Genomic DNA, 137526 nt, shown 5'->3' on the forward strand with positions numbered 1-137526 from the left:
CAGACTACTAAATGAGGCTGCTTTAAACATGTCTTTAATGGCTTCAAATTGTTTCATTTTACAGAAAATGAAAGTAATTTCTTTAAAAGATTTAAAATGGGATCTGAAGAAGAGTTCAACGATTGTGAGAACAGTTCAAGACAAGTGAAGATTCTTGAAATACGACAGAGAAACCATTCTGGAGGGAAGCCCTGCACGTGTGAAGAGTGTGGAAAGAGTTTTTCAGATGCAGCATATCTTAAAATACACCAGAGGATACATACTGGAGAGAAGCCCTACCAGTGCACGCTTTGCTCTAAATACTTTACAACATTGGGTCCATTTAAATGTCATCAATGTGAACATACTGATGAAAAGCTCTACAAGTGTATAGCAGTCGTTGAACTGAAGAAATCAGATATCATCACACCTATGAATTGTGGTGACATACTGAAACCAACCTGGAATGATGAGAAGCAAGATGTGATCACTTACGGTAAGTGAAGTGGAAGTTGAGTGTTTCAGATCTCATCTAGGTTAAAACAATTCCTGAATGGTAATGGCTGAAAATATTTATAACGTTTTTTTTTGTTTCATTCTAAGGTCCCAAGATGGATCCCAGTCTGTCTCTGTTATCTACTGATCTGAGGAGTTTAGACTACAACAACACACATGTTAAACCAGAAATATCACCAGATACCATCACATCTCTGAACTGCGGTAAAACAGTGGAACCAACAGGAATTGTTGTAAAGGGAGAGTTGGATGAAGGTTGTTCAGGTGAGTGAAGATCTGTTTTATTTAGAGAACTGTAACTTGACTGTCGCTCTATATAAGCACATCCAGTGCTTTACTACCGGTAAACCATGAATGACTTGGGGCACCAAATGTCTGCCGAATAAATATGATGTAGCCACCAGGTCAAGCAATCGCGATAAGCAGTAGAATTGATAATGGATTCTATGATGGTGAGCTGGCCAAGTCCTGCTACAGCATAGCACCCCCATCCCCAAAGTCACTGCCACCTCCATGCTTTATAGTTGGTTGGGCACCAAATGTTGTATTGTTAAAGGTTGTAATATCCTAGGTGGAACACAGGGTGGCGCATGCAACTCTTCAGGTATAAAGGTAGCAAACTCAATGTTGTTGGTAGGTGTTTGACCCGGAAGGGCAAAGGGTTCTTGACCGCTTACACAAACGCTACGCCAGCGCTTACTCAACTGCTTGCACGAGAGCTTACACCAACGCTCAGGCGACACCTAAAGGAGGACTGTTTGCTGTGCTGCCTACTGCTGAACTAACTGGTGATATCTGCTATGTGCTGGATTGGAATAAAAGAAATTTTTTTCTATTTGACATCAAGAATCGTTTAATTGTGTACCATATAATGGAACCAGAGAGTTTAGCAATGTTACATCAATCGCGTCAGCTAGTCCACATCCCGTGTCAGGCACCTCAGCATTTCGGTAATAGACCAAACTCCTTAAATAGTTGGTATGAGGTTCTTTTCTTGGAAGGCTGTAGCTTTTAGACCCATGTGTCCAAAGAATATTATTCCAAACTTCAGTCTGGCCTTTGTTTCTCTTAGAGAGCAAAGGTTTCCGTCTTGCACTCCTCTCACGAAAGCCAAGCTTGTGCCGTCTTTTTCTGATTGTAGAGACCTGCACATTGACAGTAGCCAGAGCCTGCTGTACTTCCTGTGATGACATTTTCAGATTTTTATTGACTTCTTTGAACATCTTGCGTTCTGCTCTGGGGGTGAATTTGCTTGAACGGCCAGACCTGGGCATGGTGGCAGTTGTTCTGAACGTCCTCCACTTTTCCGGATGGTGGAAAGGCTGATGTCAAATTCTTCTAAGATCTTTTTAAATCCCTTACCAGACTTGTAAGCGGCCACAGTCTTTTTTTCTGAGGGCAACAGACACTCTTTAGGTCTCACCATGGTGCTCACTTCAAAAGTCAGGAGCACACCAAACTAAATCTGAGGTTAATAGGGCAAGGCTCCTTTAAAATGCTGGCTAACAATATTCTGCTTTATTATATTCTGTGTTTATTATATTTGCAGAAAATACAAATAAATTCACTGATGAAAGATTTGAAAAGGAAACTGAAGAAAAGCTGCACCAGAGTAACAACAGTTTAAAGCAAATGAAGAACCTGGAAATACTACAGAGAAACCATACTGGAGAGAAGCCCTACCAGTGTGTACAGTGTGGAAAAAGATTTAAACATGCATCACAACTTAAAATACACCAGATGATACATACTGGAGAGAAGTCCTTCAAGTGTGTACAATGTGGGAAGAGTTTTACACGATCATCAAACCTTAAATTACATCAGAGGATACATACTGGAGAGAAGCCCTACCAGTGTGTACAATGTGGGAAGAGTTTTACACGAGCATCAGACCTTAAATTCCACAAGAGGATACATACTGGAGAGAAGCCCTACCAGTGTGTACAATGTGGGAAGAGTTTTTCACGATCATCAAACCTTACAAAACACAAGAGGATACATACCAGAGAGAAGCCCTACCAGTGCACGCTTTGCTCTAAATACTTTACAACATTGGGTCCATTTAAATGTCATCAATGTGAACATACTGATGAAAAGTGTACAGTTGTTGAACTGAAGAAATCAGATATCATCACACCTATGAATTGTGGTGACATACTGAAACCAACCTGGAATGATGAGAAACAAGATGTGATCGCTTACGGTAAGTGAAGTGAAAGTTGTGTGTTTCAGATCTCATCTAGGTTAAAACAATTCCTGAATGGTAATGGCTGAAAATATTTGTAATATTTTTTGCTTCATTCCAAGGTCCCAAGATGAATCCCAGTCTGTGTCTGTTATCTACTGATCTGAGGAGTGTAGACCAGAACAACACACATGTTAAACCAGAAATATCACCAGATACCATCACATCTCCGAACTGCAGTAAAAGGGTGGAACCAATTGTTGTAAAGGGAGAGTTGAATGAAGGTTGTTCAGGTGAGTGAAGATCTGTTTTATGTAGAGAACTGTAACTTGACTGTCGTTCTATATAAGCACATCCATGAATGACTTGGGGCACCAAATGTCTGCCGACTAAATATGATGTAGCCACCAGGTCAAGCAATCGTGACCTGCAATGTTCTGCTAGGTTCACCTTAGCTAGCAAGAGCTATGTAAAAGCTGAATAAAAGCTGGCCAGAAGTATCAATGGAATTTATACTTCACACTACTGCCCTCTGACGTGATGCGTGTTGATGAAATTATGCACTTCTAGATTCATTAACAGTTTCTACTGTAGTTCCTTTAGATTAATAAACTCATCAACTGTGAAACTACAGTTTGCAGTGAAATGTACTGAACTGATTTTAGATTATCTGCACAAATCTGTCATTTGCAGGTTAACCTGTAATAATGAATAATTAAGTGAAAGCAAATTATTTGGTACACAAATAATTAGCTTAATTGAGCCACTGTAAATTTTCAGCATATATTTTTCTATACTAGTGCCAGAGAAGGAGCTGTACAATGTCTTTGTGGACTTCGAGAAAGCATATGACAAGGTGCCAAGAGAAGAGCTGTGGTTTTGTATGAGGAAGTTAGAAGTGGCAGAGAAGTATGTAAAAGTGGTTCAGGATATGTAGGATATGAATTATTATTGCAGTCATCAGACATCATTATCCAGAACTTGCCATCACAAGTTACAGGGACAGTCCCCCTCGGGACACTCAGGGTTAATTGTAAGTGGCTGTGACTTTGTGGTCTTCTGGTTCTGCTACTGGGCTACTAGGCTACTAACACCCTATGATGGGAAGGTTACAGGGCATAGACATGGTGTTGCAGTGTTCGGTGTTTTTCAGCTTAAATTTTTACTGCTGGTTTCACATGTTCTTACCTGTAATAAGCAGTAGAATTCACAATGGATTCTATGATAATGAGCTGGCCAGGTCCTGCTACAGCAAAGCACTCCCATCTCCAAAGTCACTGCCACCTCCATGCTTTATAGTTGGTGTAGGCACCAAATGTTGTATTGTTAAAGGTTGTAATATCTTTTTAAATCCCTTACCAGACTCGTAAGCGGCCACAATCTTTTTTTCTGAGAGCACCAGACAGCTCTTTAGGTCTCACCATGGTGCTCACTTCAACAGTCAGGAGCACACCAAATTAAATCTGAAGTTAATAGGGCAAATTAAAATGCTGGCTGACAATATTCTGCTTTATTATATTCTGTGTTTATTATATTTGCAGAAAATACAAATAAATTCACTGATGAAAGATTTGAAAATGAAACTGAAGAAAAGCTGCACCAGAGTAACAACAGTTTAAAGCAAATGGAGAACCTGGAAACACAACAGAGAAACCATACTGGAGAGAAGCCCTACCAATGTGTACAGTGTGGAAAGAGGTTTGCACGAGCTTCACACCTTAAAAGACACAAGTTGATACATACTGGAGAGAAACCCTACCAGTGTGTGCATTGTGGAAAGAGTTTTGCACGAGCATCAAGCCTTAAATTACACAAGATTATACATACTGGAGAGAAGCCCTACCAGTGTGTACAGTGTGGAAAGGGTTTTGCACGAGCATCACATCTTAAAACACACCAGATGACACATACTGGAGAGAAGCCCTACAAGTGTGTACATTGTGGGAAGAGTTTTACACAAGTAGGACACCTTAAAAACCACCAGAGGATACATACTGGAGAGAAGCCCTACCAGTGTGTACATTGTGGAAAGATTTTTGCACGAGCATCAAGCCTTAAATTACACAAGATTATACATACTGGAGAGAAGCCCTACCAGTGTGTGCATTGTGGAAAGAGTTTTACACAAGTAGGAAACCTTAAAAACCACCAGAGGATACATACTGGAGAGTCATACCAGTGCCCTCTTTGCTCTAAATACTTTACAACGTTAGATCAACTCAAATGTCATCAACATTCACATACTGGAGAAAAGGTCTCCAGTGAATGGAAGAAATCAGATATCATCTCACCTATGAATTGTGGGGAAACACTGGAATCACAAAACGATGATGAGAAATGATGAGAAGCAGGACTTGGATGTGATGCTGTCAGGTAGGTGAAATAAAATTTCAGCATTTCAGAAAATTAGCAGCATGGCGTAAGTCTGTCTCTTCTTTCTCTTTACGTTGTTAATTTCAGGTAGATTATCTGTCCCTTGGCCCTGCATTCTCTTAGCTCAAATATTTGTCAAGATTATGTCGAGTCGTGCCACTAATAATCAGGTTAGAAGTTTGCAGGTAATGTGCAGTGCTCTTTCTATTATGTCTGCGGAGGCAGCCTGTAAGGTAATTACTTCTTTAAATAGTTAAAATAGTGCTTTACATGTCACTTTAAATGCCTTATTTTACAGTATTTAAGTAACATTGGTGTTAATGTAATTGTCCCTGGTGTTATGAGTAGGTGTTGGAGATGCATTATGAATATGAATTTGACTATATTTTGTTTTAATACACAGTGAGCTCCTGATTGACATCTCATACGAAATATATTTTATCCTTAAAATTAGGTTTATTTAATGAATATAGGTGTATATGGTTGTTTATTATGTGTGGTTATTGTTAATGTTGGTTTATTCTTTGCCTATTTAGTTTGATGGTCTCTGTATCTGTCTAAATGATCAAGATAAGGGAATAAGCTCCTGAAAGGGAAATAAAAGATGGTCAAGATGCGTGACACTACTCACAGTAAGTTAGGGATATTGGTATTTACAAACCAGATTCCAAAAAAGTTGGGACACTAAACAAATGTGAATAAAAACTGAATGCAATGATGTGGAAATGGCAAATATCAATATTTTATTTGTAATCTAACGTAGATGTGACAATCAACCGTTTAATCCGAGTAAATGTATAATTTTAAAGGAAAAATATGTTTATTCAAAATTTCACGGTGTCAACAAATCCCCAAAAAGTAAGTAGCAATAAGAGGCTGGAAAAAGTAAATTTGAGCATAACAAAGAGCTGGAAGACCAATTAACACTAATTAGGTTAATTGGCAACATTATTGGGTATAATTGGTGGTAGTAGCCTACTGGGTAGCACACTGGCCTGTGAACCAGAAGACCCAGGTTCGAATCCTGCTTACTACCATTGTGTCCCTGAGCAAGACACTTAACCCTAAGTTGCTCCAGGGGGACTGTCCCTGTAACTACTGATTGGAAGTTGTCCAGGATAAGGGCGTCTGATAAATGCTGTAAACAATGTAAAAAGAGCTTTTCAGAGTGCCAGTGTCTCTCAGAAGCCAAGATGGGTAGAGGATCACCAATTCCCACAATGTTGCGCAGAAAGATAGTAGAGCAATATCAGAAAGGTGTGAAAAATTGCAAAGACTTTGCATGTATCATCATCAACTGTGCATAACATCATCCGAAGATTCAGAGAATCTGGAACGGAACAGTCAAGGTCGTAAAACCCTACTGGATCTCGTGATCTCCGGGCCCTTAAACAACACTGCACCACAACCAGGAATGCTACTATAAAGGAAATCACAGAATGGGCTCAGGAATACTTCCAGAAACCATTGTGGTCACAATCCACCGTGCCATCCGGTGTTGCCAGCTGAAAGTCTACAGTGCAAAGAAGAAGCCATTTCTAAGCAAGACCCAAAAGCTCAGCCGTTTTCACTGGGCCAGGGATCATTTAAAATTAAGTGTGGCAAAATGGAAGACCGTTCTGTGGTCAGACGAGTCACGATTCGAAGTTCTTTTTGGAAATCTGGGATGCCATGTCATCCGGACCAAAGAGAACAACCCAAGTTGTTATCAACGCTCAGTTCAGAAGCCTGGATCTCTGATGGCATGGGGTTGTATGAGTGCGTGTGGCATGGGCAGCTTGCATGTCTGGAAAAGCACAATCAATGCAGGAAAATATATTCAGGTTCTAGAACAACATATGCTCCCATCCAGATGTCATCTCTTTCAGGGAAGACCCTGCATTTTTCAACGAGATAATCTCAGACCACAACATCATGGCTGCATAGGAGAAGGATCCAGGTACTGAAATGGCCAGTCTGCAGGCCAGATCTTTCACCTATCGAGAACATTTGCCGCATCATAAAGAGGAAGGTGTGACAAAGAAGGCCCCAGACGATTGAACAGTTTAGAGGCCTGTATTAGACAAGAATGGGAGAGCATTCCTATTTCTAATCTCGAAAAACTGGTCTCCTCAGTCCCCAGACGTCTGTTGAGTGTTGTAAGAAGAAGGGGAGATGCCACACAGTGGTGAAAATGACCTTGTTCCAACTTTTTTGAGATTTGTTGAAACCATGAAATTTCATTTAGTCTCTGCTTCAACTGGTCCCAGACGTTGCTCTATGGAGTTCAGGTCAGGGGACATAGACGGGCCATATGAGACACTCCAACTTCCTGAAGTTGAGCTGTGACAATTCTGCCATGATGTGGTGGAGCAATTTAATTCTTGAACAGAAAGTTAGGGGTGTGCTGGTGGAATTGGGGGGATTTAACCTGAGCCTGAAGCTGGGGAGAGTCCCACAGCTCTGGAAAACCTCTTGTGTGGTACCAGTGCCAAAGACTCCACATCCCAAGGACCTCAACAGCTACAGACCAGTGGCTCTGACATCCCACCTGATGAAGAGCCTGGAGCGGCTGTTCCTGGTGCAGCTTCGGCCTATGGCTCATCACTGGACCCGATTCAGTTTGCTTGCCAGCCTGGAATTGGAGTGGATGATGCCATCATTCACCTCCTACATCGTTCCCTCTCTCACCTGGAGACCGCTAGGACCACTGTGAGAATCATGTTCTTTGATTTCTCCAGTGCTTTTAACACCATCTTACCCACAATCCTGAGGGACAAGCTGGAGTACACAGGAGTGGACCTCATCTTGTCACATGGATCCTGGACTACCTCACTAACCGGCCACAGTATGTTAGAACCCAGGGCTGTGTGTCAGACAGGGTTGTCCGCAGTACCGTAGCCCCGCAGGGAACGGTTCTGGCACCGTTCCTCTTCACTTTAGAGTACAGAAGTACACACACTTCAAATACATCACGGTAATTACCAACTGTACAGGTCTACCCATTGCAAATATGTAAATTTCAATTGTACATTTGTAGATATATACATAGACTTTTTTTTTTTTTTTTTTTGCTGCTATTACCTCTGTTTCTATCCGTTTTCTGCCGTGACAAATGCAATTTCACGGTTGATCTTATCTTATCTCTTATGATGATTGGTTCTATGATGTCTCTGGGGCAGTGGTTGGCCCCGTAATCAGAAGGTTGCCAGTTTGAATCCCGATCCACCAAGGTGCCACAGAGGTGGTATGATGGTCGCCCGGGGAGCAGTGTGTGGGGATGGTGCTTCGCTCTGTGAACAAGACTGTACACCACTTCTGCATTGTCCAGGCAACAGAACCACTGCAAAAGTTCACAGCGGTGCCTTTGAGTCAGTGGAGTCACCTGCAACAGCCGTCTGACATATCAAGCCAAAGCGGTGGAGTCTGTTGCAAATGGTTTGTCTGGAAACTCTAGTATCCTTGCATCTCATAAATTGTGCCTCCAGCTGTGTGGCAGTTGCATAAAGATGTAAAGGTACTGGTCATGGTTGCAGTCGGTCAGTTGTGGGGCTCCACTGCTGGGTCTGTCATAAACTCTGATGACACTTTGAGACACACCAAGTTCACAAGCAACTTCTGACTGCCTGCCACCAACCAGAAGGAGCACCATGTCCAGGTGACGCTGCTCGTCCATTTATTGACGCACTTGGAATGACTTACTAACAATACCAGCTTTTTGTATACCTACAGAATGTTGAAATTGATGCCACATTAAGAAAGGTTGTCTCTTGGTATTGGCCCCAATATAAGGCACACCTATACACAATGAAACCAATACATAGACACACCTCATTTTGTGTTTTCCATCACCCCAATACAATTTCCTCCCTATCCCAAAAATGTCTTAAATGTCTGCATCCCTAGTAAATAGTTGCATCCATAACTAACTTGATAAGTCACTGTTTTTTGGTAGAAATTATATCTTTATAGGGCAAATAACTACTGATTAGTTAAATGAGGTGTGATCAAAATAATCACAGCGGTAAATTAGTGAGCTCATTTGTTCTGTGAAAATCAGGTGCCATTTACGGCCCTTATTTAAGCAAGGAAGGAAGCAATCATTGTAAATGCTTGTTATAGTGCATTTCGCTTCGAGATTCTGAGTGAAATAGATTGTTCTAGATATTGTTCAGAAAAATGATTAAAAAGATGATTGGAGAGGGGGTGGTCGCATGATTCGATACAAGATCGATGCTTAGGATTTGGCTTCATGCAGACCATGTTTATTTTTTCCCCGTTTCATGTATTAGCTAGGTTGTAACAGCTTCTAATATATTTAACTATGTCCAGATCACAGCATTACAAACATTTACCGATTATTTCTTTATTTATTCAACTTGATCGCTACTCAAAGATGAAGGATCTCTGGCTAGCTCTGATGGCGGGATTTCAGTACTAGACCGTACTAGATACTAGATACTAGATATGCCCTCAATGAAATAACGTAATCCATTTCTTCCCTCGATAATTCTCTGTGTCACCTGTCCAATACTGTGACGGGAGTGGAGAAATGCTTAGACATGGCAGAAGGCAGGATTTGATAAGAACAGATACTACACTTGATCTTAGCCAAAAGACAGAGAAGCGATGAGGATAAGGATATGTGGTTGAGTCAATTATCTGTCCTTTTACCATTTGAGAAGTTGACTTACGCTCTTAACCATAGATTGAACCGTTTCTTCCGATCTATAGTTCGTAGGTATTTGGACGATCCAACTGAATAATGTTTCTTTTTTTCTCCCTCTCAAGTTGACATTTGGGGTGGGGTCTTGTTCCTTTGATGTGTGTGTAGTTTTATGTGTAATATATTTTTAAAAAGTACAATAAAAACCCTTGATTTGATAAGAAAGATGTGGGGAAAACTAAAAACTGCTATTAGGATTGACTGAAGAATAGACATTTGGCAAATATCAGTTCCAGGAAGATCACAGAAGGTTACTTGTGAGTACATATTTCTGTACCAGTTGTACAATGGTACTGTCTGCTACTTCTTCTGTTCTCTTCTTCTCCAAGGCACTGAATCAACCCCCCAGATCACCTCCAGAGTCCAATGAAGAGACCACCAGATGAATCCTAGTCCCTAGCAATGAACTGTTGAGAATAAGAAGACGCTTATGTGAAGCCAATCTATTGGCAAGAAGCCCCCACAGAGATTCATTGTTTCTAAAAAAGTAAAGTACTTTTGTGGAAATTGTTGTTATGTCATTATGATTCATAGCACATGGTGCACACAACAAAATCGGTCCTCTGCTTTGCTCAAGGGGACTTCATTGGTGCTTTGGCAGTTGTAATTTGAACCCTTAAACCTTTGGTTATGATTTTGCTTCCCTACCCACTAGGCCACCACCGCCCAAAAACAAAGTCTTAAAACTTTATTCAGTTTATACATTTAATGTTTACATTTGTCTGCATGCTTGGATTTGGAATATAAATTGTAGTGTTCCCAATGCAGTTTTTTGAATGGAAATAAAAGCTATTTTGAAGATTTGGAGCGTAATTTTCTTTGTAGACATTGCTATTAGTCTAAATATAGCTGTTTTTTGAGATTGACAGGACTGGTCATTGTCGCTACATATCATCTTTTTCCTCTTCGATGTCATCTGGGTCAGAGCGGGGTTGACCAAGATAAGTATCACAGCTGCAACAAAGACAGAGAGGAGAAGTAATCAGTCCACTCCACCAAGTTTCCAGAATTGTCTTTCCCGGGGTTGTCTGCCAACTCAATCCTTAGTCACGGCCATACTCATTTTAGTCTAGTCGTGGAACTGACGTGGAAATTTAAAAAAAAAAATTTAACAGAAGGTCAATCTCAGCCAAATGGTGCAGAGGAAAGGAAAATGGTTATTGAGAGCCTCTGCTGCACATCATAAAAACTTTGTCTGGCTAATGCCCGCTCAACTTCTATAGGCCGCTCTCCTCCTTGTCCTGCCTCTCTCCTCCTCATTAGCATTTAAAGCTACAGACACCAAAACGGCGCATCCTGGGAAATCTTGTTGTGGGACTGGATCAAAGTGGCTATAATTGTGAACTAAGGACCAATAAGATCTGTAGCGAAGCATTTATAAGGGAAAATGCGCTTGACAATTTAGTTATTTTTTTAATAAAATTTATTTTTACAGCCACAGTGAAGTAATTGTCAGATTGTCATTGTGAAAAACTGCAGCACAGGAGCACTGTGACACTGTGAAATGTGTCCTCTGTATTTAACAATCACCCTTGGTGAGCAGTGGGCAGCCATGACAGGCACCCAGGGAGCAGTGTGTGGGGATGGTACCTTCATCAAGGGTATAAAGTAACTTTGTGCAAAACAAAACCACCATCTTTTCCAAGTGCAAGCAGAAAAAAAAGTGAAATGAATTCAAAAAGCTTAGTTGGCCAATCTTTTCTAAACACATAAAAAAATAAACTGCTATAAAAGATTTAGAGAAAGCCAGTGATGTGATCTTTAACTCTGAATTTGTGTATGTCATGTATAACTTCTGGAGACTGTCTGTAAAGTGTGGTATGAAAATGTGTAAAAACAGAAAGTCTCCAAACAACCACATTTCCAGAGAAACCTGAAGCCCCTTGTAAACACGAGCAGCAATGCGTAAGAGTTACACATCACCACCAGTACCAGAAACTTTTTAACCCTGGAGGGGGGCTGGGATGAGACCCCTCACCAGGACATGAATGTGGACATTGTGTCGGTCGGGGGACGCCTGACCACTTAAATGGGGACAGTATGGCTGCTGTATGAGACTTGTGGGTCTGCAAGTAGGGGGAATATACATGTGTGTGGGGAAGCGGTACACCGTGGGTATAGTTGCAGCTTGACTGTAGAGGACTGCCGGGAATACTGCTGGTGATCAGCCTCCTCCACACAGTTCCACTCCCTTCTCCTCCTTCTGCGTTGTGGTTGCCAATCCAATTTCAATTTCAAGAAAAACGGTCGGCACAGCACTAAGCAGCACAAAAACAAGCAAACTCAACTTTTACACCAAAAAGCCACTCACAACATGGCGGCGACGTCACCGCACAGTGCTGCTGGTCACCAGTTTGTCCAGCGGGCTGGTGAACAGGTTTAACAGCAGCAGATACAGTTATGCTAAAGTAGTTTCACGTTAGTAAAGGTAGCAGCAGTGTTTGCAAGATGTAATTCATCTTATTTAAAATGTAATATTGTAACTATTTCAATTACAACATAAAAGTAATGTAACTAGTTATAATTGACTACTGTAAATTATGAATGAGTATTTTTAATGGGTTAACATTTTGAAATTAAACCTGGAATAGTTCGCCTTATGTAGTATGCAATACTAATCATTGACTACTTTTAAACTCTTTTCAACACATGAATTAACATTATTATAATTGATCAATTTAATAAAGGTAATATAACAGATACCACAAGGTCGGACTCATTTCACTGTAAGATCATACAGCTAGAAACCACTACTAAATCAACTATTTAACATTCAATAATGTGAGGAACTTCATGGTTAGGGGTCCTCCGCCCATCTCACCTTCGTCCCGGTAAACCAGCACATTTTCTCTGTCAAAACACACCTGGCAGGCCTGTAGCATACTCATGGTATCATGGTAAGATGAAATATAATCAACTGACCATGTTGATTATGTGCTTCTGCAGCTATAAATTAAGCTCATTGAGAAGTTCGTTCAAATCTTTCAGGAGAGCTAAATCCAAAAGGTTCTTTAGCTGAAAGTTGCAGCATCTCAGGCAGCACTAGTGCAGCCAACCATCGCTGGAGCACCATCGGTCGTGATTGAAATTAGTTTACAGAGGGACAACTGGCTCTTAGTAACAAATTCCATGAAAGTGTGGAAAGTATCTTCACCTCTGGAGTGTTCTTTAAACAGTAAAATGGTCAGCAGCTCTCCTTTGGTAGTCATATCTCCAAAAACCATTCGGATAAACACACAAAGCTGTGCCACATTCATCAGATCAGTCGACTCATCGAAACTGAAGAGAAACGTCAACGTCGTCTGCCATTCCCTGTGCTGCGAGATAACAGCATGTCCATCCATGATCTCGGTTTTATCTCATAGCCAGTGAACAGTGCACCCACGGCCTCTACAAATGCATGAAAATGTTTTTTCAACTCGGTAACTCACACGTTTCTTCTGTGCTTGTCTGTTTTATCAGCTGGGTATTTAACCATCAAATTCAAATTTCAAACTTTGTCACATACGCAGTCATACACAGTATGATATGCAATGAAATGCTTTAGCAACTGTACAGACCACAATATTGCAAATATTGCAAGTATACAATGAACCAACATGCAAATATTGCAAAAATAACCAGATATTACACTTTTATATCTTTAACATAAAATATTTGGAACAGGTAGGGTGAATGTGTGCAAATAGGTATAAAGTCAAAGTATAAAGTGACAAAGTGTAACAAGTATGCAAGGTAAAAAGAGTTAAAAATTTAAAATTTGTGTGAGGATTTCTAGGGGGGATTGAGTGATGGAGAGTGAAAGTGAAAGTACTTGGTGAGCAGTGGGCACCATGACAGGTGCCCGGGGAGCAGTGTCTGGATGGTGTTTGCAGAGGTAATAAACACTGACAAAACATTGATGTTGAGATAATTTTTTGTGTTTGTTGCGATCTATAATGTCTTAATTTGCGGCAACTTGAGTGAAAAATTGTGACACTCTGTCAATCGTCTCATGTGCCTACGTGCACTATGTGACATGTTGGCGTCAAACTCGCGACCCACGGGCCACGTCTAGTCCACAAGATTATTTCATATAGATCTATTACAATGGCCCAGCGATATGAGGCACTGTTAACACACAAACTACAGATCCCATAATGCAGTGCTTCAGTTGCCTTGCCTTTACCGTTCACTAGGTAAAAGTTACATTATAATATGCACAGGCTATGGTTATGTGTTACTGAATATGTTGTGGTCGGTCAAAATTGTGAAAAGGTTGCAGCAATTCAACAACAGTGCGGCGATTGGCCGAGTTTGCATTAATTCCTGGAGGGACTGGTAAACCTGCACAAGTTCACTCTCAAAATCCACCTGGCAGTTTTACTCCAGCATACCGCCTTCCTCGTGGTGCTGCGTTAACACGGTACAGTTAATAAATACATCTTTAGAGTCAGAGCCCATTTCACTGCTTTGTTTCTATTGGTTGTGCAGCAATGCATCACAGTGTGCAAAGGTCAAAGTTCAGCAAAATGTAACTGACCTATATGGCAATAATTTCTATATGTTTTTCAGAGTGTTTATTTTTTTACTAATAGAAAAGTTGCCGTCTGTCCTTTTACTTTATAATGGCAAATATTGGTTTTCATAGGCACTGATTGGCTGACACAAATACCACTCCCATGATATTGTGTCCAACAAGTATTAAACATTATAAATATACCTTAAAGAAAAGCAACTAGTTACACATGGTAAATAGTGTAAATTTGAATGTAGTTGCTTTGAATGGTGGTTGTGTTTACAGACAATCTAACCACGGATCAGAGATATCAGAAGAAAACTGAAGGGGAAAAGAGCTGTATTTACAGTTTAGGACCGGTGAAGAACCGTAAAAAAACGACAGAGCATGCTTTCTGAAGAGAAGACACACCAGTGCGAAGTTTGCGTCAAGAGTTTTAGAAGAGCAGGAAACCTTAAGGAACATCAGAGGATACATTCTGGAGAGAAGCCCTACCAGTGTGTTGAGTGTGGGATGAGCTTTTCGAGTAAATCGTACCTTAAAACCCACCAAAGGACACATACCGGAGAGAAGCTGTACCGGTGTGTCCAGTGCGGGAACAGGTTTACGACAAGGTCAAACTGGAAAACACACCAGATGTGATTGTCACTTGTGATACACAGCAGCACAGCACACGGTGCACACAGTGAAATTTGTCCTCTGCATTTAACCATCACCCTGAGTGAGCAATGGGCAGCCATGACAGGCGCCCGGGCAGCAGTGTGTGGGGACGTCAGTGGCGGGGAGCAGTGTGTCAGTGGCACCATGGCGGTTCGGGTTTTGAACCGGCAACCTTCTGATTAGGGGGCTGCTTCCTTAAACGATAGGCCACCATTGCCCCCTAAAAAATAGCTGCATTGGCCAGAAATTGAACCCGGGCCTCCCGTGTGGCAGGCCAGAATTCTACCACTGAAACACCAATGTCTTCGGTTGAATGTAAAAAGTTTGAACATTTTCAGTAAATATGAATTTCTTACCCACATTTATTTTTCCCCAGTGTTTGACTGCAATAGTGTGATTCAGGCACTACACATTTTCATTTACACTTAAGGCATTTGGCCGACGCCCTTATCCAGAGCGACTTACAACGTGCTTCCATGTTACCATCTATGAAGTGATCAGTTTTGGTTCACTAGGACCCTCAACTATGAATACAATCTTTTATTCACTCTGTAGTAGTTTCTATGCATAAGTCAGACAATAAGAAGGTTACAAGTTCATCTAAATATTCTCTAAAGAAGAAGGTCTGACCTCCAGGGGAAGTTAATTCCACCACCGAGGGGCCAAGATGGAGAAGAGTCTAGATGAGCATCTTCCTTTTACCTTCAGAGATGGAGGGACCAGGCGAGCAGTACTGGAGGCTCGGAGTATACGAGGTGCAGTGCGAGGTGTAATAAGGGCTGTGAGGTAGGATGGTGCTACTCCATGTTTGGCTTTGTAGGCCAGCATCAGTATTTTGAACCTGATGTGTGCAGCTACTGGGAGCCGGTGGAGGGAACGTAGCAGAGGGGCGGTATGGAGAACTTGGGAAGGTTGAAGATCAGTAATGCTGCTGCATTTTGTATGAGTTGTAGAGGTCGGATGGTACATAGTGGTAGACCAGCTAGAAGGTAGTTGCAGTAGTCCAGTCGTGAGGTTACTAAGGACTGAACCAGTAGTTGGGTGGCCTGTGTTGACAGACAAGGGCGGATTCGCCTGATATTGCAGAGAAGGAATCTACAGGAGTGGGAAAGATTGCTGATGTGAGTTGAGAAGGAGAGTTGGTTGTCTAACTATACAAAAAAAAAAAACTTCTACTGGACATGTCCTCTTTTTCAGACCTGGATACTGCGTCTGGCCTACACGCCTGTCCACCTGCTCACGCTAGTAGAAGTTTTGCTGGCCACACCGGGCTTTCAGACAATCCTGTCACAGACTAGACTACCAGACTCCCGTAATCAGAAGGTTGCCGGTTCGAATCCCGATCTGCCAAGTTGCCACTGAGGTGCCACTGAGCAAAGCACACACTGCTCCCCGGGCACCTGTCATGGTGCCCACTGCTCACTCAGGGTGATGGTTAAATACAAAGGACACATTTCACTGTGTCACCGTGTGCTGTGCTGTTTCTTAATTCATGCTTTTGGAAGACATGGAGCTGTGTAACAGCTGATGCTGCCTTATCTGTGCATTTAGAATTATCTTTTTAAAAGTAATAAAAACTTGACCTTAAATGTGAAAGTAAAGTAAAACAAACTTTATAATTATCTCAAGATTACAAAAGAAACACCTATATTTTTAGTATGGTCATAAAACATTATATTATGAGTTAGATTTTAAATTATATCAATTGTTACATACATTTGGATGTAATATGAGAAAACAGGAATAATTCACAAAAACATTTTTTTGTTTAAAATTAATTTTACATTACTAGAATAATGCTTAAAAATTGTTTATTAATTTAGAGATAATATTAGTCATTTTACGGGCATTGCACCCAAGTTTAAAAAAGGGAAGTTACTGTACCTAATAGTGTGTGTAACGGTATGATTTTTTATTTCGTTATTTTTGTCATATGATATGTGATTCTTTGCAATATCTATCTTTGCGTACAGCTGCTATTAAAAATTTTGTAGCAAGCATACCCAGTCGAGGATTTGAAAAACCGGCAGGAAGAAAAGCCACGAGGAAGAGACGAAATTTGGACCAAGTCAAAAAACATGTGGTGAAAAAAGGTATGTTTTTACATAGATCTTTAACATGTTTTATTATTTTGTATTAAAATAATAAAACACAAAATAAAAAATCATACCGTTTCACACACTATTAGGTAAAATAGATTTACCTAGGGCGTCAGCAGTACACCCAGAGCTGTCACTTCTTGACGTGTTTTGTTGTTGTTTTGCTAAGAAGAATAAGAAATGCATTTAAAAACACACCGTACAACCTAAGAAAAAAAAAATAGTCATAGTTTTCACACTCACCAACAGCAATTGGTTCACTATCATACGCTCTGAGCACTACATGTGTATTAGCAGGTTAGTATGTGTATTAGCAAATTAGCAGGTAAATGGATGTTCATCTTCCATATTAAACTCATTAAAAAATTGTACTTTGTACATTTAAATGTACAAAAAAAAACCTATATGCCCTTTACATTTTGAAGAAAAAAGTAGGCTAGTTAAAAAATGTTCACAGCTCGGTCATAAATACATGTCTGACGTTTGTAATCTGACGATTAATTACGGAAACAGATTAAAAACGTCTCATGTAAACAGCTCGGTTGGGTTCTTTAAATCTGATTAAATTCAATCAGATTGACCCAGGATTGCGTCTTTATCGCCATCTAGTGTTTATATCGAGATACAGCAGGATGGCGGCTCCGTTTTCATCGCCATCTAGTGTTTATATCGAGGTACCGCAGGATGGCGGCTCCGTATTCATCGCCATCTAGTGTTTATATCGAGGTACAGCAAGATGGCGGCTCCGTCTTCATCGCCACCTAGTGTTTATATAGAGGTACAGCAGGATTCGGCTCCGTCTTCATCGCCACCTAGTGTTTATATCGAGGTACAGCAGGATGGCGGCTCCGTCTTCATCGCCATCTAGTGTTTATATCGAGGTACAGCAAGATGGCGGCTCCGTCTTCATCGCCACCTAGTGTTTATATAGAGGTACAGCAGGATGGCGGCTCCGTCTTCATCGCCATCTAGTGTTTATATCGAGGTACCGCAGGATGGCGGCTCCGTATTCATCGTCATCTAGTGTTTATATTGAGGTACAGCAGGATGGCGGCTCCGTCTTCATCGCCATCTAGTGTTTATATCGAGGTACCGCAGGATGGCGGCTCCGTATTCATCGTCATCTAGTGTTTATATTGAGGTACAGCAAGAGGGCGGCTCCGTTTAGACGCGCGTCTTCATCGCCATCTAGTGTTTATATCGAGGTACCGCAGGATTGCGGCTACGTCTTCATCGCCATCTAGAGTTTATATAGAGGTAAAGCAAGATGGCGGCTCCGTCTTCATCGCCATCTAGTGTTTATATTGAGGTACAGCAGGATGGCGGCTCCGTCTTCATCGCCATCTAGTGTTTATATTGAGGTACAGCAGGAAGGCGGCTCCGTCTTCATCGCCATCTAGTGTTTATATTGAAGTACAGCAGGATGGCGGCTCCGTCTTCATCGCCATCTAGTGTTTATATCGAGGTACAGCAGGATGGCGGCTCCGTCTTCATCGCCATCTAGTGTTTATATTGAGGTACAGCAGGATGGCGGCTCCGTCTTCATCGCCATCTAGTGTTTATATCGAGGTACAGCAGGATGGCGGCTCCGTCTTCATCGCCATCTAGAGTTTATATAGAGGTAAAGCAAGATGGCGGCTCCGTCTTCATCGCCATCTAGTGTTTATATTGAGGTACAGCAGGATGGCGGCTCCGTCTTCATCGCCATCTAGTGTTTATATTGAGGTACAGCAGGAAGGCGGCTCCGTCTTCATCGCCATCTAGTGTTTATATTGAAGTACAGCAGGATGGCGGCTCCGTCTTCATCGCCATCTAGTGTTTATATCGAGGTACAGCAGGATGGCGGCTCCGTCTTCATCGCCATCTAGTGTTTATATTGAGGTACAGCAGGATGGCGGCTCCGTCTTCATCGCCATCTAGTGTTTATATCGAGGTACAGCAGGATGGCGGCTCCGTCTTCATCGCCATCTAGTGTTTATATCGAGGTACAGCAGGATGGCGGCTCCGTCTTCATCGCCATCTAGTGTTTATATTGAGGTACAGCAGGATGGCGGCTCCGTCTTCATCGCCATCTAGTGTTTATATCGAGGTACAGCAGGATGGCGGCTCCGTCTTCATCGCCATCTAGTGTTTATATCGAGGTACAGCAGGATGGCGGCTCCGTCTTCATCGCCATCTAGTGTTTATATCGAGGTACAGCAGGAGCAACTGTCGCTTTCACCCGGAAGTGAACGCTCCGCTCGAAATGCGCATTGCTGCACAGGTAAGTAGTTCTATGTAAATGTAAAAAATATAATGATAAAATAATACACCAAAAGTCGCCCTTTTACGTGTTATTTGAACTGTTTAAAGTGGCGGTCTGGTGCGGGTGGATTTAAAAGTAAAAAAAGCTTAGTTTGTGTAGTAGTAGTTTGTGTCCAGCGGGCTGGTGAACAGGTTTAACAGCAACAGATACAGTTATGCTAAAGTAGTTTCACGTTAGCAGCTAAATGCTCATTCAGACTGATGTCTGGGATCATTCACACTTTTAATGTCGACACTTTTTCTTCACTGTTCTTTATCCAACACATTTCCAACATCACCAATCACATTTAAGGTGATAGTAGTGGAGTAGCCTAGTGGGTGAGACACTCGCCTATGAATCAGAAGACCCAGGTTCAAATCCCACTTACTACCATCGTGTCCCTGAGCAAGACACTTAACCCTGAGTGTCTCCAGGGGGGGACTGTCCCTGTAACTACTTGATTGTAAGTCGCTCTGGATAAGGGGGTCTGGTAAATGCTGTAAATGTAAAACAGGGAGGTATCACATGCAGAACATATAAGAAACATATAAGAACAATAAGAAAACACTCTGCTGTGACTGACTGTAAAAGACTGCAGCAGCTCACATGAGCTATAAGCCTTTTTATGTGACTATCTGCTTTGTCCAATTTATTATATTTCTCAAATGTGCTTGTCACAATATCTGAGTACTAGATAAACACGTCTAATTATTTCATTCAAAAATAATGAATGAAATAATTATGTAAAGATTATTGGCTGTAATTACAAATTATTGTTCTGCTTCATTCCAAGATGGATCCCAGTCTGTCTCTGTTACCTGCTGATCTGAGGAGTGTAGACCAGAGCAGCACACATGTTAAACCAGAAATATCAGCAGATACCATCACATCTCTGAACTGCGGTAAAATACTGGAACCAACAGGAATTGTTATGAAGGAAGAGTCAGATGATGAAGATTATTCAGGTGAGTAGAATTCCAAAATGGAGGAGATTTTCTGGATGATTGACAATCTATGGAACATTCTGACATATCTGTCAGAATCCCATAATCATACTGTTAATGCACATCTAATACAACCGAACCGGCAACCTTCTGGTTATGGGTTATGACGTCACCCGATCACGGTGTTTTTTTCTAATAAAATGTTATTAAATGAGTCTGGTTTAAATATGTCTTTAATGGCTTCAAATTGTTTCTTTTTACAGAAAATGGACGTAATTTCTTTGAAAGATTTAAAATGGGATCAGAAGAAGAGTTCAACAATTCTGAGAACAGTTCAAGACAAGTGAAGATTCTTGAAATACGACAGAGAAACCATTCTGGACGGAAGTCCTACCAGTGTGGACAGTGTGGGACGAGTTTTTCAGATGCAGCATATCTTAAAATACACCAGAGGATACATACTGGAGAGAAGCCCTACCAGTGCACACTTTGCTCTAAATACTTTACAACATTGGGTCCATTTAAATGTCATCAGTGTGAACATACTGATGAAAAGCTCTACAAGTGTATAGCAGTCATTGAACTGAAGAAATCAGATATCATCACACCTATGAATTGTGGTGAAATACTGAAACCAACCTGGAATGATGAGAAGCAAGATGTGATCACTTACGGTAAGTGAAGTGAGTGTTTCAGATGGTGGCAAAAAAAGGTATCTGTGTAAATATTTCCTACCCAGAAACACATAACAGGAATATTTGTGCCGTGTAGAAATCATTTCTAGTATGATGTGATCTGGGTGGAAGCCATCCTTGAACGATAATTGTTGCAATAATTATTACTTTTGCTTCACTAAAAGGTCCCACGGTGGATCCCTGTCTGTCTTCTGGTCAGAACAGAACGCATGTAGAACCAGAAATATCACCATCAGATACCATCACACCTCTGAACTGTGGTAAAACACTGGAACCAAAAGACATCGTTGTGAAGAAAGAGTTGGATGATGGAGGTAAGTGGATTATATATAAAATAATATAGAAATAATATAGAAAATATATATAACTCCAGTTATTCCGAGGTGGGTGTGGAGTATTTGTTGTTGCTGGGGGTTTTCACAGGGTTCTAGCCAAACGTCACATATTAGTTCTTACTCCGTTCAAAGCCACACCCACAGCTCTATTAAAGTACACAAGACTTTTTACAAGTCATGTGATGTCACAACGACAGCCCGGGTGCGAATGGAAATGCGGTTGGCCCACGGCGAACTTGTAGTTAAAAATGCAACAACACGAGGCAACACAGCGAATTTGTAAGATCCCGTTTAAATCAGGCAGTTCCTATATAATAATATATGTTGTACAACTGTCTAAAAAGTGTTATTAAAATGCAGTTATTTAAACATTTAGTAATTTTATGTGAGTTTTTACTGATAAAATTTTAAAAAGTCTCTAGATATGTCTACAAAGTCACCAACTTGGCAACAGTGACTTTTTGCTATTAGTTATTACCAACTCCGTTGTAATAACTAGATTTTTATTGTTGCTGGAGACTTGTAAAGCTGTAAAATGCCATGTTATGTGATTCATTGTATTTTTAACTTCTCGTGTTTGTTTCAAACCAGTTTTATGCATTATGGAGATAAGTTGGAGGAAAAACTACCAATCACAAATAGTCACACATATTGCATAAGGTGTAAATTTGACTTCAAATTTTGCTTGTATTTGCAGAAATTGGGAACAAATTCACTGATCAAACATGTAAAAATGAAACTGAAGAAAAAACGCACCAGTTCGACAAGGGTGTCTACAGTTCAAGACAGGAGAAGAACCTTGGAACACAACAGAGAATGCTTTCCCACCAGTGTGTGAAGTGTGGGAAGAGTCTCGCAGGAGCATCAGATGTCAAAAGTCACCACAGGATCTATACTGGCGGGAAGCCCTACCCGTGTGTACAGTGTAGGACGTCTTTTGCAAGAGCAGGACGCCTTAAAAATCACCAGAACATACGTTCAGTGAAGAAACCCTACCAGTGTGAAATGTGTGGGAAGAGTTTTAGGAGAAAAGGAAACCTTAAAGGACACCAGAGGACCCATACTGGAGAGAAGCCCTACCAGTGTGTCCAGTGTGGGAAGAGTTTTTCGGATAGATCATACTTTAAAAAGCACAAAATGTTACATACTGGAGAGAAGCCCTACCAGTGTTCGGCGTGCGGGAAGAGTTTTACACAGTCATCAAATCTTAAAATACACCAGAGGACCCATACTGGAGAGAAGCCGTACACGTGTTCGGCGTGTGGGAAGAGTTTTAAAAGTACAGGGAACCTTAGAGAACACAAGAAAATACACACTGGAGAGAAGCCCTACCAGTGTGTTCAGTGCGGCAAGAGTTTTGTAAAAGAATTAAACCTTAAAACACACCAACGGACACACAGGGGTGAGAAGCCCTACCAGTGTCTGGAGTGCGGGAAGAGTTTTGTAAATGCCATTGGACTTGACCTGCACCGGTGGATTCACACCGGAGATAAACCTTACCAGTGTGAGACGTGTGGCAAGAGTTTTGTAAAAGCATCAAACCTTAAAAACCACCAGAGGACCCATACTGGAGAGAAGCCCTACAAGTGTGACCAGTGCGGGAAGAGTTTTTCAGATAAATCGTACTTTAAAAAACACCAAATGTTACATACTGGAGAGAAGCCCTACAAGTGTGACCAGTGCGGGAAGAGTTTTTCAGATAAATCGTACTTTAAAAAACACCAAATGTTACATACTGGAGAGAAGCCCTACCAGTGTGACCAGTGTGGGAAGAGTTTTTCAAATAATTCCTACCTCAAGAGACACCAAACGTTGCATACTGGAGAGAAGCCCTACCGGTGTTCGGTGTGTGGGAAGAGTTTTGTAAAAGCATCGAACCTTAAAATACACCAGACGATACATACTGGAGAGAAGCCCTACCAGTGTGTCCAGTGCGGGAAAAGATTTTCAAATAAACCGTACCTTAAAGAACACCAAATATTACACGCCGAGGAGAAGCCGTACCCGTGTACAGCGTGTGGGAAGAGTTTCAAAAGACTAGGAAACCTTAAAGAACACCAGAGGGTGCACACCGGAGAGAAGCTCCACCACTGTGTCCAGTGTGGCAAGAGTTTCTCCACCAAGTCATACCTCAAAACACACCAGGGGTCTCATTTATAAAAAAAAAAAAAAAAGGGTACGTGCAATCAAAAGACGGTTTTGCGGGTGCGGATTTGCCGCATATTGTGCCCTCTACACATGTTGAAACTCTTCAAACATACACGGTAAACGCAGACCACCTCATGAATATTCAAGCCTTCGGTGTAAACCTGAAAAAACGAGGGGGGAAGTAGGCCTTTGGAAACCCGGATGGCTTCAGTACTGGGGGAAGCTAGCGTGTCTGAGAAAGGGCACGGCAAGCGGTTGTCTAGATCTATGCAGTGTTGGAGGTAGTAGCCTAGCGGGTATGAACCAGAAGACCCAGGTTCAAATCCCACTTACTACCATTGTGTCCCTGAGCGGGACACTTAACACAAATGAGTCTTGAGTTGAATGTTTTAATGGGCAAAAAATACTTAAATTTAACTCTCCATTTATTTATGTTATTTATTTATTTATTTAATTTTTACTGATCCAATCTGAACCGTGAGGTTTTTTTTTTTTTTTTTTTATATCCATTGCACCAGTAGCCAAAAGACACTCGAAGGACTCTGAGACCATGAGAAACAAAATTTGGAAAGTTTGGAACATGATGCCTGGACAATACCACAATACAGTGAAGCGTGGTGGCGGCAGCATCATGCTTTGGGGATGTTTTTCAGCTGGAGGAACTGGGAGTCTAGTCAGGAGGAAGGAAAGATGACTGCAGCAATGTACAGAGACCTCCTGGATGACTGTTCCTCTTTCAGCAGGACAATGACCCTAAATACACAGCCAAGATATCAAAGGTGTGGCGTCAGGACAACTCTGAATGTGACGAGGTAATGAGCAAAAGCCTTGAATACTTATGTCAATGTGAGTTATCTTTGAAATAAGGCTGTAACATAACAAAATAAAAAAATTTAAATGCTGTCTATCACCGCCAGATGTCCACAGATGGAAATTTTATCTGTCGGATGTTTTATAGCAAGTTGAGAATGGCAGACATTATTTAGACAGGCCACCTTTATCTTGTGTCCTTCGTTTGGGGGAGGTGCCGTCTGTGGTTCAGTCTTTTCAGTTGCTGGTATAGACTTTACCTATTTTATGGAGATGGACGTTTTAGTGCAGAATGAATAACAGAAGGTCTGTATTTTATTGTAGGACTGTCTGGATGTTGTACTGGTTACTGATTTTTAAAGCGGCCCCTTCAGTATTTAGTCATGCGGATTTAGGGACCTGAAAAATGTGGTTCTAGTTTTCCACCTTTACTTCCACGCTTCCTCTTGTGTAGAAGAAGAACTTCATCTCCAGCTTTTATTTGAACATTTTTGTACTTTTGGATTCTTTTGGATCATGTGCTGAAAAATAGTGGACAGTGGTTGCACATAGATGATTTGCTTTGGCAGCAATGATGATTTGCTTTTGAATTGATTATTCATATTCAATAAACGTGTTTATGTTGATAAAGTATGATTGAAACATGTTTTGTTAATGTAATTTAAGCTCTTTTTAATCCTTCTCTATTTATCACTTTTTCCCAACACTGTTCAATAACATTTTCTCCAATACTATTTGGTCACTTAAATACTACACATTGTCATATTACATGTTCATATTATATTCTAGTGTCAATTACACAATTTTACAATGGAGGCCTTTGTATTGTTCTCTTCCAAGATGGTGGCCTGCCATTATCGTTCTACTGTAATACAAATCAACAGTGAATAAGTAATGTCAGTTTTTCAGAGTTTTATCAACTCAATCACAACAGAAATTAGACGTTTTCTTTTGAAAAAGGTTACGGGGAACCATTTTGCAAGAGAACAATACAAACATTGTTAAAAATAAAAATTGTAATTGTAAACAATTTGACGTAACTATAGACCTGATTAATAGGTCTAATTTATGTCTAATACTTTTCTATTAACATTGTCTAATTCAGATAAAATGGGAAAACAGTTGCATGTGAAAAACTTTTATTCAAATTCAAAGATTGAACAGTAAAACTGAGAGTAAAAATTCAAACACTGACATTATCATGCCATCTTAGTTTAAAACGGTATTCAAAATTCTTTAATTCAACTGAATTAAAGTTGAATTGACCATGATCGGAATATTTAGACTGTGGACAGTTCTCCATCTTTTCACTTCCCATGACAAACAAACTAAAAAAAAAAAATATGCTGCCAATCACAGAACGTTTAGCAGAGAGAGGAAGAAGGGAAAACTGGCCCTGTCGACATGGCGGTAAAGGAGTGAACAACTGGTGAAGCAGAAGTATAAAATGACAGTTTTTTTTTGTTTCTGGACTTAACAATGAGTGCGGTTATTTATTGTGGTCCCACTTCATCCATGTCACCATGGATGAAGTGGTCAGTTCTGGTTCACTAGGACCCCCAACTATGAATACAATCTTTTTATTCACTCTGTTCTAGTTTATACAGAATTCAGACAAGAAGAAGGTTACAAGTTCATCTAAATCTTCTCTAAAGAGGAAGGTCTTGAGCTGCCGTGTGAAGGTGCTCAGTGACTGAGCTGGAAGTTCATTCCACCACCGAGGGGCCAAGATGGAGAAGAGTCTAGATGAGCGTCTTCCTTTTACCTTCAGAGATGGAGGGACCAGGCGAGCAGTACTGGAGGCTTGGAGTATACCAGATGCAGTGCGAGGTGTAATAAGGGCTGTAACAGGATGTTTACAGGATGTAACAGCATGAGTAAAAAAAGGTCCAAACAGCATGGCTGTTGCAATGGCCTCATTATCCAGATCTTGAAGCACCACCTCACCCTCGATGATGATGCCAACATCAGAAAAGTCATTGCCTGGAGTCTCTGGCGACATAGATTCCCACTGTCGTTTTCTCAATGACACTGTTAAAATGAATGAGATTTTTTACATTTTTTATATTAAAATAAATACATTTGTGCAGCCCCAAGCCATTATCTGGTCAGCAATGTAATGTAAATGTAAAGATGCTATTCTCCTCCTCAGCTTTTCTGAACGTTGTTTTTGTGTTCCTGGAGGGGTTTTATCATTAAGCTGAATTCTGCCCTAGGATCACAAAGTTCACAGACTACATTTTCAAATGTAGCAAAGCCACAATCTACTGACGGCTCCCTCCTGCTTGGCTCTGGAGGGCCTCTGTCACCAGCTCCCAGTCCTACGCTGGGTTTGTTCAATCAGTCCAGTATGTTGACTCTCGTCCTGCCCGGGGAACCTCTGTGGGCTACACTAGGTCCTGTAGCCCACAGGACCAGTTTTAGCTGGAAATGGAACGGGGGGGGACACCTCGGGTCACGTAGTGGATAACGGCCCTGCAGACTCCGAATCCCTCCGAGACACGACAAGCAACACCCATGCTCACCACACCTGCGATGAAGAACCCATAACCCCGATGGGGTCGTTTCTCAACCCACTTTTAATCGAATCGTGAGACCAGCGAAGGTTCACACCTCGAGTTACATCCATTAAACTATTATTGTCATTTATCCTGGATCTGAAAATCTGTAGATCTCCAGCTGCCCGTCCCACAGCATTAATTAGCATGGATCCATCCATCCTCCATTCTGAGCCCTAACATTCCCCATCGGGGCATACCTTGTTTAAGGCGTAACCGGTGGTATGAAATCTGACCTAAAACATATTTTTAGTTGCATATGTGTGTGTGTGTAGTAGTCCAATTGTGAATCTAATTCTAATTAAAATGTACTTGTCTTGATACTTGTCTGCTCACAGCCAGGATCTTGTGTCCGGCACTAAGCGCTTATATAAGATTTAGGAGCAAGAGACAAGGAGTGCCATTGTGTACCGGTGCTCAGAAACATGCATATCTGTTTATAATGCTCATTTTAAAAATACTTTACTTGTGCTCCTACTTGTGACTGAAATCATAAATTGTGTCCCTGGCTGTGAATGTCTGGTCAGGAAGTGTCCAGATTGAGCCATTATAAATTAATAATAATAATAATAATAAAGTGTAGTGATTGTCACATGTGATACACAGCAGCACAGCACACGGTGCACACAGTGAAATTTGTCCTCTGCATTTAACCCTGACAGTGTGGGGACGGTGCTTTGCTCAGTGGCACCTCAGTGGCTTCTTGGCAGATCGGGATTCAAACCGGCAACCTTCTGATTACAGGGGCGCTTCCTTAACCGCTAGGACACCACTGCCCAAAATTAACATTCCTTCACCAGGCTCTCAGAAACCACCAAGGTCTGGCTGACCTTTAACCTCTACAGAGTTTTTCTCTGAGCTTCCCACTCACCAGCAAGTCAGGCTTCATATAGGCCGCCGAGGCCTACAAATATTACAGCATAATCACATAAAATAATGGTAGCCATAGCGTCACGCGGCCGTCCCCTGGGACACCGACCCGGAACTAGACCAGGTCAGCGTTCTGTATAAAAATATATATAATATGGATGAGATCCGTAGCTGACTCATTTACAGACTCATTTACAGGGTGCTTCGTGATCGAAGTATTTTTGTTCTGCGTAGGTAATACTGGCATCAGAACTCACTCATACCAGTTTTTAGTAGACAGAATTTAAACTGGTGAATTTCAGTGGTGGACATGACGCCGTTGGTGAGTAACTCGAGGTTTTACCGCATTTATAGTACAAACTTGGTTCAAAAAGGAACTGAGACCATTTCAATTCTCACTTTGTATATTTATACACATAAATACAGTTGATGCAGTTGAACAGCCAAAGTTCAGGCTGCAGGTCTAACACAAATTTTCTCGAAGTGAGAAACTCAAAATAGGAGACAAATTTTCGAATAATCCCAACAGGATTAGAGTAATTCTTGCAAACACCAGGGTGTTGTCAACACGCAACAGTCAGAGGAAAACCCCCCGTCTTCTTCAGAAACCCGAGTCGGCAGTCTTCTCCAGGCCCGTCTCACATTTGCACTCTTCCACCAGCATCAGGCTCTTCCGACGCACCTGATGTCCACAGCGCAGCGGGACGGACACCAGGCGCGTTCTGGACGGGCCGCATCGAGAGCAGGGGACGCTACGATGGCCATCAGGCGCGGGGTCACCTCCAGGGGGCACGAACATGGACGTGCACTGACCAAAGCACAGCTTGTTCGGAACGGTGACACTTTCACAGCCCGTCGCCGTCACCCTCTGGGAAAACAACACAAGTCAGGGTGACATTAAAATGTATGAATTACAACAGGCACGCCATGATGTGCACTTCAGGTCACTGGTTCCACTGGTAATCTTCTTACATTCGTAATTTGTAATCTAGTTGTAATCTTTTTACATTTGTAATTTGTAATCTGTTTGTAATCTTCTTACATTCGTAATTTGTAATCTAGTTGTAATCTTAACATTTGTAATTTGTAATCTTCTTACATTCGTAATTTATAATCTAGTTGTAATCTTTTTACATTTGTAATTTGTAATCAGTTTGTAATCTTCTTACATTCGTAATTTGTAATCTAGTTGTAATCTTAACATTTGTAATTTGTAATCTTCTTACATTCGTAATTTGTAATCTAGTTGTAATCTTAACATTTGTAATTTGTAATCTTCTTACATTCGTAATTTATAATCTAGTTGTAATCTTTTACATTTGTAATTTGTAATCTGTTTGTAATCTTCTTACATTCGTAATTTGTAATCTAGTTGTAATCTTAACATTTTACATTTACATTTACATTTACAGCATTTATCAGACGCCCTTATCCAGAGCGACTTACAATCAGTAGTTACAGGGACAGTCCCCCCCTGGAGCAACTTAAGGTGAAGTGTCTTGCTCAGGGACACAATGGTAGTAAGTGGGATTTGAACCTGGGTCTCCTGGGTCTCCTGGTTCACAGGCGAGTGTTTTACCCACTAGGCTACTACCACCTTAACATTTGTAATTTGTAATCTTACATTCGTAATTTGTAATCTAGTTGTAATCTTAACATTTGTAATTTGTAATCTTCTTACATTCGTAATTTGTAATCTAGTTGTAATCTTTTTACACTTGTAATTTGTAATCTAGTTGTAATCTTTGTACATTTGTAATTTGTAATCTGTTTGTAATCTTCTTACATTCGTAATTTGTAATCTAGTTGTAATCTTTTTACACTTGTAATTTGTAATCTAGTTGTAATCTTTGTACATTTGTAATTTGTAATCTGTTTGTAATCTTCTTACATTCGTAATTTGTAATCTAGTTGTAATCTTTTTACACTTGTAATTTGTAATCTAGTTGTAATCTTTGTACATTTGTAATTTGTAATCTGTTTGTAATCTTCTTACATTCGTAATTTGTAATCTAGTTGTAATCTTTTACACTTGTAATTTGTAATCTAGTTGTAATCTTTGTACATTTGTAATTTGTAATCTGTTTGTAATCTTCTTACATTCGTAATTTGTAATCTAGTTGTAATCTTTTTACACTTGTAATTTGTAATCTAGTTGTAATCTTTGTACATTTGTAATTTGTAATCTGTTTGTAATCTTCTTACATTCGTAATTTGTAATCTAGTTGTAATCTTTGTACATTTGTAATTTGTAATCTGTTTGTAATCTTCTTACATTCGTAATTTGTAATCTAGTTGTAATCTTTGTACATTTGTAATTTGTAATCTGTTTGTAATCTCTTCGCTCTTTAAATACATGCCCCCTCCCTCCTGCAGATATGAAGAAGTGATGTAATTATTATTAGAATAAATCCAGGCGCTTCTCACCTGCATAAAAGGCACCGCGGCGCAGCGCGTCTCCGCGGCCCCGGCGGGCATCGCCACGGTCTCCCGGGCCTGGTCGCCCCGGCCGGCCGCCCGCTGCCACACGCTCATGCCCAGCCGCCGCCTCCGGTCCTGATCGTGGTGGCTGTTGCCCAGGGCCGGTCGGCCGAGCGCCAGGAACCGCGGGAAGGCGCCGCGGCCCCGGGCCGGGACGTCCGGTCCGGAGGCCGAGGACTCCGCGTCTCCGCGGGGGAAGGCGTGGACCGCGGCGCAGAGGACCAGGAGGGCGCAGCAGCGGGGGGACATGGCGACTGCTGGATGGAGATGCCGGGGACCCGGCTTTTTATGGGGCCGTGCGGGGAAAAGTCGCACCTGGCGCGCCATGAAAGCGACACTTTTTTACGACAGGCGACATTTCGAGCGCTGGCGACAAAAGTTAACGAGGCTCCGTGGGAATTCCATAAATGGCCAAATATCTCCGCTATGTTCAGCAGTGTCACTTAAAACCAACAGAAAGGGCGACTTTAGTGGCAGGAAAACCATTATCTGGATCTTCAAATGGACCAGTAGCATCATGATGGACCCGTAATGTCCACCATGACACTGGACTAAAATCTACTCTGCCCTGTCCAGCACCTCCAAATATGGACAGATACTCTGTACTACACTTTGAACTTGTCCTCCTCTACAACTGTAGGAGTTTTTCTCTTCTTGAACAAATCATCACCAACCCTGCACTGTCACCATCTGCAGGCTCACTCTACCCTGGAAGGGCGTCCCTCTCTCCATCACTCCTTCCCAACGTTTCTTCCGACCTTTTTTGTGGAGTTTTTGCTTGTGTGCAGAAGGGTCAAGTGTGTTGGGTGTCAACTGTAGGACCTGTTAAAGCCCATCGAGACGTACTGTATGTGATTATGGGCTTTATGAGAAATAAATGTTGCTGTTATATCCGCATTTAGAAGCTCTGACTGCAGGTGTGATGGCTCCATGATGGATTCCCCGCCAGGCCACAGCCATACAGGGGGGAGGTGAGGATGAAAGGCCTACCTGGACCTGTCAGATGTTCACGCAGGTGCTAAACCTGCCTCCTTCCACCTGCCCTCTGTTCTCTCCGTTTTCTCGTAATAAAAAAACAGCAGCCGCTGAGAACGAAGATGCCCGTTATTTGCACATGAGTTCCAGGTCCTCAAAAAGAACACTTACCAGTAAAGTAGATCTTTTCTGATCAAACGGAAGTGCTTTTACGTTAAAGTCCAGGTTGAGGTACTTGCTTGGAACCCACGATTAGAGAAGGATTTAATAAAAACATTACTAGTTTATTTATTACATGTTGAAATATTTCTTTGATGGGCCAGACTGACATACAGAAGTCATTCCTGATGTGCTGAATTTTTATTTCCCATTTTAAATCATTCATGACACTTTTTATTATTTAATCACTGATGTACTTATCTTCTTCTCAATAAGAGCCGTCCTGGATGCTACATAAGGAATGAATGTCGTGCTTCTGCTGTTTTGGTGTTTAAGTCTTTACAAACGGGAGCTGGATTCCAGGTGGAGGTGTTGGGGGACATCAGAGGATCATCTGGAACTCGACCTGAACTAAGAGGCCTGGGATGAAATTGTGTCTCGAGAAGCAGAAGAGCACCAAGTCCCAGCTCCTCCAGGGGGACTGTCCCTGGACCTTCTTATAGTAAGGCACTCTGGATGAATACATGTATTTTAATGTAAGTTTGTTCAGGTATAAATATGTCTGGACGTGGAAGACACCGACGTGCTGGTGACGTGCTGCGCTGTCGCCGTTCCTACTTCGCTTTCTTGTACAGCGTCATGGATACGATCATTGCTGCGATCTGGAGAAAGAAAAGTGATTAAATTCGATTTAAAACCATGTATTGGCGGTGGAATATCTGCCTACTTCGTTCCCCAAAATTCACACGGTTCTAGTGCATCAGCACATCGTACTTCACTCATTTGCACACCTTCACCCTACCTGTTACACAAATTTTATGTGAAAGACATAAAAGTGTCATATTTGGTTATGGTTGCAATATTTGCAATACTGTGGTTTGTACAGTCGCTAAAGCTGCACATCATACCGTGTACGACTGTGTACGTGACTAATAAAATTTGAATTTGAAACAGCGCCACAACCTCGCAGTGGCCAGAAATATATTACATCCGTACTGTCAAGCACCACTTCTTGTACAATTTTTTTTACTTTGACTTTACTCATTTGCACACCTTCACCTGTTACACAGATTCTATGCTTTAGGCTAAAGACATAAAAGTGTCATATTTGGTTATGGTTGCAATATTTGCAATACTGTGGTCTGTACAGTCGCTAAAGCATTTCACTGCACAAAATTTGAATTTGAAACAGCGCCACAACCTCGCAGTGGCCAGAAATATATTACATCCGTACTGTCAAGCACCACTTCTTGCACAATTTTTTTTACTTTGACTTTACTCATTTGCACACCTTCACCTGTTACACAGATTCTATGCTTTAGGTTAAAGACATAAAAGTGTAATATTTGGTTATGTTTGCAATATTTGCATATTGGTTTTCATTGTATACTTGCAACATTTGCAATGCTTGAATTTATTTCAAACGTTGTCAAGAACATTTTTGTAATTTTAATATTTTATTCGTGAAAAATAATTATAAATAAGCGAAATATCCCTGAGCTTTGGACGTTCTGGTTTTACCGTGATGGAATGTAAAGTATGGAATGAGCTGGTTATTATGAATGTTGTGTCACCTCGATGGCGCAGATCCCCAGCGCGACCCCGCCCACGATGCCCGCGTTGTCCTCCAGGAGACGCACCAGACGTGGGAAGCAGCCCTCCACGTCCTGCGGGGCGAGAGCAGAGGAGAAGAGCCGCAGTTAGGAGGACGGCGTCTCCCGGTGGAGGCGTGTGGGTGAGGGACCTACTGAAAGCTTGGCGCTGTCCACGCTGCACCAGCTGTCACCGGCGCTGCAGCACTGGACGGGGTACGCCTTGTAATCGGTGACGAACGGCGAGCCGCTGAAGTCCGTGTAGTTGTAGTACCCGCAGCAGTTCAGCTACGGGGACGGAGACGCAGCTTTAGGAGCATTTTTAGGTTCTCTCAGCTGGTGCTGGCTTGAGGGAAAATGCTTGTCCACCGTACCTGGTCCATGGTGCTGTTCCACAAGTCAGTGAATCCCTGGTCTTCTCCATAGCTGGTGCCGATGCTCTGAACGACCTTCTCGCCGATGTCCTCCAGCAGCTTGTTGAACTAGGAATCACACGAGAGCTTGAAGAGGCTCTTCAGCACGCGACTGTTCTCTCTGAGATGGGGAGACCCTTACCACGGGCTGGAAGACCAGGATCACGACGGCTCCGGCCACCTCCGCCAGGAAGATGATCAGCACGATGATGAAGAACTGCGGAGAGGAGAGAGAGGGGTGTGAGCAGCGGGCCGCCCCCTCGCCCGTCCCGGGACGCCACTCACGGTCAGCAGCATGCAGCGGCTCTCTCTGACGGCGCCGCAGCAGCCCAGGAAGCCCATGAGCACCAGGACTCCGCCCACGCCGATGAGGAGGTAGCCCACGTTGGCCAGCTGGGCGAGCTCCGGCGGCGCGCCCTCGATGTGGTCCAGGAAGCCCAGCAGGGAGCTGCTGTCCACCGCCACCCAGATGCCCAGGCCCAGGATGGCAGCGCCAGCGACCTGAAGACGGGGGGGACATGGATATGGTGGACACCATCAGCCATCATCACTTCATTCAACATGTCTGTTTGACAAAACATTGGAGGGTTTGTTGGTTGTAAGGTGACAAATCCTGTGTCTTGGGACATGACGAGGACATAAACCCTTTAGACAAAAAATGTTTTTTATATCGTGTTTACATTATGAAGATTTTTGGAGAATCAACTGGTATCATGACTGAATATTTTTATTAGGGACAGTGGTGGGTGGAAGTAGCCTAGTGGGTAACACACTCGTCTATGAACCAGAAGACCCAGGTTCAAACCCCACTTACTACCACCGTGTCCCTGAGCAAGACACTTAACCCTGAGTGTCTCCAGGGGGGGACTGTCCCTGTAACTACTTACTATGAACCAGAAGACCCAGGTTCAAACCCCACTTACTACCATCATGTCCCTGAGCAGGACACTTAACCCTGAGTGTCTCCAGGGGGGGACTGTCCCTGTAACTACTTACTATGAACCAGAAGACCCAGGTTCAAACCCCACTTACTACCATTGTGTCCCTGAGCAGGACACTTAACCCTGAGTATCTCCACGGAGGGACTGTCCCTGTAACTACTGACTGGATAAGAGCATCTGGTAAATGCTGTAAATGTAAATGTAATATGGGGCAGTGGTTGCCTAGCGGTTAAGAAAGCGGCCCCGTAATCAGAAGGTTGCCGGTTCGAATCCCGATCCGCCGAGGTGCCACTGAGGTGCCACTGAGCAAAGCACCGTCCCCACACACTGCTCCCCGGGCGCCTGTCATGGTGCCCACTGCTCACTCAGGGTGATGGTTAAATGGGATTAATAAAGTTTTAAAAAATCCTGGACCCCAGGGTGGGACCACGGTGGCACTAATCTCTCGTCCCCATCAGCAACCGTGACACAGTCCACTGTCACAGTTCCACGATAACAAGTTCACTTACGAAAATGATGCCATTGAAGATGAACATGATGATTTTTAAAAGCCCCGAGCAGCACATCTTGGCTGTTGTCCTTCGTCTTGATGTTCTGTGAACAAAAAATGAGACAAATTCACAACGGTTCAAGGTGAGTTAGTGCTGAATGTTCTTGGACTTTTTTCCCTCGACCAACACAGGCGACCGTCTCGTCATTCTGTTACTCGTTCACCGCAGGCGCCGGCTCAGTTTTTGAGACACCGTCTGCAGGTTTCTTGACATTTTGTTCTTTTTCACCATTTTGGAGAAACTTTATAGGAACTCCATCCTGGGAGACTGTCCGCGGGACGTGGTACCCGACAGAGTAAATCCCGGGAGACTGGCCACAGGGTGTGGTCCCCGCCAGAGTCCATCCCGGGAGACTGTCCACGGGGCGTGGTCCCCACCAGAGTCCATCCTGGGAGACTGGCCGTGGTCCCCGCCAGAGTCCATCCCGGGAGACTGGCCGTGGTCCCCGCCAGAGTCCATCCCGGGAGACTGTCCGCAGGGCGTGGTCCCTGCCAGAGTCCATCCCAGGAGACTGTCCACAGGGCGTGGTCCCTGCCAGAGTTCATCCCGGGAGACTGTCCGCAGGGCGTGGTCCCCGCCAGAGTCCATCCCGGGAGACTGTCCACGGGGCGTGGTCCCCGCCAGAGTCCATCCCGGGAGACTGGCCGTGGTCCCCGCCAGAGTCCATCCCAGGAGACTGTCCGCAGGTCGTGGTCCCTGCCAGAGTCCATCCCGGGAGACTTTTCCAGGGGGCGTGGTCCCCACCAGAGTCCATCCCGGGAGACTGTCCGCAGGGCGTGGTCCCTGCCAGTCCATCCAGGGGAGACGGGTCCCCGCCATCATCATTCACACACTCACACCCACGGACTATTCAGTCACCGATCCACCTCATGCACGTGGCTTTGGGAGTCGGGAGGAAACCTGAGAACCTGGAGGAAACCCCCCCGGGGGGTCAATAAAACTACACACAAGGTCCAGAGCCGAACTCACAGCCTCGGCGGCATGAGGTTCTAACCACCATGTGAATATTGCAATTAAATCAATTTATAACACGAGGAAAAGTATTTTTACAGCCGAACAGTCAGAACTTTGGCAACCGGCTTCTTTTGGAGATGTTCAGGTCACAATAACAGTGAATCATGTGAAAACAAACCAAAGCTTTTCTGAACTTTCCACTTCTGGTAATTAGGAAGCGAAGCTCATCAAGCCTTCCAGTGCGTCCTTTGGTGATTATTTCAGTAAAGATCGTAAATTCAGGTTCTATAGCCGCTACTTTACAGCCTCATTTCCCCGCTGCTAGTTCAACATGGACTCTGTCCTCCTCGTCTCCACTGTTACACATATTTTATGTTTTATGTTAAAGACATAAAAGTGTAATATTTGGTTATGTTTGCAATATTTGCATATTGGTTCACTGTTTACTTGTAATATTTGCAATAATGTACAGTCTGTACAGTCGCTAAAGCATTTCACTGCGTATCGTACCGTGTACGACTGTGTACGTGACAGATAAAATTTTAATTTGAGAAGCATCTACTCAGCTAGAGGTTCCACCTTCTCATGTACATCGCAACATTGCGAGGACCATGCAAATGAGGCGTGGGGCAGTGGTGGCCTAGCGGTTAAGGAAGCGGACCCGTAATCAGAAGGTTGCCGGTTTGAATCCCGATCCGCCAAGGTGCCACTGAGGTGCCACTGAGCAAAGCACCGTCCCCACACACTGCTCCCCGGGCGTCTGTGATGGCCGCCCACTGCTCACTCAGGGTGATGGGTTAAATGCAGAGGACAAATTTCACTGTGTGCACCATGTGCTGTGCTGCTGTGTATCACTTTTTTTTTTTGAAGGCCTTGAGATGAGAAACCCGTAACCACTTAAACACACCGAAACTCCTGATAGCCGGTCACACACGCGGAGCGAGACGAGCTCGAACACTCATTAACCCGAGAGCCCGACCCTGGAGCCCGTCCTGCCACCTCCTCGTCCTCCACTACGAGACACTCCGGCCGGGGCCGCGGGCCCGAGGTCGTTACCCCCAGAGACACGCCGTCCACCCTCCAGTCCTGGATGGTGAAATTCTCCCGTATTTATTCCCACAGTTCCACCCGTAAACAACATCTTCCCACGTACTGGATCACGTGAGAATGTTTCTAACAATAACAATAAAAATACTACTGTAATAATAGTAATATCAAATTATTGTATCATTAAAAGTCTTCCTGATCCCAGAACAGCAGCAGTGCAGAATGAAGCTCACCTGTCTTCAGGAGAACTTCTCAGCTCCGTCTCTGAGTCTGTCTGTGTGTGTGTGTCCAGGTATGTCAGGTTTCTGTATTTCAGGACGCAGAGGAGCGGGACGGGACTGACCGTATGTCACACTTCACACTTCCGGGTGGACAAGGTCCAGCCTGGTGACACAGATGACATCATGTGACAGTAGCCTAGTGGGTAACACACTCACCTATGAACCAGAAGACCCAGGTTCAAATCCCACTTACTACCATTGTGTCCCTGAGCAAGACACTTAACCCTGAGTGTCTCCAGGGGGGGACTGTCCCTGTAACTACTGATTGTAAGTCGCTCTGGTAAATGCTGTAAATGTAAATGTGACACTGCTGTCCTGGTAAGCAGGTTAAATGCAGCAGTTTTGGAGGATGGGACACACATTCATGTTTCATGTTCACATTTGTTAGTTTTGGATCAACCAAATAATTCTGAAACGGGACAAATGACACAAATCCACAAGCAAGTGACAAACCGGTAATTCCAGCCAGACGGCAGGAACTGGGGAACTAGAACCTGATTAGAAACAAGGAACCAATAGGAGCAAAAAGACAGAAAACGGGAACGTGAAGGTGGCAAAATAAACACAGCAGGAGGTTCGAAGAGAGAGACAATCAGTGACCAACATGACGTCAGACGAGGAACGAGTGAATATCGTGTACGGAAGGATCCGTGCCGTACGCTCGTTCACAGTCTAATTCAAATTTGAATTAGATGAGAAAGAAGTGCTGCATCTGGAGCAGCTCAGATCTGCTCGTCTCGGCCATTCTTCTTCTACGGAGCAGCAGCTAATGGAACCTGGGGAGCTGCTCCTGGCCCAGATGTCCTGCAGCGGAACCCTGGTGGTCCCCACTATGGACACAGTCCCCTCTGCAAAAAAACCTCAAGTAATACCTTCCATCCTAACGCGAGCACAAACACACGAAGTAAAATACGAAGTGCTTCCCATCACTGCGGAGGACTTTCAGCATTTTCATCATCACCAGGCCATCAGTAGATACACCGCCAATAAAATTCCCGTGACTGCTTTTTACACCGATGACACATCATAAGACTTCCGATAAGGATTCGGCAGGCAAATGGAGAGCAGAAAAATCTTTTATTGTCACCGACTCACCTGAACAAACCTCCCAATTTAACCGTATTTTTTCTAAAATAAAAAACTTAATACACAAAATATTGTTTTATTGCTTGTAAAGAACTGAAAATGTCATTTATTGAATTGGCAAAAGCTATTTCAATCAAAAGTATTCCTTTCAGCATGAGATGGTGAATTGTCATGCGTGAAGATGATTTTATTATGGAATCCATGATTCTTCTTGTACCATGAAAGAAAATGGTCAGTCAGTAACTCCATATTCTTCACACCTTCAGGGACCACAAAGCTTCTTCAGGGACCCAGCTTCTCTCCATGATTCAGACCCCAAACATGACTCCATGTAATCCTGGGACCATCCACCACTCCATCCATCTGGACCTCCATCTATCCTGGGACCATCCACCTCTTTATCTACCTCTATCCATCCGGGGACCATCCAAACCTCCATCCATCTGGACCTCCATCTATCCTGGGACCATCCACCTCTTGATCTACCTCTATCCATCCGGGGACCATCCAAACCTCCATCCATCCTGGAACAACCCTCCGCTCCATTCCTCCCTTCAGTGAACATGACTGTTTGAAAATGAGTCTTCATGCATTTCTGGAGCCACTGCAGCCGCTTCTGCTTGTGAAGATTGGTTAGGGGCAGCCAAACAGAAGGTTTATTGATAACTGCCAGCCTCTTGAGGATCTAAACCTTGATGTTCACGGGACTCCAGAGGCACCTGCAGCTTCAAATGCCTTTTTGCCGCTTTGTACTGGAATTTTAGCATCGAATCTCTTAATCTGATGTATTCATCTGACAGAAACCTTCCTTATTCCGCCTTTATCTGTACTTTGGAAGATGGTGTGAACCAAACATTTTCTGTAGGAGACAATCCACAATATCTGTAGATTACAGGTAGATCTTTACACACCTTGCACATAGTAAAAGCTCTGACTGCTGTTCGCATTCAGGCGTCACCGTGTGACCGCGCCACTGTCATCAACATGTGACTTCCTGGTCCACAGGTCAAGGAAGTATACGAGGAAAAATCAGATTTATGGCGCAGGTCATAAGAAAGCAGGGGCACCACAGGGGGAAAATGTCCTTGTTTTTATTCGAATTAAAATGATGCATCAAATTTCCCATCGTGCTGTGGATCTCAAAACAAGATGATCAAAATGAAGAGTAATGAATTTCTTCAAGTGGAACCTCCATCATGCAGCCATACAATCATCTTTCAAAGCAGACAGTTTCAGACGTGAAGTCAGACATAAGTGACACCGAGGCAGCATTACCACACAAAGTGTGGGTATATGTCTCTCTGTATGTGTGTATCTCTGTATATGTGAGTGTGTGTATGTGTCTCTGTATATGTGTGTATATGTATATTTGGGTGAATCTCAGTATAACCTCCTGAGTCCCGACACATAATTTTTGTCCTCTGTAGAGGACATGATTTTGGTCATTTTATTGTAAGTGGCATTTGACTAACCTAATTCAGTCCTACTGTACCGCCTAGGAGAGATCCTGGGCTTTCTAATGATGTCACTAGAAAGGGGGAGGGGCTTACTGAGCACATGTACTGCCTTTTCTAAATTGCCACATTTTACTAGGAGAGGTAAATGCTAAATATTTCATAGAAAATATGTCTGTGCTGTCAAAAATCTACTTATTTCTTTATTATGATAGTCTTAACTTTACTAAGATTTCAAACATGTGAAGTGAATTTAACCCGTCGAAAACACAACTTGTATTCAGTGTCCTCTGGAGAGGACAGCAGGACTCACTAACTCTCATTATGACCATTGTTCACAAAACAGAAAGCCAGGGGATGAGTAAGGTTGAAAGGATTGTGGAAGCCTTTGTGCTTGCCAGTCCAAGTGGTCTGGTGCTGGACTTGGAGGTTTAAGGGCAAGAACACGTTCACTGACCATCACCTGGGAATCGGAGGGAATGCTGTCATTCGGATGGCACAGACTCTTCCACGAGGAACACACCTATACTTTGACAGATTTTTCACTTCTGTCAAACTGCTAGATGTCCTGAAAGGTGCATCTGAGATGGTTGTCAGAAAGCCATCAGAGATTGCAGTGATTAAGTGGCAGGACAATAAGGCAGTCCTCTTGGCCTCCACTGTCCATGGAATAGAGCCCAAGGACAACTGCATGAGATGGTCTTCCAAAGAGAAGCGGCATCTTAATGTATCTCGACCTGTGTGACTGAGTACAACACTATCATGGGCGGAATTGATCTGTGTGACCGAATGATCAGCTTCTACCCAATGTCTAGCCGTACAAGAAAATGGACCGTCCGTACCATTCTGCATTTCTTTGATCTGGCTGCCACTAACAGCTGGATTGAGTACAGGGTAGATCATGAGATGTGTGGGAGACTGGAGAAGGATAGGCTGCAGTATTTTGAGTTCAGATTGCTCCTGGCTGAAGATCTTATTGCCCAAGCCCAGTAGGGACGAGGTCAAGAGTTTGATGAGGTGGTCAGTGATGTCAGCACTAATGATGAGTACACTCCCCCTAAGAGGAGGCGAAGTGTGGAGCCACAGCCCAGTGACAGCCTGAAAAAATATGGGGCTGTCCATATGCCCAAGATGGTGGAGGCAGCCCATGCATCACGGTGCCGGAGAGGTGGATGTAATGGCAAAACCTATGTGAAATGCATCAAATGCAATGTGTTGCTGTGCATTGCCAAAGGAAAAAAACTGTTTTCTGGCATTTCACTCCGAACCCCTTATGGTTTTAAATAATTATTTCAAGTTTTTAAAAATCGTTGCCTTACTGTTACCTTGTTATGCTTTCTGGAGGCATGAATTGCCATTTCACATTTTACATGATCTGCATTAGTAAACAAAAGTTCAATTACTACATTGTACAAGCTTTTTCCATGTTTAATTTAGCAGTTTTTATTGTTAGTTATATGAATTGTCCATATGACGCCATTATGTGAATCTATGATGAACTGTGATTTAAAAAGACCAGCTGTCCACTGCAGAGGACATATGGTAAAAACTAAATAAAATATTTTTTGAGAAAAAAAAGTGTTTTTGTTCACAGCACTTAACTTGTCTAAAAAAATCTAAATACCAAAACATTTTTTCTTCTAGGAAGTTAAATAATTGTGTATATGTATATGTGAGTGTGTGTATGTGTCTCTGTATATGTATGTGTGTACATGCAAGTGTGTATATATATATGTATATTTGTGTGTATCCCTGTATATGTAACTGTGTATGTGTGTATCTCAGTATATGTAAGTGTGTATATGCGTGTGTGTATATATGTATATTTGTGTGTATATCTGTATATGTTATTGTGTATATGTATGTGTGTATGTGTCTCTGTACGTGTCTATCTCTGTATATGTATATGTGAGTGTGTGTATGTGTCTCTGTATATGTAAGTGTGTATAGGTGTGTTTTTTGTCTCTGTATGTGTGTGTGTGTGTGTGTATGTAAGTGGCCATGAGGCAGATTTGAAATGTATGAAATATATAATAGTCATGTGCACATGGATGTGAAGCAGCTGCGATGCTGCGTGTGGTTCCATGACTGAAGAGACTCGCTGCACTGGCCAATCAGCAAGATCTGGGATCTGTTGGTGATCCACTGATCTCCCATAAAGCATGCACCCACACCGGTCCCACATCCACAGCCTTTTCCAGAGCACCAGTCCCTCTGGAGACACTCTGGGACAGTGTGGTAGTAAGTGGTCTTCAGGTGAGTCTGTAGTTGATAAAAACAGAAGAGCCTGAATGATGATGATGATGATGATGATGGAGACAGGAGGAGACAGGGAAGGACGAGACAGAATAATGATGGTGAACCAACCCCACCCTGCCCAGGTTCTTGCATTATTGCAGCAGAGCCTTTTATGAACCTTCATTACCAATTTTAATAACTTGCAAACACACGATTAGGAATATTTAAATATCTTATTTTAAGACGAATGATAGAAATGGTTCATAGACCCACCTTCAGTACTGGGCCACACAAAGCTGCCAGATCTTCTCCACTTTCCGGCTACGATGCTCCTAATGCTGGCCTGATGCAGTCCAGTCGCTGAGTATTTTCAAACGGCAGTTTAAGACCTTCCTCTTTACAGACTAACTTGTAACTTTCTTATAGTCTGAATTATGTAGGAAAATCTACAACAGAGTGAATAAAAAGATTGTGAACCAGAACTGATGACTTCATCCATGGGAACATGGAAGCACGTTGTAAGTCGCTCTGGATAAGGCCGTCGAATGCAGCATTTCTCAGCATCAAGTGCATGGACCATGTCAGCTCTGAAGATCATGCTGCATGGCGAGCTTGGTGCACAGATGTTCCATGTTCCCGGATGCACAGACCTGAAGTGAACTTCGTTGTTTCGTCTTCTGTGATGAACAAATCATGAGCAACTCTGATCACACGAGCTTCAGGAAATAAGAGCAAATTTATTTAAAAGGGATTCAGGCAGAACATGCAACACGGGCCCCCAGCCCCCCGCCACACGGGTCCCCTCAGGTCTGCAATATCACTATTTCCACGCCACCGTCCTGCAAACAACGTCTGAACATCGGCAAAAACAACAAAACGAGCAGTCGTACACGCACAGAAGGAACAGAAACTCTGGGCTACAAACCACTTTTAAAAAGTTAAAAAGAAAGAAGGAAGAACGAGTTAAACCGGCGGCTCCGGGCCAGGCTGCTGGGGACACTTCCTGTCGGGGTCGGCGGCATCCCACAGCCGCTGGAACTCCCGGCGGTACGGCCGCACCAGGGCGGGCTCGTCGGTGACCAGGACGTTCTCCGCGTTGTTCTGGACGGCGTTGGTGGTCCAGTTGAGGGAGCCGGTGAGCAGCGTGCGCCCGTCCAGCACCGCAAATTTATGGTGCATGTGCACCACGGCACTCACATCATGCCGCACACACACACCTACAGGGACAGAGAGCGAATAAAACACACACACACACACACACACCTTCCTACAGGGACAGAGAGCGAATAAAACACACACACACACCTACAGGGACAGAGAGCGAATAAAACACACACACACACCTACAGGGACAGAGAGCGAATAAAACACACACACACACACATACATGGACACAGAGCAAATAAGTTTGGAGGAGGGACAGGCAGGGCAGGAAGGGAAACCACAGGACAGGACATGGCAGGGCAGGACAGGACAGGACAGCATAGGACAGAAAGGGATAAGACAGGGCAGTGCAGGGCAGGACAGGACAGGACAGGGCAGGGCAGGAAGGGAGAACACAGGAAAGGACAGGACAGGACAGGACATGGCAGGGCAGGACAGGACAGGACAGGGCAGGGCAGGAAGGGAGAACACAGGAAAGGACAGGACAGGACATGGCAGGGCAGGACAGGACAGGACAGGGCAGGACAGGGCAGGAAGGGAGAACACAGGACATGGCAGGGCAGGGCAGGATATGGCAGGGCAGGACAGGGCAGGGCAGGGCAGGAAGGGAGAACACAGGACAGGACAGGACATGGCAGGGCAGGATATGGCAGGGCAGGACAGGGCAGGACAGGGCAGGACAGGATATGGCAGGGCAGGACAGGGCAGGACAGGGCATGGCAGGAAGGGAGAACACAGGAAAGGACATGGCAGGGCAGGGCAGGGCAGGGCAGGACAGGGCAGGACAGGATATGGCAGGGCAGGACAGGGCATGGCAGGAAGGGAGAACACAGGAAAGGACATGGCAGGGCAGGGCAGGGCAGGATATGGCAGGGCAGGACAGGGCAGGACAGGGCATGGCAGGAAGGGAGAACACAGGAAAGGACATGGCAGGGCAGGGCAGGGCAGGATATGGCAGGGCAGGGCAGGGCAGGACAGGGCAGGGCAGGAAGGGAGAACACAGGAAAGGACAGGACAGGACATGGCAGGGCAGGACAGGACAGGACAGGGCAGGAAGGGTGGTAGTAGCCTAGTGGGTAACACACTCGCCTATGAACCAGAAGACCCAGGTTCGAATCCCACTTACTACCATTGTGTCCCTGAGCAAGACACTTAACCCTAAGTTGCTCCAGGGGGACTGTCCCTGTAACTACTGATTGTAAGTCGCTCTGGATAAGGGCGTCTGATAAATGCTGTAAATGTAAATGTAAAAAAAAAAAATGTAAATAAATGTAAAAAGGAAGGGAGAACACAGGACATGGCAGGGCAGGGCAGGATATGGCAGGGCAGGACAGGGCAGGGCAGGGCAGGAAGGGAGAACACAGGACAGGACAGGACATGGCAGGGCAGGATATGGCAGGGCAGGACAGGGCAGGACAGGATATGGTAGGGCAAAACAGGGCAGGACAGGGCATGGCAGGAAGGGAGAACACAGGAAAGGACATGGCAGGGCAGGGCAGGAAGGGAGAACACAGGACAGGACATGGCAGGGCATGGCAGGGCAGGGCAGGGCAGAACAGGACAGGACAACGTACCCTGCTTGCGAAGGAGCCCGATCTGCGAGCCGTTGACTTTGACGTAGTCGCGGTCGCACAGCACGCGCACGGCCAGGCCCCGCCCCCGCAGCAGCAGCAGCGCCCGGCGTAGCTGCGGGTGCGCGAACGCGAACATGCACACGTCAACAGAGACGCGCGCCGACAGCAGGTGGGACAGCAGCCTGGAGAAGGACGTCTCCACCCCGTGGGGGAGGGGGCACGGGCTGAGGGGGGCGGGGAAAACACTCTCATTCGCGAACAGCGTCGCTTCAGGTGGACGCAGGTCAAAGGTCAAACTCGTTACCATGGAGACCGGCCGGCCGCGAACAGCCGCTCCACGCAGGCGGCGGGGCAGGGGAAGAACAGCACCTCCCTCAGGCGGCCGGTGGAGCCGCGGCAGAGTCGGAGCAGGACCTCAGCGGTGAGGGTCAGGGCCACGCCCGCCACGCCCAGCATCCACAGCACAGCAGGGGCCGACTTCACCATGGCAACAGAGACAAGAAACAACACTATTCTGAAACACAATAAAAACTTTTAACACAGGCTGGTAGGAGCCTCGCGTCTGAACCAGAAGAGTCGCAGGTTCGAACCCCACTTACTACCATGGTGTCCCTGAGCAGGACACTGAACCCCGAGTCTCCGGGGGGACTGTCCCCGTCACTACTCTGGATAAGGGCGTCTGGTAAACGCCAGAAATGTAAGACTGAAGGTCGTTTAGGTTTCTGCCGCTGAAACCACGTGGTCCGCGGCCGGACTCGACTCCGACCTTCACGCCGGATGAAGCGGCAGAAACACACGAAAAATCACCGGAAATTGCCCTCAAACCGCGTCCAGCGCGGCGTCCGCGGCAGCTACTCACAGGCATGTCCACGGGTGTCACGCCGGCTTCGCGCGTCCCATCGTAACGCGTGGCGAACAGCGACACCACGCGGCCCGGGCGGGAACAGCGGTTACACACAAGGTCCGAGTCGCGATTCGAGTCGCGATTCGAGCCGCGACTCGAGTCGCGATTCGAGTCCTGTAATGAACCCCAACCCCACACATTTCTGAACAATCCAGCACTCATTTTTATTTTGTTGTCATATTTGCAATGGAATGGCTCGGATGAACATGTTCGTTCAAAAAACAGGGAAAAGGGGGCTCTGTACTACAGTAAATGTGGTCTTTAGATAGATATCTTCTGAAAGGGCACATGCTGCAGCAGCTGCAGAACCTCATAAAGCAGCTACAAGAATCGTCTCTACGGGGCACATTTCTAATGAAAAGACGAGGCTGGAGAACGACGACGTGTTCTGGTAGTTTAGAGAAAAACGCTTCCATGTGGACAGGGCCTTAGACTAGACCAGTGGTTTGGGGTTAGGTTAGCAGCAGGTATCATTATCACTGGCTAAATAACCTAACAGCACCTCCCAGATGATGTCTATGGTGCCTCCTCTGCACAGAGTTGTACATTTATGGCCAAAAGTTTTGAGAAATACACACATGCTGGTTATGGCAATTTGCATATACACCAGAATATTATGAAGAGCGGTCAGATGAATTGTTAAGTCCCTCATTACCATGAAAATGAAGCTAATCCCAAAAAACATTTCCTCTGAATTTCAGCCCTGCCACAAAAGGACCTGCTGAGAACATTTTAGTGATCCTCTCATTAACACAGGCGAGATTGTTGAGGAGCACAAGGCTGGAGATCATGCTGGTTGAGTTAGAATAGCAGACTGGAGGCTTTAAAAGGAGGGTGATGCTCGAAATCATTCTTCCCCTGGTAACCATGGTTACCTGCAAGGAAACACGTTCAGTCATCATCGTGTTGCATAAAAAGTTCTTCACAGGCAAGCATATTGCTGCTACTAAGATTGCACCTAAATCATCCATTTATCATATCATCAGAAACTTCAAGGAAAGAAGTTCAAGTGTTGTGAAGAAATGCTTCAGGATGTCCAACAAAGTCCAACAAACGCCAGGACCGTCTCCTAAAGATGATTCAGCTGCAGGATCGGGGTGCCACCAGTGCAGAACTTGCTCAGGAATGACAGCAGGCAGGTGTGAGGGCATCTGCACATACAGTGACGTGAAGAATGGCCTGGTGTCACGCATGGCAGTAAAGAAGCCACTTCTCTCCAAGAAAAAGGACAGACTGATATTCTGGTAAAATTACAGAAATTGGACCGCTGAGGACTGGGGCAAAGTCACTTTCTCTGATGAAGACCCTTTCTGATTGTCTGGGGCATCTGGAAAAATGATTGTCCGGGAAAAAAGTGAGATCTACCATCAGTCCTGTCTCGTGCCATCAGTAAAGCATCCTGAGACACTTCATGTGTGGGGCTGCTTCTCATCCAAGGGAGTGGGGCTCACTCACAATGTTACCCCAAAACACGGCCATGAATAACACACTCGCCTATGAATTTCCATTCGATCAGAGCAAAGTTGAGTCCTCCAAAATGGACCGTTGGTCCTGAAAAAGGTGAATTGTTTGTACTGCAGACAGTAGCGAGAAAAAAAGGTCGAAACAGCGCCACAACCTCGCAGTGGCCGAAAATATATTACACCCGTACTGTGAAGCGCCACCATTGAACGTGAATGGGGGAAGTTAAGCGGAGTTGAGCTCAACGTTGCACGGGCCGGGCGCGACAGACCGGGGTTCGGTTCCCCGACGGGTATTAAGTTGGTGATCTGCTGAAGTTTTACTGGTCCTGTATGACGTGGCAGAAAAGTGAGGTTCGAGCTGTGGTCTTGTGGTGGTTTGTACTATATTATCTTAATTAAACGGGTCGTTTTAATGATGTTATTAATTAATGCATTGGTACGAGGTTTACTACCGTTTACTAACGGCCAGACTACTAGTAGTAGTAACTCAGACTAGCAGTAGTAACTCCGGAGTAGCAGTAGCGCATCTCCTCGTTAGTATAGTGGTGAGTATCCCCGCCTGTCACGCGGGAGACCGGGGTTCGATTCCCCGACGGGGAGGAATTTTATTCTTTTTCATGCTTGTAGACGCGCGGCGGAATAATGACGTACAACCAATAAAACACAAGTGTAACAGGGTATGTAACATACCCTGTTACACAAGCAGCCAAAAGGATTGGAGCTTTTTACCTGCCTCGTTTCTCAGAGGGCGAGGATCTCAGTAATTACTGCAATTTTACAATTAGTTAAATATTCCACTTTAACATAAGCTTTGTATCAGTTGTATTGGATTAATAATTAACTTAATACTAATCATTCAGAAGTCATTTTAGAGTTACTAGAATTAGTTCTTATAATAAAATTTTTTCAATTGTGTGTCAAAGTGCGCTTAATTATTATTTCCCAGAAAAATTGTTGCATTTCAAATTAACTGAACAGTATTCAATTTAAACTGCATAATGAAATGTTAAGTATGAAAGCAAAGATTAAAAAAAAAACTTCAGCTGTAGAGAAATAAGAGGGGAAAATACACATTAAACAAAGAGGAAATTGCTTTTTAGGCAAGATGTTCCGCAACTGCGGTGCTCTATAGGAGAAGGATCTGCTCCCAGCTGTGACCTTCTGTACTTTTGGTACCAGTAGTGACCCCGCACCCATTGATCAAAGGGGGCGTGGCGGGTCGTAAAGAACTAAAAGTTCACTCAGGTATTGCGGGGTGAGACCATTTAGAGCTTTATAGGTCAAAAGTAGGATTTTGGGATTCGAACCTGGGTCTTCTGGTTCATAGGCGAGTGTGTTACTATTACCCTACTATACACCCTAAAATACAAAAACAAGTTAAGCAATAAAAACAAATAAGAAATGGAACCACCTCAAAACCCTACCTGACACACAAAACCATTTGTCTCACATCTGGAGATAAGTGATCCATAAAGGGAGACCATACATCCTGAAATCTATTTATATATTACTTCTAAGCACAGCCGCCAAAACTGCAAAAATCTCTCTATACCGATGTGTGACAGAGGACATAGTGTTTAATATCCATCTAATAAGAAGACACTTCTTGCCACAAGGAGCAGTTTGTCCAACAATCGATAACTTTTTTGCATCAACTTTCAGTGCCATTGATGGTCTTTTAGACAGAAGCAAAGGCGAGAAATTATTATAGTTTTAAATGTTTATATGTTCCCTAGACTTCTGTATAGAGATTATTAATTCAATATTGCAAATATTGCAAGTATACAATAAAAAAAACAATATGCAAATATTGCAAATGTAAATAATTTTTCCAAGTAATAAGGTGTACTTAAAGCAATAAAAAGCAATTTTCACTTGGTCTAAAGTGCATTTTTTCCCTCTTATTTCTCTGCAGCTGATAAAAGTTTTTTTTATTAAACGTTTGTTTTCAGCACTAACATTTCATTATGCAGTTTAAATTGAATTTGTCTTAAGACTAATATGTCGGTTCGGTTCCTTTGAAATGCAACAATTCTTCTGGGAAACTTTGACCCACAATTGAAGAAAAAGAACAAATTATAGTAACTTTATAGTAACTATAACTAATTATAGTAACTTCTGAATAATTAGCATTAAGTTGGAATATTAAATGTGGAATATTTAACTAATTGTAAAATTGCAGTAATTACTGAGATCCTCGCCCTCTGAGAAACTAGGCAGGTAAAAAGCTCCAATCCTTTTGGCTGCTTGTGTTTTATTGGTTGTACGTCACTATTCTGCAGCGCGTCTACAAGCATGAAAAAGAATAAAATTCCTCCCCGTCGGGGAATCGAACCCCGGTCTCCCGCGTGACAGGCGGGGATACTCACCACTATACTAACGAGGAGATGCGCTACTGCTGCTCCGGAGTTACTACTGCTAGTCTGAGTTACTACTACATTTACATTTACATTTACAGCATTTATCAGACGCCCTTATCCAGAGCGACTTACAATCAGTAGTTACAGGGGACAGTCCCCCTGGAGCAAGTTAGGGTTAAGTGTCTTGCTCAGGGACACAATGGTAGTAAGCGGGATTTGAACCTGGGTCTTCTGGATCATAGGCGAGTGTGTTACCCACTAGGCTACTACCACTACTACTAGTAGTCTGGCCGTTAGTAAACGGTAGTAAACCTCGTACCAATGCATTAATTAATAACATCATTAAAACGACCCGTTTAATTAAGATAATATAGTACAAACCACCACAAGACCACAGCTCGAACCTCACTTTTCTGCCACGTCATACAGGACCAGTAAAACTTCAGCAGATCACCAACTTAATACCCGTCGGGGAACCGAACCCCGGTCTGTCGCGCCCGGCCCGTGCAACGTTGAGCTCAACTCCGCTTAACTTCCCCCATTCACGTTCAATGGTGGCGCTTCACAGTACGGGTGTAATATATTTTCGGCCACTGCGAGGTTGTGGCGCTGTTTCAAATTCTTCAAATTCAAACTTTATTTGTCACGAACACAGTCGTACGCGGTATGATATGCAGTAAATTAAACGTTTGTTTTCAGCACTAACATTTCATTATGCAGTTTAAATTGAATTTGTCTTAAGACTAATATGTCGGTTCGGTTCCTTTGAAATGCAACAATTCTTCTGGGAAACTTTGACCCACAATTGAAGAAAAAGAACAAATTATAGTAACTTTATAGTAACTATAACTAATTATAGTAACTTCTGAATAATTAGCATTAAGTTGGAATATTAAATGTGGAATATTTAACTAATTGTAAAATTGCAGTAATTACTGAGATCCTCGCCCTCTGAGAAACTAGGCAGGTACAGCACCGTTTGCTGTAGGTGGATTGAAGGTCAGGGAGCTTGGTACGGAGGATTCGTTTGGCTGATCAGGTTGAGATGTTTCCCATCAGGATGCTCTCTATGGTGCAGGAGTGAAGTTCCTGAGCACCTTGGACAACAGTCTACAGGCATCTGGTAGAGAAGCTGCCGGGCCTTTTTCACCACGGTGATGTGACAGGACCATGACAGGTCCTGCGTGATGTCAACACCGAAGTATCGGAAGCTGTCCACTCTCTCCACTGGGCTCCTGTTGATGACAGGGGTCTGGTAGGTCCAACTTTAGACTTTTTTTTCTCTGTCTGCAGTACAAACAATTGACCTTAGTCAGTCCATTTTGGAGGAATCAGCTCTGCTCTGATCGAGTGGAAAGGAAAGCTCTGCGAGGTATATTAAACACCTGACTAAGAAGAACACAAGTGAGGAGAGGCTACAGGAGACTCAGGACCAGTGGCAGCATCTGACGACAGGAGGTGAGACGGTCAGGGTGACGGTCACTATCCTGCCACCAGCAGAATATAACCAGGAGTCCCCCAGCGCCAGAATCACCTCTGACAAGAGATGATGTAGAGAGGATGGTGAAGGAAATTGTGGAGAAGCAGCAGGCACCACAGCAACAACAAAAAAGACCACAAGGACAAGTCTTGCATTTTGCAACATCTCGCTTCCATGGTGATGGATCCAACAATAATTTTTGATCTCTTCTCTCCCCGTCACGAAGCCCGTTCACTACATTGGTGTCAGAAGTGTGATGGGGAGTCTTCACAGGCGTATAACGTTGTAGAAGGCGGCGGATACGACTGGACTGCGAGGAGCCGGAGGAGCAGCAGGGGAGGCCGGCCGGCGACGAGGAGAAGAAGGACCGGCGAACGAGTGCGGAAGCGGTCAGGCGGACCCCTCGGCCCGGCGTAGACGTCGCGACCCCGCTGCGAAGAGCGGGTGTCCTCCAGAGGCCGGAGCACCTGGGGAGGAGGCCACACACAGCGTGACACACGTCCTTGCACATTGTTGTTGTTCAAATTCCTTGTATGTGCTACACTTACTTGGCCAATAAATACGATTCTTATTCTGATAACGATCTTGGGTGAATACCTCCCCTGTTGCCCTGCTGTTGACCTCTTGACTCGGTAGCGGGTTCATAAAGGTACTAGCTAATAATCAGCTTCTTTGAGCTACTACGCTGTGTCAACGTCTCTTCTCTCCCCATCACGATGCCCGTTCGCTACGTTATCAAGGTAATTCAGCTAGATAATGGTTTTATTAAATTGATCAAACATGATTTGCATTAATTCGGATTAAATCACGTTATTCTTACATGATTAAATTATGTTATTTGTCTGAATTAACTTAACAGTAGCCTAGTAGGTAACACACTCGCCTATGAACCAGAAGACCCAGGTTCAATTCCCACTTACTACCATCGTGTCCCTGAGCAAGACACCCTGAGTGTCTCCAGGGGGGACTGTCCCTATAACTACTGACTGTAAGTCCCTCTGGATAAGAATGTCTGATAAATGCTGTAAATGTAAAAATGTAAATGTAAACTTGATATGGTATGATAAGGTTTGAAATAATGCAAACGAATTAGGACCGTTTAATTAATTACAGCACCGTGAAAACTGTATTAAAACACACGAATATTAACATATAAATACACGGCCGCCGGAAGGAGGTGCTGTTGTTCCCCTGCTGGCAGCCTCCGTGTCCCCGTCCACCTGAAGAGGCGCTGTTTCCGACGCGGGCCGCTCCGCTTTCACGGGAGTTGAGGTCAGATTTTAATACCTTTATTAAAGCGATCATAATTTATTATGATTCATTTATTAACCGGTCGTGATGTTAATTAATGCATAGAAAAGAATTTTACCAATGGACAGTGTTACACGTAGAATATTAGTAATAACGCTGTAGTTACAGCAGCACAACTCCTCGTTAGTATAGTGGTGAGTATCCCCGCCTGTCACGCGGGAGACCGGGGTTCGATTCCCCGACGGGGAGACACTTTATTATTTCAGCTTATTGTAACCTTTATTATTTTATACACACCAGACCGCAAAACAACACGCCAATGCGTAATCGTATATTTTACATTCATCCTAAAAAAATGTTCTTCCCTTTGAACAGCAGCAGTAGCGGTCAAGCTCGTCGCCACAGCGCCACAAGCTCGTAGTGGCCACAAATATATGACATCTGTCCTGTTAAGCGCTACCATTGGAAATTAATGGAGATGAAGTTAAGGGGAGTGAAGATTAACGGGCACCCGGGTCCCCAATATTCAAGTGATCACCACATGTTTGAAAGCATCCTTCATAAAATATTATCCGTATTTACATGTTGATGCTGTGTTATGGACTCTGTGCGCCAAGTTTCCGTAGTGTAGTGGTTATCACGTTCGCCTCACACGCGAAAGGTCCCCGGTTCGAAACCGGGCGGAAACACTTTTTAAATTTTTTTTAATTACTTCATTCTCAAAAAATAAAATAATATAATAAACGTCTTTATAAAAGCATAACGTATAACATGCCACTGTGCCATGTTTCCGTAGTGTAGTGGTTATCACCCAACTACCGGTTCAGTCCTTAGTAATCTCACGACTGGACTACTGTAACTACCTTCTAGCTGGTCTACCACTATGTACCATCCCACCTCTACAACTCATACAAAATGCAGCAGCACGACTGATCTTCAACCTTCCCAGGTTCTCCCACACCGCCCCTCTGCTACGTTCCCTCCACTGGCTCCTAGTAGCTGCACGCATCAGGTTCAAAATACTGACGCTGGCCTACAAAGCCAAACATGGAGTAGCACCATCTTACCTCACAGCCCTTATTACACCTCACACTGCACCTCGTATACTCCGAGCCTCCAGTACTGCTCGCCTTGTCCCTCCATCTCTGAAGGTAAAAGGAAGACGCTCATCTAGACAATTTCCTTCACCATCCTTTCTACAGCATCTCTTGTCAGAGGTGATTCTGGCACTGGGGCACTCCTGGTAAAATTCTGCTGGTGGCAGAGTAGTAAGATCCTGCCACAGGTTCTGAGTCTCCTGGAGCCTCTCCTCACTTGTGTTCTTCTTCTTAGCCAGGCGCTTAATATACCTTGCAGAGCTGTCCATTCCATTCGATCAGAGCAGAGCTGATACCTCCAAATTTGACTGTTAGTCTTGACAAAGGTCAAGTAGCAAAATATATGACATCCGTACTGTTAAGCACCACCATTGAAATGGAATGGGGAAAGTTAAGGAAGGTTAAGCTTAACAATTCAGTACAGAGGACAGCTCTGTTAGGCGAACGTGATAACCACTACACTACGGAAACGTGGCAGAACTGTTAGCTATATCTCATGCTTTCATAAAGACGGTCAATATTTTATTAATGTTGCTTTTAAATGTGTTTGACACGTCTTGTTTTATTTATTTATTTATTTATTTATTTGAGAATGAATTTTTTTAAAAAGTGTTTCCGCCCGGTTTCGAACCGAGGACCTTTCGCGTGTTAGGCGAACGTGATAACCACTACACTACGGAAACGTGGCACCGTGTCATGTTATATGTTATGCTTTTATAAATACGGCCAATATTTTATTTATGTTGATTTTAAATGTGTTTGACACTTCTTGTTTTAATTTTTTTTTTGAGAATGAAGTTATATAAAAAGAAAAAAAAGTGTTTCCGCCCGGTTTCGAACCGGGGACCTTTCGCGTGTGAGGCGAACGTGATAACCACTACACTACGGAAACTTGGCGCGTAGAAGCAATAACACAGCATGAATTGTCAAATTACATTTTGTGAATATGTAAATACGGATAACATTTTATGAAGGATGCTTTCAAACATGAATATTGGGGACCCGGGTGCCCGTTAATCTTCACTCCCCTTAACTTCATTTCCATTAATTTCCAATGGTAGCGCTTAACAGGACAGATGTCATATATTTGTGGCCACTACGAGCTTGTGGCGCTGTGGCGACGAGCTTGACCGCTACTGCTGCTGTTCAAAGGGAAGAACAATCTTTTAGGATGAATGTAAAATATACGATTACGCATTGGCGTGTTGTTTTGCGGTCTGGTGTGTATAAAATAATAAAGGTTACAATAAGCTGAAATAATAAAGTGTCTCCCCGTCGGGGAATCGAACCCCGGTCTCCCGCGTGACAGGCGGGGATACTCACCACTATACTAACGAGGAGTTGTGCTGCTGTAACTACAGCGTTATTACTAATATTCTACGTGTAACACTGTCCATTGGTAAAATTCTTTTCTATGCATTAATTAACATCACGACCGGTTAATAAAGGAATCATAATAAATTATGATTGATTTAATAAAGATAATATCATTGTGGTATTAAAAACTGACCTCGACTCCCGTGAAAGCGGAGCGGACCGCGTCGGAAACAGCGCCTCTTCAGGTGGACGGGGACACGGAGGCTGCCAGCAGGGGGACAACAGCCGGAGGGACTGCAGGGTCCGGGCCACGCCCCCCACAGCCTGGACTTCACTATGACGTCATCAAACCACCATGGAACTCATCTTTTTTTAATTTTAGAACACAATAGTACTTTTCCACACTACATGCCAGCAGAATTTAAACGAATGATATTTAAAATTAAAAAATGCATTTCTGCTGCTCGGTTCCATGTCATTTCTCCGACTGAAACCGCGTGGACACAAAATTGGAAGTGACACCTTTTTATTAGGAGACAAAATGGAATGGCTCGGATGACAACATTTATTTTATTAAAAAGCCAGCAGACACTAAAGTCAAATAAAATCTGTACTTTGTGTAAAGTCAGTGTCCATCCTGTCCCCGTGTCTTGGGGACACTTTTGCTTGCATATGAAATTAACCACATAAATGAAGAACAAAAAAAACAAACAAAAAAAAAAACGCAATATAGAGAACGGCATGGGGTTTTATCCGCCTGTCTGGTGGCACCAGACCTCATTTCTTCTTGCCTTTGGCAGGTTTGGCCAGGAGGGCGGGGTCTATCTGACTGGGGTCGAGTCCCCTGACGGCCAAGAGGCGCGCCGCGCGCTCCTGTATCGTCCCTCCACACTTCATCCCTCGCTCCATCAGCTCCTTCTTCAGACGCTCCAGGCCCAGAGCCTCCAGCTGCTCTGTCGTCTCAAGCGCCTGCAGATCCACCAGAAGCGGAACCTGAGAAGGAACCAGGAAGGAACTAGAAACCATTTCCTGAATGGAACATGTTGAATTAAACCATGATTACGAGTTAAGGAAGGACCGCCCCCTCGTGGTGTTCAAAAGCTACAATTCCACATAAAATGGACTGCAAAGGCCCACAATTGTCCTTGATGACATAATAATATCGATATATATTTACAATCCTATTTATTTATAGATAATGTGGGTTGTGTATAAAGGACCTATGAACCAGGAGACTCAGGTTCAAACCCCACTTACTACCATTGTGTCCCTGAGCAGGACACTTAACCCTGAGTGTCTCCAGGGGGGGACTGTCCCTGTAACTACTGATTGTAAGTCGCTCTGGATAAGGGCGTCTGGTAAATGCTGGAAATGTAAATGATTGTCGCACTGCACGTTTGCACTTATTTTCATGATTTGTAACATGTATTTATAATTCTTATTTATGTGGATGTTCGTGTTTTTTAATACAGTTTTCACAGTGCTGTAAATTAATTAAACGGTGCTAATTCGTTTGCATTATTTCAAGTAGCTTTTTTTTCCTAAATAACATGATTTAATCATGTAAGAATAATGTGATCTAATCCAAATTGATGCCAAATCATGTTTGATCAACTTAATAAAACCATTATCTAGCTGAATTTCAACTATATGTACGGTTTAAATAATATAAATGCATTGGGATGAATGATGTGCAAGTGAATCGTGTTTACAGGCGTGGTCAACATATACATACAGAGCAGGGCTCACCAACCCTGGTCCTGCACAGCTTAGGTCTTTCCATGTTCCACCGCACCCCAGTCAACTCTAGAACTGCGGGATAATGAGTACTTGCTGACGGTAAAGACAAATGTACCTTCAGCACGTACTCATTATCCCCCAGTTCTAGAGGGACCAGGACCAGAGCGCGCTACAGTGTGGAGACTCCTCTGGTTACCCCTAATGATCTCCATAATGACGGAGGTAATGATGAGCCTGGAGATAAATACTGTGGGGGCTGCTGATGGTGTCAACTCACCACACTCTCTGCAGCGCTGTGGTCAGCCTGAGAAGCAACTTCCAGGTGGCCATCAGTCTGGGAAAGAGAGGGAGGAGCCTCGTCCAGGCGCGTGGGAGGAGCCTCGCTCGGACGCGTGGGAGGAGCTTCGTCCGGGAGCGTGGGAGGAGCTTCGTCCGGGAGCGTGGGAGGAGCTTCGTCCGGGAGCGTGGGAGGAGCTTCGTCCGGGAGCGTGGGAGGAGCTTCGTCCGGGAGCGTGGGAGGAGCATCACCCGAGCACGTGGGAGGAGCCTCGTCCGGGCACGAGGGAGGAGCTTCCTCCACTTGTATCGACTCTTGACATTGATCCTCACCCTGTGCTTCGACCCGGACCTTTTCAATCTGTGCAGGTTCCTTGCTTCGTTCCTCTTCATTGCTCCTCTCAGGTGAGATACTTCCTGAAGTGGACCTGGATGAGCTGGGTCCTTTTTGGGGGGCTGCTGTGGAAGGTCCCCATGACCTGCAGGAGGTAGCAGAAGTGGATGGGGAGTCTTCATCACTCGTGCTGCTGTCTTCCTCAGAGCTGCCCACTTCCTCCAGGCCCCCAAAACCCATCCTGAGATTTAAAAAAAAAAAAAAAAAAAAAGTATAATAAACGAACATGGTGTTGATGACGTGTCTGAAATCAACATCTGAAATGACCCACCAGCAACATCTCTTCTTCCCAGACTTGGTCTCAGAGTCGGTGGAGGGACGCTTGCGGCTGGGACCCTCCCCTGCGGCCACCATACTGCTGGACGAAGCCTGCATTCCTACACGAGACAAAAAAAACAGCGCCTCAGACTGATTGGAACCCTCTGCAGAACATCTAGGAAGGTTCTGTAGCGCGCGCTGACCTTTGAGGACCGAGTCCTCCAGGCGCTCCGACAGGTCGTGGCACTGCCGCTCGTACTCGGGGTCGGTGAAGTAGTGCTTGGGCTCGGCCATCTTTCTCTGGAGCCTCTCCAGCCGCCGCTGCTCCTTCTCCGCCTCGCGGTCCGCCTGCTTCTTCAGCCACTCGGCCATCCTGCCCACCGGAGAGAGGAAGCGCGTGACACCGGGACCCGGATTTACGGAAGCGCGGGGACGAGGAGCGGCACGGCGCGGCGTACTCTTTCTCGTGGTTGACGTCTCGGAGCCTCCTTCCGCTCAGGTCCCTGCAGGCCTCGCGGTTGGTGGTCTTCTCGATCTGCGCGCCGAGCGCTCGGAGCATGGAGCCGAAACCTGTCGTTCCAACAGAAGAAGACAAGTTAAACGTCATCGTCGTCCCCCGATGGGCGCGCGTTTCGGAATCTGTAACAAACCTCCTTTCCCCCCACGGAGCCGGGGCTCCAGGCGATAAACGGCTCCAGGCCGGAGCGGATCGTCCCGGCCGGATATTCGCCCATCACACACGGCATAGAAGTCCGAGGCGGGGAGACCCTGAAATTCACAACGTTTAAAACTTCATCAACTACTTGGTCCGCGCCACCGCGACCAACAGAGGGCGCTGTCCCCAACGCTGAAGTTCGCTCCTCACTGGCGTATTCTTATTCCAATTGTCCATTCCACCTTAAACGCTGCAACACACGTATAGTCTTTATATTCAATCAAGGTTCGGAACTATTAGAAATATTACCATTTTTATTATATTATAATATTACCATGAATTTGACTTGTTACAGTTTTCACATGATTAATTTGAACATTTCCAGGGTTAAAAAGCTGTCTGGCCCAAAACATTATTCACTGTAAATCTCGCCAACAACGTACAATACGGTCAAATATTGTTTTACAGAGAAATCAGAAATGACAGAAATAAGAAGAGCGTCCATGAAGCGCTGCAGCAACGGGCCAAACCGGTAACGCAGGTGTTATTTCTAATATCCTTCACACGGCCGCACCATGCGGCTGTATGATTACTGAGATCAATACTGTGCTATGCGACTTGCCTGCATATCCATATAAAATGACTATTATTGACTTGAACTTGAAATACCCAATGCTTTCAAAATACATTTTTTACTAAATTAACCCCCAAAAATTGTTACCACGCTGTTTAATATATACATATATAAAAACGAACAGGTACAATTTAAGAAAGGTGTGCCTCTAGTAAAAGATAAACGGCTGGATATGGATGCGACATTGTTGTACTTCTGTTTGTTGGGTGTCTGTCCGTCTAAAGCCATCATACGTATACGCGGCGTTCCCGACTGGAGCAGGAGGCTCCCCTCGTTCCCGACAGTCCGGAACCCATATAATATAAACCACAGTGCCTGACATTCACACAATCTGATGCCACGTAGAAGCAGTTCCTTATTCATTTCTTTATTATGTCCATGTCTGAAATATCTGTGCAAATTAGGAAAAACTGGACGAAACTTGACATCCATGAACCGAGTTCCTTCCTCCAAGCTCACAGAGTAAAACCGGTTCCGGCGTAGATCAGCTGTAATTTACTTTTTAAAAGAGAATTGTGGCTGAGAAAGTTCTGGAATATGGAAGCAACGCACGCAGCACCACATGACGTGGTTCACCACGTAAAGACAGCAGAGACACTACAGACGTGTGCTGGTATTAAACGTAGAAAAACGAGAACTTCGTACCTCATTCTTCATTCACCATTCCAGAATTTAAGACGTCAATTTCGTATTCCAAAACTTGGAAGGCCTGGAAAATTCTCTTCTCAGATTCCATGACTGTGTCCAGGTTTTAATGACGGGTTTTCCTAAAACGGTCCCTACGAATCCAGATGTCACTACAGACCTGCGCTGGTTTTAAACGAGACCTTCGTACCACATTATTCCAGAATTTAATACGTTGATTTCGTATCAACGTAACTTGGAAGGCCTGGAAAATTCTCTTCTCAGATTCCGTGACTGTTCAAGGTTTTAATTCCTAAAACGGTCCCTACGAATCCAGATGTCCTGCCTCTGAAGTCCGCCTCCTGCCGGCGGAAAGCGGGCACTGCAGGTCGCAGCGCGAATTCAACGCCATCTTAAACCGACCACGCAGGTACCGACGCATACATCTCCTCGTTAGTATAGTGGTGAGTATCCCCGCCTGTCACGCGGGAGACCGGGGTTCGATTCCCCGACGGGGAGAAAATACTTTTTTTTGTTTGTAATATCAATTTATTCACGCTGCAACTACAACGTTTGAGTCACTGTATGATTTTGATCCAAACGGCGAGAAGAGTATGAATCTAAACTCGAAGTTTTTACAACAAAGTGGTGTAAACGCCACGTACATCATCCCTACACGTCCAACAATAACAACGCGCTCTGCCGACTTATTCGACACAAGAGGAATTACTGAGAAAATATAACCGCCCCCGCCGCCAAGTAAATGCGCGTTTGCTGCGTTCTAACTAACAAAATGCGGACTATTAGCGGAGGGACACGGCCGTGGACAAACAGGCCGGTGCTACACACAAAATGCACAAAAACCGCTTACACGGGCTCAGGAAAAGCGCCCGAACACTTACAAGCTGTAGCGCGGACACGTCGAGCAGCTCCTGGACCGAAGAGCCAAGAGAAAAGGCCAAAATTCTGCTTCCGAACGCCGGAGAAGCCACAGAAACGTCCATGTTGCTTTCGAGACGAGAGGTGACGCAGGAGTGACGTAGGACGTAAACCGGAAGCAGCCACACCGCGATATTTCACACTTCTTGGATTATAAAACAAAATATATATAAAATAAAATTATACGTGTATAGAAATACACGGGTTATTGGGGAAACATTAAAAAACAAATAAAAACATACGCAAGGTTGTTTCGTATTGTTATTGTTTTATTGCCTTCATCTCCCGACACGCATAGCGCGGCAGCCAGATAAAACATGGCCGCCGCCTGGAAGGTTGCGTGCCGCGGGGCCGCCGCGACGCGTTCGCTCCGTAAACCGGCCGCGGTCCCGCGTCGGACGCTCTCCGACGTCCCGGGGAAGGAGCCGGACCAGGACGCGCGGAAGCCCGGCTTCGCCGCGGCCTACGAGCTGCACACGGACCTGCGGCCGGACGGGCGCCGGGGCCCCGCGGACGAGGAGTCCTTCGCCACCCTGCTGCGCCGCTCCCCGCTCGTCCAGATGGGCCCGGCCCGGGACCGGATCGTCACGGGCAGGATCTTCAAGGTGGTGGGCGACGACCTCTACGTCGACTTCGGGGCCAAGTTCCACTGCGTGTGCCGGCGGCCGCCGGAGGGCCCGGACGCGGGCCGCTACCAGCGCGGCGCCCGGGTGCGGCTGCGGCTGGAGGACCTGGAGCTGACGGCGCGGTTCCTGGGGGCCGCGACCGACACCACGCTGCTGGAGGCCGAGGCCACGCTGCTCGGCCTGCTGGACGGCAAAGACGCCGCCAAGGCCGGACAGTGAATAACGAGACGAGGCCGAGGCGTGGAGAGACTTCAACTTTATTTCCAGGCGTGACCTCTGACCCTCAGTATCATATGCAAGTCATATAAATAAAACCGAGTATTGTAGTGAACCATCAACACCGTGTATTATTTAAGCTGCTGCAGTTTACTAGTAGTATTAGTAATAAAACTCTTCATCACTGTAATTTAACCTGCTCGTACTGGTGGAATTAAGGCAGCGTGGCCTCGGGCCCGCGGTTAAGGATTATTAAAACGCACACGGCTAAATGCGGACCTCGTTTCCAGTTTTCTGGCTCATGCGGCTGTTTACATGCGGATATTCCGGAACGTCGTCTCGTCGTCCTACAGGGAACGGTGGCGGGTGGACGTGGGCGAAGCAGCAGTGCAGCGGGCGGAGTCCGTCTGAGCAGGACCTACCAGGCCACCTCAGCCACACATCGTCACGTAGAGCCACTATGAGGGAGAGAGAGAGAGGAACCGGCTGCTGAGATCTGACAGGTTCGAGGACTCGAACCTCAACACTTCACAACAAGTGAAATAAACCAGATGAATGATTCAAGTTGAAGAAGTAAAAAGCTGAGACCCGGGTTCAAGCCCCACTTACTACCATTGTGTCCCTGAGCAGGACACTTAACCCTGAGTGTCTCAGGGGAGACTATCCCCATAACTACTGACTGTAAGTCGCTCTGCATAAGGACGTCTAATAAATACCAGATATGTAATTTGATAAACTGGATTCTATCATTGAGTTCAAAAGTTAGCAGCCATAACGATAAAAAAAATAATAATTTATGTGCAATGAATAAGGTTGTTTAAATGAAATTACGTCTTTAAATTCTATTGGAATGTATTTGTAAATCAGTCGAACTATCTGCTTTTCTGTAGCAGTCATCTATAAATGAAAGACGAGTAGAAGGTTGCTACTAGAACATCTGATCACCTCGGTGAGGTTCAGCTCGGCAGCTCCAGTCCCGTCCTTCTCCAGCTCGTAGAAGGTCTCTGTTGGAAAGGCAGCGCATGTCAGACTCGCGTCGGCGGCGTCCGGTTGGACGGTTAGGACGGAGACTTACTGAACATGGCCTCCAGCTTGACCAAGCAGCACACAAAGTTGTCAAAGTCGATGGTCTCGTTGTCGTGATATCGGGCCACCAGCACCTGGATCAGCCTGTTGTTGAGCTTGAAGCCTGGGAGAAGGAGAAGAATTCAGCATGGAACATTAATAGCGCGTGCCATCCTGTACGAGGTGAAACGGAGAAGTTCGCACCAGCAGACTCCAGCGCCAGCCTCATCTCATAGGCGCTCATGGATCCAGACTTGTCCAGATCAAACTGCCTGAAGATGCCCTGTGGAGAAAAACAGTCCTTTTCGATATCAGGATAGACCAGAGCATCTCCTGGCCCACAAAAGGACAAATATGATCCCTTTCTCTGGACTAACTTCTCTGGAGACAAGTTCGAGATCAGGAAGAGACTCACCAGCCACTTCCTGATTTTGTTCCACAGAATCTGAAACTCCAGGATGCCCAGGCGGGCGCTGCCGTCTTTCTGAAAGTCGCGTGACTGGTTAAGGGCGTTCAGAGCTCCACGTGAACCTGAGGAGACCTGTGCACTTACGAGAACGTCACTCCACGTGCTTCTTTAGCCACAAACATAATGCGGCCTACAGAAGAGACTCCCTCAAAAGCACAACCACATGTTGACTGTGGAGAGGAGGTCTTTAAAGGTCCCCTGACATGAAAATGTCACTTTGTGAGATGATTTAACATTAATACGAGTTCCTCTAACCTGTCTGTGGTCCTGCAGTGGTTAGAGATGGAGATAGGTATAAAGACTGTTTGGTCATTCTGATTCGCCGTTCAGAGAGCGGCAGCTCAGATGGTAGGATCTGGGATTTGTCCCCTTATGATGTCATAAGGGGAAAGGTCTGAAGAACCAGCGGGTTCATTTTATTTTTTCTGGAAAAACGCAGACACGACTTCCTGTCCGTACCAAACATTGTGATTGGTGAACGGTGTTCATGTAATTTAATGCAAATGCCTGCTCAACTTCTATTGGCCGCTCTCCTCCTTGTCCCGCCTCTCTCCTCCTCATTAGCATTTAAAGCTACAGACGCTGAGACAGCGCGTCCTGGGAAATCTCATCGTGGGACTGGACAAAGTGGCTGAAATTCTGCACCACAAGACTTCAGATGCAGAATTAGGGGACCAACAAGACCGATATATATGTATATAAAAAAAAACTTTTAATAAACCGCAGAAAGGAGAAGATCTACCACCAACATGCGTTCCATCCCATGTGTTCTACTGCAGATAATGATCCGTGTAAGCGGAGATCACCAGGAAGAACCAGGCCTCAGCCTCACACTGGTGCATTGTGGGGAAGGATACGTCCAAGAGGCTGATCATCCCCCGACACGACTCCATGCTGAACCCGTCCGTCTTCAGGTCCTGATCTGGAGGCAGAAACAGACCCTCCTTACCCTCACCCTCGGTGCAGGACGCGAGAAACGAAGGACTTACGTTTGGACACGACCCGGTTCAGGATGGTCCTCAGCTCGTGGACCGAGATCTCCATGTCCTGCAACGGCACACGAGGGCCACTGAGCTGGGAAGACGACCGAAACTGCCGTCCACCCCGGCCCTCCAGATCTACAGAACCACCTCACCTCTCCAGAGAGCTTGGCGAACATGGCCCTGAAGGAACCGTCGATGTCCTCCTCCGAAACCGGCTCCTTTCGGTGGAAATGCAGCACAGTGAACGTTAGAACCCCCGACCCGCAGGACGTGGTCTACAGAGCCGGCCGGTCTAACGCTGCCTCACCTCCTCCTCCGGGCTGTAGGAGACCTCGTCGTCCATCTCCCTGCACGGAGGGGGGAGGAGATGTTCACGCGCCGCGGCTCCAACCCGAACGCCGCTTCAGGATTTGATTTATTTGTATTCGTTTTCCATTTTTTGCACATTAAGCTCCGTAATTATCTCCACACACACTGAAGTTATTAGTATTATTATTAATATTAAACGATTTCTAACCGAACTCCGCATTTGTACGTGGGGCTGTGAAGAAAGAACTTCTTCTGCGCGCACGACACGACAATAAACGATTGGAATCTTTGATTCCATTTCAGTTGCAGTTTTGATTAAAATAGATAAACACCAACATTTGTCATAACTTGTCTAAAGCTCATTGTTTAAAACAAAAAAAAAAAAAACGCGAATCGTATCAAACCCTGCTGTTTTATACGCTGAAGTGTTCCTCAAAACAGTTAATAAAAATATGACTTTACTTTACTTGGCAGAGGAAGACACCAGCAATTCTAATTCTAATTCAAAAGATTCTGAGTTTTACAAAACAAAAAGAGCCCTGAGAAGGCCGAACTGTCAGAAAAAGAACATGCTCGGAAGAAGTGCTGGACAAATTTTTGTTTCGTGCAGTGTGTGTGTGTGTGTGTGTGTGTGTGTGTGTGTGTGTGTGTGTGTGTGCGCGTGCGTTAGACTCGTCTGAAATACTTTTTAAACAAGTGGGTTTTTTTAACTGTTTAGGCTAGTCGAATGGAGCAGGGCAAGTTGTTCCACCAGCCAGGGACAACACAGGAGAATTTGTGGATTTATGTCAAACTGAGTCTGAACCATCACGTTGCTGCGATCTCCAGATCCTGCAGGTTCACTCGCTACAACATTCACAAGATTCGGCCTTTTCTCTCGCAACAGGCTACGAGGCTCCTCGCCTCTGCAGTCACCATAAAACCCCTCCAGATGGTCCAAAATATGGCAGCCCGTCTCATCTTCAACCAGCCAAAACACCCCCACGTCCCGCCTCTCCTCACCTCTCTCCACTGGCTCCTGGTAGCTGCTCACATCGAGTTTAAATCCTTGATGCTGCCTACAGGGCTGTAAATGGAACTTCACCCTCCTCCTCCTCCTACAATACTACCCAGCTACACTCCTGCACGCTCTCTCAGATCTGCAAATGAAATGATCCCTCTTCACAGGATCTCCGACTCCAATCATCTCTGTTCTCCTGTGTTGTCCCTGGCTGGTGGGACAACTTGTCCTGCTCCATTCGACTACATTTACATTTACAGTATTTATCAGACGCCCTTATCCAGAGCGACTTACAATCAGTATTTACAGGGACAGTCTCCCTGGAGCAACATAGGGTTAAGTGTCTTGCTCAGGGACACAATGGTAGTAAGTGGGATTTGAACCCGGGTCTTCTGGTTCACAGGCGAGTGTCTTACCCACTAGGCTACTACCACCCACTGGACTATAGCCGACTAGCCGAGACCACCACCACCACCTTTAAGAAGCAGCTGAAAACCCACTTGTTCAAAAAGTATTTCAGTCGAGTCCAACACACGCGCACACACACACTCAGAAAAAATATATAGTCCAGCACTGAACAATTCCCAGCATGCTCTATTCCTGACAAGTTGGGCCTTATCAGGACTCTTAGTTTTGTAACTCAAAATCTATAGAAACCGAACGAGAACTGCTGGTGTCCTCTGGTGTAAGTCGCTTTGGATAAAAGTGTAAAGTAAAGAACAGAGTCGATCAGGATCGGAGACCCCGTGAAGAGGGATATCTAATTATTATTTATAACGCCGATGATTGAAGGCGCTGCGAGTAGGAGAGGGACTCACTGCGTCTCCGACTGCTTCTCGGTGAAGACGCGCAGCACGAAGTCGGCCTCCTTGCTGGGCTCGAAGGTGGAGGGCACGACGATGTACTCCCCCGGCGGGAGGCGGAGCCTGGCGCTCACCTCGCGCAGGTTGATGAACGTCTCGGAGCGCGCGCACGACGAGTGGCGCAGGAAGAAGTCCTTCTTCAGGTGGACGCTGGGGCTGCCGCGGTACTGCAGCCACCACAGGTCACAACACGTGTGTGTGTGTGTGTGTGTGTGTGTGTGTTATATCTATCACATCATTCTCACCTCCTCTGGCACCTGCATTAAAATTGAAACGACAGATAAATGAAAAAGGAAGGAAGAAGCGAACGACGGACAGAAGTTGTCGTGGGTTGGACCTCGTAGACGGCGAAGCCGATGGTGTGCATGTCCTGTCCCTGCCGCCTGTAGCGCCGCCGGTCTTTCTGCATGAGGGCCACCAGGAAGCTGCAGGCCACCTCGGGGTCGTCAGGGTCGTCGTCCTCCTCCAGCAGGACGATGCGGTACTGCGGGTTGATCCAGAACGTGTCTGCAGCACAGAAAACCAGGAATCATGCGGAGATCCACTGCCGTACACCCCGGATGGACTTATGTGTCCATATACAGTACAGGCCAAAGGTTTGGACACCTTCTCATTCAACGTGTTTTCTTTATTTTCATGACCATTTACGTTGGTAGATTCTCACTGAAGGCATCAAAACTATGAATGAACACATGTGGAGTTCTGTACTTAACAAAAAGTGGAGACCTGACCTCCACAGTCACCGGACCTGAACCCAGTCCAGATGGTTTGGGGTGAGCTGGACCCCAACAAGTGCTAAACACCTCTGGGAACTCCTTCAAGACTGTTGGAGAAGCATTTCAGGTGACGACCTCTTGAAGCTCATCGAGAGAATGCCAAGAGTGTGCAAAGCAGGAATCAGAGCAAAGAAACTAGAATATAAAACATGTTCACTTATTTCACCTTTTTTTGTTAATTACAGAACTCCTCATGTGTTCATTCATAGTTTTGATGCCTTCAGTGAGAATCTACGTAAATGGTCATGAAGATAAAGAAAACACATTGAATGAGAAGGTGTCCCGACTTTTGGTCTGTACTGCATGTACATGTGCTACATATCCAGGTGGTCATGCACAGATAGAATACTTCCACATGACTGATGCGAAGGAGGCGCTCTGCGTGCTGTATGGAGCGATCTGTGCAACGTGACATCTTAATCCATGCCAATCTCAAGTCAGTTCTCCCTAAATTCCATCAACAGGCGGGCTTTACACCAACGTCGCCCCCAACAGGCCACATCACTCATGAGACCGCTCATCAGTCCAGTGCTGTCCACCCTGCTGACCCACGACTGTGCAGCGATGCACAGCACCAACCACATCATCAAGTTCGCCGAGGACACGACCATGGTGGCTCTCATCAGCAAGAACGTTGAGTCAGCGTACAGAGAGGAGGTGCAACCACTGACGGACTGGCGTAAGGAGATGATTGTTGACGTCAGAAGACAACGGAGGGACCACTCTCCACTGAACATCCACGGTTCTTGTGTGGAGATCGTCAAGAACACAAAGTTCCTCTGTGTTCATCTAGAGGAGAACCGCTCCTGGAATCTCAACGCCAGCTCGACAGCCAAGGAAGCCCAGCAGGGTCTCTACTTCCTGCGGATGCTGCACACCCGCCCTCCTACCATCCGGAAGCATTCGGGCCCTCACAGCCAGACTCTGATGGCTTGTGGGATGAAGATGTTGCAGACACCTGAACACTCAGAACATCTCTCCATTACATTTCTATTCCAGCGGGTTTTACACGTTCTCCACCGCCTGTCTCTGGATTATTTGACGTCACTCTTGATATTCTTGCACCGTTCGTGTCCTAATTCCTTTTTGCATTATTTCAAACCATACAAATTTACTTAACAAAATCATTTGTTACTTAAAAAAAGGTGAATTAAGTTGATCAAACGCAATTTGGCATCGAACGCAAATTAAACAACATTTTTACATTATCAAACCATTTCTTACGTAAAAAAAAATTAAATTAAGTTGATATGTAGGGTTTGAAATAACGGAATTAGGACCGCCTAAATCAAACAAATCATTTTTTCCAGTTTTTTTCCGATATGAAATGACTGAATATGTTTCGCTGATAGAGCGCGTGCTGGGGATGTATGGCGCGCGTGCATCGTCCTTCGTACTGGGGTGGTTCCTGCAGCCGCCCGCCGTGCTGCCCCGCCTCCAGCTCCCCTCGAACTTGGCGGCGTTCCAGAAGTTGAGCGCGTCCGCGCTGAGCGCGTCCGCCGTCAGGTTGCAGATCTCCAGCCTGGAGAACTGCTTCTTGAACTCGCTGAAGGACATCCTGAGTGTGCAGAGGGAGGGGAAAAAACATGTGTTTTATCCACTTTGTTACACCGATGGACAGACCGCAGGGCTGGGCGATACGGCCTAAATATATTATTGTGATATTTTGAAGCTATAATACAGAATAGATCATCTAGATACCCTGAAACGTCCTCTAAATCACCATATACATGCTACATTTGGCCTGGTTGCATGAAATGGTAAAGAAAAGTGTAGTGATTGTCACATGTGATACACAGCAGCACAGCACACGGTGCACACAGTGAAATTTGTCCTCTGCATTTAACCCATCACCCTTGGTGAGCAGTGGGCAGCCATGACAGGCGCCCGGGGAGCAGTGTGTGGGGACGGTGCTTTGCTCAGTGGCACCTTGGCAGATCGGGATTCGAACCGGCAACCTTCTGATTATGGTGTCACGATCTGGACCTTCCCGTTTCCCCGACCGGAGATTCGTGTTCTCTGGTGACCTGGTTTTGTGTGTCTGTGATTATTAGTATAAATGTCTCCTTGCTGTTTCCCGTCCTCGTTCTGTCATTCCAATATCCGCCTCCAATATCAAAACCACGTCTCTGAAATCGCGTGGCCTTTCAAGCCAAGGTCCCGTCCCCACACACTGCTCCCCGGGCACCTGTCATGGCCGCCCACTGCTCACCAGTGTTGACGGTTAAATACGGAGGACACGTTTCGCCGTGTAGTAGGTTGGTAGTAGCCTAGCGGGTAACACACTCGCCTATGAACCAGAAGGCCCAGGTTCAAACCCCACTTACTACCATCGTGTCCCTGAGCAGGACACTTAACCCTGAGTGTCTCCAGGGGGGGACTGTCCCTGTAACTACTGACTAAGTCACTCTGGATAAGGGCGTAAATGTAAATGTTTGACAATGACGATCACTTCACGTTTACTTCACGCGGGCCGAGTCGCGAGACGTCCAGTATTTTCTACACGGCGCCCTGCGGAGGGTGGAGCGGTCCTCACCAGAACTCCCCGTCCTCCATACGCTGGTTCATGTCCTGCTTGTCGGCCGGGGTCGATATCGTTCCACTCGGAGGAGCTGAGAACAAAGCGCATCAAACCACGCTCATCAAGGCAAAGTGTCTAGAGGAGATAAAACAGTTCCCGCGTACGAACCCGTCGCTCCACGCCCCGGTCCACTCCACCTGTCCCCAGGGGTTGCGGATCCGGATCAGCTTCTCGTTCGATCCGCGGAAATCCACCTGCGATGGCGAGAGAAGCGTGAGGCGGAGCGCGGAGCTCGGAAAAAAGCGAGGGCCCGCGCTCAGCTACCTGCTTCAGGCCGGTGACGGAGTAGGCGTGGCCCTTCACCAGCTTCTTAAAGGTCACCGCCTCCATGTCGAAGGCGCTGGTGATCTGCGGACACAGGAGACACGGGCGTCAGACGGCGCGGACGGAGACGTCCCCGCGTCCCCCCGGCCGGGGCGGGGCCTCACGTCGATGGAGCAGCCCAGCAGCGAGCCCCTCTCCAGCGCCTTGCCGATGATGCGGTGCAGGTCGCGGGGGGCTTTGGACAGCTCGTACATTTCGGCCACGCCCCCGGTGAAGTCCTCGAAGCCCTCGGTGGTGGAGCCGCCCGACAAGGCCTCGTAGCAGCCGTTCAGCCTGGAACGTGCCTCATTTTCATCAACTCCACTCAACTTATAGCAAGTTTGTGTTTAAAAAATTCTATTTTGCACTAAGAATCTCAAATAAATGTTCTTTTTTATCATTTTTATCATATTTTCAACCGTCTCTGGTCACAATTAAAATCTGCATGGTGCCAGATTTCTGATTCTCGTCTCATTTTTTAACTCTTCATCTAGCCAGAGTAAAAGTGAAAGTGATTGGTGAAGGTTCGGTACTTGGCGTAGGCCTTCTCCAGCAGGGCGCTCCAGAACTCGTTCCCCTCGGCCGAGTGGACGAACAGCAGCTCCCCGTCCTTCGCCGGCAGCCGGTCGTCGATCACCACGTCCACCCACTCGCCGAACTGCCAGAACTGCAGGACAAGCGAGTGACACGCCGTGATCGAGGGGTTTTAAAAAGGTGAGAAAAAAAAGCAGGCAGCCTGCCCCACCACTAGGGGGCGCTGAGGTGAATCTCAGAATCGATGCGGACGTGGATTCATAATCGATTACATGCACGGTGAGTTTCTGGCGACGGCGCGGCGAGCTCAACTCGAATCGAATCGTGAGGCCAATTATCAAATCTTATTATCCTAACGGCTCCACCGACCTCCTGGTGAAGTCCTGCTCCCGGTTTCGGTCCAGTCTGAACTTTTTACCCGCCTTCAAGATTAATTATGATCCTATACAGCGTATCGTATGAAAGTTGAGTCGCGGCTACTGGACTTTCTTTAATGTAGAGACGTTTTACATTTACAGCATTTACTAGACGCCCTTATCCACATCGACTTACAATCAGTAGTTAAAGGGACAGTCCCCCCCCGGAGACACCCAGGGTTAAGTGTCCTGCTCAGGGACACGATGGTAGTAAGTGGGATTTGAACCTGGGTCTTCTGGTTCACAGGCGAATGTGTTACCCTCTAGGCTACTACCACCCAGGTTCTGCGTCCACAGAACTTAGTCAATCGACAAAGAGATGGACAAAGTTGTGCGGATGCAGAATGAAACGTCTCTACGTTAAAGAAAGTCCAGTTGCCACGACTCAACTTTCAGACAAATTCACCTGGATGACTGAGAATCTTCACCGACGTATTTCTATACAGCGTAGCTCTGCGTTTCACCTGGAAGTGGAAGATGCCGGCGTAGCCGTCCTGAAAGCTCTGGCCGTGGGGGACCACCCTGTGCAAGAGCTTCTCATTCAGAGTCAAAGATGCAATGGCAGCTAAGAGCCAGCAGTCTCCTGTAGAGAGAGAGAGAGAGAGGAGGTGAAAAGCTCTTACAGCTCCAGATATCGACTGACCCCCCCTTCCCCCGACACGATAATGGACTGGTTGCATGTTTGCTGATGTCTGTTCCTGTTATTCGCACTAAACACCTCCCCCTTCCCAGAAGCCCACTCTGCGACGTCCAGTACCTCCAAACATGGACCCTGCTCTGATACCTGCTGCACCCTCGCTCACGTACATCTGCGCCTTCTAGTTTATATCTGGTCTTTCTACAGCTGTGTCTGCAACAATAAGACCATCAGATCACGACAAAATAAAGGTCCTCTGACATGAAAATGTCACTAAAGCTCAGACGGTCGGATCTGGAATTTGTCCCCTTATAACATCATTTGTGGTTGGTGAATGGTGTTGATGATGTTCTCCTCCTGGTCCCGCCTCTCTCCTCCTCATTAGCATTTAAAGCTACAGACGGTGAAACGGCGCGTCCTGGGAAACCTCATTGTGGGACTGGATCAAAGTGGCTGTAATTCTGCACCACGAGACGTCAGATTCAGAATTAGGGGACCAACAAGACCTAAATAAAAGCGAAAAAGTTAATGTCATCGGACCTTTCAAGCGAAGAGGACCTTATTTATAAAAACCAGTTAGTGGCTGTGATGGGCAGAGCCGTTTCACCGATGTGTTGTAATCGAATACAGCAGCAGGGGGCGCTCTCTACAGCATCTTACAGCCACAGTTCAGAACCCCGACCCCTGACCCCCGACCTCGGCCGGGCAGGTCACAGGTCCCCCGGGGAACGTCCGCCCCTGATCCCTGTGGTGGGACCGTCGCGCGAAAGCGGCACACCTACCCAGCGCTCCCTGGCAGATGTCGGTCCGCGTGGCCCCGCCCACGATGAACTGGGGGTCGTTCGTCAGCTCCTGTCACGGCGGATAAAAAAAAATCCACATCAGAATCCACCTGATCCGGCCCAGCTTTACTCGTTTCCAATCAACTTTAAAACGTGATCAATTCTGATCTGCAGCTTAACAGATGAATCAACTAATTACATGTACAGTATTTACCCGACGCCCTTATCCAGAGCGACTTACAGTCAGTAGTTACAGGGACAGTCCCCCCCTGGAGACACTCAGGGTTAAGTGTCTTGGGGTTTGAACCTGGGTCTCCTGGTTCATAGGTGAGTGTGGTACCCGCTAGGCCACTACCACCCTGTTCACAAGGTAATCTCTTTAAATGAGATTTTTTATTTAATCCTCCTAATGGACTACTCCTTCTGTTACCAGAAGAAATAATCCAACCTGGCATCCCAAAATAGTCAACTAAGTCAGCAGTGGGGTGGTGGTGGTCTAATCAGAAGGTTGCCGGTTCGAATCCCGAGCCGCCAAGGTGCCACTGAGCAAAGCACCGTCCCCACACACTGCTCCCCGGGCGCCTGTCATGGTGCCCACTGCTCACTCAGGGTGATGGTTAAATGCAGAGGACACATTTCACTGTGACACCGTGTGCTGTGCTGCTCTGTTTTTTTAGTTTTTTTTCCCCTCAATTCAAGTGAACTTTCTGATCATCTCACCACATGCAGGCAGCGCGGGAGATTTTAAAATGTAGGAACGTAAAATGACGGCGTCTGCCCGGGTCCCCTCATGGTGAACCTCGTGAATACGGACGCTCCTCTCACCGTGGGCCGCGTCCACTGCACGCCGCGGGTTTTGGAGGAGTGCGGCGCCAGCTCTTTGAAGCCCAGGGAGGCGGGCTGGGCGGGGAAGGCGGGGTCCTGGAAGAGCCGCCCCGCCTCCAGACACTCCTGGCGCAGGCCGTGGTAGTCCTGTCCCAGGAAGCGCAGGGCCTGCTGGTGGGAGCCCGCGCCCGCGGCGCGCAGCCGCTCGTGGTGGACCCGCGTCGACATGCCGCCCACGGAATACATACCAGGCGCGCCCTCAACGGCCAATCAGCTCCTTGCAGCTTCACGTGGGCGGAGCTTCTCCGCCTACCGAGAGAAGATGAACAAGACAGCTACAGACACGCAGCGACACGTCAATCATCTCAGATTGACGGGCGCCTGTCAGGGCCGCCCCTGATTGGCTGATGTGGAGAACTGGACCAAAGTAACATCGGACAGCAGATAGCGGCGGGGAGTCGACAGAGTTGCTGACGTGTACGTAGACACACACACACACACACACACACACACACACATACGCACCCACGTACACACACACACAGACACACATACACACAGACACATACGCACCCACGTACACACACACACAGACAGACACACATACACATACGCACCCACGTACACACACACGCACCCACGTACACATGCACAGACACACACGCACCCACACATATACGTACACACACGTACACACATATGCACAGACACACACACACCCACGTACAGACACACCTGTATACACATATGCACAGACACACCTGTACACAAACACACACACCCACACACCTGTACACACACAGACAGGTTGATGGCGTGGAAGTGCTTTTCTCGGGGTGGAGCTGCAGGGGGCAGCAGGGTGACCCCCGCACGTTCCCGGTGTTCCAGTCTGAGAGTTCACGGAACCAGTTGAACCGACATTGCATGCTGGGATACGGTCTGTTCTGGAGAGTTTGGGTCCTTCACAACAACGCGCCACACTTCAAGCTCATTTAAATAAACGTGGACTATCGGACGTCTGCTGTCCGTCCCGAGGTGAAGCGCATGAATCAGCGTTTCTCCGCACGGCCAGATTGTTCCAGAACGACATAAAAATGTCACAAGCGCGACACAGAATTCCCCACAAAATTCCCACGTGAAAACGTCCCGTCCCTCGTACCGTAAAGAGGACTTCTCTTCTCCGGAGGCTGTAACGGAGCTCCCGGGCGACGATGAGGATGAAGAAGATCCCCGCAGCAGATCGGGGCGCGGCCCGAGGGGGGAGGGGCCTCGGACGAAGCCCCGCCCCCACGCCGAGGCGCCATTTAAAGGAACCGCGCCGACGTTGCCGTGGCAACAGCCGACAAGTCGCTTATTCAAACTCAATAAAAACAAAAATCCACGGAAGAAGGTTTCATTAAAACTTTAATTACGTTCGGAAAGTGGCTTAAAACAAGTTTTTTTTTATGACAGTCATACAGTATTCAAGATCATAAAAGACGACAACAACAAACTGCACAAATTTATTTTTTTTTCTTCGTCCAGCACTTAACAATTTCTGAGCATGTTCTTTTTCTCACTAGTTCGGCCTTATTGGGGCTCTTAGTTTTGTAAACTCAAAATCTATAGAAATCAAACGAGAATTGCTGGTGTCTTCCTCCTGTAAGTCGCTTTGGTTAAAAGCGTCTGCCAAGTAAAGTAAAGTAAAGTAAAGTACAAACTTTGAAAAATATGGCATAGTTTGACGTTGTGGCGCGGTGCGGCTCCTCTAGATCAGGGTGAAGGTGAGCCACTGAAACGACATGGGACGAGATGACGTTAGTGCCGGGTGACGCCGGGCTATAGTGGCCGTGCGGCCAGGTTCTCACCTGGAAAAAGTTCAGCTCGATGAAGCCGGTTTTGTGCTCATCAATCTTCTTAAAGACGCCTGAGGACGAGCGAGAGAGAGAGGACAACACGTATGAAGTAAGTAAGTGACGTGATGGTCATTGTGATCCACTGCAGCACAGCAGACGGTGACACGGTGAAACGTGTCCTCTGTATTTAACCATCACCCTTGGTGAGCAGTGGGCACCATGACAGGCGCCCGGGGAGCAGTGTGTGGTGGACCATCAAGGGGACCTCCTGATTACGGGGCCTGGACTCACCGAACATCATCTCCAGACGCAGCAGGCAGGCCACGAAGTTGTCGAAGTCGATGGTCATGTCGGCCTCAGCGTACCGCGCCACCAGGATCTGGTGGATGCTGTTGTTGAGGGTGAAGCCTGCGGCACAGGACAGAAGGTGACACCGAGTCCCACAACGAAGCCGAGACAGAGTGCAGGGTGAACCAGACGACCGCAAAGTGCCCGGTCCAAACCCCACTCGGTACCATCGTGTCCCAGACACCAGGGTGACTATTAAGACACACAATGTCCGTGTGTCTTAATAGTCACACGAAAAGATGATTTTGTTGCCTTGGTAACGTAATGAGGGCGTGGCTTTTCGGGACAGAATCCTCTGCAGTTTTGCGGTTGGGTGTTTTCACGATTTATGATGGAAATAATCATGTATCTGGCAACGCCGCGCTGAACACGGCCGAACTGGCGTTGGATTAGAGTTCCACCACTGGGCTGCATTTTCATCAGGATCACTGCTGAACGTCCCTCACCTGCCTCCTTCAGGGCGGAGCGCATCTCTGGGGTGCTCATGGTGCCCGACTTGTCCATGTCGTTCTTCTTATAAATTTCCTGTTAACACAAACATACACTCAGACAAGTGAGGCTGTGTGTGTCTGTGTGTGTGTGTGTGTGTGTTGTTGTCTTACCAAGTATCTCTGGATTTTCTTCCACAAGGTGGCAAACTCCCCCAGACCCAGTTTACCATCTCCACTGCTCTGCTGTGGAGTCAAGGTCATACGAGTCCACCACGTTATAACATCTCAACACCAACCTCACTACTCGACCCTCAACATGAGAACCAGAGCAGGAAGGAAGCAGGACAGGAAGTGGCGCGGGACAGACAGGAAGTGGGGCGGCAGGGGAAGGATACATCCATGATGTTGACCATGATTCTGCATGTCTCCTGACTAAAGCCATCGGTTTTTATATCTGCTCCTGTGAGACGAGACAGGCAAAGCAAAATTCTTTACACGCGCACACACACACACACACACACACACAAAGAAAGTTTTTTTTCTGTACAGAATTTTTTTTATAGTTTTTAGTTTAAATTCATGTGTAATGTATAATAATTGTATATATATATATATATTTATTTTGTGAAACAGTATTTTACAGACTCTGCATACTGCGTAAACTGCTGTACTGACAATAAATCTCTCGAATCTTGAAAGAATGAAAGCAGGTGATTTGAGGGCGGTGGAGCTGGAGCAAATGTCGTTTGTCTGGTTCTCTAGCTCCTCTCTTTCTCTCTCACACACACACACACACACACACACACACACACACAGTTTGGACGTCTTTGTTCCACACCAGATAGCCTGAAGTGATTTGACAGACAGGAGCTCAGACACCAGGGGGGCGGAGCCAGGCGCGAGTTCGGAACGGCTGCTCACGTTTAGCAACGATCCTGTTCAGGATGGTGGACAGCTCGCTTACGGAGATCTCCATGTCCTGCCGAAAACAGATCAGACCATATGAGGAAGAATTTTTTTTTTTAATTTACATACTAAAAAAAATTGGAGACCAATTTTTCACATTTTTCAAATCTAGATGATTTGTATTCAGAGCAAGATACAGATTCCACTCCAATAATAATTCTGTAGGATGGTTTTTATTAATATTACTGTCAACAAAAATAAGTTTTTCTTTCAAAGCACTTTTTATAGACTGTACAACTGTGTACAACTGATTTTTTTTTTGTTAGACGTCATCGAAACCTTTTGGTTTTGTGAGGATACCATGACATTTGTGGCCAGAGACGTTTACGCATCAACCCTCCGTTCTCTGTAATGACTTGGCGTGTTAACGGGGAGAAAATGAGTTAGCTAGTTAACTGGTTAGACGGCCGGTTATGCTGGGTTTGCACTCACACTTCCTGCCAGCTTGGCGAACAGCGCCCTGAAGCTGGGGTCGACTTCGCTGTCCGACACCGTCTCCTGGATGAAGACGGGGGACATGTGAGTGACGAGGTGGGATTTCGTATCTGGTTGTCATGACAGCGGCGGTTTACTCACGTTTGGTATAACTGCGTCCACGGGGTCTTCACACAGCCTGGTAAAAACAGCAGGTTCCACATCAGACAAATCAAAGATTTAATCTCAATTAGTCAAGACTGATCGTTAAATGGACAAGGACAGTGTGGAGCAGGGTTGTTGTCGTCAATAACATCTTTGTCAAGGAACCTTTATGACGTGACATAACAAGACGAGACACATGCTGGTCACTATAACGAAATGCATCATGTAATATTGTTGACAATCGTGTTATTATTATGCATCATTTCTGTTTCCTGTCTCCCATCCGATCGCACAGATGACGTCACGCATTTTCTATGCTACTGGGATAAATGGAAGAGACTAAAAAAGAGACTAAAATACAATTTTCCTTGACTAAAAGTAGACTACAATAGAGTAAAATCTTAAAAAATGCTCAGACTTTTAGTCGACTGAAACTTAATAAAGACAAAAACGGTAGCTGGACGCTGAGACTGAAACTGAAATGAAGACAGGCCGCCAAGAACAACCAGTGTGGCGCAAGCAACAACCAATCAAATCCATTAAATCCCACTCACTGTGCATCGGTCTCCCTCTCGGAGAAGACACGTAGGCAGAAGTCCCCGTCCTGGTTGGGCTCGAAGGTGGACGGGACGATGAGGTACTCTCCCGCCGGCAGGTGGAACCTGGTGCTGACCTCTCGCAGGTTGATGAAGGTCTCTGACCGCGCCTTCTGACCGTGGGTCAGGAAGAAGTTCTTGTCCAGGTGGACGTCTCCCTGGCCGTGACACTGACAGAAGGACAGAGCTGGAAGATCAGACCTCGGCGGGGAAGGTGAGCAGACAAACGCACAGCTCATAAACAGTAAAAAAATGATATATATATAATAATTCAACCATATCCAAGCACTGAAGGAGAATTTGTTTGAGTATCTCACCTCTCGTGGGACCTGAAATAAAAAGAAAAAGGGTCACGATGTAAATGTAGTTGCGCATAACTATAAGAGTCATAACATTATAAAGCGTAGTAATGGTCCCCATTCTGCTACCATTGTGATACACTGCAGCACCTTGGTGAGCAGTGGGCACCATGACAGGCGCCCGGGGAGCAGTGTGTGGGGACCTTGTTTTGCTCAGTGGCACCTAAGTGGCAGCTTGGTGGATCGGGATTCGAACCGGCAACCTTCTGATTATGGGGTTGCTTCCTTAACCGCTAAACCACCACTGTGAATATGATGAAGATGCATGCAGTCTCTCACCTCGTAGATGGCGAAGCCGATCGTGTTCATGTCCTCGCCCATCTTCCTGAGCTTACGCCTGTTCTTCTGGATCAGACCCACCACAAAACTGCAGCTGTCCACGTTGTCGGTGGAGTCACTGTCCTCCAGTTTAACCACAAACTGAGGATTCATCCAGAAGGTGTCTAAGGAGCAGAACCATGGCATGAGATCCATGAATGGATCGCTGGATTGCAGAAACAAAATTTTAATGAAGTCATGTTAGATTGTCCGGTGGAGAAAACAGAGTGTCTGAGGGTGTGACCTGGATCTGAATGTATTTGATTTATGAGCACGTTCTCCCGGTTTAAACCCACAATGGAATGACAAGGTTTCTTCTGTTTCAGGTACAAAAGGAAGAGACTGGAATGTCCTACTAAAGTTGACTTTACATTTGCTCTTTTACCACATGCAAATGAATCAAGCAGCAGAACAGAAACAAACAATATCTACATTTCTGAATTCTTGATGATTCTAGAGGACACAGCGAGGGCCTGACAGGTGAAATGGAGGATGTTTTCAGTTTCAGTTTCCTCATCTGAACAAGCGATCACTTCCTGAAACTCAGCCACTTCAACCACCGAACACCCGCTGAGAAAATGATGAGAAACCCGACTAGAAACTATGTTCAGGGTTCAGTGTCTCAGCGACACAATGGTAGTAAGTGGGGTTCGAACCTGGGACTAGTACCTCACTACACCCTAGAAAGGTGAAAAAACGATGAAGTAAGTGGGGTTCGAACCTCGGACTAGAACCACTCTACACCCCAGAAACGGTGAAAAAAACGATGAAGCAAGTGGGGTTCGAACCTGGGACTAGAACCTCTTTACACCCTAGAAAGGTGAAAAAATTATGAAGTAAGTGGGGTTTAAACCTGGGATTAGTACCGCTCTATGCCCTAGAAATGGTGAAAAAAACGATGAAGTCATTGGGGTTCGAACCTGGGACTAGAACCTCTGTACACCGTAGAAAGGTGAAAAAACGAGGAAGTAAGCGGGGTTCGAACTTGGGGCTAGTACCGCTCTACACCCTAGAAATGGTGAAAAAACTATGAAATAAGCAGGGTTCGAACCTGGGACTAGAACCACTGTACACACTAGAAAGGTGAGAAAAAAACGAGGAAGTAAGCGGGGTTCGAACCTGGGGCTAGTACCACTACACCCTAGAAAGGTGAAAAAATGATGAAGTAAGCTGGGTTCGAACCTGGGACTAGAACCACTCAACACCCTGGAAAGGTGAAAAAACAAGGAAGTAAGTGTGGTTCAAACCTGGGACTAGAACCACTGTACACACTAGAAAGGTGAAAAAAAAAATGAGGAAGTAAGCGGGGTTCGAACCTGGGACTAGAACCACTGTACACCCTAGAAAGGTGAAAAAACTATGACGTAAGCAGGGTTCGAACCTGGGACTAGTACCACTACACCCTAGAAAGGTGAAAAAACGATGAAGTAAGTGGGGTTCGAACCTCGGACTAGAACCACTCTACACCCCAGAAACGGTGAAAAAAACGATGAAGCAAGTGGGGTTCGAACCTGGGACTAGAACCTCTTTACACCCTATAAAGGTGAAAAAATTATGAAGTAAGTGGGGTTTAAACCTGGGATTAGTACCGCTCTATGCCCTAGAAATGGTGAAAAAAACGATGAAGTCATTGGGGTTCGAACCTGGGACTAGAACCTCTGTACACCCTAGAAAGGTGAAAAAACGAGGAAGTAAGCGGGGTTCGAACCTGGGGCTAGTACCACTACACCCTAGAAAGGTGAAAAAATGATGAAGTAAGCTGGGTTCGAACCTGGGACTAGAACCACTCAACACCCTGGAAAGGTGAAAAAACGAGGAAGTAAGTGGAGTTCGAACCTGGGACTAGAACCACTGTACACACTAGAAAGGTGAAAAAACTATGACGTAAGCAGGGTTCGAACCTGGGACTAGTACCACTACACCCTAGAAAGGTGAAAAAATGATGAAGTAAGTGTGGTTCAAACCTGGGACTAGAACCACTGTACACACTAGAAAGGTGAAAAAAAAATGAGGAAGTAAGCGGGGTTCGAACCTGGGACTAAAACCACTCTACACACTAGAAAGGTGAGAAAAAAACGAGGAAGTAAGCGGGGTTCGAACCTGGGACTAGAACCACTCTACACACTAGAAAGGTGAAAAAACTATGAAGTAAGTGGGGTTCGAACCTGGGACTAGTACCACTCTACACCCCAGAAAAGGTGAAAAAACGAAGAAGAAAGTGGGGTTCGAACCTGGGACTAGTACTACTACACCCCAGAAAAGGTGAAAAAGCTAAGAAGAAAGTGGGGTTCGAACCTGGGACTAGTACTACTACACCCCAGAAAAAGTGAAAAAACGAAGAAGAAAAGGGGGTTCGAACCTGGGGCTAGAACCACTCTACACACTAGAAAGGTGAAAAAACGATGAAGTAAGTGGGGTTCGAACCTGGGACTAGTACCACTACACCCTAGAAAGGTGAAAAAACGATGAAATAAGTGGGGTTCGAACCTGGGACTAGTACCACTCTACACCCCAGAAAAGGTGAAAAAACGAAGAAGAAAAGGGGGTTCGAGCCTGGGGCTAGAACCACTCTACAGCCTAGAAAGGTGAAAAAACGAGGAAGTAAGCAGGGTTCGAACCTGGGACTAGAAACACTCAACACCCTAGAAAGGTGAAAAAAACGATGAAGTGAGCGGGGTTCGAACCTGGGATTAGAACCACTCAACACCCTAGAATGGAGAAAAAATGAGGAAGTAAGCAGGGTTCGAACCTGGGACTAGTACTAGTCTACACCCTAGAAAAGGTGAAAAAACGAGGAAGTAAGCAGGGTTCGAACCTGGGACTAGTACTAGTCTACACCCTAGAAAAGGTGAAAAAACGAGGAAGTAAGCAGGGTTCGAACCTGGGACTAGTACTAGTCTACACCCTAGAAAAGGTGAAAAAACGAGGAAGTAAGCAGGGTTCGAACCTGGGACTAGAACCACTCTACACCCTAGAAAGGTGAAAAAAAAACGATGAAGTAAGAACCTGGGACTAGTACTACTGTACTAGTCCCAGGTTCGTAAGAAAAGTGGGCGTGGTTTTGTGTCGTCAGTAGCCACATTAAGAACCGCATTAAAAAAGCGGGCGTGGCCGACTGCCTTTCTACTCACAGGCGTTGTTCCTGCAGCCCCCCGCGGTGGAGCCCTTCCTCCAGCTCCCGTCGAACTTGTTGACAGCCCAGCGCTTGACCTTGTCGCTGGTCAGCGTGTCGGGGGTCAGCGTGCAGATCTCGATACGCGAGTACTGGCTGAGGAATTCTTGGAACGACATCCTGCACACAGGCACGGGGGGAGCGGGAAGAAGGGGCGCGGTCAGCAAACAAGCGGCGACCGGCGAATTATCGAGGATCCCGTCATCCTACCAGAACTCGCCGTCCTCCGCGTCGTGGTCGGGACGCTCAGAAGGGTCGACTCGCTTCCACTCAGGGGACCTGAAAGTCAGGACACAGGACAGGTGAGCCACAAGGGGCTTCGGGTCCGCCTGCGGCGTCCAGACGTCCGAACCCACCCGTCACTCCAGGCCCCGGTCCACTCCACCTGACCCCACGGGTTCCGCATTCTCACCAGCTTCTGCTTCTGACCGCAGTAGTTGACCTGAGGCACACAGAGGCGCGGGGGTTAAAGGTCTTCTCAGGTAGCAGCCCCAGCCTGCAGGCCGGCTACTGACCTCCACAGCTCCTGTAAGCGAGTAGGCGTGGCCCTTCACCAGCTTCTGGCGAGTGATGGCCTCAGAGTCGGCAGCACTGGTGATCTGGACAAACACACAAAAGCAGCAGCTCACAGGTGGGAGGAACGGAATGAAGCCGTTCTGGCAGGTGACCTCACACCTCGAGAAAAGGAGCGTCATCTCAAATGTTGTCGTCCTCACGGAGACGCAGAGAACGTTCCCCCACACACCTGTAGGTGGCGGCGTGACGTCTAGAAACGTGCGCCATAGAGAGGATTTGTAGTTGTGGTAGTTTGTTTGGGGTTAAAGGTCAGGTTGGAAGTTGGTGTAATACGTCAAGGTTTTTATTTCAAGAGAAATTCACGGAACCCGTTTTGAAAAGTAACCGTCACCATGTGGGCGCAAGGCCAGACCGGATAGAACGTTTTCGTGTCTCCAGAAGATTAGAACACCACGAATACCCAGGACACTGGTCCAAACGTTGAAGGGAGGGACCTTACATCGATGGAGCAGCCCAGCAGGGCGCCCGAATCCAGGGCCATCTTGATGATCTGGAACATGTTGGGCGGGGCCTTCTTCAGCTCGTAGCTCTCCGCGATGCCCCCCGTGAAGTCCTCGAAGCCCTCGGAGGTGGAGCCACCGGACAGAGCCTCGTAGCAGCCGTTCACCCTGCAGGGGACGACAACCACACCCACCCGTCACGAGCTCGTGGCCACGCCCAGCACTGTAACGGGGATTAGCCAGCCACGCTCTTCCTAAACCCCGTTCTCACGGTGACACCGCCCACCTTGGGCCCTGCAGACCTCAGACCGGTTTCACCATCAACGACGATGTTGTGACAGAGCCAGTGCAATCTTATTAATAACCGAGCCACGCCCAACACCAACAAATACCCAACGCCGAGTCGAGTTCAGAAGAGCATCTTCTGATTCCTGGAGCCTACAAGCCACGTTCCCGCTGGTTCCTGCTGGCCACACTCACTTGGCGTAGGCCTTCTCCAGCAGGGCGCTCCAGAACTCGCTGCCCTCGGCCGAGTGGACGAACATCAGCTCGCCGTTCTTCACCGGCAGCCGGTCGTCGATCACCACGTCCACCCACTCGCCGTACTGCCAGAACTGGGGGGAGGGAGCAGGTCGTGTCACCCGCAGCTCGAGCGCTGGGGTCCCCACAACGCCCCCGGCCTACCTGGAAGTGGAAGATTCCGGCGTAATTGCCCCCGAACCCCTGGTCCCGGGGCACGACCCGGGCCATGACATCGTCGTTGAGCGTCAGAGAGGCGATGGCCGCCAGCAACCAGCAGTCACCTGCGGATCAGGAGAGCGTGCGTGAGACGGGCACGTGGAGCAGCGCTGCAGCCCGAGGGGACGGGGGAGGGCCCACAAAACGACCGTCACGTGACGTGCTGCAACCCTCCACACACCCCCGAACTCGGCGCCGTGCCGTTTCTCTTCAGGCGGAATGTGGGGCAGCTCAGAGCAGGGCTGTGGTTTTACCCTCGCACGCGAGCGTCTCCGCCCCCACCCTCAGCTGGGCGTGTCTGTGCGCGTTTACGTCGTCGTTCTAACCGAGTTTTATACGTTCCGAACATCCAGACATATTTACATTCTTCTTTTTAAAGCTGGTTCGGTTTTACGTTCAGGGCAGGTACAGATCTCACTTCCTCTTACACCCCTCAGACAAACATGGAGACACGGCGAGCGTTCGTACCCAGGGCGCCCTGGCAGATGTCAGTCCTGGTGGCTCCGCCCACAATAAACTCCGGACGGGAACACAACTCCTGTAAAACACACACGGACACACACACACACACTGTCCTGTTAATTCACCGGTTACAATCACAGACAGGATGACTGATGTGTGTGTGGAGTGGAGTGTGTGTGTGGACTGGAGTGTGTGTGTGGAATGGAGTGTGTGTGTGTGTGTGTGTGGAGTGGAGTGTCTGTGTGTGGAGTGAAGTGTGTGTGTGTGTTTACGTTTTGTTGTAACTCCAGACCAGACACATTCCTCACACATAAAACATCAGATCTCTCTGTCTCTCTCTCTCTCTCTCCATGTCTCTGTCCCTTTCTCTCTCTCTATATATGTATCTGTATCTCTGTCCCTCTCCCTCTCTCTCTCCATGTCTCTGTCCCCCCTCTCTCTCTCCATGTCTCTGTATCTCTGTCCCTCTCTCTCTCTCTCTCTCTCTCTCCATGTCTCTGTATCTCTGTCCCTCTCTCACTCTATGTCTCTGTATCTCTGACCCTCTCTCTCCATGTCTCTGTCCCTTTGTCTCTCTCTCTCTCTCTCTCTCCATGTCTCTGTCCCTCTGTCTCTCTCTCTCTCTCTCTCTCTATGTCTCTGTCCCTCTGTCTCCCTCTCTCCATGTCTCTCTCTCTCTCTCTCCATGTCTCTGTCTCTCTCTCTCTCTCTCTATGTCTCTGTCCCTCTGTCTCCCTCTCTCCATGTCTCTCTCTCTCTCTCCATGTCTCTGTCCCTCTCTCTCTCTCTCTCTCTCTCTCCATGTCTCTGTCTCCCTCTCTCCCTCCCTCTCTCTCGTTACGTCACCAGCCCGCGGCGCGTCGGTAAAGTTTATTCCCTTCATGCCTGAAGTGAAACTGCCATCGGCCCACTCACCCCGGGACGTTTCCACGTCACGCCGCGCGTCTTGGCGGACGCGGGTCCGAGCTCGTTGAAGCCCAGCGACTCCGGCGCGGCGGGGAAGGCGGGGTCGCAGAACAGGGCGCCGCGGCTCAGCTGCTGGGCGCGGAGCGCCTCGAAGTTCTGGTTCAGGTGGGGCACCGCGTTGGCGTTGGTGCCGAAGCCCGCGGCCAGAGCCCGCTTCTTGGCCAGGGTCGACGCCACTCCGGCCATGGTCACCGTGCGACTGTCGCAGCCCGCGGCGCGACTTCGGAGGGAACTTCACCGATTCCGCCCGGGACACGCCCCCGAAACCGGGGCGGGGCCTGAGATCGGCAGGTCGCGGCGTGTTTACCTCCCACGGAAGACCGACATCGCGTCCCCTTTACAACCTCCTGTCCACCCCGAGGTCCTCAGCTCCGCTGCATTAGGGAATAAACTTTTGTCTCTGCTGGAATGCGCTGGGGGACACGGTGGGCGGGGCTTAGCGGCCACAGCACAAGTGGAGAAGAATTTTGCATTTACATTAACCTTATCCATAGCGACTTACAGTCAGTAGTTACAGGGACAGTCCCCCCTGGAGACACTCAGGGTTAAGTGTCTTGCTCGGGACACAATGGTACTAAGTGGGGTTCGAACCTGGGTCTTCTGGTTCATATGCGAGTGTGTTACACATTAGGCTACTACCACCATATTATACAACTATGCGGTGTCCTCAGGGGGTGAACAGGATGTGGTGTCTTCATCGAGTCGAGACGAGGCCTGCACAGAAAGGGCGGTTAAGATCTGCAATTGTCCCCTGGCGGCGCTAAGAACAAATTTTTCTCCCAAGACAGAAGCTGGAGGTAAACAGAGGAGGGAGGAGGTGCTATGGCCAGCCACGCCCATCAAAGCGCCCACCAATGTAAATGTATGAGTGTTTTTTACCTCATACGTGGTGTTGTACAATAATTGGACAAGTCGCGCCTTTTCTTTTTCCATGCAGCTACGCAGGAAAAACCAGTTTTACGTGATATTATACAACCAAGCACTTAAACTGCAAATGCAAACACGATCAAAAGTGGTTTAAAGAGCTTCTACGTCCATCAAACAGATCCATGTGCTGCCATGCAACCTGTTCACCACGGTGAAGTACGTGGACAACTCCGTGTTGAGTTAGGGTCTGACCAGTTGGTGAGGCTGGCCTCGGGCGGGGCTGCCGTCTTTCAACCCGCAACGAGACACAGTTGGGATGTCCTGGTAAGGAGTTGCTTGTTGAGAGAGCGAGTACTGATGAATATGAATTCTGGACAAGCCGGCTTCACTCAGTAATCAATCAATCAATATCAATCGCCATATAGCCACAGTATATCTGAATGTGTTTTTTTTTGTCCCACGGTTGATAAAAGCAAGCATATAAAGTCGTATAAAGTCTTTACCACCAGCTTGTCGACACTGAGCCACGCTGCTGGGTTAAAATGCAAAGGTAGACAGCAGGTCTTCACCCCATCATGCAAATCAGAAGATTCGTACGCGTCGCTGCAGTACCTGAACGCGTGAGAGAGCTGGACGGGGACGGGCCAGGCGTGGACACCTGATGAGGAGGCTGCGTGAGCTGCAAGGAGAGAAGGACAGGAGCAGCAGCCCCGCCCGGGGGCACACGGTGGAGGTGGAGGAGAAGGAGGTGCACGTGGAGGTGGAGGAGAAGGAGGTGCACGTGGAGGTGGAGGAGAAGGAGGTGCACGTGGAGGTGGAGGAGAAGGAGGTGCACGTGGAGGTGGAGGAGAAGGAGGTGCACGTGGAGGTGGAGGAGAAGGAGGTGCACGTGGAGGTGGAGGAGAAGGGGTACCGTCGGGCCCGAAGTGGAGAGTCGCCGGCTTCAGAGGTGAAGGTACCGTTCAGGGCCTAGCAGTTAAGGAAGCGGCCCCGTAATCAGAAGGTTGCTGGTTCAAATCCCGATCTGCCAAGGTGCCACTGAGGTGCCACTGAGCAAAGCACCGTCCCCACACACTGCTCCCCGGGCGCCTGTCATGGCCGCCCACTGCTCACCAAGGGTGATGGGTTAAATGCAGAGGACAAATTTCACCGTGTCACCATGTGCTGTGCTGCTGTGTATCACATGTGACAATCACTTCACTTTTACTTCACAAAAAGCAGTGCGTTAAGGTTGTCCTCATTTAAGGCGTTTGCTGTTCAGGAATCAGGCTGGCTGCGGCGCCGGGACGACCTGCAGGGCGCCGGGAAGGGACGCTTGTAGGCGTCGTACCACCGGCAAAGTCTCTTGGCTGGAGAGGACATGGGAAGACATTTACATTTACAGCATTTATCAGACGCCATTATCCAGAGCATCTTACAGTCAGTAGTTACATGGACAGTCACCCTGGAGACACTCAGGGTTAAGTGTCTTGCTCGGGGACACAACGGTAGTATGCAGGATTTGAACCTGGGTCTTCTGGTTCATAGGCGAGTGTCTCTCCCACTAGGTTTGAGGTGTTGACTTCTGGGGGTCAGGATGTACCAGGATGGGAGCAGTGGTGAAGCGGGCCTTGAGGCCATCAAACACCGCTTGGGCTTGGGAGGTCCGGGACGGCCTAGGGGGCTTCCCTTTCAGCAGGGGAGGGACACCTGGCTGTAGTTCCGCACAGACCTCCACTAAAAGTTTGCAAACCCAAGAAACTCCTGTAGGTCGTTGCTGTCAGCCACTCGGTCACTGCTGTGACTTTTGCGGTGTCCATGGTGACGCGCTGGGGGGTGATATGGAAGCTGAGGAAAGACATCTTGGTGACATGGAATATGCTCTTCTCAAGCAGTCGCTGTAGAACAGCCCTGACATGTGGGACATGTGGCCGGATCCTGGGAGAAAGACACAAGGTGTCTTTCAGGTAGATGTCAAGCATGCCAGGCCCTGAAGGGGGGGTGTGGCCGGTAGGACAGGTGATCACGTACGCACCGCAGTTTCAAAGCTGCCGGCCTGCAGGCGGAGAGTGAGACGGGTAAGAAACCTGTGCTGCAGTTAGCGCAGGGGACGCTGTGGTGGCCGGCGGGGGCGTGGGGGGAAGCTGGAGGTCCTGCAGCTGTGTGGTCAGTACGTAACGCCACGTGTTCAGTGAGAATCTACCAACGTAAATGGTCATGAAAATAAAGAAAACACCTTGAATGAGAAGGTGTCCAAACTTTTGGCCTGTACTGTATATATACCACTGGGTGGTAGTAGCCTAGTGGGTAACACACTCGCCTATGAACCAGAAGACCCGGGTTCAAACCCCACTTACTACCATCATGTCCCTGAGCAAGACACTTAACCCTGAGTGTCTCCAGGGGGGAACTGTCCCTGTAACTACTGATTGTAAGTCGCTCTGGATAAGGACGTCTGGTAAATACTGTAAATGTAAATATATGTATGTGTGTGTGTGTGTGTGTATATATATGTTCCCCATTCAAAAGAACAACATGCAAATTAATTTGCTGAACAAGAGAAATATTTATTGATCAAAAATGAAAAAAACAGTTGAACCGGCTGAGCCTACAGAATTGAGGAGGCGTTCGTGTAAATAACTTCGTCAACACCGTTCACAACCACAAGGAGTGACACCGCGTGTGTGCACATAATGGCTGAATTATGGACAGCGCCCGTCAGGGGTGCGGCCTTTAAACTGCGTATCTGGCTGCCAATTAATTTTGAATTTATTTACTGGTTATGTGCGTTGGAATTGTGTTTTGCTTTAGTCAAGATTCTTCACGTTAAGACGATACGCATTCTGTATGAATGGGTCCGTGATTATGGCTGTTAGCATTGGGGGCGGGGCCTTAGCTTTGAATTGTTTTTTGAACCTGCTGCATTTTCATATGTGTTTTTTTCTCCATTAACCCACAGAAGAGACAGATGCATCTCAACTTCACATGAACGCAGGAGTGCTCACTTTCAGATCACGAGTGGCGTGAATATGGACAAAAATAAGGAAGATATCTGGCCCTCACACATTGAAGGAATATGTTCATATATACAATTTTACATTTTGATAGTTTTTGCTTTGTAATGTAATGTACAAAAATATACTTACACACGTCCATGTCTTGATTCTCTTTTGTATTGAATTGTATTATTATTATAAGAGTGTCATTTGCCGTTGTGTGAACATACTGAACCAACACAGAAAACAGTGTCTGTCAAAAGTGAGTACACCCCTCACGTCTTTGTAGTTATATATTTATGTATAATTGCATTGAGGTTAATAAATGGATAATTGTATTAAAAAAAAATTAAATCATTTAAAAGGCATTTAAGTTCAGTGCTATCAGTTGTCATTTTTTTCCAAATGAAATAAGATAAGATAAAATCGACCTTTATTAGTCCCACAAGTGGGAAATTCCATTTGTTATGGCAGAAAGTGGATAGAAACAGAGGTAATAGCAGCAAAAAATAAATATGTATATGTATATATCTACAAATGTACAATTGAAATCTACACATGTACAATGGGTACACCTGTACAGTTGGTAATTACTGTGATGTATTTGAAGTGTGTCCAGGGGGCATCCAATAATAGAGCTGGCCCTCCGGATCAGCCTGTTCAGCCTCTTCCTGTCCCCAGCGGAGATGCTGCTGCCCCAGCAGACCACACCGTGAAAGATGGCTGATGCCACTACAGAGTCATAAAAAGTCTTTAGGAGTGGCCCCTGTACTCCAAAAGACCTGAGCCTCCGCAGCAGGTACAGCCTGCTCTGCCGTTTTTATAGAAAGCATTTGTATTGTAAGTCCAGTCCAGTTTAGTACCCCAAGGTACCTGTAGCTCTCCACAACCTCAATGTCCATACCCTGGATGTTCAGAAATGTCTATATGGTATTTGTCCACTGAGGTGATAAAAAAAACTCATTGTTTTTACAGTTTACATTTAAAATTGATTAGATATTCTTTTATTTGTATTAGCTAGGGTTTTATAGAATTTTCGATGTTCTAATTAAATGTTTTCTGTAAGAATTTGTAGTTAAATCTGTGAAATGAAAAATCCTGTTGTTTTGGTGGCCAGAATTATTCTGTAAAAATACTGTACAAATGTAAACACCTTTACGGAACAGGCTGTCAATTTCACACATCAAACTTTTACATAGAAAATTTAGATAATGTTTCTTTTCATTTAGCAGGGCCAGGCTGCAGTAATGCCAGTTATTTCAATATTTAAATTTTCATTTAAGGCATTTGGCAGACGGCCTCATCCAGAGCGACTGACAACGTGCTTCCATGTTACCATGGATGAAGTGATCAATTGTCCAACTATGAATACAATCTTTTTATTCACTCTATACATAAGTAAGACTATATATGTATATATATTTTTTCCATTTAATCATTACTTGATCTCAAATAAACCTTCTATGTTGTTGGTTGGTATTATTACATTAAAATCTAGGCAGGATTGGTGCCTGATCCCAGAAGCTCAAACAATTTTTATGGAAAAAATTGTCTGCTGGTGGTGTACAGTCTCTGAGTTCAGTGTGACGTGCTGCAGGAATTTCTGAAGCTCTGTCAGTGCCGGGCTATATTTATTCAGGGAACGACTGATTTTGTGGGAGTGGTTTATTATAATCTGGAATGTTCCGGGAGTGCAGGAACACCTGAGACGTTGCCCTAGATGTTTATAGATCTAAAGTTCTAAATTCATGTAGAAAATCGGTGTCTGGTCCTGCTGCTAAGGACACATGACACCCGAGTGACAACTGAACCCATGAAAGCTGATGAAAAGCCTCCAGCCACACCCGCTGCAGGTAGACAGGCTCCGCCCTTCACCTGCTGCCTTGAAAACGGCTCTCCTGCCCCTGCCAAGGACACCAGAACACACACTCACACCCGCACTCAAGGTCTCCGTCCCTTATCCAGTCGCCAGCATGTCCAGCGTAGCCAGCCACTTCGTCCGCAGGCAGGAGAGGGAGGACGGGCTGGGGACCAACGACAAGGCCGTCCCCTTCAACAAGCAGGACTTCCAGAGCCTGCGCGACGACTGCCTCCGCAGGAAGACCCTCTTCTGCGACCCCAGCTTCCCCGCCGAGCCCAAGTCCCTGGGCTACAACGAGCTGGGACGCTACTCCCCCAAAACCCGCGGGGTGGAGTGGAAGAGACCCACGGTGAGTGTGTGTGTGTGTGTGTGTGTGTGTGTGTGTTATGTTGTCACAGTTACCTGCACCAGCTCAGGTTCTCTCAGGGGAAACTGAGGTGTTGTGCTGACGCTTCCGTACGGGTGCGTACGAAAGAAAAAGTCTGATTCGAATTTTCTAATTCAAATTAAGAGGAGAACCAGAGAGAATCTGGGCCTTTCTCACCTGTGTCTGAACACCCGAACTGTCATGAGACACCCAGACACCTGATCTTCACCCCGCAGGAGCTCACGAAGGACCCGCAGTTCATTGTTGAAGGTGCCAAGAGGACCGACATCTGCCAAGGGGCTCTAGGTGAGTGTGAGGAGTTTAATAGAAATAGGACATTTCTTTTATGGTTGCTGAAAACATCAGACCCGAGACCAGGAGAAAACTAGGCCCACTCCTCTCCAGGTGTGTGTGTGTGTGTGTGTGTGTGTTGAACATCATGTTGGCAGCGGCCACATTTGCAGCTCACTGTAATAATAAAGGGCATTTTCCAGGGCAAAGTCAAAATGCAAATAAGGGACATGGTGTCACTGTCATCAAAACATGACAAATTATATGCTGGATAACAGTATGTGGGTCTTTCCAGAATGTCAGCGTTTTTGCACACGTCCAAATTATGTGAAATGAGCATTTTAATTAGTCTCAGTTTAGGGTCATTTATGACAATACAGACAAAAAAGGTTTTATTTTCCATGTCTGATCTCTCGACCAATCAGAAAGCCAGGTTAGTCCTGCCTCCGGTGTCCCTCAGAGGTCAGTCTTCAGGCCGCCTCGATTCTGACTGCGGGTCTAAGCGCTAATGTCATCTTTGCAGGTGTCGGGCGTGGCCCGGGGCCAGGCCACTAACAGCCAACTAATTCAATAATTAATAAGGCGTGTCCCATTACCACGCTGCTGCTGTCCAACACGCTGCATGAATAATGCAGATCTGGACCGAAATCTCATGTCAGAATATACACACACACACACACACACACACACACACAGCAATATGTTTGAGGCACAACTGGCATCATGCAGTTTCTGTGCCACCAAGGAAGGTGTGGCTTTCTCTGGGCTCTTCCTCAGTCAGAGTGAGGGGGTGGGACCAGGTCTGGGACGTCATGTGACTTGGTGAATAGAGCAAACCGAGCACTGACAGCAGTAATAGGGTGATGTCACCGAAGATGACGACAGAAGGCCACCTGCGATACGATGACGATCCCGACATAATCCTGACATTAAAACCCAGTTCACGGTGGTTCCATATCAATCACGGTTCAGGCTCTGTGGTGTTTTATTCATGTTTATTTTGACAAGCCGCCTCCCCCGACACACCCACCTGCCCCGCCCATTACTCATGCAAACAGTGTTTGCTTGGTGATGTGGTCAGTGTGGGCAAACAGAGCAAAGATAGAGAGCGTGCACACACACACACACACACACACTCACACACACACACACACACACACTCACACACACACCCTGCTCTACATCTGACCTCATTACTGCTCTGGACTACTTTACTCTGCTTTTACACAAACGTTACACCGTCACCGACACATTATAACGCAGTTCATGTACGTTACAAGGGGACACAGGGACGCTGGATCTGAGTAGAAAAGGTTCTTGCAGGACAGTGACAAGTCCCTACTGGACGCCGTCTCTGGATTTCTCTGTTAGTTGAGGAGCAGGAACCACACGGCGGCACCGCGCTTTTCACACGGGGAACATAGTCTAAAGAACACGTTGCGGCCTACACCACGGTACTCACCGCCACGGTCAACACACACACGTCCATTCAGCATGAAGCCTGTTTACAGGTGACTGCTGGCTGCTGGCCGCCATCGCGTCCCTGACGCTGGACACGGAGATCCTGGCCAGGGTGGTTCCGCAGGACCAGAGCTTCCAGGACGGCTACGCCGGGATCTTCCACTTCCAGGTGGGTTTCGCGTGCGGCTGCGTGAGTGAAGACCGGCGAAGGCGCTGAGCTCTCCGCCCCTCTGGCCGCAGTTCTGGCAGTACGGCGAATGGGTGGACGTCGTGGTGGACGACCGCCTGCCCATCAGGGACGGGGAGCTGATGTTCGTCCACTCGGCCGAGCGGACCGAGTTCTGGACGGCCCTGCTGGAGAAGGCCTACGCCAAGTAAGCTCCGCCCTCGCTGGTCCAGTCTGACGTAATCGCCGTGTTTCGGTCGTCACGGTGAACCGGTGTCCTCAGGGTGAACGGCTGCTACGAGGCCCTGACGGGCGGCAGCAGCATCGAGGGCTTCGAGGACTTCACCGGCGGCATCGCTGAGAGCTACGAGCTGAGCAAGGCTCCTCCCTACCTCTACAACCTGACCAAGAAGGCCCTGAAGCTGGGCTCCCTGCTGGGCTGCTCCATCGACGTAAGGTCCCGCCCCCCGTCCCATGATGCACGTCTCGAGCCCCTGGCGTGAACCTCCTCTTCTCCCCCCTGGCAGATCACCAGCGCGTACGACACGGAGGCCAAGACCGCCATGAACCTGGTGAAGGGACACGCCTACTCCATCACAGCAGCAGAGGAGGTTGCACCATCTCATCCGTCTCTCAGCTTATCAGCCGCGCTTCTCACCTCGGCCGAGGTTGCGGTGAACCTTGTCGCTGTGCGCCGCTGCAGGTGCACGTGTTGGGGAGCAGCGTCCAGCTGGTGCGCATCCGGAACCCCTGGGGGCAGGTGGAGTGGAGAGGCGCCTGGAGCGACGAGTGAGTGATGCACCACGTCACGCTCACCTTCACCGAATGCGATTTTCATTACTGTGAGTCGGGCCCGTAATCAGAAGGTCGCCGGTTCGAGTCCCACCGAGGTCCCCTTGATGAAGGTACCCACACACTGCTCCCCGGGCGCCTGTCATGGTGCTCACTGCTCACTCAGGGTGATGGGTTAAAAGCAGAGGACACGTTTCACTGTGTGCACCGTGTGCTGTGCTGCTTTGTATCACAAGTGACAATCACTTCACTTTATCACTTTTACTGCCACATGTGGGCAGTTCAGTTCGTTATTAATGATCTTTCTGCAGATGCTTGACTTTGTCTTTTCAGACCTGTATTGTTGCACCCATCTCCCTGCATTTACCTCCTTTTCACACGTTACAACCTGCAGAAGGTGTCGGTGCTGCACCTGAAGGTGGAGTCCACATATTAAACAGCTCCATGGAAGAAGCTTGACTAAATAGTTTCCCGCCGCATAGCGCTTTTTATTTATCGTTTCTACTGCATATTTATATATTTAATACATATTTATCTATATATATATTTATTCTTTCTACTGCATCGTCCCCACAGCTCCGGCGAATGGAACCAGGTGAGGCCTGAGGAGAAGGCCAAGCTGGACTACTCCGCCGACGACGGGGAGTTCTGGTGAGACACGGTTGTCTTCGTGGTTTGGGGAGTGAAGGGCGTGGTCGGAATCCGGAAACGCAACTCTTTTTGTTTTTTAAGTGTCGACACACTGTGAAACTAATCTGTGCTCCACCTGGAGTCTGGACACGCCCGGCGAAGCGGCTTTTTCAAATCTTTAAATCTCGTTCCTTCTTCCCTTCTCAGGATGTCCTTCTCCGACTTCAAAGTCCACTTCTCGAGGCTGGACATCTGCAACCTGACCCCAGACACTCTGAGCAGCGAGGACGTCAACCGCTGGAGCCACTGCCAGTTTGATGGGACGTGGAGGGTCGGCTCCACCGCAGGGGGCTGCAGAAACAACCCAGGTGCCTCCACATAATTCATATAAAATTAACCAAAAATGTATTATCTAAACCAGCTAAATCTGTGGGACGTACAGTCAACCGGCCCCAGTCTGAGGCCTGAGACTGCAACAATTCTGCTTCATTTCCCTGCTGAGACGGGCGTGGCCACCTCAGAATCGGTTTTAATGTCCCTCATTAGGACAGTCACCAGGACTCCCGCCATGGACACTGGTTGTGCCCGCTGAGAAGGTCACCGCGCCGCGGTGTTATTGGCCCAGTCTGATTGTGCCCTGCTGGCAGCGGCGCCATCTGCTGTTTGCAGTGAGAGGACGCATGAGCTGGTGATGCAGGTTCAAACAGCATGCACGCATGCGTTCATAAGAAAGTGCATAAGTTTAGAAAAGTTGATGCATTTTTCCGACCTTTGGGACAGAGAAGGACGATACGCTGCCCGTATACGGTGTTGGTTAAAGCACTTCGCATGCTGTACATTAGTTTTATAAAATGGTATCGTCGTCAGGAGATGCATTTTAATTAGAGACACCAGAGAGGTGCGAAGATGGACGCTGAGGTGCAGGAATGGAGGACAGAGGATGTGACATCCTGTAAAAATACGACACTGGACGTAACACGCATCACCGGGTCCGGTTACTCACCGCCGCTGTTCTGTCTCCTGCAGCAACGTTCTGCTCCAACCCCCAGTTCTTCATCAAGCTGGAGGACGTGGACGACGACCCCCACGACGGGGAGGATGGCTGCACCTTCCTGGTGGGACTCATGCAGAAGGACACGCGCAGGGAGAAGATGCTCGGCCGAGACCTGAACACCATCGGCTTCTCCATCTATCAGGTGCATCAAACCGTCAGACAGGATGGAACATCTGGTTTGCTCCAGAACCGAGCTCAGGAATGAATTCTTCTCTTTTTGTGTTTCAGGTTCCTGCTGAGGTATGCACAGTTTTACTTTGGCCACATCAGAGCATGGTCACATGACCATTACACCATCGCGTGTAAGGAATGGTTTAGAAGGTGAAGGTGCCACCTTCCTTGACTGAATAAGGGCCACGGTTCCTCTTTGTCCTTACAACCCCAGAAGGGGGAAAATCTCCTGAAAAAAATCTCTCTGTCCTGATTGGCTGACAGTATAAGGGCCGCTCCAACGTGCACCTGGGCCCGGACGTGCTGCTGCGGCAGAAGGCCACGGCCATGAGCTCCACCTTCTCCAACGTGCGCGAGATGTGCGACCGCTTCAAGCTGCCGCCCGGCGAGTACGTCATCGTGCCCTCCACCTTCGAGCCGCACCGCAAGGGCAGCTTCATCCTGCGCGTCTTCTCGGAGAAGCACGCCCCCACCAGGTAGGTCAGGGGTCACGCGTCTCTGGGGTCACACAGGGGTCACATATTTCCACAGCATGTAGACGTCACAGAATTCCACAAATCAAGTTTCTGCACATAACAAAGTCCTATAAACTACAGAACTGTAGAGTTTACAGTACAGTAATAGTTTAAAGTACAGAAACTGTACAACACTTGTGCAAGTCACACACAAATTTCTTGCAGTGGATTGTAAATTGTAGACGTGCATGAACACACCAGCATTCACTACAGCATCTTTATTTCATTTATTTCATGTCCCTTATTTTATTAAATTGCAAATACATTCTGTACAGAATTATGAACATTGAGGTCTAAAACATGTTTTGATTTTTCATCTTTAGTCCAATGGAAGAAGAGCTCAGTGCAGATGTTGAGGAGGTACACACACACACACACACACACACAATCACACATTTCTTTGTTTTAACGTGCTCCTCTTCTTTGCCAGCATGATGTTTCTGAAGGAGAAGTGGACCCTCATTTCAAACAGCTCTTCATGAAGGTCGCCGGAAACGTACGTATTTCAAACCCTCCTCAACAGGTCGTCTTCAGACAATACGAGGATTCAGAGCGTAAAAACGTGCTTTTCCCTCCACAGGACTCGGAAATTTCTGCTTTTGAACTGCAGCAGATTTTGACAAAAGTCACCTCCCAGAGTAAGATCTGTCTGTCTGTCTGCCTGTCTGTAGGTCTGTCTCTCTGTCTGTCTGTAAGTCTGTCTGTCTGTCTGTAGGCGTGTCTGTAGGTCTGTCTGCCTGTCTCTCTGTCTGTCTGCCTGTCTGTAGGTCTGTAAGTCTGTCTGTAGGCGTGTCTGTCTACCTGTCTGTCTGTAGGTCTGTCTCTCTGTCTGTCTGCCTGCCTGTCTGTCTGTCTGCCTGTCTGTAGGTCTGTAAGTCTGTCTGTAGGCGTGTCTGTCTACCTGTCTGTCTGTAGGTCTGTCTGCCTGTCTGTCTGTCTGTCTGTAGGCGTGTCTCTCTACCTGTCTGTCTGTCTGTAGGTCTGTCTGCCTGTCTGTCTGTCTGTCTGTAGGCGTGTCTCTCTACCTGTCTGTCTGTAGGTCTGTCTGCCTGTCTGTCTGTAGGTCTGTCTGCCTGTCTGTCTGTCTGCCTGTCTACCTGTCTGTCTGTAGGTCTGTCTGCCTGTCTGACTCTTCCTGTCTCCTGCGTTAGGAACTGATGTGAAGAGCGATGGCTTCAATTTGGAGACGTGCCGCCAGATCATTGCTGTCTTTGATGTATCCTCCTCTCAGGACTGGACACCTGAGCAGCTGCTCTGTGTGTGCGTGTGTGTGTATGCGTGTGTGTGTGTCTGTGTATACATGTGTGTGTATGCGTGTGTGTGTGTGTGTGTGTATGTGTTATATACCTTAACACAAAGCAGAAAAACGGGACTGGGAAGCTGGGCCTGGTGGAGTTCCACACACTGTGGCTAAAGATGCAGAAGTATCTGGTAGGATCAGATCATCACCTGACACACACACACACACACAGAATGCATTTCACCATGGCACTTTAATTAATCCAATAATAACACTTTAATTATCCAAAAACACTCGTTCTACGTGTGTGTACAAGAAACGTTGCCCGGACTGAATGAACTGAGAGACGGGGGCCGCGCCCACGGAAGAGCTGGCGAGCCGGGGGGCAAATTCCTCCCTATTTACACTTCACTCACAGCTTCTTTAAAGAAGGAGCTGAATGGCTGGTGGCTTTAAACCAGACACAATAGATTCCGGGCGGGGCTGGACAGGAAGTGTCCACCTGTCCTCCGTTCCTACTCCCACCTGGACGCACGGGAGGCTCTCAAGCCTGCGTGAATTTACTGATGTGTGATCACATTTTCCAGGTTCTCCATATGATTCCGAACGCGGTATTATTTAAAGTAACGGCGCGTGTTTGGTGGATGTCCACGCAGGACGTCTTTAAGAAGTTTGACTCGGACAGCTCGGGCACCATGAGCAGCCACGAGATGAGAGGAGCCCTGGCTGAAGCCGGTAGGGTTCCTTCCCTCCAGATGAACCGCTGAAGCCACCTTCCGTTCCTTCACAAACGTGACAACTGTCGGTGTGACCCCCCCCACCAGGGTTCCAGCTGAACAGCGATGTTCTGCAGGTGATCGTGGAGAACTACGCCAACGCGCAGTACGCCATCGACTTCGACAGCTTCGTGGGCTGCCTGGTGCGCCTGGAGATGCTCTTCAGTGAGTGTGAACCCGGCGGCGATGCCATCGGTCCGCCATTCCCGCCCATTAGCCCTCCATAGCAGAGCGGAAGCGCCACACTGATTACTGTCCAACATCCTGCACACGACAAGCAGGAAGTGAATCTGAGCCTTTTCATGTCGGGGGTGCAGACAGGGAGGATATAAGGGGCGGCTGATACTGAAGACTGTATTTCCAGGCATGCCAGAACGCAGTTTTTTTTTTACGCCAGAACGCAGTTTTTTTACGATGTTTGATTACCAGCCCGAAAAACTCTCATTTGGTCTCAAAACCCGTTCGGGGAAAAGAGGGGATCTGGTCACGGCGCCACGGCAACTCTACACAACTTACTTCTCAACTTAAAGTTAACGCGTGCAAGTCGTTAAACACCAGATATTACATCTGATGATGAAAACGACCGTTTAACGGTCTCTTATTCCATATTCTCCTTCTCTCGACCAGAAATGTTCAAAACTCTGGACAAGAACAACACGGGGAAAATAGAACTGGACATCCTCCAGGTATGACTTTTTAATGAATTTTTCACATGTGCAGCGAGCTACAGTCCAGACCACAAGTCTGGACACCTTCTCATTCAACGTGTTTTCTTTATCTTTATGACCATTTACGTTGGTAGATTCTCACTGAAGGCATCAAAACTATGAATGAACACATGTGGAGTTCTGTACTTAACAAAAAAAATAAGTGAAAACATGTTTTATATTCTAGTTTCTTTGCTCTGATTCCTGCTTTGAACACTCTTGGCATTCTCTCGATGAGCTTCAAGAGGTTGTCACCTGAAATGCTTCTCCAACAGTCTTGAAGGAGTTCCCAGAGGTGTTTAGCACTTGTTGGTCCAGCTCACCCCAAACCATCTGGATTGGGTTCAGGTCCGGTGACTGTGGAGGTCAGGTCTCCACTTAGTACAGAACTCCACATGTGTTCATTCATAGTTTTGATGCCTTCAGTGAGAATCCACCAACGTAAATGGTCATGAAGATAAAGAAAACACATTGAATGAGAAGGTGTATCCACTTTTGGCCTGTATTGTATACTGTTCAACACTGTGTGTGTGCGTGTGTGTTCACAGTGGCTTTGTCTGGCTCTGCATTAACATTCCTGAGATGCTTCATCTCCAGAGAACGTGTTTTTTCCTCCGTTCACATGAAGAGAGTCGCCAATGATCCTTGACTGTTTGACACGTTGGCTTGTAGGATCTGATTTTCGTGTTTTTTTAATAATTTCATGTTCTGTTCTTTGACTGAATAAAAATTTAAACTCACGCAGATTCTCTTTTTTTTTAATCCCAAGTAACGTTTCCTTAGATTTCAGCTGGTAGAACAGGGCCTACCTACCTCCCTTTTTGACCTCTAAACAGATGGTCGCTGCAGGGTTCTGTATTTTTTTGTGCTTTTCATGCCATTCTTCCTGTAAGCTGAGCTTCTGCAGCTCTACCTGCTCTGTTCCTTTAATGCTGAAGTGCAGAACACAACGAGCTGGACGGCAACCTTCTCGTTACCGTTATAAATGTACTTCTGCATTTTTAGAGTGAAGAACCTGAAATAAAAGAGGCGCTTGTGTGACACCACAGGCCTTGTTCCGCTGTGTTGTTCCTTCTGAATGTACACAGTGAAATCCAAGCTGAGCCATTTTGATCATATTGCGTGGAGGAGTTGACCAGAAAGGCTTTCAGAAGAGCTTGAACCAAGGGGATTCACCCGTCAATTAGACCATGAGAGTAATGATCTTCTGTTCAAGGTCAGGAGGCTACATCTCACTTGTCATAGGAGAAGAGCGATGGAGAGTAGAAGGGATTGGTTCACATCAGCACCTATTAGTGTGAACTGTCACGCCGCTGAACCACAGGAAGTGACACCAGGGCCCAGGACACACGCTCTTTACAGCATGCAGATACAGTCCTTCAGGCCATTGGACAAACAGATGCATTCTAGAACCAGGCTTGTGGTGGTCCAAGGATCAGGTGGCCATGACTTCTTCAGCTTTGTCCATGGGCTACAAGGTTTTTGCCACCATGCTGGACATACTCTTCGTTCTGGACCTGGTAAGTTCAAGCCTTCTGATGTCACAGAGAAGAAGAATATGATGGTGAAGCCTCCAATGCATCCAATTAATCAACGGCTGCTTGAGCTTCTCCCCCAAACCAGGGACACAGAACACAGTTTCAAGGAACAGTGGTATTTGGGTAAACCATTCTGCATCCATCCACTGTTGTCCGATAACATCACAAGGTGTTTCATCATGTGTGTGAGGGCACGTAGTCATATTCAGTAATGAAATCTGACTTTCAGCACTGTCACGGACCTCAGATTAATGAATACATCGAGTTATAATCGAATGAAGTGACTCTGCCTCAGGTCTTCGGTGGGGTGGTGTGGATGATGCTGGTCACCTCCAAGGTGCCACTGTCTCACGCTCTGGGCTGGGTCATGTTCTCCTCCGTCTTCTGCCTCATCTTCTGGTCTTCAGCCGTGGGAGGAACAGCAGTACAATATTAATGGACCTTCATATTCCAGATGTTGAGACTAGTTGGAATGACCAGGATCAGGTTGTCACACAGGATGCGGTGTATCACGTGACCGCCATGTTGCTCTACCTGACTGCAGCGATCACCTTGGCTTTTACCTTATGCCAACCCAATAATCATCGAGCCGTTCTTCATCTTCCCTCCCTGGTAAAATGTATTTAACATTTCATTTGTTGTTCTTCCCATGGATCTTCATTGAAAGAAAGAGTAATTGTTCTCCCAACTATAGTTGGGAACGAAGTTGTCTTAGTTGGACACCAAGGCTTAGAAATCCACACTCGGAAGTAAAGCACTTTATTTAAGTTGTCATCTTCCCAAAGGTAACTCTGAAACTCGGGACTGTCTAAAAGTGTAAAACACAAGTAGCCCTGATTAAAAATGGGAAGTGTCACGTCCGCGAGCTGATGGGGGAATGAAGCGCAGAGGTGGGACATTGTCATCGAAAACTTTTTACACCTGAAATTGTGAAAAAAAAAATGCTTAACTGCTCATTAAAGTCTACAATCAAATCATATATCAATAAAAGTAGAATTTTGGAAGGGTTAAAATGGTGATGAAACAGGTGGGTTTGGTCCAAGGCAGTGGATCGTTCCTGGTTCCTTGATGAGATCTAGGTTGATCTGATCATCTAAACAGCAGTCTTCATGTTGAAGACAGTGACACTCTGTATTCTGCTATGACTCTATAATTACAGTAATTATAAAACTAATTATTAGAACCTCTGCTAAATCGATATTTTGTGCATATTTGAGAAAATAAATAAATAAATAAAAAATAAATAGATAATAAATAAATGAATGAATGAATGAATGAATGAATGAATGAATAAAAACTTCCCAAAACAATCCACATCTTCTGAGTTGAATCTGCTGTTGTCCCACAGCGTCTTCGGTCAGGACGCAGTCTCAACTTGTCTGTGGGTCTCGGCTTGCAGCCTCGGGCTACAGTCTCCTACACACAAACAGTCCGTCTCAGAGTCACACGTCTGTTTAGACGAAGCAAGCTGGATTCACACACACACACACACACACACACACACGCTGATACACACTGAGGTCCGGTGCTGCTCGGCCAGTGATAGAACGTCCCTGTATTAAATCTGTATATATAACCATGTTATAACCTCATCCGCCGTAAACCTTATAACAGGAGAACAGCAAGAACCTGAACACGAACGACGCTTTTGTTCTCACGTCAGTGTTATTATCAGGATAATTCCATTTTAATTCCATTTTAAATGCTACTAACATCTAATAAAATCCGTGAGCTGGTCGTCTCCTTCACAACATCATGCACCGAGTGTCACCTTTAAATGAATTGGACAGTTTGCCTGTGGAATTGAAGAGTTTGTGGAATGTCTCTGGAGTTTGGGCCACACCCCGGCGCGTGGGGGCTGAGGAGGGGGCGGCGACCACGCCCTCCCCTCGGTATAAAACCCGTGCACAGGTTTAAAAGAGAGAAAAAGACCCGAGATGCAGAACAAGCGCGCAGCTCCGTTCCTGGCCCAGGACTTCCAGGCGATCCGGAGGGAATGTCTGAAGAGCGGGAAACTCTTCACGGACGACGCCTTTCCCGCGCTGCAGTCCTCGCTGGGCTTCAACCTCCTCGGACCCGGATCTTATAAAGTCTTAGGGGTCGAGTGGAAAAGACCCGGCGTGAGTTTTAACATCCGTCTTTCACTACTCGGGTGGGAAAGTTGTGGTTTAGGGTTGTAGTAGCCTAGTGGGTAGAGACACTCACCTATGAACCAGAAGACCCAGGTTCAAACCCCACTTACTACCATCATTTCCCTGAGCAAGACACTTAACCCTGAGTGTCTCCAGCGGAGGACTGTCCCTGTAACTACTGACTGTAAGTCACTCTGGATAAGGGCATCTGGTAAATAGTGTAATATGTAAAAATGGTTTTAGTGAAGGTCTCTCAGGCTTCAGACTGTAATATAGATTTGATCTAAACTGATCTTCCTTCAGCTGATGAAAATATTTAAATTGGATGATGAATGAAGTCCACTTTCACCGCAGGAGTTCTGCAGTAACCCGCAGTTTGTTTCTGATGGAACCAGCAAGGCGGACATCTGCCAGGGGGAGCTCGGTAGGTGAACCCCCAACCGTGAATTCACGTGCGATGATGATGGATCCTTTTCAGACATTTCCCGTTTTAGGAGACTGCTGGTTGCTGGCAGCCATCGCCTCGCTCACGCTCCAGAAGGACATCCTGGCCAGAGTGGTTCCTCAGGACCAGAGCTTTCAGAAGGACTACGCCGGGATCTTTCACTTCCAGGTGGGCCTAGCGCCACGGACGCAGTGAATCCAGTGTTAGGGCTGACCGGGTGTAAGACCTCTGTCTTTGTCTGCAGTTCTGGCAGTATGGAGAATGGGTGGACGTCGTTGTGGACGACCGTCTGCCTGTCAGGAAGGGGAAGCTGATTTTCGTCCAGTCTTCGGAACGCTCAGAGTTCTGGAGCGCCCTGATGGAGAAGGCCTATGCCAAGTGAGTGGACTTGCTCCGTCCAGTCAGTCATCCTGCTGCCATTTTCACTGTTGTGTCCCCTCAACGAAGGTGGACGCTGTGGAAAATCTGAAATCAAGACAGTTATATCTCCAGAAGGTTCCTTGGTTCTCACGGCGTTGCACGTAATTGTTAAACTGGCCAGCAGGGTTGTTTTTGTCAAAAAATATTATGGAGAAATATAATATTTATTACAAATAAAGACGAGACTAAATATGGTTTTCAAGATAAAAACTGAAATGTCTCTTCATTTTTGTTAACTAAAACGAGACTAGACATTATTTCCTTATTATTATATTGCATTTCCTGTATCTCCCATCCTGTCTGGTGACATGACTTCCACAATACACAAAGTGGCATTCATTTGGCATTCCTTTTTAACCAAAAGTAGGTTTGACTGTTCTACTTGCTGCTTGTACTATATTGATTGGATTAAATAAAATTTATTACTAAAAAAAAAAAATATATATATATATATATATATATGTGTGTGTGTGTGTGTGTGTGTGTGTGTGTGTGTAAAAAGATTAAAATACAATTTTCATCAGTTTTCGTAGACTAAAACTAAAATAGTCATGGAACGTTCTGACTAAAATTAGACTAAAATGAAATTAGACCAACTTGACTAGAATAAAATGAGTCTGGATGTGACTAATAAAGACTAAAATGAAAGTAGATGCAAAAACTAGACTGAAACTAAGATTAAGACAGACTTCCAAAAAGAACTATACCGGCCAGGAGACTCGGAGATTACCGTGCAGGCTTCTATGCTTCTGTATTTTTTTTTATTACAGGCTGAACGGCAGCTACGAGGCCTTGAAAGGAGGTCTCCCATCTGAGAGCTTCACTGATCTCACCGGGGGCATCGTGGAGGTCTATGACCTGAGCAAACCTCCTCCGTACCTCTTCATGCTGATGAGAAAGGCCATGGCCCTGGGCTCTCTGCTTGCCACCTTCACCAAGGAGGTGGCCTTTCAAAACCTGGACAAGCTACATGCCTACTCAATCACTGGCATGGAAGAGGTCCATGGGAAGAGTGGCACAGTCCAGCTGGTGCGCCTCAGAAACCCTTGGGGATGTAACGAGTGGAAAGGAGCCTGGAGTGACGAGTGAGTTCGTGGCGACACCTGCTGGCCTGGCGGCAGATTTACAGAGAGGGACAAGTCGGGGTCTTAGTGGATTTTGTTCTCCATAAAGTCTTCCTTCTTGCTCTCTCAGGTCCAAAGAATGGGACTTGATTGATCCAAAAGAGAAAGCCAAGCTCAACTACTCAGCAGATGATGGGGAATTCTGGTAAATACAGATCGGAAAACCCCCAGATCATGCATTTCTGTTCCACACCTGACACGTCTTCTCACCCTTATGAAGGATGTCGTACCCAGACTTCAAGAGTAATTTGTGGGAGGTCCACATTTGCAACCTGACACCGGACGCGCTCACCGGCGCTCAGGAGCAACTCCACACCTGGAGCTACACCCAGTTCGACGGGGCATGGAAGCCGGGCTCCACTGCAGGCGGCTGCAACAGCTTCAAAAGTGAGGAGCCTTCACAGGTTCATCTATTAAACATGGAATGGGCCCGAAATTCATCTCTTCCAACAATCCCTGCAGCTTCATTCCATACAAACCCCCAGTTTGGGATCAAACTTGATGAGGTGGATGATGACCCTTACGACGGAGAAGTTGGCTGCAGCTTCCTGGTGGGACTCATACAGAAGGAAATACGCAAGGAGAAGAAGTTTGGCAGGAAGCTCAACAACATTGGGTTTGCCATATATGAGGTAATGAGGTTGCGCATCGTGCAACTCATCATGTCACGACTTCACAGCGTAGAAGTAAAAATAACAGGCGTTTCAACGTTCCTCTTCCAGGTTCCGCAAGAGGTACGAGTGTAATTCTGTTCATCCAGGTCCAGGTTAGCCGTGGTGAGGCCAGGCGTGTCAGAACTTTGCTTCTTTGCCAGTGTAAGGGCCGCGCCGATGTCAGTCTGGGTCGAGACGCGCTGCTGAAGCTGAAGCCCGTTGCCGTGACGCAGCCCTTCCTCGCGAGGCGGGAGCTTTGCCAACGCCTCAAACTCCCGGCTGGAGAGTACATCATCATCCCGTCCACCGAAACGCCCTACCTTGAAGGCAGCTTCACCCTGAGACTTTTCTTCGAGAAACTGCCACCGACCAGGTGAGTAGAAAACAAATCCGATTCTAAAACATTACAAATCAACGATATACCATGCAAAGTGGTCATTTTTATCACATAAATATTATCATTTTATTAACCAATGCAAATATTTACACAGAAATAGTCACTGAAGAGGAAAAATCATGATGAAGACAAAGGTGAAAATTTGAAAAAAAAATCTTCTGTGCTCTTTTCCCGAATTGTGTTTTTATCTGGTGCCTTGATTTTGAGATGCTGGTGTGTGAATTATGGTCCAATATAGCTAATAATGGAACGTGCCACACCCGCAAATGTATTGTGCAGATGATTATGCAACTCTCTGCCAGCCAGGAAGCTGCATTGTGGGTGTGATGTTTCTATTTAATTCTGTTTTTCATGCAGTGAGAGCATTCAGATAACTATTCATATTGGTCACTAATCCATAAAAGTTGAGAAATAAAACACTTTTAAAAATTTATATTTCATTTGATTGCATTTCTGAGCTGGATCACCTAAAAAAATCTAAGCAAAATCTGCCATTTTATGTGATTATTCACTGTAATTCGCATTTTTTTATGTTTATTTTGGTCACTTATTGTCCTGAATCTTTTGAAGGACAGAGTTGTGTTGGAACTCACCACATGCATCTTCTCTCCAGTATGGATCCCTTCTTGTCTTTTAATGTCTGATAAATTTGAAAATCGTAGAAACATTTAATTCCCGAATGTTAAAAGTCATTAGAAGGGTGCTCCGTTCGTATACGAATATATTTCCTAACTAAACTACACAAAACTCGACAAATTTTCACTCGGACAATGTGCCATTATCCCTGAGAGGTAAGGGGTCGCAAAAACAGGACCAAGTTAAATACATGGGGGACAATTTGAAACAGTAGACTCTGAAACCGGCCTCTTGTTCTGTAGACGCTAGCACGCACGACTCTGGGGCAGACTCAGGGACAGTGGTGGCCTAGCGGTTAAGGAAGTGGCCCCGTAATCAGAAGGTTGTCGGTTCAAATCCCAATCCACCAAGGTACCACTGAGCAAAGCACCGCCCCCACACACTGCTCCCCGGGCGCCTGTCATGGCCGCCCACTGTTCACTCAGGGTGATGGGTTAAATGCAGAGGACAAATTTCACTGTGTGCACCGTGTGACAATCACTTCACAAAGTCAAGAATATTGGAAGTCGAAAAAATGAGGAAAGACAATCAAGAGGGACACGCAAACTCAGCTCTCCTTAACAAGACTAGAAACGGCCTTTAAGGGACAAAAAGATGAAGGGACAAATTTGGAAAAGAGAGTACGCTGTGAAGCACCATGAACAGGCCATCCAGCATCTTCTACAGCGCGACATGCATCTGCGAGGACATGGAGGACAGACTACGGAGGAGCAACCTGAGAATCTACCGTGCGCCAGAGGGAAGCGAGGGAAAGATGTCGAACTTTTTGTACAAGACTTGCTTAAATCTGCCCTTCAACTACCCCCAGAGGAGAACATTAACATCGAGAGAGCTCACAGAGCACCTACTGCCAGGTATACGCTGCTCTGAGATCCCTGATTCTAAAGTTTCTGGACGACTCCGTCAAAGAGGCTATTCTAAGGAAAGCATGGGAGAAAAGTACAAAGAAGGGCAGATATACCTGGACCACAACTTTTCTCCCGAAGAACATCAGAGTCAGGTGTATTTTTCCTGCACAGCTGAGAGTGGCCCTAGAAGATGGTGAGAAAACCTCTCCGATGGTGTCAGACGCTCCGTACTTGAGAAGATGGGGGTGAGAGGGAGCTGTCCCGACGCGGATGGCACTGCGGGAACGAGAACGTGGCGTGGCCCTCAAACACGCTCATATGCAGGAATGGAATCCTTCTTCACCACAAAGGAGTGAGCTAGTCACCACCCTCTGCCCAGGATTCACCGGGGACTGGATATATCAGGTTTGATATCTGACTGGTCCAGTCCGGTATGTTGAAGCCTACATTGTCCAGTTCATTTTCTTGTTCTATGTTGTTAATGTTCTTCATGTCCTGAGATTGAAAATGGGCCAATTCCTGCTAATATGTAAATTCCTGCACCATGTTGAAAAAGTTCATAATACGAGATGAACAATCTAATTTGTGTTACTTATAATGTTAAAGAGCTGTGTCGCCCCATTAAGAGGGAAAAAGTATTCAACCAATAAAAAAATGTAACTGTGCTATAGCTGTGCTTCAGGAGACCCAACATTCAGAAAAGGAGCATTTGAAGCTGAGGAGGGAATGGGTTGATCAGCAATACAACTCCTCATATCACAATGGGAGGAAGAGGGGTGTCACAATTCTTTGCAATAAATCTATGTATTTTTCTCATGAGAAAAAAATTCTGTGATAAAGAGGAGAGGTATGTGATGGTAGTTGGAGGTTGATGCTGTTCATGTTCTCCCAGCTGGTTCAGGTTTTAAAACCCGAAAGTCTTGGGCTCTTTTAACACTGATGGGGGAGTTAGGCTCGGTAGATGTTTGGCGCAGCTTACATCGCAAGGAGAGAGATTTTACCTTCTTCTCACAGGTTCACTGTACCCACTTAAGGTTGGACATGATCCTGATGTGAGGAGTAGACTCCTTTAGAGCTACTGAATGTAATATAGAAGAAATCACCATCTCAGACCATGCTCCAGTATGTTTGAAATTTAAGATGAGCCCAAATAAAAATTTTAAATACTGGAGAGCCAATGAATCTATATTAAATAAAGAAATAGATAAACAAGAGTTACAAAAAAGCATTATTGACTATTTTGAAGTTAATGATAAGGATGGGGAGTCTCCAGCAGTCTTATGGGAGGGAGCTAAATGTGTCCTAATGTCACAACCTTCTGGCATGACGAGGCAGTTGAACGGAGATAATGACGAGGAAGAAGGACGCGTTCGCACGACGTCACGATACAGGGCTTTAATTGGTGAAGAACAGGAGAGGGGAGACATCCGGTAACATGGTGAATGTGTAACATAACAAAGACCCAATGGAGGACAGACACAAACAGGGCAGCTTTATACATTAGACACAGGTGAAAAAGATTAGGGAACATTACACATGACAAACATGAAACTCTGGTCCAGATCCCAGACGGGAGTAACCCCTTCCAGACCGGATCATGACAGTACCCCCCCTCCTAGGCAGGACACCCGGCGTGCCCACCAAAGCAGTCCACGAAGGAGGGAAGGTAGTCCATACACTGAGTTTTTATGAAGATGAGAAGTCGAGTTGAGTCGAGTAGAATCGATTCGAGACGAGAAGAGAAGAGATGAACAGCAGAGATGAATGGTAAATGAATGAGGACTGGTCCGGTATTTACGATGGACGAGTGGCGGTAGTCCTGCGCAGATGGCTTCAGGCCAGTGTGGTACTGGCACCTCGTCCACCGTCCACAGGCGCCCGCCGCTCACGGTCAATTTCCGGCTCGCCCCACTGAATGGCCGCTCCTCACCTTCAACACCACCAGGCGAGCCGACACACTCACTCATATAATTCTACACAGGTGAACACGATCAGAGAACATTGCACAAGACTAACATGAAACTCCGGGCCGAACTGCTAACCCCTACCCGACCGGATCATGACACCTAAAGGCCAATTTTATTGCAACTTGTTAACCTACAAAGCAGAGGGGCAGCTGAGATTTACAAACCAAAAGTATTACGAATTTGGTAATAGGGCTAGTTGCCTGTTAGCATTTCAGCTGCATAAATCGCAATCAAGCAGAGTGGTGCATAAAATAAAATGCCCAAAATCTGGGGATATGGTGCAGCAGCGGAAGGATATAACAAAGGCATTTGCCAGCTACTATCGGGAATTATATAGGGAAGAGCACTGCCCCAATAAGACGGAAAAGACTGAAGAGCTGCTCAAATCCATTAATCTTAGTAAACTGACCGAGGAGGAAGCTGACCAAATAACAAGCCCAATTACAAAAGGAGAAATAAAAAAAAGCTTAAAAATAACAAATCTCCAGGAGTGGATGGACTTCCTGGATAAAGAGGGCTCTTCTCGTCCCATCAGCCTTCTATGTGTTGATCTAAAAATACTTACGGCCATCATTGCAAACAGATTTCAAAAGAAGATAAGTAAAACCTGACCAGACTGTTTTCATTGCACAGAGACAAGGAACAGCTAATGAGGCGTAAATCTTCAAATAAAAGCACAAAAATGGAACACCCCATCAATGCTTCTCAGCTTAGATGCTGAGAAGTTTTTTGGATCGCTTAAGCACGATTTTCAATACAGGGCCCTTGTTTTCAAAACATTACACACAATTAGCAAAACACTACAGATCCTTTGCATAATTAAACTCTCTTGTAAAAACTATACACTTATGTTTAAAAACCTGTCACGACGGCGAGCTGAGGGGGGAAGGACGCGCAGAGGCGGGACATATTGGGAACAAGGATTTATTAATAAACAATAAAGGATTACAAACAAAACCCGCATGATGGCCAAAAAGGGCAATAAAGGGGATCAACTTAAACTAGCCCGCAGGCGTGTGCCGATTGCCAGAACTCAAAATGCATACGTTCACTCAAAGTTCACAAAATGTTGTCGCTCCCGAAGGGGCGGAAATCCCCGGCTGTTAAAAGAGGTCCTGATTGGCCACACCTGGCAACATCAGCTGTGGCCAATCCTGACAAAACCACACTTTTTTACCATAAGGCACAAGAAAGACACATTTTCCCTGACAACAATGTATTGCATATAAGCGATTTGATTTGCTGCTGTTATGTAGTACAATTGGTCCCAGAATGTAAGTATGAGTGCTGTGTTGTAAGGGCCCATATGGGCATGGCGGTGGAGGACCCCATTCTGATTAATGGCTGCACAGAGTGTTACATTTCCCCCATGTTGCCCTGGAACATTGACTATAGCCCTGTGGCCAATGATCTTCCTTCATGTTCTCGTCAGGTTGAACCCAGCGTAAATTAACTCATGCAGGATCGCCTCTCCATCCATTCATAAAACTACCTGCCATTCCTCTTCCTCTCCTTCCTCCTCCTCCTTCTTGTCCTCCTCCTCATCCTTGTCCTCCTCCTCCTCTTACTCTTTCTCTGACACTTTCCATTGTGCTTGAAGACAGATGAACTCACCTGCTGCTTTTTACACTGCTTACACACCTGACTGGTGTATCTAGAAAAGATAAGATAAGATAAACCTTTATTAGTCCCACAAGTGGGAAATTGCACTTGTCACTGCAGAAAGTGGACAGAAGCATAAGGTAATAGCAGCAAAAACAGACGCAATAGCATCACAAATAAATAAATAATAATAATAATACAAAAGAAGATAAATATGTATCTGTATATATGTACAAATTTACAATTTAAACAGTTAACAATTTAACAGAATGTGCCAAAGTGTGTGTGTTTATCTGTGTATGTGTGGTCAGCTGTGAGGTCTTTGTTATAGAGTCTGACAGCGGTTGGAAGAAAAGACCTTCTGAACCTCTCCTTCCCACATCGTGGTGCTGCAGCCTGCCACTGAAGGAGCTGCTCAGTGCTGTCAGGGTCTCCTGCATGGGGTGGGAGATGTTGTCCACCATTCTCCTGTCACTCACCACCTCCACTGGGTCCAGAGGGCATCCTAGAACTGAGCTGGCCCTCCGGATCAGCCTGTTCAGCCTCTTCCTGTCCCCAGCGGAGATGCTGCTACCTCAGCAGACCACACTGTAAAAGATGGCTGATGCCACTACAGGGTCATAAAAAGTCTTTAGGAGTGGCCCCTGTACTCCAAAAAACCTGAGTCTCCGCAGCAGGTACAGCCTGCTCTGCCCTTTTTTATAAAGTGCATTCGTGTTATGAGTCCAGTCCAGTTTATTGTTCAGGTGAACACCAAGGTACTTGTAGCTCTCCACTGCCTCAATGTCCCTGGATGTCCAGTGGTTGCAGTGGAGGATATTTGTGCCTGCGGAAGTCTACCACCAGCTCTTTGGTTTTTCCAGTGTTGATCTGGAGGTAGTTCTGCTGACACCAGTCCACAAAGTCCCATGTCAGTTCTATGTACTCCCTGTCGTCCCCATCAGTGATGAGTCGTCAGAGAACTTCTGCAGGAAGCAGTTGGTGGAGTTGTGTGAGAAGTCTGCAGTATAGATTGTGAAGAGGAACGGCGCAAGTACCGTTCCCTGCGGAGCCCCCGTACTGCAGACAACTGTGTCTGACACACAGCCCTGAGTTCTCACATACTGTGTTCGGTTAGTGAGGTAGTCCAGGATCCATGTGGCTAGATGAAGGTCCACTCCTGTGTGCTCCAGCTTGTCCCTCAGGATTGTGGGTAAAATGGTGTTGAAAGCACTGGAGAAATCAAAGAACATGATTCTCACAGTGCTCCTAGGGTTCTCCAGGTGAGAGAGGGAACGATGTACGAGGTGGATGATGGCATCATCCACTCCAATTCCAGGCTGGTAAGCAAACTGCGCAGGACCTGACAAGCCTTGAGCTGATTCCATCTGGGCCCGCTGCCTTCCTGGCTTTCATCCTCCTCAGTTCTCTCCTACACTCTAAAAACTGCTGGGTTAAAAACAACCCAATTTGGGTTATTTTGGTAACCCAGCGCTGGGTCAAAAAGGGACCAACCCAACGCTGGGTTATTTTGACCCAACAAGTTGGGTTACACGTTTAACCCAGCATGCTGGGTTGTGATTATTAACCCAACTATTAGTTAAAAATGACTACGCTGCTGGGTTGAATGGAACCCAAAATGGGTCAGAAATTTAATATAGAAACTTGTGATTAAAATTACTAAAATAAAAACAATTATACAGCAATACATATTTCAATAATGGAATTTTATTAATGACAAAACATGTAAAAAATGTGTCCATATGAATTTAAGACTTTTTTTTTTCCATCTCCACCTCAACATTAAGACAATTTTTATGAAAATGTATCAAACTGTAGTCACAGTGTTTCTGGAATAAAGTCAGTAACAATGAATCAGATTGAAGCCAAATTAACTTTAGAAAAACACAATTTGACATGTAAATGTAATGAAAAAAAGTTTTCTTATCATGCATAAACTAAGATATAAGAGTCATCTGTAAGAAACACACAACAAAGCAGGCATTAAGAACATCTATGCAGTAAGGATCAGATTTGGTCAAAATAAACTTGCAACTTTCCTAAAATGTGCCCTCTGTAAAAAAAAATAATAATACAATACTAGACACATCAAGCACAAGAAGAATCAGATACAAAATGAACAACTGCAAGCCTATTTGCTCTAATCACTGCAAAGTAATTGTACAACAATCAGGCATGAAGAGCTGTGCTATAAGCATAATTGGGTCTTACCCTGCTAGCTCATTCTTCAGCTTCTGAACCTTTGGAGGTAGCTCACTTCTACCTTAATTTCACATTGCCTGCTGAATGAAGGTAAACGTGTTTTCAAGCACTTTGGGTGCTGCCGGTGAAGTGCGTAGGTTAAGCCAAACAAGAGGCACATTGCTTGAGGTAGGTTGGTGAGTGCTTCCCTTGCCAGGTTGCCCTCTCGGTTGATGCCCAGTCTTGAGGGGTTGAGTTATGGTATTGCTGGGCTTGCTGAACTGTTGTCCTCATAATAGAGGATTCCCACTGGGATGTCCATGGAGTCTCCATGGACTCTACATAGTGCAAGAAACAAGACAAAAAGAGAATATTCAGGTTAACAGCAATTTGTCTACAATCAACTGTATAGAATTGTCTAATATTATAGATTTTGTAATTCAATGTGATTTTATTTTAGGCACTGTAAACAATCTATTTTGTGTGTTTATATATAGGCGTCTTTCATGTTGTGACAGTAGGTGGTATATTACACAATTTGATATTTGAATGGTACAAATGGAGAAAGGGTTTACTCACTGAACTGCTCTTGAAGAACATAGATCTCCAAGAATTATTGGAAGTCCTCTCAGGACAAGGCATCTAATGGCTGTTGGCTCTGTGCTCTGCAAAGTGGTATAAAACACACTTGAATGTAGAACAAAGGAAATAAATCTTATATCAGTTTATTTGTCCATATAGAGAAATACCACAAGAGAACAGTTTATGTATTGAACTAACCATCAATATCATTATGAGAAGAAAAGAGAAATATCAACCCACCGTTGTGTTGTAGCAGGTCAGCTAATTGCTTTTCTATCCGACCTGTCTTCCTCTTGAAATTTCCATCAAAATTGGACACAACCCATCAAGAACACCAAAGAACTCTTCTTTAAAATTTCTACCAACAATCCTGTTAAACTCCAGGTAAACCTGAAAAATATTAAATATGCTCAGTTTTGATATTCAGGCAGAGTTATTTATAACACAAATAAACCTCTCTGAACATCATGTATGTAAAACAAATAAGAAAAAAAATACATTAAAGGACACATCCACAAACCTGGTTTTCAGTCAAAAAAGCACTGGCCAGCTTTGGATCATCTGGTTGATGTCAGGTTCATCCTTTACAACCTCCTCTCGTCTAAGAACAAACATGATTCCTGATGCAAGCAAGGAAAGGGCTTAGTTCCTTCTTGCATAAGTTCCATATTTTAGCCTGTAACGTTTAAAAAACTGTGCTCTTCTCGCAGATAGTACTTGCATTTCCAAAGCATTTTAAAGTGGCTTTAAACAAAACTAGTAGTGCAAAAAAAAAACTGGCATATGTTGAAAGTGGGTGTTTACTTTTTCAAACCTACATTGAAATAATTTGAATTCTACAAAACTGTATGTAGATAAGTAGAGAGCTACTCTAAAAACACATTGCTGCAAGTATCAAATGCTCACTGTTCCCTTAAGATGACTTCATAATTAAATGCATGTTTCAAACTACAAATGTTCCAGCAGTTTCTAATTTGAATAGAGAAAACAACTCACCTTGTTCATCCACAAAATGGTCCAAACTTGAGGGAAACAGACAAATGTAGACAGAAAGGTGTACTTCTAAAATACAACATTAAACCCCAAAACCCCCTTTCACATTGTATATGCAAAATAAAGCTTACCTATCTCCGCGTGAGTGAGTACACACAAATTGCTGGCCCCAATGCAGTCGCAAGATATTAAGCATTGTTAGCATAGCAAGTGTTAGTTAGCAAGAAAAAAATTCTCCTCTGTCCTTCTACCCGCAGCTTTTGCCTCAGAATTTTTTTTCCGCCCGTCTCCTACCCCCGCGGCTTTCGCTCATAAAATAATTTTTTCGCCCTTCAGAAATTTTTTTTTTTCGCCCCTCAGAAACTAAAGACGGTGCAAAGACAATGGCGGCTTCTCTCGCTGATGTCCCAGGTAGTTGACGTGACGTGCGTGCTCTCTTTCAGGTCCGCGTTCCCAACCCAGCACCACTGGGTTACAGATCGAGACCGATTTTCAACCCAAATTGGGTTAAATCAACCCAACAACAGACTCAACCCAGCATTTGGGTTGAAAAAACAACCCAGCGTTTTTTAGAGTGTAACCTGCATGGTTGAGAGAGACAGGCTGGAGCCGTGTTCTGGATGGGTGCTGGGTGCTGGTTGGGGAGGGGGAGCAGTCAGCGGTGTGAAGTGTAGAGGAGGTGTGAATAGAGGTGGGGCTGGGGGGTGTAGCGGAGGTGTGAATAGAGGTGGGGGTGTCTGCAGCAGGTGTTAAGGGCTGTATCAGAGAGGACAGTTTGGGGGGAGAGTCAGTGGCAGATGAATCAAACCTGTTGAAAAAGTGATTCAGCTCATTTGCCCACCTCACATCCCCCACCGGCAGAGAGTTCTTTTCTTTGTGGCCTGAGATGGTTCTGAGGCCCTTCCAGACGCTGCAGACATTGTTCTGCTGGAGCTGGTTTTCCATCCTCTGCCTGTAGCTGTCCTTTCCATCCCTGATTTTTAATTCCCTCTGCACCCTTTTCAGCTCCTCCTTGTCTCCTGATTTGAAGGCCCTCCTCTTCTGCTTGAGGACGGCCTAAATGTGCGATAAGTCACAATTACGGTTTTCCAACTGGGAAGCATATGAGGTGCTGCAAAGAGGAATGGGCGGAACCGGCAAAGGATCGATGTGCCAAGCTTGTGGTGTCATATTCAATAAGACTTGAGGCTGAAATTGCTGCCAACGGCACATCGACAAAGTACGAAGCAAAGTCTGTAAATACTTATGTCCATGTGGTTTTTAATAAATTTGTTGAAACCTCAAGTAAACCTGTCATGTGGTCATTATGGGGTGTTGTGTCTACAATTCTGAGGAAAAAATGTATTGAATCCAATTGGAATACGTCTGTAACATAAGAAATCGTGTAGAAACAAGAAAATTAGAGAAAAAGTGATGCACGGTGAACACTTTCCGGATGAACGGTAGAATTAAAAAGAAAGGCTTGTTATCTGTCCTGCTGGAGGAGTTTTTAATATAAAATGGTTAAAAGTTCCTGTTACTCGAGCTTTGTTTCTCTCGATTGTGTATTTCCTGGTGGCGTTGGAGCCTACGGTGCGGAGCTGAGAAGGCTTCTCTCCGCTGTGGGTCCTCGGGTGACTTTTCAGAGCTGTAGCTGGTGAGAAGCTCTTATAAATAAAAGTCATGGCGCAGTCTTCACAACGGTACGGTTTATCTCCAGCATGGATCCTTTCGTGTGTTTTGAGGTTGGATGGAAGTCTGCACACCGACAGGACAAAATTTTATAGTAAATAATAACGTACTTATAATAATCATAAGACCTGAAAGCATGTACCTAATAGTATAAAATACCAACAACCTTCAGAAAACAAAGTCGTAACAAATACATTTTTACAAAAATGTGAAAATATATTATAAAAATGCAAAAAAATTTTTTGTAGATTTGTAGAAACAGTGATGTGAATAATGGGGCTACAATAACCCCATTTTTGAAGTGAAGACAGGAAGTAGATCTGCTGCATAATTAGGCCACTTTACGTCGCGCCACCTCACCTTCTAGATGTTGGGCTGGTTGTTAGATATACATTATTAATACCCATTATTATTATTCCCTGTTTTAGAGGGAAAGGTAGACAGTTAGGGGGTTAAGTAGGTGTTCCAGCACCTCACACCTCCAACCCGTACATCTGAACGTTCCACTGGTCTACACACCTTGCACTTTAGAACAATACAGATCCACAACCCATGATGCCTGCATCTCATCTTCTCACTGAACGTAATAACTTTTTATTCCCCTTTTATTCGGTTTTATTTAATTCTATAACTATGCACAGTCGAATCTGGTCATGTTTGGTCCTGTACAGAACCTGCACCAACACCAACACTCCTCCAAATCTTTAAAAGAGCTTCTTCATGATGAAATACACAATTTCACAATTTTATATTATTCACCATCAAACAAACAGAATTGAGGAGCATCATTATTTTAAAGAAGGATAAAATAAAGTATAAAGTCGTCGTTTCCCACAGCGTCAGAAAGCTCCACAGCTGGACTCGAACCCGGTTCAGGATTCACTCCAGTCTGGAATTTCTGTAAAGATTCATTTCAAGCAGGCAGCAGCAGAACGGGGCGTCAGCGGAACTGCACACAGATGTGACGTCACACGCACCTAACGTAACTTTAATAGACTAACCAGTAATCCGTGCTTTATAACTATTAATAAATATTATTTTATTCTCTTTAATTGTAGTTACACACACACACACACACACACACACACACCAGTTCAGTTTCTACCCACCATCATCAAACTACTGAATTCCCAGCACACACACACACACACACACACACACACGCACGCACACACACACACACACACACACCAGTTCAGTTTCTACCCACCATCATCAAACTACTGAATTCCCAGCACACACACACACACACACACACACACACACACACACACTCAGAATCAGAATCGTATTTATTGGCCAAGTAAGTGCAGCACATACAAGGAATTTGATTCCGGTAGACGGTGTCTCTCAAGTACAGAAAAACAACAACAACAATGTGCAAGAATGTGTGTAAGTGTTACTGTACAAGTTGTGGAATATGTTTATACTGTTTATAAATAAATAGGCAATAAACGAAATCCTATAACAAAAAACGAAATCCTCACATACCGGTTCAGTTTCTACCCACCGTCACCAAACTACTGACCTCCCAGCACACACACACACACACACATACACACACACACCCCGGTTCAGTTTCTACCCACCATCATCACGCTGTTACGTGCTGGTTTTTGTGGTGTTTCTGTTCTGAGTTTGCAGGATGTCTGCTGATTGTAAATTGAGTTTCCTGTTCCTGCTGTGAACAGCCAGAATAAAAGGAGCCTCAGTTTCCTTCTTCGGGGCTGCGCTTGCCGCACCATCCACCTCTGCTTTTCGGTGTTTGTTTGGTTTTGTTTGTTGTTATTCGTTATAATTTGCCATTGTTCGCCCCTGATGCCCCCAAACCTCACCTACATCCGCCAGTCTGACTCCTGTCTCCACCAGCCAAGGTGGAGCTTCCACCTTCCCACCTGCTGGATACCCCTGCCACCCACAGGCAGGCAAGAAGCCGTCTTCTGTCTCTGCTGCTCTGCTCTCCTCCTCCACCTGAAACCCAAAGAGCCCTGCAGCTCCTCCACCTGTCCTGCTGTCCTGTTGTCCCAACATAAATAGTGTCTGCCATCGCACTCCCTGGTCCCTCCCTTGACAGCCAGAAGAAACGAAGGACACTTAAGAAACAGAATTTACCCAAAATCCCATAACTCCACTGCACCCTGACTAGGACAGCCTAACTAGGGTGAATTTAACACCGTCTGTGTCTAATAGGGGGACTGTGTGATAAAGTGGACTTAATAATTGACGCTGTGTCTGGGACTTTTGCAGAAGACCAGAGAAAACAGATGTGTTTTCAGCTTAGATATAAACACTGAGTCTGAGTCCAGATGTGGAAACACCAATAAATAAACTGGTTATTAAATGTGAAGAACTGAGTGAAACCATTACTGGTGCATGGTGGTCAAACCCTGACAACCTTGATGAAATATGAAACTTGATAATTCACCTTCATCTACATACTTCACGCCCACCCAGTATGTTTCAGAGTGACTGGGACTTCGGTCAGTGTCCTTGGCCGATTCCGCTGGGATTTTTCTCTTTTCTGTCGCCTGGGGACACAAACACTGTGAGCTAAAATATTCCACCCCTCATTTAATGAAAACTGCAGAATTTAGAAGATTAATAAATCCAAAATTGATATGGGGAATTGCATATTTGCAACTGAGTTAATCCAACTTTTTATTTTGTTTAATAGAGGTTAAAGTCTTCTGAGTAACGGATCTTGGAGATCCAGTGTGGGATAATAGAGGTTAAAGTCCTCTGAGTAAAGGATCTTGGAGATCCAGTGTGGGATAATAGAGGTTAAAGTCCTCTGAGTAAAGGATCTTGGAGATCCAGTGTGGGATAATAGAGGTCAAAGTCCTCTGAGTAAAGGATCTTGGAGATCCAGTGTGGGATAATAGAGGTCAAAGTCCTCTGAGTAAAGGATCTTGGAGATCCAGTGTGGGATAATAGAGGTCAAAGTCCTCTGAGTAAAGGATCTTGGAGATCCAGTGTGGGATAATAGAGGTTAAAGTCCTCTGAGTAAAGGATCTTGGAGATCCAGTGTGGGATAATAGTGGTTAAAGTCTTCTGAGTAAAATGATCTTGAAGATCGAGTGTGAAATAAAAGTGTGAGCCTTCTTTACAAGATAAAAAATCATTCAATCATTAAAGTGTGAGTTATAAGGCAAGAGCACAAAAGGAAAACGTGAAACGGGAAGTATTGTGAGCCATTAGTTATCTGTGAGCTCTCTTAGCAACAGCAGTTGTTTTCGTTGAACAAACTCGAGAAAGCTGTGTGCGTAAAAAAATGGGAAATAAAAGTGGGAAAAGTGACACTCCTATTAGTCCTGAAACTAAGTTAATGATGTGTGTAATCATCTGGTGGACTGGCATGAAAATTACGGTTTTCCTGCGGGTGGGTCTCTTAGTCAAACTCAGCTAAAAAAGCTGAAGGAGGGGCTAGAGGGTAGCAGGCAAAAAATACTGCAGTCAAAGAAAGTTAAAAGTAAAGTAATTCGGAAAATGCTTATAATGGAAGACTGTATTAAAATATAGGAAGCAGAGAGCGACTGAAGAGACAGACAAAACACCCAGAACGCTCTGACCGCGCTGACTGATACTGCACCTGCCTGGTTGTATCCGTCATTACAGGGCGCACAGGTCGACCTGAGTTTGGACTCCACCCCTCCGCCCTACCCCCAACAGCAACCCCCACTGGAACAGCAGCAACTCCCGCTGGAGAAACCGTTACAAGAACAACAGAAACCACCCCAGCATGATGGGGTCACTGCTTCGACTTCAGAGGAAAAAAAACACCACCAGAGCAGCCGCCCCATATTCTCCACCCAAAACCTGGTCTGCCCCGCATCATCTGAACCATCAGCTGCAACTCTCCCCATGATTCAGGTCGCTGGGACAGGGGGGCCTACATTTGTTTACAGACCATGGACAACGGAAGACCTTCTGAACTCTTCTAAGCACCTCCCAAATGCAGATCGGGGGGGTGCAGCCCTGTCCAGAGCCGTGAACGATTTCATCAGAGAATTCACACCGACATCCACCGAAATGGCCCGAGTCCTGCTCAAAGGCACATGACCCCTGCGCAGTATGGCACCATACGAAGCGCTCCTGAAAAATACCTTCATTGATGCCCCCCCCCCCCCTCTCAGTGAAGCAACAAAGACTTCCTGCATCATGTGGCCACGCCAAGCGAGGATCAAAGAAGACAACAAAAACAAAGATTCAACCCACAGGGCACAACTGGCTCTGTTGCAGCATGCTGCTGCCAACTCCACTTCATATCGCGGACCGGATGTGTGCTTCAGGTGTAACCAAAGGGACACGGGGCACGAGACCGCAACAAAAGATGGAGAGGACAGTGGAGACCACGAAGCGAGGAACAACCGAATGTGCGCTTCAACTGCGACCAAAGTGGACATATGTTACGAGAATGTCCCAATGAAGAAAGAGGATGGAGCAGAGGACGTGGTGTTCCCTATGGCGAGAGACGTGGACACAGAGGAGAACACACCCATCATGAACAATCCCAAACAGACTGACGGGTGAAGCGGGGCGGAGCTCCAAACGAAGTCGCGGCTGCAGCCCTGAAGGAGGCTCCAACCAAGGTCATGCACACCCTCACAGACACACTCACACACATTCCAACAAAGGTCCTGGGGACGGTGAAGTGGTTCAACGTACGCAACGGCTACGGTTTCATCAACAGGAATGACACAAAAGAAGACGTTTTTGTACACCAGACTGCCATAAAGAAAAACAACCCAAGAAAATACCTCCGCAGTGTTGGGGGCGGTGAGACTGTGGAGTTTGATGTCGTTGAAGGGGAGAAGGGTGCCGAGGTGGCCAATGTCACCGGCCCAGGGGGGGTCCCAGTCCAGGGCAGCAAATATGCCGCTGACCGGAACCGCTACAGGCGGTACCCACGCCGGAGGAGACCCCCACGCAACTACCAGGATAAGTACCAGAGCGAGGGGCGGAAGAAGAGAGAGAGCCAGGAAATTGTTCCTGAGGGGGACACACAGCCACAGCAGCGCAGAACTTTGTTCCCTGGCAGGCGGCGCTATCCACCGTACTTTGTCCACCGACGCTATGGCCACCGATCCCCATATACGAGCGCACCACGAGGGGAAATGACAGAGGGAACTGAAGGTAGTGACAACCAGGGTGGTCCAGACCAGAGCAAACCAATGAGGCAGAACTACTACAGAGGCTTCAGACCAAGGAGTCCCCCACATCTCAGACTGGTGAGGGAAGGCGAGGAAGACAAAGAGAACCAGGGCGAAGGCAAAGAGAACCAGGAGCCCCACCAGCGGCGCTACAGATGCAACATCAACTACCGCCCAGACCACCGAACCTCAGGATGGCAAAGAGAGCAAGGCAGCCGAAACATCAGCTGAGAAAACGAGGATGAACAGGGCGGGGCTGAGTAAACATCTCTACCATCATCCAATAAAGTCAACAAGAAGAAACTTTAAAGATCTGAGCAATAAGAAACAGATTTGACTTGACAATCATCTAAGCTTGCAACATGCATTTGACCAGATTACTACCAATAGCCTGCAGAATCTATACAGACCTGTTCTTCTCCATTATTTTTATGTGACAGTTAAACATTTTGGGGAAATATATATATAAAACTTGGCCAAAGGAATAACTTGTTGTTACTTACAGAAGCTACTGGTGACACTGCGAAATCTGATTGCATTGTTGAGGATTGTCCCCCACTCCACCCGAACTGAATTTTACGTGTCTTATCCAACTTATGACTCAAGATGGGTGGTAGTAGCCTAGTGGGTAACACACTCGCCTATGAACCAGAAGACCCGGGTTCAAATCCCACTTACTACCATTGTGTCCCTGAGCAAGACTGTCCCTGTAACTACTGACTGTAAGTCGCTCTGGATAAGGGCGTCTGATAAATGCTGTAAATGTAAATGTAAGATAACCTTGATTCTTTTTGCTCTTTTTGGGATCTCCCTTTTCCAGTAGGTTCCCCCTGTTTTTGATGCTGAAGTAGCTCGTAACAATTTTACTTGTTTTGTTAACCCTTCCCCTGGTAATATCTATGTTGGTACTGTGAATGTTCAAAAAGTTCCCCTCCTTCTCTATTTGCGACTTCCCCAAACAGAACCCCAACAAACCCCAGACCACCAGTAACAATGATGTAACTCTTGTTCATAGTGGTCAATCATGCTTTGAATCAAGCTCCTCCTCGAATGAGACCGATGCGGACATATAACTCTATATCTTGATTATATACTTGTTGATTTTCGTTTTAAATTGTTTGTCTATTTAAATTTTTTTTGCCTTTAGTTTTGAGTTTATATTCTTCTGTCAATACAACTGCCTGTGATGAGTTACTGTCATGATCCGGACTGGCAGGGGTTACTCCGGATCCGGAGTTCGGACCGGAGTTTCATGTTCGTACTGTGTAATTGTCCCTGATCGTGTTCACCTGGTGTATATTTATAGAATTGTATAAAACTATCCTGTTCGTGTCTGTTCGCCCTCGGGTCATTGTGCGTGTAGATGTTCCCCTGTCCTGTGATCGTGCGAATGCGTCCTCCTTCATGCCATGTCCAGTCCACCCGTGGCAGTTACCTTAAACCCTTGATGGAGTGGTATACTTTGATGTTTCTGGTTGTATATTACGTTACTTTGTAATTTTGCATTAATTTGCTGTGTATTTTATAATCATTTTTTATCCTTTGAATTTTGTTTTATTATGAAATTATGTACTCCTCACCTTACGTACACATCATATACAATTTGGTGCCTATAGTAGAGATCAATTAATCAACTCAAAAAAAAAAAAAAAAAAAGTGTGGAAGGAAAATTTAGTAGGCCCGGACTCTCCACGTGTTTCACCTTTGGTCATGGAACAGTCAGAAGAAAACAACTGTGTATCTTAGGTCTGACCTTGTTGATGCAAAAGCTTGATGCAAAAGCTGGACATAATCTGATAAAAAAAAAAGGTTCTGTGACGCTGATGGGCACCACAGTCCAAATTGGTGCAAGCTTGGTTTTCGACCTCGTATACCCCAGATGTATAAATGCTTGTGAACTGTAATCAACTGTTCTCTTGTGGGTTCTCTTGTGGTAAAATAAACTTGGATAATCAATTCAGTTGACTTCCTTTATTGCAGCTCCACAGATGGCAGAATTTCCACCGCACAGGAAACAATGAGAATCCAGAACCACAGTAGAACATTGACCAGGTTCTTCTCTGTTACAGCTGTTTTCAAGGTAACAGTGTGTGTGTGTTGGAGGTGGTGATCAGTGTGACTCTTCTGAAGATGATCCTGCAGGTACAGGATGTTATTTTATCTCACACAGGGTCAGTGAGGAGTCCGAAAAAACCCCAAACCCTGGGTAGAGGGGTTCAGTGAATGTGGAGTGGAACGTGTGCAGGTGGGTCAGTTTATCAGAGGAGATGCTGTAGAAGGTCAGAATCCCAGCTGACCAGTCCAGATACACACCTACTCTCTTGGAGCTGGAGGGCGGGGCAGGTATTTTAGTGCTGATACTTTTGTGTCTGACAGAGTATCTGTTTTCATACCAGATCAGAGTCCAGGACTTGTTGTAGTATCCAAGACGACAGTCATTACTGATTCCTCTCCTGCTGATTCCTTTATACGTCACTCCTATATAAACATCTCCACTCCTCTCCACCTCCCAGTAACAGCGTCCAGACACGCCCTCTCTACACAGAACCTGCAGCCAGACATCAAATCTCTCTGGATGATCAGGATACGGCTGCTTCTCTTTCAGACACGTCACCTTCCTGTTCCCCTCAGACAGGAGGAGTTTTCTGTTTGCTGTGTTGGGGTCCAGTGTGAACTTACAGGCATCTGCAGATAAGAACAGAACATTTACATCAGAACAAGCTGTGTGTGTGTGTGTGTGTGTTTCCTGTTTCTAGTTGATATCTTGACACTTTCACTCTGGAGTGACCTCATCATTTACACAGGTGTAGCTCCACCAGCAGCTCTTCAGCTCCACACAACCAGTAGGTTGGAGGAGGAGAAGGAGAATCTTCATCTGTCTGCTACTGGACCATCTGGATTTTTGACCTGTGACCTTTGACCTCCATGCTGCAGTGATGCTGCTGCTCCTTCACTTCTTAACTACAGAGTCAGTAAACCTTCATCAGGAGAAGTCAGTAGGTGGGTGATGGTGATCAGGAGCTTTTATTCATTTCCCATGATGGGAACGCTGGATCCAGTCTGTGCTGTGGACTAAGGTGGGTAACGTCTGTATATTTTTATCTGCTGTAACAAAGATCAAGTTGATTGAGGAGAATCAGGAGCATCTCCAGCTGAAGAGTTCAGATCATGTCTTCATGTTGGTTCTGGACATGAACATGTGACTTGTCTCCAATATCTCCAGTCCAGCAGCGTCACCTCTCAACCAATCACACTTCTTACAACTACCAGCTACAGAGACACACACATCACCTCTCATGCTGCTGAGCTGAAGAACATTTCAATCATCAGAACCAGAAAAGTAGTTCTGACACAAACACATCTTCAAAATCCACTGTGACTTTACCAGAAGACAGAAGAACTTACATTTCTGAGGTCCAGACTTCAACCTGCATTCATCATCATGGTCAACACTGTAGGAAAAGAGGAGATTTTACTAAATAAACTCAGCATGCAGCAGAACCAGTCAGATCCATTCTAGCAGAGCAGAAGAACCCCATCAGCAGCTGTTCAGCTCCTGCAGGATGTGACTGTAGTGAGTGTAGAGCTGCTAATAATGACTCTAGATTGTATGCTGATCCCTCAGAAACTCGGCTAATATGATTCTAACTTGGTCTTTTCTTGCTTGAAGGCCATTTTCTCTGCACTTTGTGAACATCCATCTATAACCAGGCATTTTCCCCGGACCTTGTAACTGGTCCTGGATGAAGTCTGTGTCGTCCTTCCGTCGGAAAATGAGTCCGGCTGATTAGAATCCCGTGTCTATGTGCAAGAGCAGCAACAATTTCACTGTATTACATTCCAAAATGAAAATTAAACTTGATTAGCTGAGTCCTCTCTGACTCCATCTTGAAGTGCATCTTTAGATTTTACAGATTAAAATGAATTTAGAGTAAATTATTTTAATTAACAGCACAGTTCATGGTATTTAGGGTCTCTGTACTCTACCCTTTATTAAGTAACTAACTGTAGATCAGTGAACCAGCACCGTCTTACTAATGTTAATTTGACAAATTTGTTCGAAGAAAATGTATTTAAGAGTGTCAGTGAACATTTGAACATCAGTGAACTTCATCTTCAATTAAAAACAAGGGATGATTACATATCCATATTCATATCTTACTGGAGACCTCTGTCCCTGGAATAAGAGACTTAATATGAACATGTTCCTGGTACATCCCATCGCTTTCAGACAAGGTCTGATAAAATGGTTCAGGAGATGATAGCTGAGAATATTATTTTCCATCAGGCCTTGTAACTATGACAAATCTGGGACATTTTAAACAAGAGACACATGGACAATATCATTAAAAAGATGAATTTGATTGAACGAGTAATGATACTTTACAGCAGCGCCTTTCTTCTCTAATGTTGATGTGAGTAATGTGATGTGGATTCTAACCCTAGTCTGTTATCTTGACCAGCCTTGGTCTTGGTCTTGGTCAGGGACGGAGTTGGACTCATTATCAGCCCTGGAATTAAATGTCTCAGACCGGCCCACTTTACATCACGACCTGTTATTAATAAAATCATGTAATTATAACCGTATATGTTACGTCTACAATAGCGCAGTGTAAACGTCAGTCCCAGATCTTACTTGAGCTTCTCCAGCTTGCAGTGTGGATCCTGCAGTCTGGCAGTAAGCAGCTTCACTCCTGCTTCTCCTGGATGGTTGTAGCTCAGATCCAGCTCTCTCAGGTAGGAGGGGTTTGAACTCAGAGCAGAAGACAGAAACTCACAGCCACGTTCAGAGATGCAGCAGCGTGACAAGCTGGAGGATAATAAACTCACACAATCATGCATTGTTCATGTAAGGAAGTCTTAGTGTTGATTTTCATCAACAAAATTTATGATGAAAATAACCCTTTTTACATGATTATAATGAGACAAGACATAAATGCTGGTCATGTGACAATAACTATAAATAAATATATTCTGTATTATTGCTGACAAATAAAAACTAAATATGGTTTAGAATGTTAAAACTATACTAAAATGTCTCTTCATTTTCACTGACAAAAACTAGATGTCTTGTTTAATAGTGTTATTATATTGTGGTTTGGTTTTGTCTGTTCTACTTGGTACTTGTACTACATCGACTGTGTTAAATACAACCACATTACAAAAAAATCCAATACAATTTTCATTGACTAAAACTAGACAAAAAAATTAATGGATAATTCATGGACTAAAATATGCCTTAGTTGACAAAAATGACTAGACTAAAATGAATATGAACATGACTAAGACTAATAAAAACTAAAATGAGTATATTTGTACCCATCTTGGTCCAGAATAGGTCATTATAGTTGCTTTCAGTGTCAAACGTGGAAAATAAAACCATAAAACTAATACACAACATTCTTCTTCTCTCACCTCAGTGTCTCCAGTGTACAGTGTGGACTCCCCACTCCAGTAGAAAGTGTCTCCACTCCTGAATCCTGCAGGTCGTTGTCACTCAGGTCCAGGTGTCTCAGGTGGGAGGAGCCTGAGTTCAGAACTGAGGCCAGAACTTCACAGCGTTGGAAAGAACACTGCTTTAAACTGAAGATGGATTAATAAAGTTTATTATGTGTCACTGCATTTAAGAACATGTTTTAATCATCGTGCAGAATTCCAAATCATTGGGTTTACACAGTCCTCTGGACAAACAAACACGACTTCAAAATGAAGCCAAAAACACTGGATGAAGAGTTTTTAACTATCCACCCCAAGTTCTCTCATTTCAGCAGCAACAACAAGGGAAAATGTATAAGATGCTGTTGGATAGTTGTAGGACAAGTTTACTCCAGAGACTGTAGGATACTGACCTCATTTGCTCCAGTTTGCAGTCTGGACTGGATAATGCAGAACACAACATCTGCACTTCAAAATCCTGCAGGTGATTGTAACTGAGGTCCAGTTCTCTTAGGTTGGAATTTGATAACTCCAGTGCTGATGATAGATTCTTGAAAGACTCCTCAGTGAAGTTATAGCCAATCAGTCTATTAAAACAATGAGACATTTTGAGCTTATCTTTTCCAGAAGCATTTACATTTACAGTGTTTATCAGACACCCTTATTCAGAGTACCTTACAATCAGTAGTAATGTTATCTAATATTTTACTGTCCCATTTTGCACTACTTCATTATTCATGTCACTAGTTTACCTCTATCTGTCTGTCTTCTTATTGTCTACATGTTTTGTTTGTCTCTAATGTTACACTTTCACTGCCTGTGTCCCCTGTTTGCACTTTATGTAGCCCAGTTGTCTGTTGAAACGTGCACTAAAGATCAGTACATAACTATGTTTAAATGTTACATGTAGCACCAGGTGTGAAGGGGAAAAAAATGCATAGGCCTTGACACTCCATGTGTTTCACCTTTGGTCATGGAATAGTCAGAGGACAGCTGAAGCACAAGGCTAAAATGTTTTCCAAACTTAGTGTGTTATGCTGCGCTCAGGCTGATAAAAGAAAGATTTTGTGACCTTGTTCGGTGCCGTAGTTCTAACCGGTGCAAGGCTGTTTTCATATCTTGCGCCACCTAGAGTGGTATAAATGCTTGTGAACTGTATTCAAGATTTGGGAGTTCTTCTTGCGAGTCCCCCCATGCGCATGTTAAATTAAACTTGGCAATCAAATCAGTTCACCCTCTTTTCATTGCAGTTCCTCAGACGGAAAAATTCCCACCACACAGGTTCCAGAGAAATGTGGTTTCATTTCACTATGTACCGTCTAACATGTTATGAAATTACAGGTACTGTCCCTGGCAGTCCACTTGGCACAGATTCTCTATCCAGCCATGTTTCATCTTCAGTGCTCTTACTGATGGAAGGAGGGTGACCTAGCGGTTAAGGAAGTGAACCCGTAATCAGAAGGTTAGCGGTTCGAATCCCGATCCGCCAAGGTGCCACTGAGCAAAGCAGCGTCCCCACAGGCGCCTGTCATGGTGCCCACTGCTCACTAATGGTGATGGTTATCATCATCTTGACACTGTGTGCTGTGCTGCTGTGTATCACAATGACAATCACTTCACAACAAATGTCCCCAGGTCGTTAATACGGATCAGTCAGTCTGTTCCCATGCGAGTCTGATCTTGCACGGAGCCCCAGGACAAACATCTCTTCTGACCAAGCTGCTTGCCTATTGTAGATTGCACAAGACTGGGAGGAGCCAATCTCGTCCCTGCTGTCCTTAGACAGCTCTCTGCTCACAGCAATGGTGGAAGTTGGAGTCTGACTGTTCGAAGGTGTCGACAACAAGTTCAAACCGGCGCCATTAATACAGGAAACAAGTGAAGGATAGAAGAGCTTCTTAAACAAGAAACAACAGGTCTGTGAAGGACAGAATTCTTGGTTGTTTGTAGGTGTTAAATACTCATTTTCTGCACCTTTATACAAATAATTTCATTAAAAATAGTACAATGTGATTTCCTGGATTTTTTTACATTCTGTCTCTCACAGCGTAAAAGTTGAAGATGAGCTTTACTGTCATCTCAGCTATATACATGTTAGACAGTATATAGTGAAACGAAAGAATGTTTCTCTGGAACCTGGTCCTACCTGGAACATTTGAGCGATTAGACAAAGTTACACACTGATATAAAGTGCACGTGTGCGACACCGACAAACTGGGATACATGAAGTGCAAACGGGACACAGACAGTTCAAGAGTAACAAAAAACATGTAGACAACAATGAGACAGACAGAACTAAACAGGTAAAATGAATAATAAATGTGCAAGTAAAATAGTGCAAATACTGCTGTACAAAATGGAAAAGCGCCTTAATAGATGATATTACAGATAGATAATCATACAATATAACAGAGGTAGTTTGTGTGTGTGTTTGTGTGTGTGTGTGTCAGTCCAGAGTGGAAAGTCCCTGAGTGTTCAGGTGTCTGATGGTCTGTAGGATGAAGCTGTTGCAGAGTCTGGCAGTGAGGGCCCGAACGCTTCGGTACCTTTTCCCGGATGGTAGGAGGGTGAAGAGTGCATGTGAAGGATGTGCAGAGTCCTTCACAAAGCTGGTGTTGGTAAATGTTCGTTATGGAGGGTAGAAAGACTCAGATGATCTTCTCAGCTGTCCTCATTATCTTCTGTAGGGTCTTGTGGTCCTATATGGTTCAGTTCCCAAACCAGGCAGTGATGCAGCTGGTCAGAATATTCTCAATAATTCCTTCATAGAAGTTGGGTGGTGGGAGACGGGCTTTCCTCAGCCTCTGCAGAAAGGTTGGGCTTTCTTGGCTGTTGAGCTGGTGTTGAGATTCCAGGAGAGGTTCTTCTCTAAATGAACACAGAGGAACTTTGTGTTCTTGACGATCTGCACACAAGAACCGTCGATATTCCCTCCATTTTCTTCTGAAGTCAATAATTATTTCTTAAATTTTGTCCACGTTCAGAAACAGATTGTTGACCTTACACCAGATCATCAGTTGTTGCACCTCCTCTCTGTATGCTGACTCATCGTTCTTGCTGATGAGACCCACAATGATCAAGTCATGGTCAAACTTGATGATGTGGTTGTAGCTGTTCATCGCTACACAGTCGTGGGTCAGCAAGGTGAAAAGCATTGGACTGAGCACACGGCCCTGAGGAGCTCCAGTGGTCAGTGTGTTGGTGCTGGAGATGCTGTCCCGATCTGGACACACTGAGGTCTCCAAGATCCAGTTGCAGAGGGGGGAGTTCAGGCCCAGCAAACTCAGCTTCTTGACCAGATGCTGAGGTGATGGTGTTGAATGCTGCGTATGTGTCTATATGGCAGTCCTACGCAGTGGTGGCCTAGCGGTTAAGGAAGCGGCCCTGTAATCAGAAGGTTGCTGAAGGTTCGAATCCCAATCTGCCAAGCTGCCACTGATATGCCACTGAGCAAAGCACCGTCCCCATACACTGCTCCCTGTCATGGCTGCCCACTGCTCACCAAGGGTGATGGTTAAAAGCAGAGGACGCATTTCATTGTGTCAGCCTTGCCATGGTGTTTGGTCTATCATGAAACTGTATTCCACAACCTCACCTTGGTAGCAGAATATGGCTGTTCCTCACCAAGGTTTTAGCCTCGTACAAAACAGTTTCTGTGTCTGTAAATGGCTTTGTTTCAACATATATGTGTGATGATCACAAATACCTGTTTGAGTCAATGACTGATTGATATATAATCCTACAAGTGTCCCCAAAGACGGGTTGTGACAAATAATGATGTGATTAGATTTTTCTTTTGTCTGCTCACTTTGAAGACCCTCCCCACAGTATTTTATCAAGGACTTGAAAGACGAGTTGGTCAACCATGACTGGTTGCTTACATTACATGACTTATTTCAGCTTACCAATTACCTGGTTTGTGACACCTCATCACCCCCCCAAGGAGCGCCCAAACCCCATGCAAGAAACACAGACCCCAGGCCCCCTTCTGGGCGAATAACCCATGCAACTGAGATGAGCCAAGATTGAAGCTACAACTACCGGGAATGTCCTAAGGAGCTTGACCCCAGTGGCCAGCAGGAAATGATGATCATCAGGGTCCCCTTGGAGAGCACGCCTCCACACCATAGCTCTGCCACCCATAGTGTGTCATCAGGTTATCAAGCCCCACACATGGTTACCAGGGGCAAACACTCATCGACTCAATCTGATGGCTGTTCAAGCCTTAGATGGACGCCTGCTAGGCTCGGGTCATCTTGAGTTTAAAAGGACCCTCTGTGCCTGACTACTGACCACAATCATGTGGAGGAGACCCTGTTGTTCTTGGCTACCCATGGCTGCCATAGAACCAGCCAAAACTGAACTAGTGGGATAGGCCTGACTGCACTGACTGCTGCACCCAGACCACATCTTCCCCTCTTCCCGTTCACTGCTGCCCTGCCACCTGAACTCACAGACCTAGTACCAGCAGTATGTCACAAATTAACCTAGTTTTATCACAACTGTGCAAAACCTCTGCATTGTACCGTATATTTACCAGTCTGGTACTCACCGAGCCTTTCTACTGTTCCTCACGGCAATGATCAGTCTTTCACGGCCCTCATCATCAGTGTTGTATTTCTTCAAGTCAAACTCATCCAGAACATCCTCTGATACCAGGATCATGTAGGCCAGGGCTGAGCAGTGGGCAGGTGAGAGTTTATCACCTGATTTCACATACGAATCAATCTCATTGTGCAGTGAAGTGTCTTTCATTTCCAGGAGACACAACAGAAGATTCATGGCTCTTTCGGTGGAGATTCCGACTTTTTTGGTTTTGTTGTAGTGCCTTCTAAAATGTCTTATGACAAAGCCAGTCTCCTCGTTGCTAATCATCTTCTTGATGTGCTGGCTTGTTTTTTGGAGACTCTCTGAGCTATTCTCTGTTTTGGGCAGGAGACCTTGTAAAAGACTCTGGTTGGACTCCAGTGAGATTCCAAGAAGGAAACGGAGGAAAAGATCCAGATGTCCATTTTGACTCTGTACGGATTGGTCCACAGCAGCCTTCAGCAAGTTGGCTAATGAGACTCTCCATGTACGACTGATGAAACACTTTAGCGCCTTCATGTTCCTGCTCACATAGCAGTAAAACACGTACAAAGCAGCAAGGAACTCCTGAACACTCAGATGGACAAAACAGTAGAGTTTTGCTTTGAAGAACTTGGCGTCTTCCTTGAAGATTTCAGTGCACATCCCACAATGCACTGCGGCATCTGTGACATCAATGCCGCACTGCTTCAAGTCTTTTTCTGTAAACAGGATTTTGCCTTCCTGAAGTTGCTCAAACGATAATTTAGCCAACTTTAAAACCATTGCTTTGTTGGACTCCAGGACTTCTTCTCTGTCTTTTTCATTCCTCCCTTCATATTTCTTTTCCTTGTTTTTTGACTGAATGAGCAGGAAGTAGATGAACACTTCAGTCAGAGTTTTGGGCTTCTCCTCTAAGTCATCATGGACCAACATATCCTCAAGTACGGTCACCAAAATGGAGCAGAAGACTGGAATGTGGCACATAATGTACAGACTTCGTGATGTCTTGATGTGTGAGATGATGTTCTCTGCTTGGTCCTCACGGATCCTCTTCTTGAAATATTCTTCTTTCTGTTTGTCAGTGAACCCTCGTATTTCAGTTCTCTGGCTGATGTAATCTTCAGGAACCTGATTGGCCGCTGCTGGTCGGGTGGTTATCCAGATGAATGCAGATGGCAGCAGATTCCCTTGAATGAGGTTTGATAGCAGGATTTCCACACAGGATTCCTGTAGTGCATCACACAGCTTCTCTTTAGATGGCAAATGCAACAGAAGTCTGCTTTCATCCAGACCATCAAGGATAATGACAATCCTGGACTTCTTATACATCACGTCTTGTATCTCTGGAGCTTGCAGATGTTTAAGTTCTGGGTAGCAGTAAATCAGGAGAGTGTGGAAACTGTACCGATCATCTTTTATTAAATTGAGTTCCCTGAAAGGAAGAACAAACATGAAGTCTTTGTCTTGGTTTGCTTCCCCTTCTGCCCAGTCAAGAACAAACCTCTGAACAGACACAGTTTTTCCAATCCCAGCAACACCTTTGGTCATGACAGTTCTGATCGTTTTCCTTTGTCCAGGTAAGGGCTTGAAGATGTCGTTGGACTTGATGACTGTGCTTTGTGTTGGTCTCCTGTCTGTGTTTTCAATCTGCCAAATCTCATGTTCTTTATTCACTCCTTCACTCTCTCCCTCTGTGATGTGCAGTTCTGTATAAATGCTGTCCAGGTGGATCTGAGTTCCTCCCTTCATGGTGACTTCAGAAACGTGTTCAAATTTCCTCTTCATTATTTCTTTATTGGTCATTGTGACATCCTGGAGGATGTCTGTGTCATCTTTCAAAAGAGGAATATGGTTTAATAAAGACCAGTTTTTATTAATGCACATACCGGTGGATTTAGGAATAGAGCATGTTTATGGGCTAATATTTGTGCCAGTAGAATTTGAATTAGAATGAAATTGAAACTGCATTTTTTTATATTTTACATTTTATAGTTTTTTTAATTATTAATTTAATGATTATTATTACAATGTGTCAGTTTCATTTATTTAAATTTTTCAGTTTATTGAGAAGATCGCTGCACATGCGCTGAATAACAGCTCAGAGTACCCACCCTTTTTGGAGTCCCTGGGACGAGTGCTATATAGTGCTCCGACTGGGGACTCCATTGTCCTACTGGGGGACTTCAACGCTCACGTGGGCAATGACAGCATGACCTGGAGGGGCGTGACTGGGAGGAATGTTTTTGGACTTCTGTGCAGTTTGACCATCAGTACACTTGGTCCCAGGGCAGAGTAGGTCGCTGATTAACTTTGTAATTGTATTTTCTGCGCACAGAACGTTTCTTCAAAGTGGCACAAATTTACTTCCATATATTCCTTTTTTTGGGGGGGCGCAGAGTGATGCCAGGGGTGGGGGCGCGTGTGACTCCCTTCTCCCTATGCAGAGAACAAGAGTACTGGTGGGAAAAACAGTAAAGGAGCGTCCACTCAGGACATGATCTAAAATGCGGCAACACCTCAGTGACAATTTGTACTGCTACACCACAGACTGGCCGAACCTTTCGTATGGAAGGTTCCTGCCGCACGTCTACCTGCTGGTTATGTTCCATCAGACCACAACCTTGTTAATGTCTGTATGTGCAGGTTGACCAGGTTCAATGGTAGTTAACATAAGCATGTCCTAATCAAACACAAGCAGCAAGTCTGTACAAATCGCCACAGAGGTGCTGCCACGTTTTAGATCATGTCTCAAGTGGACACTCGTATATACCAGTTTATACCAGTTGATGCGTAACACTGGCTGGCACGTGCATTTCCTGCAGGAAGTTCCACTTCACTGCAAGTTGTAGAGCTGTCGTAAAACATGGAAATGAGCTCACTTGGGAATCTGCGTCCATTGATTTTCCATAAGGACCAGGATTGTGAATTATTAAAACTTAAACTGGATTACATTGTAGGGATGTAAAAACACAGTTTTAATGTCATTGGAGTTCAGATTCATTAGCATGTGTATGTCCTGGTTTTTGTGGTGTGTTTCTGTTCTGTGTTTGTGTTGTGTTTGCAGGATGCCCGGTGATTGAAAATTGAGCCCACGTGTTCCTGCATTGGACAGCCAGAATAAAAGGGGCCTCATGTTCCTTTTTCGTCACAGAAATTGCAGTGCCATCCAATTTTTCTTTTGTTATGGGCTGTACCCCTAGACTGTCTCGTAACAAAACTGGGGGCTCGTCCGGGAGCTGTTTTTTCTTGTGAAGACGCACGTTCAGCATTCTTTGGGAACTCTGGTAAATTAGGCGTCTCTAGCCGGATTTTCATAATTCCTCCATCTGAGCGCATTTGTTGTTGTGTTGGTTTGTGTTTGCGGATTTTATTTGGGTGGTGTTTTGAAGAGCAAACCCGGAGGGAGCTTAGCGGTTTCTCTTCTGACTGACCGCGAACCTTCAATTGGTAAAGCTCTTTGAAGAAGAGAAGGTTTATTTAGTGGGATCGTGTTAGGCAGGCAGATGAGTTCATTCTGAGCTCATCGTACGAACTTCTGTTGCGTTGCACCACAGAGAACTGATAAATAAGCGATTAACAAGGAAGGATAAATAGTTGAAGGAATCACTGTTTAAAGCAGTAGAACGGGGTTTATTGGGCATTAACGTCATTGTGGCGCGGATCGAGGGTCAGGCATCTCTGGAGTCTGCAGCCGGTAGCGTCTCTGAAATTGAATTAAAGATGAGCGAGAACATCAGATGCAATATGAAGCAGCCAAGTGGGGATCTGAACGTGACAGCCGTGCTGTGCGGGAGAAGGAAATCGAAAAGGAGTTGCAAACTTGTAAGTTGGAGACTGGACATTCACGGAATTGTCCTGAACCCACACCTTTGATATCTTGGTTGTGTGCTTTGGGTCATTGTCCTGCTGAAAGACGAACAGTCACCTCAGTTGGAGTTGAAGAGCGCTCTGTCGAGTTCTTGGTCTACTTCTCTAGAAAGAGTCCTGGAAATTTTAACCTTTGAGGCCTGAGATCAATTTTGAGCTTCAATGCAAAGGCTGAGAATACTTATGTACATGTGAGCTCTCATCTTAATTTTTATAAATTGGCCAAAATCTCAAGTAAACTTTTTTCACATTGTCATTATAGGGTGTTGTGTGTAGAATTCATTAAAAATGAATTTATTCCATTCTGCAACATAGGACTTGCTCTGGTTAATTTGGATTCTAATAAAGCGTGTCTATAAAGTATAGAAGACTGCAGTGTTTACTATAAATTTTTAGGTGCACACTGATTGAATTAACCATCATGCATTGCAGGTGAAATTCATCTCAGGCAAATGTATGAAATTATTTAAAAAAACTATAAAACGCACCAGATTATGACCCAGACATATGACCTTGATTATTATTATGTGATTATAAACAAGAAACTTTTATTTCTTATAAAACCCATAATCACATACAGTGCGTCTCAATGGGCTTTGACAGGCCCTACAGTTGACATCCCCCACACTTGACCCTTCTGCACACAAGGAAAAATTCCACAAAAAAAAAACTCTAGGAGAGAGAAATAAAGAAAGGAAGAGACGTTGGGAAGGAGTGACAGAGAGAGGGATGCCCTTCCAGGGTAGAGTGAGCCTGCAAGTGGTATCAGTTCAGGTTGGTGATTGTCCAATAACTTCTGACTTCTAGATGTCACTGCGTTTTTCTCATTCTGGACTTGTCCTGGATTGCTCTCTCCAGCTCAGAGCTGAGACACTCCTTCAAGTGTCCTGGGATCAGCAGATCTATGGCCGCCGCACCGGCCTGTTGTGGTGAAGAAGGAGCTGAGAGTAAAAACCAGTCAGTCTACGCCCCTGGCCATGAACGTTGGGTAATATCCAAAAGAACAAGATCGTGGATACAAGCAACTGAAGTGGTTTCTTCGCAGGGTGGAGATATGAGGAGAGGTTTCCCATTTCATCTCTTCTAGGGGTAGCTGATCTTACCTTTTTGCTGCACTTACTTTTGTTCTATCTACTTATCTTATTAGTCTCTAGTCAACAATAATACAATTTCTTAATTAAATCATAATCAAAAAGTTTGAGAGCAAATACTTTTTTTAAGTTAAACATGCCTGTAATGTCAAAAATGGGTGATTTAATGTACTGTAAGTGAAAGTGAAAGTGATGTGATTGGCATTGTGAAACACTGCAGCACAGCCGCTTCCTTACCCACTAGGCCCCCACTGCCCCCGCGCTCACACACACACACACACACACACACAGTGTGGGGCAGCGGCGGACCCGGATCTCATGGGATAAATGCCATTTCGCTGTGTTGTTGTGTCCTTTCTCTTTCTTGAAGGTCACATGACTTTAGAGAAGAGCAGCAGGCAGTGGGCGGCTGCAGAGCGAGATCATCAGGAATAAAACCAGGAATCCAGCAGTTTCCTGACAGTCAGACAGCAGACCAGAGTCAGACCAGAGTCACAAACGTGCTTCGCGGGAACGCCCCCTTCACAGCTCGATTCACGCTCGGGACGTCCTGTAACATCATTACCAAGAAGGAACAGTTACGTGAGTTACTTCTGCTGGAAGTGGTTAGTTGTGGTTTTGTTGAGTATTTGTATTGTCTCTTCTTTCATGGTGAGTTGTCCTTCTGTGGATTGCGTATCTGTAGTTGTATAAAGCACTTTAGGTTTGGTTGGTTGTCATGTTTCCCAACCCCTAGACGGGGACGTGATAAGAGCACAGCGGAGCTGATCTCTAGACTCACAAGCAACTGACCTGAGAGGAACACTGTGAGAGCGCCCAGCTGTACATCATCAGATGAGCTCTGGTTCTGTTTCCTGAATGTTCCTAAAGTTCTTCATTTAGGGTCAACATTCATAAAATATGTAGTCACAGATATATAAATATTGGATTTAACAAGATATAGTTTCTGTAAATAAATATAGTGTCCTGTATTGGCGTGCACAGTACACACAGTGAAATTTGTCCTCGGCATTTAACCATCACCCTTGGTGAGCAGTGCGCAGCTATGACAGGCACCCAGGGAGCAGTGTGTGGGGATGGTGCTTGTGGCACCTCAATGGCACCTTGGCGGATCGGGATTCATACCGGCAACTTTCTGATTACGAGGCCTCTTCCTTAACCGATTGGCCACCACTGCCCCTGTGTCCTGTGTTGAAAATGTGGGTTTTGTGTGATTTGGAGAAAAATTACAATCTGGTGAAAGTCCTTTAAATGTGAACATTGGCCTCTGTCACTGCAAGACACAGTAACTATCTGTACTTGTTCTGCAGTCATGAACTCTTCTGATCTCGTGGCCATTAAAGCCCTCGGCAGACCCCTGCATCTCAGCGCATTGTACAATGCAAGAAATGACAGCGTCATAGCGTGTAAGTAATTTACACTAGTCAGTGTAACGGAATACATGTACCGGTATCACATATTTAGAATACAAAGTATGAGTAACTGTATTTCGTTACAGTTACTGTTTAAATGAGTGGCATTTAAAGTGATTTGTACCGTTATTGGAAATGCACAAATTGAAATGGAACTATACGGTAGCACCAGCAACCGGTAGCAGCATAAATCGTCAGAACACTGGAAACCCCAACAAAACACGCAATAAGCGGCTCTAATGTGCGCGTCCTGTTAACATCGGTGGACCCGGAGCCAGCACAACAGAGCCAGCAGTGGCCGGGCAGGAATGCATTTCTTACTTGGAAATTCCGACACCACTTCACATTTAAAGAAGAAAGGGACGGGCAAATCTGATCATACAATGCAAACAACCAAGCTGCTCTCAGCGTCAAAAGACTTCACATCCAACCTAGAGAAACATCTGGAAGTCAGTTCTTTTTAAAAAATTGACCTTTTTTGTCCTAATCAGGAAGAGCGTCATTGAATTTTTTTCTTGTGCAAGGCTACTTTTTATTTTAACTAAGTGATGGAATATGTTGATGACCATAACAGTAAATACTTTTCAATGGCATATTTTATGTTTGTCTAATACTCTTCCACTTTTCAGCTTTATAAATAAAGAAATGGTTAAGGCTTTTTTATTATCTGTGATTGCTACATTCATGTAGTTGTAAAAAGCATGACAATATCCAGAGTATTCAGAATACGTTACTCACATTGAGTAACCTAACGGAATACATAACAAACTACATTTTGGAGCATGTATTCTGTAATCTGTAATGGAA

General features: G+C 45.8%; 13 protein-coding genes, 1 long non-coding RNA gene, 8 other non-coding genes and 2 pseudogenes across 30 annotated transcripts in view; 11 read left to right on the plus strand and 13 right to left on the minus strand.

Annotated features, from left to right (window-relative positions):
* LOC114785636 (zinc finger protein 271-like) overlaps positions 1 to 10559 on the plus strand; it is a 24227-nt gene extending 13668 nt beyond the window's left edge. For 3 of the 4 annotated variants that reach the window (XM_028972075.1, XM_028972074.1, XM_028972076.1), the window contains exons 4-9: positions 65 to 475; positions 583 to 759; positions 2045 to 2698; positions 2803 to 2973; positions 4222 to 5053; positions 10088 to 10559. In XM_028972075.1, the coding sequence (XP_028827908.1) occupies positions 65 to 475; positions 583 to 759; positions 2045 to 2698; positions 2803 to 2973; positions 4222 to 5021 (2213 nt within the window). In that variant the 3' untranslated portion in view covers positions 5022 to 5053; positions 10088 to 10559. Of the gene's footprint in view, positions 1 to 64; positions 476 to 582; positions 760 to 2044; positions 2699 to 2802; positions 2974 to 4221; positions 5054 to 5589; positions 5686 to 10087 lie in introns of all 4 variants that reach the window. The other variant, XR_003749088.1, reaches the window with a different exon arrangement.
* Positions 9583 to 9663, minus strand: LOC114787268 (uncharacterized; annotated as a pseudogene).
* A 9648-nt stretch (positions 10560 to 20207) lies between the features above and the next one.
* Positions 20208 to 23460, plus strand: LOC114785686 (oocyte zinc finger protein XlCOF6-like). The gene is made up of 4 exons (XM_028972202.1): positions 20208 to 20264; positions 20507 to 20917; positions 21103 to 21252; positions 21971 to 23460. The coding sequence occupies exons 1-4, from the start codon at positions 20231 to 20233 to the stop codon at positions 23431 to 23433; spliced, it is 2058 nt and encodes a 685-aa protein (XP_028828035.1). The 5' UTR covers positions 20208 to 20230; the 3' UTR covers positions 23434 to 23460.
* A 4800-nt stretch (positions 23461 to 28260) lies between these two features.
* dand5 (DAN domain family, member 5) lies at positions 28261 to 30389 on the minus strand. Its single transcript, XM_028971761.1, has 2 exons — positions 30087 to 30389; positions 28261 to 28527 (listed from the first exon to the last, which is right to left on the minus strand). The coding sequence occupies exons 1-2, from the start codon at positions 30387 to 30389 to the stop codon at positions 28261 to 28263; spliced, it is 570 nt and encodes a 189-aa protein (XP_028827594.1).
* Positions 30390 to 31460: 1071 nt separating this feature from the next.
* Positions 31461 to 37140, minus strand: tspan34a (tetraspanin 34a). The gene is made up of 8 exons (XM_028972489.1): positions 37006 to 37140; positions 34730 to 34814; positions 33565 to 33780; positions 33422 to 33496; positions 33241 to 33348; positions 33023 to 33154; positions 32849 to 32941; positions 31461 to 31936 (listed from the first exon to the last, which is right to left on the minus strand). Exons 2-8 carry the CDS (start codon positions 34784 to 34786, stop codon positions 31889 to 31891), a joined length of 729 nt encoding a protein of 242 aa, XP_028828322.1. The 5' UTR covers positions 34787 to 34814; positions 37006 to 37140; the 3' UTR covers positions 31461 to 31888.
* Positions 37141 to 42159: 5019 nt separating this feature from the next.
* pld6 (phospholipase D family, member 6) lies at positions 42160 to 45460 on the minus strand. 2 transcript variants are annotated; one of them, XM_028972505.1, is made up of 5 exons: positions 45429 to 45460; positions 44874 to 45046; positions 44570 to 44793; positions 42309 to 43048; positions 42160 to 42191 (listed from the first exon to the last, which is right to left on the minus strand). In XM_028972505.1, the coding sequence occupies exons 1-4, from the start codon at positions 45432 to 45434 to the stop codon at positions 42795 to 42797; spliced, it is 657 nt and encodes a 218-aa protein (XP_028828338.1). In that variant the 5' UTR covers positions 45435 to 45460; the 3' UTR covers positions 42160 to 42191; positions 42309 to 42794. The 2 variants fall into 2 exon arrangements, with proteins under 2 accessions (XP_028828338.1, XP_028828337.1); XM_028972504.1 differs by lacking the exon at positions 45429 to 45460 and having other exon boundaries at positions 44874 to 45117.
* Positions 45461 to 47464: 2004 nt separating this feature from the next.
* trnad-guc (transfer RNA aspartic acid (anticodon GUC)) lies at positions 47465 to 47536 on the plus strand. The gene has a single exon. It is a non-coding gene; the product is annotated as a tRNA-Asp (tRNA).
* Positions 47537 to 49250: 1714 nt separating this feature from the next.
* Positions 49251 to 49322, minus strand: trnad-guc (transfer RNA aspartic acid (anticodon GUC)). The gene has a single exon. It is a non-coding gene; the product is annotated as a tRNA-Asp (tRNA).
* Positions 49323 to 52204: 2882 nt separating this feature from the next.
* trnad-guc (transfer RNA aspartic acid (anticodon GUC)) lies at positions 52205 to 52276 on the plus strand. The gene has a single exon. It is a non-coding gene; the product is annotated as a tRNA-Asp (tRNA).
* A 367-nt stretch (positions 52277 to 52643) lies between these two features.
* trnav-cac (transfer RNA valine (anticodon CAC)) lies at positions 52644 to 52716 on the plus strand. The gene has a single exon. It is a non-coding gene; the product is annotated as a tRNA-Val (tRNA).
* Positions 52717 to 53734: 1018 nt separating this feature from the next.
* trnav-aac (transfer RNA valine (anticodon AAC)) lies at positions 53735 to 53807 on the minus strand. Its single transcript has one exon. It is a non-coding gene; the product is annotated as a tRNA-Val (tRNA).
* A 136-nt stretch (positions 53808 to 53943) lies between these two features.
* trnav-cac (transfer RNA valine (anticodon CAC)) lies at positions 53944 to 54016 on the minus strand. The gene has a single exon. It is a non-coding gene; the product is annotated as a tRNA-Val (tRNA).
* A 376-nt stretch (positions 54017 to 54392) lies between these two features.
* Positions 54393 to 54464, minus strand: trnad-guc (transfer RNA aspartic acid (anticodon GUC)). The gene has a single exon. It is a non-coding gene; the product is annotated as a tRNA-Asp (tRNA).
* Positions 54465 to 54992: 528 nt separating this feature from the next.
* sde2 (SDE2 telomere maintenance homolog (S. pombe)) lies at positions 54993 to 60042 on the minus strand. Of its 2 annotated transcripts, XM_028972302.1 has the most exons (8): positions 59925 to 60042; positions 57760 to 57877; positions 57568 to 57679; positions 57313 to 57482; positions 57123 to 57228; positions 56705 to 57032; positions 56459 to 56656; positions 54993 to 55434 (listed from the first exon to the last, which is right to left on the minus strand). In XM_028972302.1, exons 1-8 carry the CDS (start codon positions 60024 to 60026, stop codon positions 55219 to 55221), a joined length of 1350 nt encoding a protein of 449 aa, XP_028828135.1. In that variant the 5' UTR covers positions 60027 to 60042; the 3' UTR covers positions 54993 to 55218. The 2 variants fall into 2 exon arrangements, with proteins under 2 accessions (XP_028828135.1, XP_028828133.1); XM_028972300.1 differs by having other exon boundaries at positions 56459 to 57032.
* Positions 59470 to 59541, plus strand: trnad-guc (transfer RNA aspartic acid (anticodon GUC)). The gene has a single exon. It is a non-coding gene; the product is annotated as a tRNA-Asp (tRNA).
* Positions 60043 to 60258: 216 nt separating the features above from the next.
* mrps28 (mitochondrial ribosomal protein S28) lies at positions 60259 to 60925 on the plus strand. The gene has a single exon (XM_028972523.1). The coding sequence runs from the start codon at positions 60279 to 60281 to the stop codon at positions 60804 to 60806; it is 528 nt and encodes a 175-aa protein (XP_028828356.1). The 5' UTR covers positions 60259 to 60278; the 3' UTR covers positions 60807 to 60925.
* On the minus strand, positions 60828 to 73617 carry capn1b (calpain 1, (mu/I) large subunit b). The gene is given in 23 exon segments (XM_028972195.1): positions 60828 to 61261; positions 61749 to 61807; positions 61879 to 61992; positions 62073 to 62151; positions 62284 to 62352; positions 63195 to 63259; positions 63327 to 63384; positions 63473 to 63538; positions 63628 to 63667; positions 65448 to 65659; positions 65738 to 65749; positions 65830 to 65999; positions 67666 to 67826; positions 68805 to 68854; positions 68856 to 68880; positions 68958 to 69043; positions 69114 to 69197; positions 69278 to 69446; positions 69686 to 69819; positions 70567 to 70685; positions 71522 to 71591; positions 72347 to 72655; positions 73506 to 73617. Coding segments are annotated over 22 exon segments (2115 nt in total). The 5' UTR covers positions 72593 to 72655; positions 73506 to 73617; the 3' UTR covers positions 60828 to 61234.
* Positions 73618 to 73732: 115 nt separating this feature from the next.
* Positions 73733 to 84403, minus strand: capn2b (calpain 2, (m/II) large subunit b). The gene is made up of 21 exons (XM_028972200.1): positions 84082 to 84403; positions 83173 to 83242; positions 82651 to 82769; positions 82447 to 82580; positions 81966 to 82134; positions 81466 to 81549; positions 81307 to 81392; positions 81161 to 81229; positions 80910 to 81070; positions 77740 to 77903; positions 77419 to 77430; positions 77060 to 77271; positions 76503 to 76539; positions 76359 to 76424; positions 75882 to 75939; positions 75356 to 75420; positions 75132 to 75200; positions 74976 to 75054; positions 74473 to 74589; positions 74194 to 74252; positions 73733 to 74117 (listed from the first exon to the last, which is right to left on the minus strand). The coding sequence occupies exons 1-21, from the start codon at positions 84316 to 84318 to the stop codon at positions 74094 to 74096; spliced, it is 2091 nt and encodes a 696-aa protein (XP_028828033.1). The 5' UTR covers positions 84319 to 84403; the 3' UTR covers positions 73733 to 74093.
* A 5474-nt stretch (positions 84404 to 89877) lies between these two features.
* capn8 (calpain 8) lies at positions 89878 to 98746 on the plus strand. Its single transcript, XM_028972196.1, has 21 exons — positions 89878 to 90184; positions 90439 to 90508; positions 92005 to 92123; positions 92195 to 92328; positions 92404 to 92572; positions 92648 to 92731; positions 92824 to 92909; positions 93489 to 93563; positions 93750 to 93910; positions 94569 to 94738; positions 94825 to 94836; positions 95032 to 95243; positions 95606 to 95642; positions 95713 to 95778; positions 95863 to 95920; positions 96434 to 96498; positions 96645 to 96713; positions 97179 to 97257; positions 97347 to 97463; positions 97926 to 97984; positions 98554 to 98746. Exons 1-21 carry the CDS (start codon positions 89948 to 89950, stop codon positions 98575 to 98577), a joined length of 2103 nt encoding a protein of 700 aa, XP_028828029.1. The 5' UTR covers positions 89878 to 89947; the 3' UTR covers positions 98578 to 98746.
* A 2732-nt stretch (positions 98747 to 101478) lies between these two features.
* LOC114785733 (calpain-2 catalytic subunit-like) lies at positions 101479 to 105147 on the plus strand. Its single transcript, XM_028972276.1, has 11 exons — positions 101479 to 101663; positions 102030 to 102099; positions 102170 to 102288; positions 102365 to 102498; positions 103311 to 103625; positions 103735 to 103809; positions 103885 to 104051; positions 104127 to 104296; positions 104387 to 104398; positions 104479 to 104690; positions 104809 to 105147. The coding sequence occupies exons 1-11, from the start codon at positions 101481 to 101483 to the stop codon at positions 104819 to 104821; spliced, it is 1470 nt and encodes a 489-aa protein (XP_028828109.1). The 5' UTR covers positions 101479 to 101480; the 3' UTR covers positions 104822 to 105147.
* An 11865-nt stretch (positions 105148 to 117012) lies between these two features.
* On the plus strand, positions 117013 to 120608 carry LOC114785484 (nuclease-sensitive element-binding protein 1-like; annotated as a pseudogene).
* Positions 120609 to 122440: 1832 nt separating this feature from the next.
* Positions 122441 to 132200, minus strand: LOC114785631 (NACHT, LRR and PYD domains-containing protein 12-like). Its single transcript, XM_028972067.1, has 6 exons — positions 130333 to 132200; positions 126194 to 126367; positions 125760 to 125927; positions 124981 to 125154; positions 123750 to 123796; positions 122441 to 123029 (listed from the first exon to the last, which is right to left on the minus strand). The coding sequence occupies exons 1-6, from the start codon at positions 132150 to 132152 to the stop codon at positions 122497 to 122499; spliced, it is 2916 nt and encodes a 971-aa protein (XP_028827900.1). The 5' UTR covers positions 132153 to 132200; the 3' UTR covers positions 122441 to 122496.
* Positions 123073 to 137526, minus strand: part of LOC114785606 (NACHT, LRR and PYD domains-containing protein 12-like) — a 438381-nt gene continuing 423927 nt past the window's right edge. The window contains exon 13 of the transcript XR_003749083.1: positions 123073 to 123543. The gene's annotated coding sequence lies outside the window, so the exon portion shown is untranslated. The remainder of the gene's footprint in view (positions 123544 to 137526) is intronic.
* The window catches only part of LOC114785917 (uncharacterized), a 6021-nt gene continuing 3422 nt past the window's right edge, over positions 134928 to 137526 (plus strand). For 2 of the 4 annotated variants that reach the window (XR_003749117.1, XR_003749115.1), the window contains exons 1-4: positions 134928 to 134990; positions 135075 to 135305; positions 135678 to 135889; positions 136044 to 136713. This is a non-coding gene — a long non-coding RNA (uncharacterized LOC114785917). The remainder of the gene's footprint in view (positions 134991 to 135074; positions 135306 to 135677; positions 135890 to 136043; positions 136714 to 137526) is intronic. The other 2 variants (XR_003749118.1, XR_003749116.1) reach the window with 2 other exon arrangements.

This window comes from Denticeps clupeoides, chromosome 3, assembly GCF_900700375.1.
Source record: "Denticeps clupeoides chromosome 3, fDenClu1.1, whole genome shotgun sequence".
NCBI lineage: Eukaryota > Metazoa > Chordata > Actinopteri > Clupeiformes > Denticipitidae > Denticeps > Denticeps clupeoides.

What these genes read in the sequence shown, in the direction of transcription:
- LOC114785686 (XM_028972202.1), top strand. Translation starts at nt 20,231, where the DNA reads ATGAAGGAAGAGTCAGATGATGAAGATTATTCAG. An exon ending in GCAAGATGTGATCACTTACG is followed by an intron (nt 20,918 to 21,102) that starts GTAAGTGAAGTG and finishes CTTCACTAAAAG; the next exon opens with GTCCCACGGTGGATCCCTGT. An exon ending in GAAAGAGTTGGATGATGGAG is followed by an intron (nt 21,253 to 21,970) that starts GTAAGTGGATTA and finishes TTGTATTTGCAG; the next exon opens with AAATTGGGAACAAATTCACT.
- dand5 (XM_028971761.1), bottom strand. Translation starts at nt 30,389, where the DNA reads ATGTCCCCCCGCTGCTGCGCCCTCCTGGTCCTCTGCGCCGCGGTCCAC. An exon ending in CCGCGGTGCCTTTTATGCAG is followed by an intron (nt 28,528 to 30,086) that starts GTGAGAAGCGCC and finishes TTGTTTTCCCAG; the next exon opens with AGGGTGACGGCGACGGGCTG.
- tspan34a (XM_028972489.1), bottom strand. Translation starts at nt 34,786, where the DNA reads ATGTGCTGCTCGGGGCTTTTAAAAATCATCATGTTCATCTTCAATGGC. An exon ending in TCTTCAATGGCATCATTTTC is followed by an intron (nt 33,781 to 34,729) that starts GTAAGTGAACTT and finishes CCCCGTCTTCAG; the next exon opens with GTCGCTGGCGCTGCCATCCT. An exon ending in TCCTGGTCTTCCAGCCCGTG is followed by an intron (nt 33,349 to 33,421) that starts GTAAGGGTCTCC and finishes TGTGATTCCTAG; the next exon opens with TTCAACAAGCTGCTGGAGGA.
- pld6 (XM_028972504.1), bottom strand. Translation starts at nt 45,055, where the DNA reads ATGGTGAAGTCGGCCCCTGCTGTGCTGTGGATGCTGGGCGTGGCGGGC. An exon ending in GCGGCCGGCCGGTCTCCATG is followed by an intron (nt 44,794 to 44,873) that starts GTAACGAGTTTG and finishes CGCCCCCCTCAG; the next exon opens with CCCGTGCCCCCTCCCCCACG. An exon ending in CGGGCTCCTTCGCAAGCAGG is followed by an intron (nt 43,049 to 44,569) that starts GTACGTTGTCCT and finishes CTGTCCCTGTAG; the next exon opens with GTGTGTGTGTGCGGCATGAT.
- sde2 (XM_028972300.1), bottom strand. Translation starts at nt 60,026, where the DNA reads ATGGACGTTTCTGTGGCTTCTCCGGCGTTCGGAAGCAGAATTTTGGCC. An exon ending in GGGAAGAAGAGATGTTGCTG is followed by an intron (nt 57,033 to 57,122) that starts GTGGGTCATTTC and finishes TTTAAATCTCAG; the next exon opens with GATGGGTTTTGGGGGCCTGG. An exon ending in ACAGCGCTGCAGAGAGTGTG is followed by an intron (nt 55,435 to 56,458) that starts GTGAGTTGACAC and finishes GTTCCTTCTCAG; the next exon opens with GTTCCGCTTCTGGTGGATCT.
- mrps28 (XM_028972523.1), top strand. Translation starts at nt 60,279, where the DNA reads ATGGCCGCCGCCTGGAAGGTTGCGTGCCGCGGGGCCGCCGCGACGCGT.
- capn2b (XM_028972200.1), bottom strand. Translation starts at nt 84,318, where the DNA reads ATGGCCGGAGTGGCGTCGACCCTGGCCAAGAAGCGGGCTCTGGCCGCG. An exon ending in ACCGGGGCCTGGAGTGACGG is followed by an intron (nt 81,230 to 81,306) that starts GTGGGTTCGGAC and finishes CCTGACTTTCAG; the next exon opens with GTCCCCTGAGTGGAAGCGAG. An exon ending in TCGCCAAGCTGGCAGGAAGT is followed by an intron (nt 75,940 to 76,358) that starts GTGAGTGCAAAC and finishes TGTTTTCGGCAG; the next exon opens with GACATGGAGATCTCCGTAAG.
- capn8 (XM_028972196.1), top strand. Translation starts at nt 89,948, where the DNA reads ATGTCCAGCGTAGCCAGCCACTTCGTCCGCAGGCAGGAGAGGGAGGAC. An exon ending in GACAAAAGTCACCTCCCAGA is followed by an intron (nt 95,921 to 96,433) that starts GTAAGATCTGTC and finishes CTCCTGCGTTAG; the next exon opens with GAACTGATGTGAAGAGCGAT. An exon ending in AGGAGCCCTGGCTGAAGCCG is followed by an intron (nt 97,258 to 97,346) that starts GTAGGGTTCCTT and finishes CCCCCCCACCAG; the next exon opens with GGTTCCAGCTGAACAGCGAT.
- LOC114785733 (XM_028972276.1), top strand. Translation starts at nt 101,481, where the DNA reads ATGCAGAACAAGCGCGCAGCTCCGTTCCTGGCCCAGGACTTCCAGGCG. An exon ending in ATGGAGAAGGCCTATGCCAA is followed by an intron (nt 102,499 to 103,310) that starts GTGAGTGGACTT and finishes TTTTTATTACAG; the next exon opens with GCTGAACGGCAGCTACGAGG. An exon ending in AAAGGAGCCTGGAGTGACGA is followed by an intron (nt 103,626 to 103,734) that starts GTGAGTTCGTGG and finishes TTGCTCTCTCAG; the next exon opens with GTCCAAAGAATGGGACTTGA.
- LOC114785631 (XM_028972067.1), bottom strand. Translation starts at nt 132,152, where the DNA reads ATGACCAATAAAGAAATAATGAAGAGGAAATTTGAACACGTTTCTGAA. An exon ending in AGGAACAGTAGAAAGGCTCG is followed by an intron (nt 126,368 to 130,332) that starts GTGAGTACCAGA and finishes TTGTTTTAATAG; the next exon opens with ACTGATTGGCTATAACTTCA. An exon ending in TGCAAGCTGGAGAAGCTCAA is followed by an intron (nt 123,797 to 124,980) that starts GTAAGATCTGGG and finishes CTTTTCCTACAG; the next exon opens with TGTTGACCATGATGATGAAT.